We start from the raw sequence: 144179 nt of genomic DNA, 5'->3' as shown, positions 1-144179 counted from the left end.
CTTTTGGTTAATATTAGTTTTAATCTCGTTTTAGTAGACGAAAATAAACATTTTAGTCTACTTTTAGTCCAAAGAGTTTTAGTCATTTAAAAAGAATGTATTACGTATTTCTTATTATTTGTCTATTTTATATTTATTTTGTTATTTTGAGATTATTTACTGCTAATGTTTTAAAAAAGTTTTAAAGCAAGTTACATTTAAATGTGGTGTTGACCTGTGTTGTGCCGAATTCAGCACCACTGCGAGGAAAAGGGGGTCACCAGTCATAAAGATGATGTGTGAAGCGTCTGTGTTTTGATCACCGCTTAATAACATTATTTATTACAATTCCCACATTCTTCAGTCTTTGACATTTTTGTTTAGTTTTTATTATTTGACACAAAGTGTAATACATTTTGTCATAGTTTTCGTTTTCAGGTATTCATTTTTATTTAGTTTTCGTCCTATAATTTAGTTTTCATCATGAAAAAAGATTTTTAGTCATAGTTTTATTAAGGAAATTAACACTGATCCATACTGAGCCTTTCACAGTCACGGCTGAAAGAATTCTGCATGGAGAAGTGGGAAAAAACGTCCATCAGCTGATGTCAGAAACTGGTAGATGAAACATTATAAGAAACATTAAATTGAGGTTATTTCAGTCTAGATATGGGGCAACATCTATCTAACACACTACCCCTCATTTTACTGTTCATAATAAGAATGTTAAAGCAGTCATGTTTAGCATTTTGCTGAATTTCTCTTGCATTCAGTAACTGGTTTGAAGTCTGCAATTCACAGACACCATTCATTTCCCTTGTGTTTACTCTAAATCATATGCTAGATTGGATTTGAATCTGATAATTATTTTTTATAATGTAGATAATCAAGACCCCTATGTTCCACTTGGAGCATGCTCAGTGTTGAACGTGTTAAACTGTAGTAGAACATTAGCAATGAGTGTCTGGGCTTTGGGTTAAGCTGTAATGAAAGGGCGGGTCTGTGGGGTGGTCCCTCTGGTTATGATGTTCAGACGCTCAACCTTGATTTCTCACTCGAGCTCATCCTGTATGATCTTGTCTGGCACTCTGGGCATGTCGTTGTCATGGCCACGCATATACAGACTGAGGATGGGGCATCTCCAACCTGAGGGGATTCTGACGGCTCTAGAGAATGACCCGTCATTTACACACCATTTCTTTTATCTAGTTTTGCTCTTAAACAATTACAGTGACTCACCTGCACACCAGAGAGCCCAGTCTGGAGGGGAATATAGAATTACAGAGCATGGAAGGAGACAGGTAATTATCTCTTCTGTGTAGAAAACAGTTTATTTATATCTAATGACGATAAAGATTATACTGTGGAAAGAAATATGTTTGTGTATGTAAGTATGTATGTGTGCATCTATTGCAGCACCTATAGATGGAGTAGAGAATGTTATGGGCACATTTAGCAACTTTTTAAAGCCTGTAGTGTTACAGAAATACTGTTCCAGGAATGTTCTGAAAAAGTGTGAAATAATAGTGGTTTGCATCATTAGAATGTTTCTTACACAAAATACACAAAAAATAATTTAAACCAGTTATGGAAACATCTGAAATAACCTTTCACAAAACAAAAAAAACAATACATATAATATAATACACAACATAATGCATAATCACATTTATAGTCACTCTAAACACAATGATACAGGGAATTTACATTGAATATTTTTTACACTGATAATAAAAAATATAAATATTTAAGTTTAAATCATGAATTTGCATTACTTTTTTTGAAACATGCCTACCAAATTATAAAAATGCCATATTTAATTTGAAAATGAAAAATACAATAATTGACATTCCAAAAGTAATAATATTTCGTACATACATTACATTACATAGCATTTAGCAGACACTTTTTTCCAAAGCCACTTACAAATAATGATGTTCATTACGGATAGAAAGAAAGGCAACATTTTATGACATACATAATGTGCTGATATTATAGGAAATGATATACTCTCATTTAACACTATATTTTAAAACACCTGTGCACCTATTCAGTCATAAAATGATCTAATCATCCAGTTGTGAAATAGAACTCCAGTTCATAAATCATGCAGACACAGGCCAGCAGCTTCCAATTGTGTTCAGATTAAAAATCAGAATCTGAAACAAATGTGATCTTAGGGATTTTGGACATGTCATGGTTGTTGGGGCCAGAAGCTGGATTGATTATTGTAAATACTGCAGATGTTTTAGGGTTTTTATTAGCACATCATCCCCTATTAAAGGGGTGGGTGAATTTGGTCCTTAAGGGCTTGATTTTTGCTTTTGGATTTTGCTTTTTCTGCTTAAATACAGTTCATTCAACTCAGTTGTTAGTTGTCAGTATAGTTGTTTAGTATGTATATTGAAAAAGGAAAATCTGCAAACTGTGCTGGACTTTGGCCCCTATTGGTAACCCCTGCTTGAGTTTACTTAGAATGGGGCAATAAACAAAACAACTGACAGTTTATGTCAGTTTTGTAGATGAAAATACCTTATTAAACAGGTCAATTGAGAAAGATCCGCCTAGTTGGAGCTGACAGAAAGGCTACAGTAGCTCAGATAAATAACCATTCTGGACAATAGTAGAGAGAAGAAAAGCATATCAGAATGCACACGATGTCCAACCAATGGGCTACAACCAAGGTGGGTCCCACATCTTTCAGCCAAGAACAGAAAGCTGAGGCTGCAGTGGACACAGGCTCACCAAAACTCTTTCACAGTTTTCACAGGTTGCATTGGGCAAATGCAACCTGGTCTGATGAATTTAGATTTGTGGTGCAGAATTAATAATGTGAATGGAATGTAATAAATATAAAAGTCAATACAATAAACCCAGTAAACAGATTTAAGAGGCTGTGCTCAGTTTTGCCTCTGGGGATTTTTTTGACCAAGGTCTGACCAATCAATAGTCTTTTTCACAGCCCAGGAAATGGTGCTCACAGGAGCAGGAGCTGACCCTCTATTTCCTTTATTGAATGTGTGTGTGTGTGTGTGTGTGTGTGTGTGTGTGTATTCGTGTGTTTTGACAGTCACTGCTGCCTCTGAGGCGTCCGTCATTCTCGATGAATTGTCTTGAGCGTAAAAGTGTCTGAATAAATCTGAATAATGAGGAGCGAGACTGCATGGCTAAACTCGGTTCTTCTATTATCTGCATTCACCAGATTTCTCTCTTTCTCATACAGACACACAAACACACACAAACACACACACAACCTTCAAACCACTGAATAACATCTGAAGAAACATATCACAAGAAGTGTGCTTATAGTTATTCCCCAATTGAAACATCAAATTATACAGCTTAAGAAAACAAACTGCATGAGAAGCAGCGAAAACCAGGCACAGCTTGCAAATACTGATTATTTTTGTGTAAATGCAGGAATTGTTTTTGAAGACTGTATTAAACATGTTTTTTATTTTCCTAAAAAATAAACATAAATCACTTACAAATGATTTTAAATTAATGTCATTTAAATGTGGTAAGTGGAGACGTGGTTATATGCCTTTTGGTAATTGATGGTAAACTGAGATACTTATGCTGTTGTCCTGCCCACTGCACAGGATCTCTTAGGTTTGTGGATGATGAAGTGAGTGGATGCTGGTGTTTCAGGGTGCCTCTGTGTCTATGTTACCTTCTGGCTCTCTGCCTTTAGTTAGGCTGTTTTATTCAGATCTGCCAAAGTCGTTAGCCACACTCATTCATACTTATACTGTATTCATTTCATACTTTCTGTTCTACATAAATACAGTCAAAACTAATTCTATCTTTCTGGCTTCCTCAAAAATACTGACTGCCCACTTGTCTGGCCTGAAGCTGAGGGATGTTTAACCCTCAGGTTCATCTGTCATCTGTCTGGCCAGACTGATGGAAGTTTCTGGAATTCAGGGTTCCCCATCACCCACCACAGATCAGCTGCTCGCCACCCAGTTTAAAGCACCTTCCTTGGACCAGATTACATTAACTCTAACTTTCTTTTTTCTATCGGCTTCCATTGCAGGCGTGGCTATTAGCCTGAATATATTAGACCCATGTTGATGAATAATACTTTTTACATATTAGCTTATAAGTTGTCTAACCAAAGGAGGATGGGTCCCCATTTATATATTTGTCTTGACACTATATGTTTATGAGTTATCTGTTTATGTTAATGTTTTGCCTGATTTTCTGTCCTGCTACCACATTTGATTTGATTTATGTGAACACAGTTTGACCAAAACTAGTACTATATGTTCTGCCATTTGTTACAGTCTATACTGTCTTTTTCAGTGCACCTATTAATGTATCTATGCTCTGAAATAAATTTTTATTCAAATTGAATCCCATTTTCTTCCTAATTCGGAGGGTCAATTACCCCACCCACTCATTAAGACTCCCCTATCACTAATAATGCCCCAACACCAGGGGCGTGAAAACTAACTTGTGCCTCCTCCTATATTTGTGAAGTCAGACACAACCTATCCCTTAACTGTAGCATTAAGGGAGAGAATCTGGGGAGAGAACGCCATCCACCCACCCAGTGATAACAAGGACAATCGTGCTCTCTCAGACTCTGGCTGCTGATGAAAAACTTCATAACCTGTATATTTAAACCAGCAATCCTCAGGTCATCTACTAATAACTGATTTTTAAAAGGAGGAAAATGCATAATTTCTTCATATTCAACCTATACCTTGTTCACATGCCCACAATGATTTTTTTGTAACCCACAACAGCACCATTTATCAGGGGGTTTTAGCCTTCTACCACAAAGCAGAAGCCACCCAAACTCCAGCCGCTTCCTCTGTGTACTTCTTGTTTTATAAATACATCATAAATAATGTTTTGAGCTTTGAAGCTGAGTTAAACTGACAAGCAACCATTAGTTTTCCTCTTGGCTCAAAGTCCCACTGCATGTTTCGCTGACTCATCCTACGCAGGATCTATTGATCAGTGTTTATCTGAATGCAGGCCATGCGGTCAGAATTATGCTGCCAGGTCACAGCTAATCACAGACAGATGGCTAACCTGCCAGTCTGATGCTATCTCAGATGGCAGGCAATCCTGAACACTGGGACCTAGATTTCAAAGGCATTACAAAGTTGTTTGATTACATTGAGGTTTTGGGGGATTAGAGTTGTTTTGAAAGTTTACTTGGTCTTCCAGACCTTCAGAAGACCAATCAATCATGCTGTGGGCTTCGGTGCAGCCGGAGGCATGGGGGAACATTTCACTGGTAGGGAGAAGAACAGATTCAAATACATTCCAGCAAAGTCTGAAAACACACTAGCAAGGGCATTAGAAAGTTGTTTTAAAGGTCTCATTCAGCTAAAATCCACTTTTTCTTGTTCTTTTTGAAATACTATAGGTCTCTCTGAGTTGTATATGCATATGTATATGTATATGCATGTTTCTCAGCCTCACTTTTCTACAGTAGCTTGTAAAAGAAAATCCTCAGAAATACGAGTTGATCAGAGAGAATTTGGGACTTCACATTGGTAAAACTGCCCAAGCACCGATTCACCAAGTCTGAGGTAATAGCGGTGTCGCGGATAGCGGCGTCGCGGACAGCGGCATAGAAAATATGGGGTATTACGCGCTGCCTTGCTATACAGACAGTGCTATATCTTTATAACTAAGTCTGTCTCTCTGAAATCAAATTGTCCTTTTAGAGCTGTAAAATTTACTGTGATGGGAAGGCAGGTAGGCATGCTTTGCTGCAGTGCTGTTAGCCAATCAGAGGCGATATATTTGCATGTATGTGTAGCCAGGTGGTGAATTGAGAATACACCTTTAAAGTGTGTGTCTGTAACTTTAAGAAACACAATCAGAAGTGTTGTCACCCTGAGAGAGGAAAGGGAGGAGCTAAGAGCATGGTAGAGAAGGAGGCTCAAGCTGCAGTGAATGGTGGTGCTCCATTTTAGGATTCATCCAGAGCCATCCTAATGAAATAAGAGGTAAAAATCAGGAAATACTGAACAATATAAGGTTTAGTTGGCCTATAACAGTAGTAGATGCCTATATTGCCTTTCTAAACATGTATTTTGGATGAATCATAACCAGATGCGGGCAGATGGCATTGTTTTAGTGGGGTAGTGTGCTCCTCGTGTTCAAGCCTTGTATTTTTCTGGGTTACAGAAGCTGTTTATCCAAGTTCTCTTAAAGAAATGCTCAAATCTTGTTGAGTAAAGCTGAGTAAATTGAGGTGAGCTTAAAAACAAATATTAAAAGAGCTCTGTTAATGGTATTAATGTGGTATTAATGTTATTTATCTATTTTCTGTAATTAGTGCCACTACCAAATACTGTGCTGTGTTCTAAGTTAGGGTTTTACAGTGTATTCATTTTTATTTTTGTTATTTTGAGTACAATTTAAATCAGAATAAAATACCCGAAAAACAAATTATTTTGTCATTTGGTGTGCGTCCTTTCCCCGGTGACATATGAATATTCATGAGCAAGAGCCAAACTCCTGTCTGACAGAGCCATTTCTTTGTTTTGATTAAGTTGTATTTTGTAGATGTGGATGTAATATTTTATGTATATGTGTGATGCTGTAGTCTGATTGGCTACTAACTTCACTATATAACTTCACTATATAAGCGTAATGACGCATAGAAGACTCCAGAAGCCTCGAGCCAGGAGCATCACTGTCTTTTGATTGGCATGTAACTGTAAATGGAAAGTAAGGTTATTAGTTAGGAATTCATCTCTTGTGTTGTATTATAAGTTTATAGTAAAGATAAAACAACAAAGAAAAGTTTTGGATTCAAGACCCTTTATTTTTTATACGTGTCGCGTGTGAAAGAAACTTCGAGGCTCAAGGCTAGTGAGCAGCACAATGCACTCACACTGTCTTTCATCAGATCTAAAACAGGGCTAAATAGAAATACCTGAGCACTTTTTTCTTCTCAAAAACAGCTCACATGGCATTCATTCATACTAGAGACCACAGCTAGACATTTTAAAAGGAAATTAAAAACAATGGAATAAGACCTTTAATATTATCTTGTGATGTAAAGTGTACTCTTTAGACTTTAGCCTTCCATATACAAAGATTGTTTCAGTCCACAAGGAACCATGGTTATTTTGAGGACATGGTCTTTATTGGCTCACTGCACATTTACAGCAATGAAAAGCTCTAAGTGAGTGAAACAGAACATCTATCAGTTCAGCTCATGGTAGGCTAAACACAACACCATCACACACTATCTGAACCAGCCACATTGAAGCACAGGGCATTACAACATACACAAGAACAATCTTAATAAACTATAACTAACATTATAATAAAGGGTCTAGCTCGTAGAGTGGGCCAGTGGTGCACCATGGGATAGGAAGCCTCCAGGCCCCTCATACCTGCGCACTACACACTCACACAGACACAGGTTGCATTTACTCACAGTTCTTGAAGTCCATTGCAATGGTTATCACAGTATATTACATTATATATTCAGAACTTTAGTTTGTCTCTTCTCATTTTTGAGCTTTTTATCATTTATAATTATATTACGACAAATTACTTATAAAAAAGCAAAGCACTCACAATAACAAACACAATGTCACACTACAGAGGCAGAGAGAATTCTTCAAAACAGCTTCTCTTAAAATTCTTAAAGGCCTTGAATTAAAAAGACAATGCAATCCCATCATCCTCAAGGTAATCTGTAATGTTTAAGCTATTATAGGGTTTCATCTGGGACTCAACCCAGATGTCTGAGGACAGGATCCCAATTTTTTTTATTATTATTATTATTATTATTTATGGATCAGCGGGTCAAAGATCAACAGCTAATCTACAATGAAAACAAGAGTCCAGAGTACAGAGTCCTTCTTTACGACTTTTTTTGAATGGGGACATGCACTAAACGATGACTGATCTGACTCTAGCATCTCTGTCTTAAGTTTATTTTACATGTTTTGTGGCTTATAGTATAAGTTACTGTAATTACTCTATAATTAGTCTATAAATAATGTCCTGCTGTTTTTAGACCGTAAAATCTCTGTCTTCAATTCTGTTCATATTTCTGTTCATGGTCAGAACCTTAATGAGATGCTCCCAGCTGGTTTTAAATATACAGTACATGTTTAGAACCACAAGATGGAGCTAAAGTCCAAATATTTGCTGGCAGATCCCTTACAGTCTGACACAAAGCCCAGTGTCCAATAATTTACATTACAATAAACAAAAACATTATTCAGTTTAAATATTCAATTTATTATTTAAATAAAATAAATTGTATGTTAGTAGGACTGTTGGGCATAAAATAATGTGATTATGCCGAAGGTAAACACTGCTATAAGTTATTATAGAAAATAATGCAAGTATGGATTGTAGTGTATTTTTAATAAATGTCATGTAGATATAAATTTATTTTTTATAGTTTTACTGTCCATATAAGAAATTGTCATATACTCTACACTATAATAATTAATTAACACTATCAGAGAAGTTTGTTCCCAGACAACATGTAACACAATCTGAAGGGAGTAAACTGTAGTAAACAAAACAAAAATAAACGACCTACTTCACTTTTTATAATATAACAATATAAACACATTGGGTAACGGGTCAGCTAGTGTATGGCCTGTTCCAGTGACTGGGTTCACAGATATAGCGACACTGTTTGTTGTGACTGTTCCTTTCTGGCAGGTTGTTAAATTTCTGTAATAGGGTTTATATAATTTAGGTAAGAAGTATTACCCAGGATCATTTAGGGGCTTAAAAGGATCAGTTAGCATGCAAGGGCTAAGTATTTTTATTCTTGCTCATAGTTTGTAGTATTAGGATTAAAGTTGAGCTAAGGACTGAGGCCGGGGAAAGAGTCAGTCTTAGTGCTAATAAAGAAAAGACATTATGACCCAGTTAAAAATGCACATATTCACGTATACAACTAATTTTTTTGTTTTGTCCCTTTAAAATAAACACATCGTCTATTGAACTGTAGATTGGGAAGATTGCTGCTGTACTTGTTCATAAATCAGTAGTGTCAGGGTGTGTCTAAAAAGCTGGCACTGAATCTGATTCACATTATCCATATGGTACACATACAATTATAGATATATAATATCAGAATATAATCTAATATACTGTATTTGTCAGTATTTAGTAATCCTTTGCCCAGTGGGTTTTATAGTCTATTGCTGAATGACGGTTCTTAATGCAGTGCCATCTCAGGGATTGGAGATCATCAGAGTTCAACTTAGGCTTGTACCCCTACCTTTTAAACACAAAAATTCCTCCCAATTCCTTAAATTATTTAATGATGCTTTATGCAATGTATAAGGAGCAATATAATGTAAATATTTTCCTTTTTTGAGGAAGATTGATTTTAAACATTTGGTAACGCTTTATAATACAGCCCGCGTTTTAGAGGGTAAGTACCCATTACTTACGGTGTAAGTTCTCTGTATGTACCCTTTACTTACGGTGTAAGTTCTCTGTATGTACCCTTTACTTACGGTGTAAGTTCTCTGTATGTACCCTTTACTTACGGTGTAAGTTCTCTGTATGAACCAGGGTACATTCAACATACTTACCGGGTCCTACAGGTACTTAACTGTAAGTATAAATAAAGAACACAGAAAGAACCAGGAACAAGAGAGTAACAACTGGGTAACTTTCTGACACTTACCGTGTACTTTACCAAAACATATGGTATAACGTTTCTGTATTTATCAGTTTATTTAAAATACTTATGGGGTTCTCCTAGTACTTAAATGTAGGTACAAATTAATTACCAGGAACAACAGTATAAAAAATTGGATGTCATTGCCTGCACTTTCCCTAAATTTCTGGTGCAATATTAATGTATGTATATATATGTGTGTCTTATTTAAACATTTTGTTCATGATAGTTATAAAGGTTTCATTCCAGTCATACCCAAGGGACTTATCATTCTAATATATTTTATTAGTTTGAATAAAAAGATAATGCTGAGATTTCAAAGGAAATTTATTTGTTAATACACAGAAAACAAAAGGTTTTATTTTAATGGATAATGGTGGATAGGTTTCCATCTTCAGTCCTTTTCTGCTCGACTCTTCTCACCGTTGTTGCCTTTGTCTTGCTCCTGGAGTCCTGGTGCACACCTTGTCCTGTAAAGCTGCTTTTTATAACCCCTGTTCTAAAAAGAACTTTAAACCCACACTTCACCGAGTTCTACTGTTCTTACTCTGAAAGTATGCAGTACTTACTCTGTAAGTACTCAGAAACAACAGAGAGCGGGCTGTATTATGTAGTGTGCAGTGTTCTGCTGTTCTTACTCTGTAAGTACCCAGTAAGTACTCAGAAACAACAGAGAGCGGGCTGTATTATGTAGTGTGCAGTGTTCTGCAGTTCTTACTCTGTAAGTACCCAGTAAGTACTCAGAAACAACAGAGAGCGGGCTGTATTATGTAGTGTGCAGTGTTCTGCTGTTCTTACTCTGTAAGTACCCAGTAAGTACTCAGAAACAACAGAGAGCGGGCTGTATTATGTAGTGTGCAGTGTTCTGCAGTTCTTACTCTGTAAGTACATACCACTGAGACCAATTTTTTGTTAAATCTTAATAAAAGCAAAAACAATCTGTACAACAATACATAACATTAAACTTATTTATTTATTTATTTACAATCATCATTGATTATATGTTTCTTTTAGGTAAAATGTTATATTTTTTGTTCTTCTTGATCTTCTTCTTCTTGTGCTTTTCCTTTTTTTCGTCTATCAGAAAGCAGGATGCGGAATCTTCTGCCCCTCTCCATCCTGCTTTTGTCCATAAGAAAAAAAAATGAATAAGTTTACTTTTTAGATGCAATTATATGTATCATTAATTTCAAAGCATGTCACACAAGTTTTTAGCCTTTAGCAAATACTCATTGTGCATTTATAAAGTACCAGTCAAGTTAAACAGTCACAATTAACATATAATCGTGAAATATGGCCTATACGTGGCCCTGGACATGTTAAATACACTGTAGCAAAAAAATTATTCTCTGTTAAATTCATTTTGAAACATTTTGAAAAGTTAAAAATGGTCAATTATTATATAACAATTCAAACCACCAGAATTATGTGTGGTTCCCTCAAGTTTTAAAATGTATTTGAGCTATTACAAACAATGAGCTTCACATGCTTGGATTAATTTTTTTTCTGACTACAAAAGCCCCTCCCTAAACAAAATAACAGCACTCATACATGGTAAGCATGGAAAACACTTGTCACAGATAAAACCTTGGAGGGTCACAAGGCTGGCAAGGGCTATAAAACCCTTTCAATGAGTTGGGCCTTTATGTCTTTGCTGTCGGGAGCATCATCCAGAAGTGGAAGGATTTCGGAGTCCTATAAAACCAAAAAATCAAAATGTTATCCAATACCACCAAGACAGTCTTAAAGAACACATTCCATGGAATGTGTTCTTCAAGACTGTTCTGGTGCCTTGAATAACAATTTGATTTGCTGGTATTATAGGACTTTGAAATGTGGTTTATGCAAAAGCGAACAGACATTTTTCCTAAGTTTGGTATTCAATTACTCCAAAATAATACAGTTATATCCTTTGTTACTCATGTCATTAATAGTATAACATGGGTTCTTTAAGACAGTCTTTGTGGAACTGGATAACAATTTAAGTTGCTGGTTTTATAGGACTCTAAATCTGTTTTATGCACAACCGAATAGACATTTTCCTAAGTTTGGTATACCATTACTCCAAAATGATACAGTAATATCCTTTGTTACTCATGCCATTAATGGAATGTATGGAATGTGTTCTTCAAGACTGTCTGAGTGTCATTGGATAACCATTTGATTTGCTGGTTTTATAGGACTCCGAAATGTGGTTTAAGTACAACCGAATAGACATTTTTCCTAAGTTGGGTATCCAATTACTCCAAAATGATACAGTAATATTCTTTGTTACTCAATCTATTATTAGTATGGAATGTTTTCTTTAAGGCTGTCTTGGTAGCATTGGATAACCATTTGATTTGCTGGTTTTATAGGACTTTGAAATGTGGTTTATGCTAAAGCGATTGGACATTTTTTCTTAAGTTTGGTATCCAATTACTCCAAAATGATACAGTAATATTCTTTGTTATTCATGTCATTATTAGTATGGAATGTGTTCTTTAAGGCTGTCTTGGTAGCATTGGATAACAATTTGATTAGATTAGATATTTTTCTCTAAATATATTTTACTCTAAAATTTTACAGTAATATCACTTGACATGAATAACATTAACAGTATGGAATGTCTTCTTCACGGATTTCATTGTCTAATATGATAACAATTAGATTTTTTTTTGGTTTTATAGCCCCGAAATATCTTTAAAAAAAAAAACGAATGGACATTTTTGGTATCAAATTACTCCAAAATGATACGGTAATATCACTTCAAACATTTATCTGGGATATATGAGAAAAAGATCACTAAGAATTTAGTGCTGTGATATGATATTAATTTGATTTGCTTATTTAATAGCTCTTTTTCCAAAACGTTACACTGCTCTACAGATAAGCAGTGGTCTTTCTGGTGTATATTTGTGGATTATCCCTCATTAAATCATGTTTATTTGGGTGTAAAACTAGTTTCTGTTCCATTTTAAGTCTCTGCACGAGAAGCGCCAGTCTCTGCTCCTCCGGGTGCGCTGTGCACGCGGCTACCGTAATACACGGCTTAGACGCGCACTCCAGTTCTCGGTGTAGATAGCGCGACCGAGCGTTTTCTAAGTGCAGATGGCGTGACCGCGATATAATTCCAGTAAGTAACGCTTTACTCATGTCAATGATAGATAGTTAACCTAAACTGATTTTACCTTTTTCCTTTCGTGTCTCCTTTTTTCACGGCTGCTGGCTCCCTCGCTTTGTGCCACTCAGTTTTCCAAACAACTCCTGCGGTCCTGACGTCATTTCCTGCTGCATTCACATTTACTCTCGTAAATGTCTAATTGGCCATAATATATTTTCTTTTAATTTGTTGCTGTCAAACAAAAAGTAATACATGCATATGTGTTTCATAATAACATTTTTGTGGACAATGTTTTGTCAAATACATTATTACGAAAAACAATATTATTGTAATTTTAAGACGATTAAATGTGACAAACATAACAATAATATAGCATAACAAAGCACTTATACCCTTTTAAATAAAACAAAATTTGAATATATAATAATATATATATATATATATATATATATATATATATATATATATATATATATATATAGTTAAATATAAAATAATAATAATAATAATAATACGTTTTTATTATGATTACTGTAATAATATTATTATTAATATAATTTCATTTTATGCCTTGTTCAAATGATCAAACCCAATACTTAATTAAGTGATATTGTCAAGATGGGTCAACATTTTTTGTATTTATTTTACTAATTATTTATTTAGAAAATGTTTTTTTTCTGTTTTACTGTTATTTTATTTACTTTGTAGACTAGTTATAGGTACCTTGGAATTGGTTTGCGACAAAAAAATTTGAAAGCATTACAAGCTAGCAGTATTGCTAAACCTCCCTTCCAGTAGGTGGAGTACTGAGAATTTAAACTTAGTTCACTTGGTTAACTGTTTGTACTACAACACTGGCTGTTAAGCATGGAGCGAGGTAAGGTGGAATATGATATGAGACATTAATATTGATATGCATAATAGGGTTTATTGATTTTAAGTCAACATACATAGATGTTACCAATCTTAGCTTAACTAGTTTAAATTATAAATCCTCTAGCTGGTCAACACACAGCTCCTCAGCAACGTTTTTTGCTCTGCTCCCGACAGCATGGATTTGTAGTGATAGCTAGGTTAACTGAAGCTATAGGGTTCATAACAAAATTACTTCAAAGAAAATAACAAGGCTGTTGTGAGTTTTTTTTTTTTGTTCAAATACCCTGTTACACCTTAAGTGGCGCATCATTTTCCCCCATTCCACCTTAAATATTGCTGCAGGAATAGAAAGTATGTTGCGCAATTTAAGGTGGTACTGAGAATGTCCAATAGAGCGGTCTGCTCAAACAAGAAGCAAAATATAAAGCTATTTTTTTTGTGACGGCCATAGGATCGGAAAATGCACCCTTTGAATCCATTAAAAAGTTTCATAGTTAGTAATGTTAGTAGAGTAATATTATTATTATTATTATTATTATTATTATTATTATTATTATTAATATTGATCCATGATGGTCTGCTCTACTCATTAATACTTAATAATTACATATTAATTGATAGTTTAACAATACGTCTAGGTCATTTTTATGCAGGATTTTCTTTTTAATATTTACAGTTATGGTATATAGAACTTATAATGATCTGTTTTCCAAAAGCATCTTAACATTAAGAACATCAGACTTAATGATCTTAAACCCAGCCATGATTGTTAGATCCTCAGCTGGTTAATTTGGTTTGCAATTCATTTATGTGTAGATAATCAGGGATTATTTAATTTCAACCTTTCCTTCATTCAGTTTATTATTTTAAATATTGGCTTATTTGGATTGTTTTGTAACATTACAGTATATGAAATGCACTAGACCTGATGGATTTTTAACATAATATCAAATTACATTTAAATATTGTATTGTTATGTTTAGTCTGCAGAAAATATGTTCAGAAAAACACGTTTCCTACTATTATTATAACAAATTATCATTCACATATTAATGCAGTAATTTAACTTTGTGTATTTCATACTTATTAATGTATTGTGTTTTATAATAATTTTAATATACTACCATTTTTGAGCTTCTCTTTTTTATAAATGCACTGCTCTTTATTTTACACATCTTTATTATTGTAAAATTTATTTAATCAAACATTTTTTGTAAAATAGTTCGTTCATCCAACATTTATTTAATTATTTAATAAAGTTACATACATTTCTAAATAAAAGTATTTTCAATTAATGATTCAGACATCCTAACTAATATTAAAGTTAAGGGTGCAGTCTTACAATATGAAATATGCACTAATATTAATAATAATACACAACCGTCAAACAACATACCCTTATTTAGTACACATAAGTATCAACAACAAAAAATGTAGTGTTAATAATAATTTAATTCAATAATTATTTTCAGTTCTGATTCAAACTATGTATGTTTATACAGTCTCATATCTATGATCTACAAAATTACTGCACAACAACAAAAAAATGAATGTTAAATAGGTTTTTGACAAAACAGTATATTTCATTTACAAATTTCATGAACATTTTTACTCTGTGCCCTAAGATGGAAAGACCAAAAAGACTTCTTCCTCAAAAATATGTGGACAATGAAGAGACAGGTGTGACCAAGGATGAAGCATCAAGACAAGAAAGAAGCAGGTCAAGCAGCCAAGGTGACAGTGGATATTATATAAATTGAAATGCAGCAACCGAATATTATACATCTGCTGTGATTTCTATGGGTTCTATGATATATCTTGCTGGCCATTTTTGACCCATGTTGCACATTAGAGGAGTAGTGATACAAAAAGAGCTTTTATTAAAAAAGTAAGAAAATACAAAATAAAATAAGGATGCACTATGATCCAAAATACTGAATACTGAATGATTAAATTAATTCAAATTTAAATTAATTTATTGCAAACCTGTGTTGCGCATCAAAAGGTTAAAGGTAATGTATTAATAGTTTTGGCTTTGGATAGATATCTATACGAACATGCTCGACTAGTTTCCCTTCTAAGGTAGTCCATTACATATATTGTCACTATAAGACTTTATGTTAAGTATTTTGCTTGGAACTATTGTGATGTAATTCATTACTTATGGTATTTTTTGAAACCAATGTCCCCACCACCATTAGCTAGCCATGACCATTTAGACAAGACTGATCTCTGCACAGGAGGAAACTTTGAAAGGCTGTCCAGGGCATGTAAGGTTAAAAGTAGCTACATAATCCTTCCACTTCTGGATGATGCTCCCAACAGCAAAGACATAAAGGCCCAACTCATTGAAAGGGTTTTATAGCCCTTGCCAGCCTTGTGACCCTCCAAGGTTTTATCTGTGACAAGTGTTTTCCATGCTTACCATGTATGAGTGCTGTTATTTTGTTTAGGGAGGGGCTTTTGTAGTCAGAAAAAAAATTAATCCAAGCATGTGAAGCTCATTGTTTGTAATAGCTCAAATACATTTTAAAACTTGAGGGAACCACACATAATTCTGGTGGTTTGAATTGTTGGATAATAATTGACCATTTTTAACTTTTCAAAATGTTTCAAAATGAATTTAACAGAGAATAATTTTTTTGCTACAGTGTATTTAACATGTTCAGGGCCACGTATAGGCCATATTTCACGATTATATGTTAATTGTGACTGTTTAACTTGACTGGTACTTTATAAATGCACAATGAGTATTTGCTAAAGGCTAAAAACTTGTGTGACATGCTTTGAAATTAATGATACATATAATTGCATCTAAAAAGTAAACTTATTCATTTTTTTTTCTTATGGACAAAAGCAGGATGGAGAGGGGCAGAAGATTCCGCATCCTGCTTTCTGATAGACGAAAAAAAGGAAAAGCACAAGAAGAAGAAGATCAAGAAGAACAAAAAATATAACATTTTACCTAAAAGAAACATATAATCAATGATGATTGTAAATAAATAAATAAATAAGTTTAATGTTATGTATTGTTGTACAGATTGTTTTTGCTTTTATTAAGATTTAACAAAAAATTGGTCTCAGTGGTATGTACTTACAGAGTAAGAACTGCAGAACACTGCACACTACATAATACAGCCCGCTCTCTGTTGTTTCTGAGTACTTACTGGGTACTTACAGAGTAAGAACTGCAGAACACTGCACACTACATAATACAGCCCGCTCTCTGTTGTTTCTGAGTACTTACTGGGTACTTACAGAGTAAGAACTGCAGAACACTGCACACTACATAATACAGCCCGCTCTCTGTTGTTTCTGAGTACTTACTGGGTACTTACAGAGTAAGAACTGCAGAACACTGCACACTACATAATACAGCCCGCTCTCTGTTGTTTCTGAGTACTTACTGGGTACTTACAGAGTAAGAACTGCAGAACACTGCACACTACATAATACAGCCCGCTCTCTGTTGTTTCTGAGTACTTACTGGGTACTTACAGAGTAAGAACTGCAGAACACTGCACACTACATAATACAGCCCGCTCTCTGTTGTTTTTGAGTACTTACTGGGTACTTACAGAGTAAGAACTGCAGAACACTGCACACTACATAATACAGCCCGCTCTCTGTTGTTTTTGAGTACTTACTGGGTACTTACAGAGTAAGAACTGCAGAACACTGCACACTACATAATACAGCCCGCTCTCTGTTGTTTTTGAGTACTTACTGGGTACTTACAGAGTAAGAACTGCAGAACACTGCACACTACATAATACAGCCCGCTCTCTGTTGTTTCTGAGTACTTACTGGGTACTTACAGAGTAAGAACAGCAGAACACTGCACACTACATAATACAGCCCGCTCTCTGTTGTTTCTGAGTACTTACAGAGTAAGTACTGCATACTTTCAGAGTAAGAACAGTAGAACTCGGTGAAGTGTGGGTTTAAAGTTCTTTTTAGAACAGGGGTTATAAAAAGCAGCTTTACAGGACAAGGTGTGCACCAGGACTCCAGGAGCAAGACAAAGGCAACAACGGTGAGAAGAGTCGAGCAGAAAAGGACTGAAGATGGAAACCTATCCACCATTATCCATTAAAATAAAACCTTGTGTTTTCTGTGTATTAACAAATAAATTTCCTTTGAAATCTCAGCATTATCTTTTTATTCAAACTAATAAAATATATTAGAATGATAAGTCCCTTGGGTATGACTGGAATGAAACCTTTATAACTATCATGAACAAAATGTTTAAATAAGACACACATATATATACATACATTAATATTGCACCAGAAATTTAGGGAAAGTGCAGGCAATGACATATCCAATTTTTTATACTGTTGTTCCTGGTAATTAATTTGTACCTACATTTAAGTACTAGGAGAACCCCATAAGTATTTTAAATAAACTGATAAATACAGAAACGTTATACCATATGTTTTGGTAAAGTACACGGTAAGTGTCAGAAAGTTACCCAGTTGTTACTCTCTTGTTCCTGGTTCTTTCTGTGTTCTTTATTTATACTTACAGTTAAGTACCTGTAGGACCCGGTAAGTATGTTGAATGTACCCTGGTTCATACAGAGAACTTACACCGTAAGTAAAGGGTACATACAGAGAACTTACACCGTAAGTAAAGGGTACATACAGAGAACTTACACCGTAAGTAATGGGTACTTACCCTCTAAAACGCGGGCTGTATTATAAAGCGTTACCAAACATTTCAATAATTCTCTTGCATTTCTAGATCTTCTGCTCGTCTTTTCTCCTCAAAGACAGTCTTTTGTTGACTTCACCTGCTTTAAATCAAATCATTATTTAAGTTTTTTTCTCTATTAATAGTCCTAAATCTTCCCTGTTCCAACATTTTTCTAAGATGTAGTAGGGCTAAAATGCAGGTTACCAGACAAAACATGGAATATCTTAGGTTCATATTTATCAGCAAAAAAACTCGATGTAAATGTAGGAAACAATGTACTTTTTTTTTTATCATGAATTTGTATCCTACAGAGGGCCCACCTATGGATTGACTTCTGCCCTTCCAGTGGAAAAGTGTGCTGTTATGAAGTGTCTTGTTGTATGCCACCTAGACTAGTCAATGTTCCAAAAGGTGCACTTTCCAGCAGAATGAATGGGATTATGTGCTATATAGGGTTAGTTTTTTTTCCTACAGGTGGGAAAACATGAAAAAGTGCCCAGTTAGGTGCCCATTTAATAGAGAAGTGATATTTCAGGATTGAAATGAGGTTTATTGTACTAACATCATTTTATTGATCCGAATACTAACTTTGTTTACTGACTTTTTTTACTGTTTTTTTTTAACCTAATTGAGCTTTGAACTTCATAGCCAGGTGTATCCAATCATGAGAAAAGGTATTTAAAGTGGCCAATTGCAAGTTGTTCTCCTATTTGAATCTCCTCTGAAGAGTGGCATCATGGGCTCATCAAAACAACTCTCAAATCATCTAAAAACAAAGATTGTTCAACATAGTTGTTCAGGGGAAGGATACAAAAAGTTGTCTCAGAGATTTAACCTGTCAGTTTCCACTGTGAGGAACATAGTAAGGACATGGAAGACCACAGGGACAGTTCTTGTTAAGCCCAGAGGTGGCAGGCCAAGAAAAATATCATAAAGGCAGAGAAGAAGAATGGTGAGAACAGTCAAGGACAATCCACAGACCACCTCCAAAGCATCATCTTGCTGCAGATGGTTTCACTGTGCATCGGTCAACAATACAGCACACTTTGCAAAAGGAGAAGCTGTATGGGAGAGTGATGCGAAAGAAGCCATTTCTGCAAGCAAGTCACCTGAGGTATGCAAAAGTAGTTCAATCAATAAAATTATAAGGGTGCCCATACTTTTGCACCGGTCAAATTTTGGTTTAATGCATATTGCACATTTTCTGTTAATACAATAAACCTCATTTCAATCCTGAAATATTACTGTGTCCATCAGTTATTAGATATATCAAACTGAAATAGCTGTTGTAAACACCCAAATATTTAGAACTAAAAATGATTAAGATTAATAGGGGTGCCCAAACTTTTTTAAATGACTGTAGGTTACCAGGTTTAGTGAGTGTTTTACTGCAACAAACCCATGGCCTTCAGTTTCTTCCCTGTGCTGTAGATCAATAGTCTAAAGCTTCTAACCATGGACAACATTTTTTGTTTCAGTGGAGAATCTCTACTCAAACTTTTGTGTAGTCCAAAACTAGGCTTAATCCCTGTATGCAAAACCAGCCCCTAATATCTTTCAACGAAAGCCCAAAATCAAATGACTAAACGTATCAGAACACCAAGGCGTGCCTAAAATATTCAAGCATCTCAATGAAATGGCAATTAAATACAGTATAAACACACAGCACCTTTACACAACCTTTTCTAACTCCCACTTTTTTCTCTTTCTTTCCTTTCTGTTTTCTCTATCTATCTCTTTTTGATGCCCAGCTTGGCTCTCCACTGCCTGCGGTGTTGTACTCCTGCTCTACTACCCCGCACTGATCAACTTTAACACACTCAGAATCAGTTTCTATATTAGCCATAGCTCTTCCTTATCAATTATCTGCTCATCACCGTTTCATACTGATAGATTAGTACCTGTTTGGACATTATCCATTTCTCTCCATTATGTGCCCATCACATTTTTACACTCATAAATTAGTACCTGTTACATTAGCTATAGCTCACATTATCTCTCTGTACTGTTGTTTTGTTCTTTTATTTGTTTGTTATTTGTTTGTACTGAGCGGGTCGACCCGAGTGGGATGGGTTTTTCCTTGCCACTGTGTCGCCACAATAATTTACATCTCTGTGGGGCTGCTCTTAAGAGGCGTGGACCTGTTTTTCTCTCTAAAGCTGCATTCTGACAACTTTTGTTGTAAAAAAAAGCGCTATATAAACAAAATTAAATAGAAAATTGCATTGAATTTACTCAGACCTGGGTCCCCCCCCACCAGGAACAAGTGAACGAGTTCAGTGTCTCATCACTCTGTATTTTCTGTATTTCACAAACTCTGCTGCTTCACTAAGACGCCTTCCGTGCTTCGTTTAACTTCGAAAGCCTCCCAGGAGCAGAATAAATGTGTTTGTAATACGCTCTCAAGCCAGCCTGAGCAGCTTTGTGCCAGCAGCCCCACTGCTTCATTTGTCGTGTCCTCTCCACCTTTTGTACGATAGCCGCCACAGCCTGCCGACTTGCAAACAGTAGCAATTGTTTCTCTTTCAGCCTTCTTCGCTTTTTTAAGGGACTTTGGTTCTCTCACTGCTAATTAAAATTCTTTTGTACAAAAGGCTTGGCTCCCAGTAGCCCCAATCTAGTCGGTGGTGGCTGACGGCCCTTAATTAAGGTGAACCGGACATGTGACAGATCTTTGGTGACTGCTGTTGTGGGGCCTCTCTAATGAACGACTGGCACGCAATCTGGTCATTAGCTGGCCAAATTAGCAGGTTGCACGCAAATGGCTGGAGGTCAGTCCAAAACAAAGACTACTGTAATGCCTTACTGGAGGGGGGGTTGTTTGTTTGTTTTTCCTCCAATCATAAATGTTCACTTAATTTCCCCAAGAGGTACAAGCTCAGATAATCTCCTTAGTCAAACATAACTTTTCACAGAATGTCAGGGATAAAGCTTTATGTGATTTTTTTCACTGAGTGCACAGCATATTACAGCACAGGGGTGAAAAACCTGCCCATATTGGGTCGGTGTTTCTGCAGGTTTCCGTTCCAAACTACCAGCTGCACTCCTCATTCAATTTGTTTGCCCATGTGAGCTTGTGCCACATCAGCCCTTTACAAACAAGACTTGACACCTCTGTAGCATCCCAGCTGGCACACAACCAACCTTCAATGTTGAAATGTGGTTAAAATATATTTGATATTTAATATTAAATGGTTGTGCAAACGTTTAAATTTTTACATTGAATTAACCTAATGTCCTGAGCCTTCTGACTTTTGAATTAGCATTTTACATTTTGTCACCATACAATTTTAAAAAACAAGTGGATGGAGGAATAAAAAATGCCTTTACTTCCATTTGCAGTAATTGCTTTTTAATTTGGCACCAATTCTTCACCATACCTGGAGGTATGTTCATGTTCTATTAGTTTTACTGTTTTAGTGTTTTTGAGCTCAGATGTTCAGTAATCAGATTGGTAATAGTTGGTAACTTTATTTATACTCTGCAGCTTTACTACAGTGATGTAAGTTTATTGTTAACACTCTGTTAACCACAGACTTTTCTAGTTTTAGTGAGCTATGGTTTATTAAAAGTTAAAGGTACAATGTTGACACAAGGTTGCCATATCAACGTTGATTCACTTTTCAAAATCAACACCAAGTCCAGTGTTGATTCAACCATAATGTTAATTTAATGTTGATTCAACGCTGAAATGCCAGCTGGGATACAGCATATAATACAGTGCATTCACTCAGATTAATTGGTCATTCTTACATATGCATTGCAATGCATTGCAAGGTAGGTTGGTGGAACAAACTACACTCTAAGAAAAGTAAGTACAGATTTGTACTTAAAAGAGTACAAAGCTTGTCGCTGGGGCTGTACCTTATATTGAGGTACAAAAAAGTACCTTTCCATGAAAGTCCTTTTTTGTACCCATGGTTTTTGTGCCAGTTAAGATTATAAAGATTATAAACATTATCATCAACTAAATATGGCTCAAAAACTTGATGATGCAAAATTGACTGGCTTTCAAATAAAAAATGCGCAATTAAAATATATATTGTTAATTAGTACAGTGATACAGAATACTGAATGTACCCTTTGGCTGGTTAAATGGTACAAATTTGTACTTATTGCTGTTAAAAATTACTTTGTACTTCAGAGGGAACACATCTGACCCTGTAAAGACCAATATTGTACCTTGGAGGGTACAATTATGAAGAGTGTACCTTTGAGTACAAAAAAGTACTCATATCGTACCTCTGTTTTTTAGAGTGTACCTTCCACTACCAGATCAGGAGAATCTCTCACTATCTTTAAGAAACTCCTGAAGACAGAGATCTTCAAAGAGCACTTGCTCTCTTAACACCTCTAACTAACTAACTACTTCCAACCTCATTTCCTTCTTCCCCTATTTATTCCTCTATACTATTATTTTCCTTTGACCTCCTTTAGGCCCTATCTAAAGATGTTTTTACCTTTAACTTCTATTACTTTTGTACTTCACTATTGTAAGTCGCTTAGGCCAAATGTAATGTAATGTAATGTAATGTATTGTAATATACACTGGTTCACATACATTTATGAAACTGGGTCAGTCATTGCAACCTGTATCAAAGTGACAAAGTACACTTAAAATATCTGGTTCAAAAGACTGAAATATAAATAAATGGCAGATACCAATAATTAGCAGTTTAGCATCAGCATCCCTGATAACAAATGCTACCCGAGGGCCTGAAGATCACCAGCATCCAATATTGGCCCTTAGTCTTGTCTTTTGCACACAATGATGTTTTATAGATGGTACAGTGGATGACAGGATATCCATAGCCCATAGTTTTCCATTCCATTATAGAAGTTGTTCCATAATCTTTAGAAACTGTTTTTCTCAGATTGAGGAACCCCCTCCATCTTTGCTTTGGAAAGAAAACTCCAGACAGACTAAAAACTCTCTTCTGATGACATAAAGTTTTTTTACTCTAACTGCTTTAAGATCAGTTTTTGTGGAAAGTACAGAAAGCACTGTAGAGCTGAATATGTTTGCACACGTTCCTATCACCCCAAAATGCACTTGAACGTACAGCAGAGCTTTTCTTTAAAGTGGGCTTTCCTTGTCAGGTGCAGTATTCCTCTAAGGTACAGTTTTAAACCTGCTGTGGGAATATTAAACATAAAGCCTATATAAAAGTACACATTTGAAGCACCTGTGTGAAATTTTACACAGTTGTGGGAATTTAGCTTGAATGAATTCTTTGCATGAGTGAGTTATGGAAATATAGAATGTGACCTGCCAGGTCTAGATACTGTACACTAGAGTAAAAAAGCCTGATAATGTAATGATAAACGTAAGCTTAGCTTGATTAAAAGCTTTGAAGCTTTACAGTATTCAATGTGTTAAATTAAATAAAAAGTTTAAATGTTAGTAGTGAGAACAGTACCTTGTAAAATAAATAAAAGTTTATTAAGTATATATTTTTAAAGTATACTTAACATGGAAAAGTACGTACTTTTTCAAATTAAAATATATACTTGAATACAAACTAAATGTACTATTTTGGAACAACTTATGGCAACTTCAGTTGTAATTAATCTGTATTTGAACACAACATAAAAGTATTAAATTGTGCTTTTGAGTGTTTTTTTTCTTACAACTTCTGTGAGCTTAAGTAGATTTAGGTATGTTTTTAAAACACCTTTTTTAATACACTTGAAGTATACTGTATATTGTAAATGTACTACTTTGTGTAAGGGCTGGCTCCAGGGCTAGGCGCCCTCCAACCACCAGAGGGGGGCAACGGGCAGCCTCAGGTAGCAATCAGGCCTAATCAGGAACACCTGTGGGTTGGTTTTAAAAGAGTGAGGAACACAGACCAGCAGTTGCTGTGTCTTTGTGTGTGTGAGAGTGTGAGTGAGTGGCCAAGTGGCTACTATTCCTTATACTTTCGAGCTCTCGAGTCCCTGAGACGTAATTTCTTTCTTTCCCTCCTTTTCCATTCCTCTCAACAAAGAGAGAGAAAAAGAAAGAGTAATAAATAAATAAATAATTAAATAAATAATTTATCTGTAAAAGGAAGGCTGTGCCTTCCTTTTCTCCTTTATTTTCCCCTATCTCAGTTTTTCAGTTTTCCTTTTGTTGGAGAAGCCATTTTGTTTTGTTTGTAACTATTTTTCCCTACCCCTGGGAAAGCCAGCCTCCTCCTGGCATCCTTTGTTCTCTTTTTCCCGCCAAAACCCCCACATTGGGTGCAGGTTTTTCTTTGGTTTTCTACCTCCTTTTTGGACCCACCTCCTCTAAAACAATCCCTACCATTTCTCACCACAGCTGCTTTGGCTAGAAGAGTGGTAGAGCACTCTTCTACCAATTAAACTTTGGTTTATTTTTTTATTTCCAACTTAATCTGCTCTCAGTCTTGTCTACACTGCCCTTGGGTCCTATTAACTGCCTTTACTAGGTAGCTCACCCAGTAAGGTGATTGTGTTGTGATCAAATAACCTAAGTTTGATTCCCTTTCTGGGTGAGCCCTTACAACTTTGTATATTGATGGACATACGGTGTCCACCTTAATGCCACTGGAAAATAAAATACACTTTAAGCAGTTTTTAATGCCACTACATATATTTTATGTCAATACAAAATATAATTTAAAGCATATTGCTTAAAAATGCATTTTATGGAAATACAGAGAAAATATATATTTAATTTGTATTTTTATTAGTAAATTAAATTGAAGATGCACTTTTAGTATTCTTTACCTAATTTGAGCATACTTTTAATGCTCTTAAGTATACTTTCTTTTTACAAGGGGTGGTTTTGGCAGCAGTGATATGAAACTTTTGTTTGATAGCTGGTTTATTAGACCTGAATCACTTACATGTTAACCTTACAAAAAATATTCATTTTCTAAAAAGGAATGTTTTTAGAAAAATACTATGAATGAATTTAACCCCAAAACAAGCGCTGGATTCCACGTCTAATACATTTCTAGGCCAAGGCCTACTGACTTACTATTATCAAGTGTGAAAATGAGGTTGTGGCCCTGGGTCACGGCTCAGTGTGTGCCATGCGGGAGCCCTGATCTCAACATCATGATGTTTTGGTCTTGGGCCACCAATATGATTAATTAAATATGACATTCACAAGTGCGGAATGTTCTGGTCTGTCAAGAGACTTGTAAGTAATCCTCTTTACTATGGGCTTCTTAGAGCCAACTTTTGCTTTTGCCTGTGCTGGTTTAAGCTCTCACTCACACGTGAACGCTAAACAGTGGCTCAACAATTACACAGTAAAACAAAAGTGATAATTTAACAAAGTTTCATTTAACTCTATTTCAGATAACATTTATTCTCACTTGTAATTGGCATTAAAGATGCTCTATTTATAGTGTCAAACTTTCAGAGTAAATTAATAATGTACTGTTCTGTTTACTAATTTAAACAGAACAGAATACACTTTTCAGATATGGCTGTGTATTGTTAGAACAGGCGATACACACTAAGAAAAGTAAGTACAGATTTGTACTTAAAAGAGTACAAAGCTTGTCGCTGGGGCTGTACCTTATATTGAGGTACAAAAAAGTACCTTTCATTAAATGGCCTTTTTTGTACCCCTGTTTTTTGTAAAGATTATAGAAATAAACATTATCATCAACTTAATATGTGTCAAGAACTTCATGATCCAAAATTGTCTGGCTTTCAAATGAAAAATGTGGAATAAAATAAATATTGTTTATTAGTACAGTGATACAGAATACAGACTGTACCTTTTGGCTGGATAAATGCCACAAATCTGTACTTTTTGCTGTTATAAAAGACTTTAAACTTCAGAGGGAACACAACAGACCCTGTAAAGACCAATATACAATACCTTTGAGTACAAAAAAAGTTCTATCATATCTCTTTTATATTTTGATACTGTAAGCAAGGGGATATATTGTGAGTGTTTAATTTTTGTTTTTTGGTAAAAAAAAAAAAAAAAAAAACAATACTGTAATATATTAACCACACTATTATATTCATAATATTTGAATAAATAAAAAACTTTTTTTAAAGCAACTAGAATAGTACCATCTAACAACAGAGTACAACAGTGTTATCTAGTGTTTCAGATTCAAACACTGTTATATAAACTGTGTTTTTGAAAATTGATACAGTATTCCAAAACCAAAATGTGCTTTTTTACACCCCTTTATTCAAAGTTAAGTTGTTACAAATTAAAACTAATACTACTGTGGGAAAATTAAAGTCAAATTGAGTCAGGAAAATGTTTTTTTTTTTAGCTTCATCTTAAAATCTATGCATTCTTCATATAAAAGGACCTGAGGACCTGACTTAGTATCACATTCCACCACTGCTGATGGGTGCAGTAAACCTACCTTAGCATAAACCTAGCATAGCAGTGTGAATTTAGCACTCTGTGGATTATAGTGCCTTTATTCTCCCCTACATAGTCTGTGTGTAAATATGTGAGCTCTATAAAATTAACACCCACTTTTTCTGTTTACCATTTTTGCTTATTTTTTCTTTTTGTCTGTTGTTTGAAACAATTTGTTGGTTTTTCACTTTTCAATTATTTTCTATACAACACCTAGTATATCTGCTAGTAAATATAATAACACAGTGATACACTATAGTACGCTTCAATTAGTAAGTCTTGCCTCGTTTTCCGTTTCTGAGCTGAAGTGAGCTTTATAAAAGAGAATGGTTAGATCATTATAGAGTGTCTTCATTCATTTTTGTGTCTTCTTTTAGGCGTCAATGTCTTTCTCTTTAAGCTGAACTCCAGGCAGCATACCTAACTCTCTGGGTCAGGGTTAGGAGTGACCTTTGACTTCAGTGAGGTCAGGGTTCAGCTGGCCACACACTTTGTGCAGGATGGCTCAGGTGTTTCTCGTACTAAATGCATTCTTGGTGCAGCAGATGGTCAGGTAGGTTAAGGTGAAGGTCAGAGAGGAGGCAGTTAGGCAGTTAGTGTCCTAACTGATAACCTTCAGAATGTGAGGGGCAAAAAAGATCAGGCATGGCCAAGCATGAGATCAACTTTTGGATGAATGGATAGAATAATGCATATTTAGACTTTACCACATTGAAATAAGGTAAAATGTAATTGTTTGCTATGGTGTAATACCACTACTGAACTACAGAGGGCACACAAGATTTTAATATTCTCAGAAATAACTGTGTGGTGCACTCACTGCATCTCACACTGTGAATAAAGCGAATATATAAGACATGTGCAGTGTAAGCATCTTAAAAGTCATTAACAGATTAAAAACAACAGAAACTGGGGGATGCCTTGCTGACATTGACATAAAAAAATGATACACAGTTCTTTTATGATACATAGCAACTAAAAAGCTAATCATTTTAGCCTCTCAAACTCTGTGGAACACTGGTGGTCTAGACTTTTCCCTCACCGATATAAAGTAGAAGGAATTTAGCCAGTTTGCATTGCATTTAATTTGGGTGTAGTAAAACAGGATAAAGATTACTAACCTTTATTAAATAGTCCACCTCTGTCCTCCCGCAGCTTTTCAAGATCCAGTCATTTTATTCCGTTTGTCCAAACACCCTTTAGACAGGGTGATATGGGGCATATTCTTGTCCTGCAAATAAATGGCGTTTTTTACACCATTATCCAGGTTCAAAGTAGCTCCACACCTCATTGGTAGAATCCGGAGAGCCCTGGCCTTTAAAACAAAGTGTTAAGAACTTTAAAGTTACACAAGAAGTTGATTAAAAAACACTGTTTACGAGTAAAGTAAAGTATGAAGGCGGCGCTCAAAGATGTAGCTAACGCTACAGGTTGTGAAACAGTGTAAAAAGTCATGTTTCTGAAGTGCATTTCTGTTGGTACTTTTAAAACTAAGACACAATGAAAACAACAACTTACTGATGCAAATTATGTAAAAAAAAAGAGATAAAAAAAACAACAAAATGGAGATACAATATTTTGTCCAACATCAAATATCTTCCCTATGGAATATGTTAAATATGATTCACTGATTATGCATGTGTTAGGAAGTTCCTATGTATGTAGCCTTTGAATTTACTGTTGAATGTACATCTTACTACAGAATCTTGCCTGACTTCACGTCTAATGAAAACTCTCATATGTGGGCTTCACTGTTCTCAAAGAAAGGTCAGTAAATATGAAAGATGTTTGAGGAATGCAGTGCTCTCTCACACACAGGTACAGTATATTTAAAGTGAACCCATTATTCTGCATCCTGTCCACCTTTTGAATTAGCCTCCTTGTTCCGGCCTGTAAAGATGTACACAAGCTCACGTAAACATGTTCTGTTTAAGGATATAAATTTTACGACATGTAAGAGTGATGCCTTCAGAATTCCCGACACTGTGAAACAAAAGAGCATTCTGGTCAACAGTCTCCTCCACTAACATGCAAACACTAACATCAAATAAACAATTAACAATGACGTAGTTTGTTCACCTAGGCATCATGTGCTGTGCTGCTTGAAAGTTTGTAAACTCTTGAATCTTCAATATTTATGTAAAGTATTAATTTCCGAAAGTCCTAAGATAAGATAAAAAGAATCAAATTGAAAAGAGAAAAAATACTCTGGCCCAGGTACATCAAAAGAAGCCTAAATTGTTACTACCACCACTTTGTTTCACAGATAGGTTAAGAGAGGTTATTTTTACGCTGGAATTCATTGTTTTCCTTTCCCCAAACACAACATATCTCATAAAAAGAAATCAATTTTGGACTCTAAATTTTGGATTCTAATAGTCTTCTGGTTTGTCCATGTGAGCTTTAGCAAACTGTACACTGGTAATAATTCCTTTTGGATCATGTCCAAAATATTTATCTTATTTGTTTGGTTCTACTTTTTTGGCTTGTGTGAAAATCTAATAAAGATCAAATTTATACAGAAATATACACTGCCCTCTCAAAACAAAAAGTCAACACCGCCTTTAGCTTTGATGGCAGCAAGCATTCAATGTGGAATTGTTTCGATAAGCTTCTGAATGTCACAATATTTATTTTAATCCAGTGTTGCATTAATTTTTCACCAAGATCTTGCAGCATTGATGATGGTAGAGTCTGACCACTGCACAAAGCAGCACTTCTCCATCCAGCACATCCCAAAGATTCTCAATGAGGTTAAGGTCTGGACTCTGTGGTGAACAATCCATGTGTGAAAATGATGATCTTATGCTCCCTGAATCACTCTTTCACAAAAAACACTGTCATCTTTCAATATGCCCGTATCATCAGGGAGGAAAAAATCCATTGATGGAATAACCTGGTCTATATTCAGTATATTCAGGTAGTCAGCTGACCTCGCTCTTTCAGCACATACTGTTGCTGAACCTAAACCTGACCAACTGCAGCATCAACCCCACATCATTTACTTACTTAAATCCAGTGACAGTAGCAGACATCATAGTGACATGCACTAAAGTAAAGAAACTGAGATAGAGAGAAGAGAGATAGACAGTTAAAGTATTTGAAATGTGTCAGGTTGTAATAGTACCAGATTTTGTCAAATAGAGCCTAAAGCTGATGTTGTGTATAAATAAAATCCCTGGAGACAGGATGGAGCCTCTGTGTGTGTATGAGCGTGTCTCTTTTATGAATGAGAGCTGAAAGAAACAAACTGTGAGCATCCAGCATGGAGCCGTGCCATAAACAAAAAGGTTTAGAAAGTACCTTCAGTCTGTAGCTGCTGTAAGGGAACAAGTAAACGTGTGAAAGCTCACTCTAAACAAAGCATAAAGGCAATGGCTGCCAGCTGCGGCTCCTCACCAGGGGGACGCGGGGGTCAGAGGAACCTGCTGGAAATTTCCTACAGATGCAGCACAGTTCAGTGACAGCTTATTAAACTTCAGTGACCGTCACACTGGCAGAGCAGCCCCCCGGAACAGGGGGCATAAAGTGAGAGAGTGAGAGAAAGAGAGGGAGAGAGAGAGTCTTGCCTTAAAAGGCAGAAAGTTAGAAAGGTTTAGTCCCAATGGCTGGAATGTAGAGCCGACCTGATCCTGGGCACTCTGCACATTTTTAAAACAAAAATAATTTTTAAAAAGTTTATAGCCCATGTGTATACATCTGTGAATGGGTAATATATTAGTATATTTTTCAGAATTATACACAATTATATCTCTGTGTAGATAATGTGTACATACGTACAAAGGGCAACAATATAGATGGCTATTTGACAAACATTCTACGTATGTGTTATAACTGATTATTAATAATTTTTAAGGCATTTACAACCTAATTAGTAACCATTAATAAACTTATTGTAAACTATTTATAAACCCTTTATAAAGGTAGTCTTATTTTAAAGTGGTACCACAAAACCTTTATGAGCTTGAAATTAACAGAAAACATAAAATATACTTCTTGGCTAATTGAAAATTAAAGACTGCATGTTAAAAGATTAATAAAGTGTAATTATTATGTTGATAGTCCAACTTGTTCAAGAAACCGTGAATTATTTAATTTTAGAGTGTTGTAGATAAAAAAAATCTGAAAATATTTTTTATTTTAAAATAACTTTCGATTAAAAAGCAATAAAATTTGGGATTTTTAAAGAGAACCTCTCGAAATCTCACGTGGAATTTGCGTGGCTATGGATATGTATAATTAAAAACTAAATATGGAAAAACACGATGTAAAATTGTGATGGATAACTGTGCTATTTTAGGTCAATGGGTTTTTAAACAAGCTCTTGTTGATGTTAAAAAAGAAAAGGTAACGACTTTAAAATATATCTTAAATGTGTTAATATGTGTTCTTGTTGCAGTGTTAAGCTATGCTATGGTAGGCTAGGTTATGACAAACCACCCAGAAACAGATCTTATAATTATATGTCAAAACAACAGAGTTATACAAAGGCTTGGAAAACCACACAAGAATCACTTTTTTTTTATTTACATGTCATGAAACAACTTAAAATACACAGTAAATGGACAGAGGTGTTGGTAGTATCTACTCTCTTATTTTTATTACATTAATTTATCACAATAAGATACATATACATCTAAAATATTAGATGTGAGTTCTTTAGTAAATGCAATTCTTTAAAATATATCTATTACAAAAAAATAAATAAATAAACATTTTTGGCCAAAAGAGGACATTTGTATTAATAAGATGCACTATATTGGCAAAAGTATTCTCTCACCCATCCAAATCATTGAATTCAGGTGTTCCAATCACTTCCATGCATAAAGGTACTACTTTAAAATAAAACTCCTGTATTAAGGGTTTATAAGTGTTTATAAACTGTTTCTAAAGGAGTTTATTAATAGTTATATATTAGGTAAAATAATATAATATAGAAAGTCAGTTCAGTCATTCATTATGTTACTATAGTTAAATGAATAAAGTTATTAACAGAAATGGTAATGATGACTGATGAAAAAGACAAAGTAAGATAAGCATCTCAAGTAAGATCTGATGTTTAACCAATGTTGTGCCAGTTCACAGCTTTTCTGAACTAGTTCAAGTTCAGTTCATACAGCTCAAAGTGAACAGTTCACGTTCAAAGTTCACAATTTTAATTCTGAACTAGATCAAAGTTCAGTTCATTTTACTTTTTTCATGAGATATTCAAATAAATACTTTTTTCACACTACAAGCTAGAAATCACTATACGTTCTTTGAAACTGCTCATTGTAGACATTTGCTCATGACACTGCAATTGTGGGTTTCTTACCAGGTGATAAAAAAATGTTCATAAGGAGAATCGGTGTCTGTCTCCGTGCCATCACTTCCACTAGCCATTTCTCTCTCTCTCTCTCTCTCTCTCTCTCTCTCTCTCTCTCTCTCTCTCTCTCTCTCTCTCTCTCCCTCTCTCTGTATCTCTCTCTCTCTCTTTTGCCCTCGCCTTCACCCTCGCTCTCCGCTCTCTCTCTCTCTCTCTCTCTCGCCCTCGCGCTCTCTCTCTCTCTCGCTCCGCGCTCTCTAGCCAACATTGTAGTAGCATTGTATCCTGTTGATCTCTTGTCTGGCAAATCTGCTTGGGTAGAAAATATAGTGTCTAGTTCAAACAATAGTCAGGGCTTAGCAATGCAAGTCATAAAGTATTGTTATATGTAAATGAGTTGGTAATATGACATCACAAGTGTAACCAACTGAGCCCTTTCAATAAATAGTTGAAAAAAAAAACATGTATTATCAATTTCTCCCTTTTAGTAACTTTATAAATAAAGAAATTGTCTCAAGAAAAATCTAAAATAAGAATATTTTATTGTTTGTTTAAAAAAAGAATGAATGACTGATAAATGCTCCCAAATGTAGAAATAGTCTATATATAGTTATTTGTCAGAAGGTGATATTATTTAGGCTGTTTTTGTAAATCAGTTTGCATACAATACTCTTTTAAAACATACTTTACTAAAGTTCCCATTCACTTACTGAAAGTTTTATTTAAAGAAGCGAGGGACTTGGCTTGATATGAGATTTGTCTGTGTAATAAACTCAGAAAGGCAGAATATCAGAAAGTTGTGTAACTTTCTCCAAGCTAAGGCCACAAAATGCTCTCCAAATTTTCATTTAGATCGGTGGCTCTGGGAATCTACTCCTAACTCCTTTCTGATGCATTTGGCATATAAATGTCTTCCCGGGATCTCAGAGCAGAAATCAGAGAATGCCACTGGCAGCCATAGTTCTTTATATAGCTGACGAGAACAGGGCTGTTTGTAGGCCGGAGGAAGACAACAGAGCTCTCTAACCTGCTGCACTCCTGCATTCCCCTGTCCAAAACCAAGAACATTTCACTTCATCAGCCATGATGCACATGAGGAACGATGAACAATAGTACAAAGACAAGATGCTATTTAGATTCAGAAGAACTGGATCTGTTGTTTCGCCATGTTGCCAAGCTTCTTTTTGTGCTTAAGTGTTTAAAATGAGATTGAATTAAATTTTCCCGCAGGCTTTAGAGAAAGCCGCTGTGCTTTTTACAATGCTTTTCTTCTCTTACTTTACATGTGACTGTGAGCACTGCAGGATAATGGGTTGATGTTGAAAGGTGTGAGGGGCTGGCACCTCATCGTGCCATGTGACACAAAGCAAGGTGTAAACACTAAGTGTTGAAGTTGGACTAAAGTAAGTCTCATTTTCCATGTCCATGACCTATCTGTTATTACAGTCTGCACACAGAACAGGAGACAACAGTCAGAAAGTGTCGAGCGTCTAGACAGAAGAAGAAGGTTTATTTATTTCTCTGTCTCAAAAACCTCCTGAAAATTAATCAAAGCAAACAAAGAAAAAGATGAGAACTCTTATCAAATGCTTAATGTTCAATGCTGGTATTTTGTTCAGGTACTGTATTTCATATCAACTGGATTAGAACATAATATTATCCTTATGATCCAACTGGTGGAATACAATAACAAAGGCATTGCCAAAGTTAGTGTAGTTTTTAAAAAACGTGGGAACAAATGTTTTGTGCAGGACACAGAGTTTAAGAATTGTAATCTTAAAAAAACAGCACAATGTTACAATTCAAGCTTTTAAAAACTAGAAAAAGAGAGAATACTGAGCTTTACTTGCATGTAAAATGTTTACCTAGATTTCGCAATGCTGGGGCCCTGTTTTTGCAATTATAGACAATATCTGGATTGGACTATTTTGCATGTGGTATTTAAAGTATTTAACCCATTTCCCAATCAAAGTTCACACTAAAACTACATTCTGGGTATAGTCTAGGTCTATGTGACATTAAGTAATAATTGGTTCAGAAATAAGTATCTCTTTCAATCAGGTTTCGCTCTGCTTTGTGGAATAAAAGTGTCCATAACAACCACACTCCGGTTACGAGTACAGTATGTATTGTACTATTTAAGTATACCAAACTTGAACACTGTTATTTATACTACATTCTTAATTCCCAAAAAAATTGTTGCCATTAGTAACTGGGATGCACCCAGACTTTTGGGTTCTCGTTCTGCCTTGGTCAATTTCCTCCACTACATTTCCCAGAATATCTCACAGCCTTTAATCAAGGAAACCAGTTTACAACCCACCAATCAGGAACTGTTCTCCTGCTCATCATCTCCAGAGTACAAATTATTGTAACCTGTTTCTCACTTGCATTTATGTACTGTATATAAACTTGTTTGTAAAGTGGTACTTTGCTGGTTTGCGAAGTATTGCCAACAGTACCTTTTGCATTTGCTTTTTCCTCTGTGGGCATCTGATCTCTGGGTTTGCAGCAGTATTGGTCTAAAGAACCACAATGCTACACAACAGACTTCAAACAGTTTTCAATGGAATAACTTTTCAGGCACCACTTGAAGACTATATTACCCTCCAAACGGTCTAACACCCTATGCAGCACCAGTGCAGTCCCCTCTCGTTTCCTGGAATAAGGTGAAACTGTCAGCTTTCTGATGAATATGCTTTGGCCCATGGTGCAGGGGTGCCAAAGTAAGCATAACTCAAACTGGGGGAATTTTTCCACCCGTCCCAGAGCAAACGCTGGAATAATGTGAACAGTGTCTCTCTGACACCGAGGTATAACACACTGAACTCTTTGAAAAGTCATCCGACAACAGGTTTAGTAATGCATGCTGTATTCCCCTGCTCGACTGCGGTGGGCTTAGGGTTCATGCGGGCAGATCCAGCTCTTCAATTCTTCATTCCATCCTCCTCCATACATTGTTCTGCTGGGTTGACCACCAAGCAAAACCCACTTGCCCAAAGGGGAGGACAAGGGGAAGTGTGCTAGACGAGACTCTGTTTGAAAGAATGAATGTTATTTCCTATATACTGCATTATAATGAGATACATTTCTGGAAGTGGAATGGTGTTGGTTGACATGTGGATAAAGGTCTTTTGGCAGGAGAAATGCTTTTGCTAAGTGTTTCTGTGATGTAGAGAAAGAGTTTGGATTGAAAATACTCTAATGGGCCAATTCAGCAAACCAACCACTTATGAGTTCCTATGTAAATGTGTAGGTTTATAATAGTTCAACACAAAATAGAAGAAGTGTTGAAAAGCAATGCTGTTTGGTAGAAAGATAAAAGTAACTGAAACAATCAATGATTAAAATGTTATAATGATACAGCCATTATTTATTACAGTACACATACAGAAGCAGCATAACACATGAGTAACACAACATGCCTGGCCCTCTTGATGTTATTGTAGAGGTTCACAATGGAGTCCTGTGATAATCCATTGTATGCAGCTTGAATATTTCTGCCGTTCTCACAGATATCACTATAGGGGCGGAGTGTTGATAGCATGTCAAATATCTTCTCAGACATTTTATTTTCAAGGAATAAGGTCTGTCCGTGCAGCTGACAGTTGAAATTGTATCAGTATGTGGACGAGCATTGTCCTGTTGGAAACGTGCACTGGATTCTGCTCTCATAAACTCTCATATATTAACATAATAAGGACTGTCAAAGGTGAGCTGACATTGTATTGTACAAAATTGAACTTCACAACATGATAACAGGCTTTCTGGATGTGTGATTTGTGCCTCCAAACACAAATATTTTACTTAACCCTAGAACGCTAACGCCGTGTGATTTTCACACACACAATTTTTTCATGTGATTTTCATTATGCTGCTGTCTGAGTTGCATGGAACTTTGGGGAGCTTCAGGGCGCTCATTGATGTCATTAATGTTATAGTTGATTCCCTCCTCCTATCTATGTTTTTCTGTTTTCAAGAGGCGTGCGTTCAGGTGATTTTCATCCGATGTTAGTGATAGAGAGTAACACGTTTTATGGGTGTAATTTACCTGATGTTAGGTGCTCACATGTCCCAGGAATGGGTGGAATAAAAGACCAAGTTTCCAGCAGCATTATTTTTTTTTAAGACATTACCTGTTAAGGATTACCTGCTTTTCAAATCATTTTTCTGTTTTTTTATAGGGTAATCCATGGTACCTTTTTTATTATTTTACATTATTTTATGTGATGTATGTTGTAAAACTAAAGAAGGGTTCCAAAACTTGTCATACAGTGTATACCCGTATACCCAACGTTAGTAATGGTGTTACTAATTTTAGTGTAAGTGTTCTAGGGTTAAGAGGACATGCTGCCAACCTGCTTTTGTCTTTTTTTTTGTCATTTAGAAAATACTTTGCTATGATGACTACTTCTGTATGTGTAGCTTAAGTAAAACTGCCCATATCAATCTGATTTTGAGATTGATGTTGAGTGTAAGAGGTTGCTTTTATTCACTGCAGCTTTCATTAGAATAATTTTTGAACTTCTCAGCAGTATTTGGGTTTTCGTGTCTTCTTTAGAAGATGTGTGTGAAGTATTAGAAACACATGGGATGGGATCCCATTCGAGAGCAGTCAGAGATGCTGAACAGTCTGAGGACTGCTGCAGTTGGACACACGCCAGAGAGACTGAGTACAGCACACACACGGCCGCGCAGCCTGTTGACTGCTGTTTGTTAGCCGTATCCATGGGGCTCGTATCTCTGGCACGTGGCAGCAAAGCTTAAGACGGGGCAAAGGGCACGAGCTGCAGCCTTTTAAGAGTGTCATATCATAGCCAGCATGATCCAAAGATGAGACAACTGTATTCAATGATCCAGAGTGGCTCTTCACTACTCTACCCCCACGAACAAATTAGCATCCTGGAATTTTTGCTTTTATGTGCGCTCCCATATCACACAGGGGGGGGGGCGGTTTTAGACCATTCCAGAATACACAGAAGTGAGTCAAACACACAGTAGAAAAAAACAGACATCCAAACAAAGGAATTTGACCTTTTTGGTGTTATGTTCAGATTTATTTCTCTTGGATACTCACTGACTCACTCATCTGAACACATGAAAGCTGTAGCTAACCAACTGTTTTATTTTGTAGAGTAGGGAAAGGAAGGAGACGGGTTTTGCCATTATAATTGTCTACATAATGCGGATCTCTGCTCATCAATTAATATCATCTGCAGCACATATTTAATAAATAAAGGCTTGTGGTGGTTCATTTTAGTTATGGGTCATAGGTCAATTTAGTGAAACCAAATTGGAACATACCTGAATCCTCTAAACTCTAAAGTCCAAAGTTCTCATTTATTTAGTGATGTGTGAAAAAAACTCAAATCATTTTCATTTTCATTTTGGACACACCTTCTCTTTTTCAATGCGTTTTCTTTATTTTCATGACTATTTACATTGTAGATTCTCACTGAAGGCATCAAAACTATGAATGAACACACGTGGAGTTTTATGTACTTAACAAAAAAAGGTGAAATAACTAAAAAAAATAAAAATATATTCTAGTTTCTTCAAAATAGCCACCCTTTGCTCTGATTACTATTTTGCACACTCTTGGCATCATTCTCTCAATGAGCTTCAAGAGGTGGTCACCTGAAATGGTTTTCCAACAGTCTTGAAGGAAGGAGTTGCCAGAGGTGTTTATTAGCACTTGTTGCCCCTTTGTCTTCACTCTGTGGTCCAGCTCACCCCAAACTATCTGGATTGGGTTCAGGTCCGGTGACTGTGGAGGACAGCTCATTTTTTGTTAAGTACATAAAACTCCACATGTGTTCATTCATAGTTTTGATGCCTTCAGTGAGAATCTACAATGTAAATAGTCATGTAAATAAAGAAAACGCATTGTATGAGAAGGTGTGTCCAAACTTTTGGCCTGTACTGTACATTTTAATGAAATTAAAATTAGAAGACATATAAAATATTTATAAAAGCTGTTTGAGTTGCTTTTATGTTGCAGTCTGGATGGGGCAAGGTCAGGTGACTACGTAAGCTGTGGTTGTCATGTTCTGGTCCTGTTCTGTGTCTTTTCCAGTCTGTCTTTGTTCTTTCGACCCTCCTGTCTATTAATTTTTCCCTTGTATTCCTGCACGTGCTCTGTGTTTTCCCTGTGTCTCTGTCTGAGTGTTCTCACCTGTGTTCCCCCATGTGACTGTATCTGTAGCTCCGCCCCTCGTTACCTGTTTCCCCAGGTGTCTCTCATTTTCGATTCCCTCATTGTGTTTATTTATTTCCCAGTGTTTCTGCGGTCCCTTTGTCTGTCTTTCATTATAGTTTCTCATTTTTTCTCATCTCATTTTTTCTTGTTTATCTCGCTTCTTTGGTTGTTTTGTTATCCTCCCTGTTTGTTTAGGTTTCCCGGTGTTGTTTTAGTTTATTCGGTTGTTCTTTTGTTTGCTCTTTGTTTAATAAATTATTTACAGTTTTACCTGCATTTACATCCGCCTCCGCATCCTCCCTCCTGCACCCCATTCTGATGGTATAGTTTTATAGGGAGAGTATTTTGGGGAAAAAAAATGGGGAAAGTATTCTCATTTATTCGCTTTAACCCAGCCCTACTATCATTACTGTACTATGGTCTTATAGACTGAAAAAGCTCTATATTCTGTATTAGAAATTCTGTAGTAGGGAATTTTGTAAAAAAAAATCTACAGCAGAGAACATCAGCCTACAGGAGTGAAACTGTGTTACTGAGCCACAGAGCAACAGTGGGAGATGAAGTGTGTGTGTGGGTGCAGGAAAATTTGAAAAGCTGCTTACAAAGTGAGCATTGATGATAATGCAAATAGAAAAGATTTGTGCAAAGCTTCTCTGCCATGTCTGCTGCCACTGCACTCCAAATCTGAACCGCTTAAGATCATCCCAATTCTTCAAAAGAGGGAATCAGAGCTGTTCTTTAAACGCCAAGTGATGATGGAGGGATAGAGGAGAACAGAATGAGCAGATATGGGTCAGACTGAGGGTGTGTCACATTTAGTTTCTTACCTAGAGAGAACTCACTGTTAACATGCTCCTCAGCAGTTAATCAGATCCAGTGGGAAGCTGCAATGATACCGAATGGTCAGGTAATTTACACATTGATCACAGTACACTGAAACAATGGTCATTTGAATTTGCATGATTAAAATATGACAAGTGGTTCTACACAAATAAAATATGCTATATTTCACTATAAATATATATTATTGTATATGACACACTATAGATGCCACCACTGTGTCAAAGAAGGTCCTCAGGCATGTTCCCTGCACTCCACATGACCTTATTCTCCTCCAGCTCGTCCTGCTGGTTGTTTAAGTGATGGACATCACAGTTTACTCTCTCAATGTCTATACCCTGGATGTTCACTGATGGAGGGGGATATTTAAACCTCCAGAACAATCCGCCACCACTTCTTTGGTCTTCCCTGCATTTATCTGGAGGTGGTTCTGCAGAAACCAGTCCACAAAGTCCTGAATGAGTTTTCTGTACTCACTGTCCTCCTCATTAGTCACTGAGCTCCTGAGAGAGAACCGTTCTTTTGCTTATGTTTGTAGAAGCAGTCTGCATGCCTAGGTGCTTGGTTTTATTCACCTGTGGTCATACTAGAATGTGATCACATGATCATATTACATATTACATATAACAACACAAAGTTTTCTGTTTTAATTTCTTAAAGTTCTGCAATTTGTTGTTCAAAAGTGTTCAATAGCTACCAGAAATTCTTCGATATATATATATGGACCAAATAGTAGAAGTAGCCTAAAGAGAAATGTTCCACCCCCTGATTTGAAATGTAGGTTTTTATTGTATCTGCTGCTTAGTTTTTATGCCTTTTATAGCTGAAATTTGGATTTTTTATCTTGTTTGTGTGCAAACAATGACTCCTATGTGCAGTTTAAAGGAAAGCATATGAAACAAACAGCCTGTGCCTGTAGTTTAAAAAAATCATGCTGGTCTACGCTGCTGTCAGCAAAAAAATATTTGCATAGTGTACATTGCAAATACATTATACATTGTGAGTCAGAATGTGAACTGAAAATATTGGTTAAAGTATGGCTACAATGAGACATTACAGCCTGTGTGCCTGATCTGTATTTTCTGACACTATTAAAAGAAAAAAAACGATGAGCTCTCAGGTCCATCCTCATCAAGTTTATACTTAAAAAAATAAGAGAAATAAAAAAAATAAGTAAAGTATAATGAGTGTTTAGTCTACTTCCAGCACTAGCTTATTCATTTGTGGGTTGTATTAACAATTTACAACCTGCATGCAGAAAAATCACACACACACACACACACACACACACACACACTACCTGACTCTGAAACACATGGCATGTTTAAACACATTAGACTCCTGCACTATAAGCTAAATCATCTAAAGTATAAGCCCTGTAATATCAGTCAAAGGCTCTTAGCTGTAGAGTATGCCACGTAACTGACTCACCCTGTCATTACCAGAATATCCCATGGCATCACTGAGGGCACTAGTGCAGTCATTAGCTCCACAGTCAGGTTTGAGGCTCTGGCTTCAGAGCCAGGGTCAGTGGGTTGATTTGTAGCTCTACAGAGTCGAGCTTGTCTTCACATGAACGGCAAAATATGCACATATCTGTTGGTAAATACAGGCCTTTCACATCTGCGCCGGTCAGGCACGCAGCGCCGCTTCAGCACAAACTGCTCAGAGTGACCCGCAGTGTTTATGTTTGCACTGAGGTTTCTTTCAATGAAAGAAATGTAACCACATCTCTGCACTGCAATGCAGAACAATGTAGAAAATACCCAAGTAATGGTTTACATATGACCAGAGTTTTCAAACACCAGAAACAAGCAGAAGGAATGTAGCGTGAAGAGAGCGACTGAGCACATGCCGTGTTTACTTCTGTACTGATTGACCAGAGGGTTTAAACTGGATCTAAACCAATAGCAATAGCATGTGCAGAACACTGGTGTTTGAGCTCTGCCTTTCAAATTCTGTCACATTAAATAAATTCATTTAGTTTAAATAAATCTAAAGAAGTTAATTGTACATGGTGAACTAAAATGCCATAGAACCTTTTTTTCGAGTGATTTTGAATTTTTCTAGTTGTGCCTTGGAAGACGTTTCTTGTTTACATATAATTTTCATTCTTTTGTTTTTTTTTTATTTTCTGTTGTTTTCTTCAGGATCAGAAGTCCCATGTGCCCAAAAGAATAGAAATTAATGGTTAACATCTCTCTGTGGTTTGGATGTTTTGAACACTTCAGATTGACTCTAAGACTCTAAGACAGTTTAGAGAACAAATAAAATTGTCTCTCTATTAACTGTGTAGTTACACATTAACAGTCCATGTAATAACAATGTAACTACTGGTGCTGTATTACTGGTGGTGTATTTGGTAGTATAACCCAGTAATATGTAAATACACATGTGCATAAACCTCAGTTTCAACAAGTATCTGAAAAGTTGACTTATTATTCTTCATTTAACATATAAAAACTTTTACACTGCCCTGGATGTTAATAAAAACACACACACAAAAGGACAGTTCTGACAAAAAAAAAATTACAGTGTAGGAGGTTGTGGTAATATACTTATACTTATACTTATACTTTATTAATTAATCCATATGTTTCTTTCCTATCTTCTTCTTTATATTTATGTATTATTGGTTTTGTGTCTGTAAAACTATTGGCTACACTGTCCCTATGATTTCCTGTGGTACCCATATTTGAATCCTTACAATCAGAAGCAGTTTAATGCACAGGCTTCTCCAGGCTGCAGCCTTGGGCCTTGGGGTCCATGCAAAGATTAGGGCCCACTGTTTGGTCACGTTTTTTTTTATTTTTTATTATTAATTCATTTTCACCCATTTTTAGCATATTAACATATTCTAATTTAAAAATCAGCAAAAGTACCCTGAGATATGCCTACAAAATAAATTAAGAATAAGTCATTTTAATTATGATTAATCACAAAATAATGTTGTGATACATACATACTAAACAAATGTATAATTCATTAATATAAATAGCATTATTTGTTTTTGTGAGTGTCTAGCCTAGGGGCCTGATCACCTTAATTGACTACTGCTTACAATGAATATGTACACTTGCAAAAAAAGTATGTAAACCTTTTGGGATGACTTGGATTTCTGCATAAATTGATCATTAAATGTGTGTCTGATCTTCATCTAAGTCACAACAATCTTTTTAAACTAAAACCACACAAAAAATTATGTTTGCATGTTTTTTTTAACACAGAAGTAAATAAAACTATAAAAGTATATAAATGTATTACTGTATATGTGATATTATTTTTATTTATAATTATTATTATTTTGGAGGGGGCAGACATTTGGAGATTGTCTAGCACTTATTTTGCACTACCAGGGAACCATACTGACTAGATATGTTGAAAGCTCAACTGATAAAAGCTCTAAATGTGAAGATGAAGAGAAAGATGACAAGACATGATAATGTTAAACAGATGCTAGACTATGTTAATGACATTTGTCTGGTTTTACGACTCGTGTTTTAACATTGTTGGACTGACACCCATTTATTACCGGTACACATCTCACTCTTTGCACTGGAAAACCTTTGCCTTTAGGCACTCAGCTTTTACAATCCTAAACCCGTCCCGGGATCATGGCCGCTCGCCAGAGTCCACGCAGTTTATTTATGGCCTGTCCTGCACACTTGTGTTGCCTCACCGGAATGCAGAGAATGCTGAAGACCCCCTTTGCTCTCTCTGTCTGAGCAACACGCAAACAAATGGCGCAGGCATAGCGCTGTAGAGACGATACAGTGTTCATCCAGCTCTGATCTCGTAGCAGAGCAGCCGGGCGGAATTAGAAGAATTCCAGGGGCGAGAGAAGAGGGGGCTTTTTATACATCGCCGGATGCCTGATATTCTTTTAGCTGCAGTTTCCTTCTTAGACTGTTTTTTACACTTAGAGTTAATTTGCTCTGGTCTGAGTCAATCAAGTTAAGAACTTCGTAAGTTTGGGGAGTTTTCCTCTTTTTTGTTTTATTTTCATACAGGAAAAAATCCATTCATACCAAAACGCATCAGAACAAACCAGTAAGAATGTTCTCCACACTTGATCAGAACTGTCTTAAGCAGGAGACAGAAAGTAAATACAGGAAGAAGGTCCTGTGTTTTGGACTGGTGCATATTTCTGTGCAGTTTCGATAGATAGATTAATAATTTGAATAAGTTTTGGTTATATTTATGGTTTGATTAAATTTCAGTAAAGTTTCGGTTTAGGTGTAGGGTCAGGTAATAAAATGACACAGGTTGCTTAATGACATACTTTGATCAAATTGTTTGATTTTTGCTTCTCTGTGTTGGGTTATTAACTTTGTCATTATACAATGAAAATGAAGTATCTCCAAACAGTAACAAAAACTTTCAATGGAAGTCAATGTAAAAAGATTTTTTTTTTCATACCGATTTATATCGTCCCTTCATCAAAAAAAAAAAAATGTAATAATGTAGTAATATATGTATATGTAGTAAAACTTGGAGCTTGGAACAAGACCACCTTCTTTTAGGTTCTCAGTACAGACAAACTATTTGCAAACCATTAAACTAAAGCAGATTTGGGTTGGGATTATTTTAGGTGCAGGGTAAAAGCTAACTTCTGAAGTTGTTTTTCTGAGCAACCACTGAGCACTAAGTGGTGTTGGAGAGTTGGAAAGTTTTCCTTGCTTGGGTGCCAAACAGGTCAGTTTATGTGCTTAAAAATATCCTCAGATAAGCTCATGTTCAAAATGCCCACTGGGCTGCTCAAAACATCAGTGTTAGCAGGGCCAGATCCAGTTTTGCAGAAAAACTACAGTTCTTACATCACTTTCTAGGGGTGGGAATCGTTTACTATCTCACGATTCGATTCGATTCCAATTTTGGGGGCCACGATTCGATTCAAAATCGATTTTTGATTCAAAACGATTTGATTTATAAAAATTTCTGCTTCTGGCTTATGAATCTTATTGAAAAAAGCCTCCAAAATATACACTGGTCCTGAAGCAGGTAATGTGTTACAAAAACAATAAAATGTGCAGGAATGTGGGTCCTCAGTGACAGAGGAATCACTGGGATATCACAATGACGTTAATGAACAATAAATAAATAATAAATAACACTAATAATAAATAACAATAAGCTTTATTACCAGGCTACTAGCGGTGGTGTGTAGGTGACTCTGCTGGGCTGATGTGACGATAGCACTGGAGCGCTAAAGTTCAGGAGCAGCTGCTGATTAACTAGTTAATTTAAGGTCGTTGTATTTCTTCAGAAAGGGAGCAGGAGGTGGAGAAATTAATTCATATTGTCCATTCCTTAATTCCTCTGTGATGAGGAGCTGAAATTAGCTCTGATTAGCTTATTGTTATTTTTCCGTTCCGCCTTAAATGCTGCAGCCCGCTGCCACCTGTAGCGTTATTTAAGGTGGAACTGGAAAGTTAGCTAGTTAGCTAGCTAACAGTTACTGAAACTAACTACTAGCGATCTTTTTTATGCTTGTTATGAAGCATTCTGCCATAAAACATTAAAACTACACGTTAATCTAAGGTAATATAATGCTTGTTCTGCCATCTTACCGGTGATTCTCAAACACCTACGCTCTGTGTGTGTCTGGAAGATCTCCGTTTGAAGGGACAAGCGCTATCCCCTGGGTTGCCAGGTCCAACAAAAATACCCAGCCCAAAATCAGTCTAAAACCCGCCCCTCAGAATCGATTTTGGGACATTTTAAATCGATTCTGAATCGTAGTAAATGAGAATCAAGATTCTTATGTGAATCGATTTTTTGGCACACCTCTATCACTTTCCATGTGCTATATTTAACTAACTGCCCCCAAATTTAAACACAATTGCAAAGAGAAATTGATCCTGGTTCCTCAGGGGATTAAAAAAAACACAGTTTTAAAAATATAAATAAAATACAAGTAAAGTATCAAAAAGAATGATTTATTCAGTTCCTCATTTATTTAATCCTTATCTTCACACAGTAAAAACATAAGTAAATATTTTGATGCTTTTTTTAGCATGGTTAATGAACAATCAGTATAAATATATCTGTACAGGGAGTTTTGTGATGCAGACTAAGCTTTGGAATAATTCACACAGCTGTACATATATATCTCATAGAGAAATCTTATTACCTTGATTATCTTATGACATTGTGCATTATTGAACGCTGACAGTTTACACTAAGATGGACCTTTTTTATTTACACCTGGTATTTAAAGCACACCAAACATCTTAATGGTCTTAATGCTTGATTTGATTTAACAGCAACATAAAAGGCACAATGGCAGGTGTGTAGTTTGCCTTAATTTGATAAAGCATGCATCTCCCATGTCCTGCACTACAAGAGAAACAAACATTGGGTAAAAGCAAGGCAAAGCGAGCTTGAGCTGAGGATAAAAGCAAACTTAGAGAAATATAGAAGGTCTGATCATTTCATTCAGAGTTCATTTCCAACACAGAACACCCATATGGCACACCACACCACACGTGTTGATCTGACTGGCAAGTCTCACATTTGCTTTTCTGCTTCTTTCAGTATCGCTGCTCACGGTTCTGGCTTACTCATAATATTGAGGACCTCATCCAGGATGGAGGGGCCTAAGTCCAGCTCAAGGGAGAGCAGAGACCCAGTGACCTGGGTTACAGAATCCTGTGAAACGCTTTTGCTTTTCGAGAGCTCAAAGTCAAAGTCACAAATGCGTCCTTCTTCCACACCGCTATCTCTGTCCGCCCAGTCTCCGTTGAAGCTGCTCAGATTTTTTTCATACTGAAAGATCGTGTCATCATTGCTGTGATTGTAGCCGTTGCTGAAGCTGCTGCTGCTGCTGTTGTTTTTGTAGCTGCCAATTCCATTGCTGTTGCTGTTTTCATTGCTGTTGCCATTGATGAAGAACGAAATGAATGGCTTCTCAATGTTCTCCTTTTTAGCGTTGTGCACATTGTTCTGATTTGGTGTTTTCTTTGCTGTGGGTTTCTCCACAAGATTGATTGAGAATGTGGGTTTTTCACTGATCTCCTCTGGAACGGGGCTGGGGTCACGTCTGAAGATGGTGATGGACTGAAGAAGTGTCTCCATTTGAAGAATATCCAGGTCATCTGTTCCTTCTGAGCTGGCAGGAGGAGTGGGTGGCCCGGCCAGGTCATCCAGAGGATCTCGGCTCATGGGAAAGATGGTGCTGGAGATAAGAGGCAGGGCGATGGCTTGGCTTCCTCCAATGGTTGGGAGGGAAATGGCATTCTTCAGGATTGGTGAAGGAGTCTCTGGGAAGGAGGCATCTGAGGCGCTGTTAGCTCTTATAAACTCGCCATGGGTGCCGTAAGGTGCTCGGATCATGCCACCCTTCCCGGGAAGGAGCTCAAATTTACCCTGCAGGAAGGACATGTCGCCGAAAGCATCACACTCACCCCCTTTCCCAATGTGAATGGTGTGGCGGAAGTCTCCTAGAGGAGGGCTGATCATGTCTGGAGACAGAATGTCTCTGAGGCGACATTTCTTCCCTTTCTTGCTGTGGTTGGATTTTAGGTAGATGGGTGTTTTGGCTGGCATATCTGTCCCAAAAAAGTGAATCCTTGACAAAAAAGGAAGGGGAAATGCTTTGGAACACTGAGACCCTGTGTTGCACGATGAACGCTGATCTGAGTTCTCCTCAGAAAAGGATCGGAGTTACATTCTCAAAGACCTAGTGATTCTAGGTCTGCAGAGAAGCTGTCCTCAATCTTCAATCCTAGAGAGGATGATCTGGTCTGAACAACAGAAAGCGTCACCTATAGAGAAAGGGAAACACAAACAGAGATTTAGCTTTTTCCAGGGAATATGGTAACATTTCAAACTAAATTTTAACCCCTTTAAAAACACGCTCAAATGAACTGAACTCAAGTAGCTCCTGTTCGCTTCACATTTTACTTGATTCACTCCTGAGCATTGGCCCTATTTTCAGGAGATCAGGGGTTTGATCCTGGGCAGTGCCACAACCATCTATGGCCACAAGACCAAGAAAGTATGAGTGACCTTTCTCCCTCTGGGTAGGTGGCCCATATTCCCCAATTGATTAACACAAAGTTATGTAATGTAGGTTGTGCAATCTGTTAAATGCACTAAAAAAAGTTGGCACTCGAAAAAAATAAATGGTCCAAAAATAGTGATAAAGTCCATTTGTGTCATTTAAATGTGACAAGGGATTGTGTATGAAAAAAATGCTTCAGATTAACATAACTGCTTACATTAATTTCACAATTGTTTTCCATGTTCAACAATCTGAACATATCAAATTAATGTAAAATTTGCGCACAATGCAATAGATATTCTAAACCTGGCCTATAAAGCCAAAAACGTACCAGCTGCTTCCTACTTGTTGGTGTGGTCAAAGCCAGATCTGTACTAAGAGCTCTTAGAGCTTCCAGTATGGCTCGACTCGACCCACCATCCCTCAACACCAACAGGAAACAAACATCCCGACTCTTTTCTGTACTAGGACCAAGGTTGTCTTCAACTGCCTACTAAAGACTCATCTTTTCAAAGCGTTCTTAAACTAATCATTTAAAAAAATCTCCTAGGGTTTCAAATATTATTAAGCTTTGTGTATCTCTTGATCCTAGTCTCAAACTACAAACTAAACTAGCTACGGATATTTTAAAGTAAGCAATGTTGTAAGCACTGTTGTAAGTCGCTCTGGATCAGGGCGTCTGCTAAATACCTTGAATGTAAAAAATTTTAATGTAAATATAGAACGCCCTGCATCCATATCCCACAGGCCAGTGCATCATTCTTTAGCTTTCCTGTTACATGTCACAAGTTTAACATGCCAGACTTTTGCCATGTCTCATGGAAGCTAAAGAATGAGGCATGCAGGGCGTTCTGTATTGAATGTGGATGTGATTTCTGCCAGAGTCGCTTGTCTGTTTGCACAGATTATTCTAGCCAGATACTGTAACTCTTGATCAATGACATGAGCACACTTGCCAGTGTTTTCTTCTATCCTGAGATATTACCTCACAACATATACAGGTGTGAGCATTTAGGTCTGTTACCTGAGGTAAATTTTATATTCTGCTATCTTATGAATTTTGCCTGTCAAAGTAGAGGATGTATAGTAACTAACCTTCAAGTTCCCGTCTTGGTGCATTGTGTGAAAGTGGAAGAATAACAAGAGAATTAGTTAGAACTGAATTGAAGAATATTTGTGGAATTTTGGACCAAAAACGTATCTGATCATCCCACTTTAGACGAAAGTCTGTGACAAGTGTACAATCCTGTGATTGATGTCATCTTTATTATATAACTATCCTACAAATCCTGGCTAGAATCCCTAGTTGTGTGCTTACTCTAAGACACTGCGTGTGAAACAGTTATTGCTGATGTTCCACACTGCATTCCATTTAGCCTTCACATAATACACCCTTGCCCAGACCTGACAGATTTATAGACTGTTCTTCTCAGTCAGCATCGCTGATCTGTCACTGGTTATATACTGCTCTGGTCACGCAACCTCCCAATAAAGGTATCACTTTACCCTAAATGGACCTCCAGCCGTATCTGCGCTGGGAGCATCTGGAGAGAGGGAGGCTGGTGGGATGCATAGCAGATGACGGTCCTAAATAGAGTATTCCCTAACATACCGATTTAGGACTAACTGCTTCAGACCGTAACTATTAGGAGAGAGGTTACAGCAGCTAGCAGTGTAAGATCAGAACAGAACACTGAGACGATGTGAAAGGTGATGGGCCAATAAGGGGCCCTAGATGTAGCTGGCTTTAAGCCAGCCTGGCTCCTGTTTAGTATGTGCTAATATGGACCAGCTGGATTCCACATTGGTCTGAGAGAGACGACAGGGCTTTAGCAGGATCAGTGTGAGGAGCACTCAAGGGAGAGTGCTGCTGCATTTCCATGCAGAGAGAGAGAGAGAGAGAGAGAGAGAGAACAAGCCAGAAAAGAAGAGAGAGAGAAAAGGGAAAAAGGTCACATAATCACCTGCTATGATTTATTTTTACTTTTACTAGGTTTATCTCCATACTTTATACGCATCAGTGACCTGTCCAGATGTTTTTATATATTCGTCAAGTGTTTTATCCGTTAGGAGCAAAAGAAACCTCTTCTTAGACAAAACTAAGACTTAAAGACAAATAAACGCCGATGAAGCACAGAGCTGGAGAGGATTTGAAGCTATACGGATAAAGTTTTAGGGATTAGAAGAGAGGAGCTGCAATGAGCGTGAGACAGGAAAGGGCCAAAAACCAGAAAAAAAAGAGAGACCTGAGAAAAAAGGGAAATGAGTGAGTAAGACAGACTGAAAAGTAAAAAAATAATCATATAATCACTTGCAAAGATTTATTTTTACATGTACTAGAGTCATATCTATATTGTATACACATCTGAGATCTGTGCAAATATTTACACATTTGTGAAGTGTTGTATCCAGTAGGAACAAAAGAAAATATTTTTTGGAAACTACTGCGACTTAAAGACAATGCTGATGAAGCATGGAGCTGGAGAGGATTTGAAGCGATAAGGATAATTTTTTTAGAGATTATAAGAACTGAGGTGCAATGCACGTGAGACAGGGAGGGGAAAAAAGAGAGAAAGAAATAGAGAGACGCAGAGAGACAGGAAGAGTGAAAAGAAAGTAAAAATAATAAAATATATATAATCACTTGCAAAGATTTATTTTTACTTTTACTAGGTTCATCACCATATTTTATACATATCTGTCCAGATGTTTTACATATTTTGTACATTTTAAGAACAAACCTGGGTCCTGAAGTAGGCCTGTCACAATAACTACATTATCAACTTATCGTTCAAAAAGTGACCTGACAGGTAAAGAAAGAGAGAGAGAGAGAGAGAGAGAGAGAGAGAGAGAAAAGGTAGAATGTTTAAATAATCTCCTCTCATGATTTATTTTTACTTTTACTATGCGTGTCTCTATATTTTATACACATATGTGACATGCCCAGATATTTTAAGTGTTTTATCCGGTAGCATCAGAAGACAAAATTATTTTTCAGACAAAAATGAGACTTAAAGAGAAATACATGCTGAATGTTAGAGGATTTGAAGCGATAAAAGTAAATTTATAGAGATTAAGAGAGTGGAGGTGGAAATAGCATAAGAGAGGGGAGGGCAGAAAACGAGCGAGAGACCTAGAGAGAGAGAAAGAGTGAGGGAGTAAGAGGAGGAGAGAGAGAAATAGAGAGAGAAGCAGAGGCAGAAGGCTTGCCCATTTATAGACATATTTACTTTTGAGAGGTCTCTAAGCACTGACCCTCAACGACAAGACTGCAAACTATCACAAAAGCAGTGGCTGAGCCAGGTCCACCCCAATACATGCTGCAGAAAAAAACCATCCACATTCCTGCAGCAGATCCTGCCATCAGGACCTCACTCCCAACAGCACCCCGAGCCACGAGGCACTCGGAGCAGATAACACACAGCAGATAAACTATCAGCAGGGTGCCACAGAGACTGCTGTCTACAGCCTATCAGACCTTGACTTCATTTACATTCAGCACAACTGTATTGGATATTATACCAGAAGAGGATAGAGAAGTTGTAACTCATGTTAAAGTAGAAATATTTATTGATGTTTTATCAATAATATAAGAAATTCTGAGTACTTTTGAAAGGGAGGAGGGGGTGCATCTTCTTGCAATAAATAAAAATGATAAGCCCTCTAGATCATGGATAATTTGATAGTGTATATTAATGATTGCCGAACTATTGGTGCCTGTCTGCTCTTTAAATAGAAAATGGTGCCATTAAGTTCCCTCTATGCCCTTATTTACTAGACAGAGTCCCAAATGTAACCTTTCCTGTACAGTATGAAGCATGAAGCAGTGTGAAGCATGCTATGTATGATCCTCCTACATATGAAAAAATATGATAAATTGATAGCCCTTTAATGGATTAAATGGGACGTGGTGCCTTATAGATGCCCTCAGAATAGAATAAACTGTATTTTTTTTACAAGACAGAGTAACTTCATTCTCATTGTTGCACAAAGTTAAAAAAATGTTTTTTTCTATTCTTAAACTTGCATCCGTTTAAGTTTTCAGTTTTAGCCATGTCCCCTCTAGAATGTACAATGCCCATATGGTAAAATATGGTGATATTTTTCTGCATAACATCAAGCACACCTGTAAAAGTTATATATACAGAAGGGTTGGCACATTAGTTTATTCATTGTTCCCGTCATCATTCCAGAGAACACAGTTCCACGGCTCCACAGCTCAGTGCTAAATCACTTTATGCCACTCTTTCCCATTAATGGCACTGCAAATGATGCCAATTAACTGTTCCAAAGAGTTTTATTCTATTAGCAGTGATTCTGCGCAGGGACTATACAAGCTGTGTGGCTGTGTGTGTGTGTGTGTGTGGGGGGGGGGGGGGGGGGGGGGTTGTGCATTTGCTCATGCATTTATGAAAACATAAATGGGCGTAATACGCAAGTTGCAAGTTTGCAACTAAAAGTACTTGAATGCTTTCATGGGGGGGGGGGGGGTATCCACAAACATTTAACATAAAGTATATTACTCACAAATCTATTGAACTTCAGTTACTCATCAAGTACAGTAAAACAAATAAGATTCATATAAAATTCTGAAAAAAAGCATCATACTTCAAATTAGGTATTTTTGTTATGTGAAGAAAGAATTATTACTTTACGCTACACCTGCAAGGACTTAGTCTTGGTCCGTGTACATATGTATGGCAAGTAACATAATAAACAGACTGATGGCAAGTATTCAAAGGATAGAGGCGATAAAATCAGGAAATAAACAAATGTGGAGAAAGCTGTTAACATGTCTAGGAGTGCTAGCGTGAAAGTTTAAGAGGTAAAAGTGGCCAATGTAGCGTGATTGGAAAGAGCCATGCAACAGGAACTCATCAAATTTGTACATGCTCTATACTAAACTAAATAAAAGTAATATACAAATGTGACTAGGACTATATGACTTTCGCACAAATATATTTTGTACAGATTCCAAATACAATTCCCACTACATCTTCTAGCCACTGGTGAGGCCATTTTATCAAATAAACAGAATCTGTCTGCCATGTACTCGAAGAAGAATTGAGAAAACTACAGCAACTTTTATTCTGCTTTAACTCTACTCCAGTACAGAAGGTCCACATTTCTGGTTTGTTTTCCTGGCTACACCTTCTGCCCCTTGTTAGCCAGGAAATTCATGGTCCACTGGCAGACTGAGTCTAGCACTGACAGGTTGGACAGTTTGACCTGCAGGAGCTCTGGCACAGTAGTGTTAATAAGCCGAGCTGAAGCCCACAATCAGAACACTAGCAGAGAACCTTGGATTGTCTGGACTGTAGCATGAAGTGCAAGGCCAGGTTTACAGCATCATCAACAGGCCTGTTTGTTTCGCACGTGAACTGCAGAGGGGCAAGCAGAGGGGCTGTAATAGCTTTCAGGTGGGCTAGAAGAACCAGGTGCTTACAGACCTTTATGACCACAGAGGTTAGGGCAACTGGCCTGCAGTCATTTACCTCTGCAGTGAAATGTAAAGTTCTGATTTATTTGTTGCAAAGGTCTGAGAAAACGAGCGCTGGCTGATCACGGCAATGCTTTGACTGGTAGGTGGAGAGAGTAAATCACTGTCCAAATTGTTTCTCACCTTTTCACTTCTAAAGAGCCAATAATGTGCTGCTCACTAATGATGAGATGAGCAAAGGAAAAGGTGCTAAAGCCAGAATAGAGAAGGAGGAGATTGTGTAGAACTGAATCAGGTCATTAGTTTTTTCTCACTTTGTAGTTTGTATTCTGCCAAAGGCCTTTCCAAACTGAAGTCGGGTCAATTATCAGCAATGTGGCTCTTTAAAAAGCACACTGTCCCCACTCTCTACTGCTGACTCATAAGAACTTTATGAGTTTAGCGCAAATCCATGTCTTGTCATCACTGTATGACACTGTATTCAGGTGTGATTGGTTACAATGCAGCTGCACTCACATATCAACCATAACTATGTTAACAACTGCCTAATTGTAACTAGGCACCCATTGAAAGCAGTATTTTTTTCCATGCTCTTGTGCAGACATCTCGGATTGGAGAAGAAGAGTAAAGTAAGTAGAAGAGCAATAGGAAATTCATGATGTCTGGGATTCATAAGCATGCCCTCGTGTTTAGTAACTGTAGTGAGTATTTGAGTTTCATGCACAGTTGAGAACACAGATAAACAAAAACACAGAAAACAGAGAGAAGCAACACATTGAGGCAGTCATCCGCTGCATCAACTTGTTGCTGAAACTCAACAAAATCAACATCAGACTTTTGCCATGTGAGATGAAAGCCAAAGAACGCTGCACTGCCCTGCAGGATATGCCTGTGTGGCCTCCAAACAGATTGTAAAAGTGATTTCTGCCAGATCTGTTCACATGGTAATGCCTGGTAATATCTATCTATGGTAATGCCTTTTATGTTGTTTTCCCATTTTATGCCCCAATGTACAAGGCCAATTACCCAACCCACTCATTAGGACTCCCCTATCACTAGTGATACCCCAACACACCAGGAGGGTACTCACTAGCACATGCCTTCTCCGATACATGTGAAGTCAGCCACCTCCTCTTTTCCAACTGCTGCTGATGCAGCATTACCGAGTAGCATCCGATAGTTCTGATACATCAGCTCACAGACGCCTTGTGCTAATCGACATCACCCTAGTAGTGATGTGGAGAGAGAGCACCATCTACCCACCCAGAGAGAGCAAGACCAATTGTGCTCTCTCAGGGCTCTGGCAGCTGATGGCAAGCTAAAGGAATGGGATTAGAACCAGCAGTCTTTTGATCATAGTGGCAGTGCCTCAGTCCACTGGAATTTTAAAAAAGCCCACACAACTTCATAAATTAAACTTTAAAAATCCCATCCATCTGGCACTGATACAAGAGTTGTTCTCAAACATTGATAATTCACAATGTCTTGCTATTTATGAGATAACACCTCACAGCTTATACAGGTGATGGTGTTCCCAAGCCGTGCCTTAAAGTAACACTTCTTGATCAATTTGAATACTGCTATCCCTGCATGTCAGTGTATACAGACCCACACCAACATCAGTAGTGAACCCCAATGGAGAAAAAGTAATATACAAGCTAAATATAGAATAAACCTGTACATACAGCCTTGTACATTTGTAAATGCTAACTGATTTGTGCTATCTGTGTCCAATAGAAACAACACCCACACAACGACAGTGTCCATGTGTCCATGACTGAAATGGAGCAGTGCTGTCCTTCCTAAACACAACTAGAATCAGCCGTAGAAGACGCTGTTTACAAAACAGGAGAAATTCCATTTCCTCAGGATACATGACGCTCCTTTGGTAGAATGCTAACAAATTACAGCGCGAGTAAACAGTATCAAAGCTAACACAGACTCGGGTTCGGGTACAGTAGACTCGTGACAGTGGAGGGAGAAAGAGAACAGCCTGTAGACAATGATGTAGTCTGTTCCCCCAAACATTGTCTGAATGAGTGACATTGTTGCGTTCGGCCTACTGTGAGTGTGTGTGTAAATGTGTGTGTGTGAATGTGTGTGTTCTTTTTTAGCACTTGCCCTAAGGGCAGCGGGGTCATATGGTTTTAAAGGCATTTTTAGATAGGGATGCCTTTCATCACAAATAGCTTGAACCTTACTCGACTAGCACTCAGCAAGCTATACATAGTTATCTTAGCACTAAGCTGTGTGCATGTGCAAGTGTGTGTATGTGTGAGGAAACAGAAATAGGAGGCTTAAGTTTGTAAGCTAGTGTGTCAGTTGTCCAAGCCTCAAATGGGTTATTAGGCTCATTTCAGAGACAGCGTGAAAGTGTGTGTGTGTGTGTGTGTGTTTGTGATGTTAAGAATGAAAAATTAGGGGGGGGGGGAAGGAATACCGCAGTGCTCTGGGAGCTTCTGCTAAAAAAAAAAAAAGCAAAGCTAGCATCACTGTTTTTTTTTTCACAGCTAACCTAATTTTTTTTGTATGATCATCTCATCAAACTCTTCTTTATCTATCATCTCCTCTCCATCCTGCTTCATTCCCTTCCAGCCAGCTCCTTCATCCCCCTCTGTTTCTGTAGCTCTCAAGTTTGACCTTGGCTGCTTATGCGCACTGCAGGAAGCAGGCTGGCTGCTCACCACCAATCCAGTCCCACCCCTCTGATCTGCATCCTTATCCTCGGATGTCCTCGGATACAGAAACACTGCAAATGAGTCCCTGTGTGTAAGAGAGTGTGTGTGTGTGTGCGCGTGCGTGCAAAGAAAGCCATGTCTGCGCTTCTGCAACACAGCAAGGTCATTGCTTCTGACAGTACCAGCCAGACCCAATTATTGATTATTGATAGGGTCTCACATCCAGCAAGACTTCCTGCTGTGCCAGGTCTAACAAATCATTAGCATCCACTCTCTGCTGACATGAAGCAGGAAATAGTAAAGAGGAAATTGCACCCTGATCAATGACAGTGCCTCTAAGGAACAGTCAAAAAGCTAACTTTGCTAATGTAGATGTAAATGCTAACAATAAATAACACATATAAACAGCAGTTAATAAGCAGTGGGCAAACGGATTCATGCTTATTGGTGGCAGATATTTTCATATATTTATTCATTATTCACTGTTAGGCCCTGTCCACATCCATATCTGCGTTTTTAATATAATATTTTTTGTTATTTTTTAAATGCATCTGTGTTGTGGTTCATCATCCAAATAAAAATAAATACTGTCCAAAGTGGAGTGCATGTTTCTGGTTGAATTTTAGATACGGTCTTATTCCATATAACGTGAACTATGTAAGTTACAAAATATATACTGCACAACATATTAATAATTGTAAAAACTGTTTGATTACCAATACATACTATTCTTTTTAGACCTTAAAATCCATAAATCTGTGTCTTTTCATGTATACTACAAAGGCAGTAATGTGTAATTTGGGATTAAATATCTTTATTTTCTTCCTTCTTCGTCATGTGTTGATGTCTTTTACTATAAAATACTTTCAATCCATCCACACATGGTGTTTCTGTGTATTTGGACTGTGTGAAAATAATATCTTGTCCCAGTGAAAGCATCTGGCCCTATTAGCTGTTCTAGGCTAGCTATCTCATAATAAAATGACTGAATTTCTTCTCAAAAGCAAAGTTGCATTACACCATTACAATAAGCCAGTGAATCAGAAGATAATACTCTTTGAGGTTGAATGTGGTACTGAAGCATCATGTCATGTTGTGAAAGGCAGTTCAGGAAGGAAAGCTACACTCTGTGCTCATTAATGCCGGATCTCTTCAGAAATATGTACACAGACTGTCAGTCTTTGGCAAATATCACCCTAATGTGAGGAAACAGATCTGCTGCAGAAATCAACAATAGCTAAATTCTCTTCTTGTCCACATATTAGTCAAACAGCAATTAGGACAAACTCAGATTGGCCTTTAAAATTGAGACAGTGTTTAAATACCATGTTCAACCAACACTGTTTATTCTAGAAAGGCAAGGTAGGTGTTTTTCAAGAACAGAGTTGAGGACCTGTGCTCTTTAGAATATTGATTTGAATATAATTTTTGATAACGCTTTATAATACAGCCCACATTTTAGAGAGTATATACTGTTTACTTAGAAAGTAACAACAGTAAAAATCAGGTGTGGGTTAATTAACCATTAACATAAAACATTGTGGTTTCTGTGTATTAATTAATAAAAAAAAATTAAAACTTCAGCATTCTGATTGTGTTAATGAAGATGTATAAATATTATTGCATTTTAGTCTTGACATTACGAACTATACGTTTTCTTCCTGCTCCACCCTGACTGTTTTAAAAGCATAAATAAAATTCTCATCTTTTTGAAACTCATACAACTATCAGAATAATAATCCCCTGGAGTGTGACTGGAATTAAACCTTCATAACTGCCATGAACAAAGGGAAAAATTATTAAATATTATTTTATATTATTCTCCTGTGCTTTATGTGTAACTAACTTTAAGTATGAGTACCGCATAGGCATGTTGTATATACTGATTCATAGAGAACAGTTACGCCATAAGTGTTGGAAAAGTATGAGGTAAGTTTCAGAAAGTTACCTAATTGTGACACTCCTGTTCCGTGTTGTTTTTTATTTATACCTACAGTTAAGTACCTGTAGGACTGAGTAAGTATTTTAAATGTAATGGTTCATCCAGAGAAGTTACACCGAAAGTAAAGGGAACTTACTGTATTATAAAGCGTTACCAATTTTTTTTTTTTGACACACTTCTTGGGAAAAGTAAAAAAAATTGTAATTCATAAACTGGTCCTCAGGACTTGTCAGATGGTCCACATTTTGGCCTCAGATGGTCTCAAAATGGTCTCAACTCACAACACATAGGGATAGAGCATAACTATGGAAAGTCTGAGGGATCTACCACCCTGGACAGTTCAGATATCACACAAACCTGGTTCCAATATTGACAGACTATTCCCCTGAAGGCCTTCATTGCCTGGATCAGGTGTGCTAGATTAGGGCTGAAGTAGAGCACCACAGGGTGCAACATCTTCTGAACCAAAACTGGGCATCCCTTTTCATGGTATAAAAGGCTCCACAGAGCCATTTATGGCAGAGTATATTCTCAAAAGCTCAAGAGCAAGGCCAATCCAAGACATCCATGTTTCTTCTGTTGCAAAATGTGACTACTGTTTACTGCGTTTCACTTCCACACCTCTATCTCCACACACACTCTCTTCACACTCACTGCAAGCATAGCACTGTGCTATTTCAAATAACCCAGAGTGCTGCAGGACGCCTGCCTGGTGCCGGGTCACCGGTGCATCTCCCATCCGGCTGAGCGAGCGCCAGAGCCTGGACCCTTTCCAGACACTAAGAGGGTGCTGTTTAATTACAGAGATGGAGAAGGAGGAAGCGAGGGCCGGAGAAGGAGAGGGGGTTGGGAGGGGCTGATTGGGTAAGCTGGGGGGCTCGTGATGGATCTCATCGGATGGTGTGTCAGGATAGTCATTCGTTTTTGGATGGAGGTAATTAAATCACGTGCAGGGTATGTGGGTCAGCTTATTATTAGAGCATGCGCTAGTCTAAACAAGTGCAATGATGACATTCTGCAGTTCGGGCTCAGTGTACACTGAAGAAGTGCACTTCAAGGACAGGCTTGACTTCAGCCCCTGCAACTGCGCTGTCTTTGAGCGCCGCTCTGACCTATTTTAGACCTTGGCCTTTTTTGGCTGAAAATGCTGCAGCTACTTGGGGCTCTGCAGTTGTTGTTGTCGTCTCTGAAGCTGTATTTAAGGTCCATCTGCATTGGAGGATGGAGGAATAGCCGCAGCACTGAGATGCCCTCATGCTACAGTGTCTATATATACACGGGTGGCAGTGCCTTAGAATAAATGGATAGCTAGCATGTTTCTAGAGTGACCGGAGTCAGAGTTGCCTCAGACAGGTCCTTAACCATTTACATTCCACTGTCCAAAGAGAGACGGGTGGCCACCTCTTTCACACTCTGTAATAAAAGAGATTAAAGGCTGATCACATATATAAGCTAATGGCAGCCTTCTCTCCACATTCCTTCACTTTGGTTTTCCAGTTTTGTTACATAAAGGGAGCCTTAATTATACTACAGGCTAGGCGCTTCCTCTTGAGGCCTGAGGGCTAGAGTTCTGAGGCCTTCAGAGAGAGAGAGAGAGAGGGAGTAAGAAAGGCAGGGTGGAGCAAGTATTCTTCTCCTTTCAGCCTCGTCTGTTATTCCCTCTTTCTTTATTTGTTTCCCTCCCTTGCCGTCCACCTCTGCTCCTGTTCTCAGCCCTGTGTTGTCTTTGGCCCAGCGCACGCTGAGGCTCGAATCAGAAAAGCTGAGAGAAACATGGAGGGAACGTCAAAACAGCTGGGCTAGAACTGTCCAAGTTCTTCTGGCAGCTTTCTGCTTTAAAAGGAATAGCTCGACCAAATATGCTAATATCGCTAACAATGATGAATGAATGAATGAATGGAAACTTATTGCCAACTGCCAACAATCAGCTTGATTTTTTGTATAGTATATATTATGCGCTATTTAATTCACTGTTAGCTAACTAACTTTAGCTTTTTGGAATGAATGTTAAAATATTCTTTAAAAAAAGAATAATGTTAATGCTCTGGATGAGTAGGACAGCAGCTAGCTAGTTTGACCCAATATGCTACGTTGCTAACGAATGAATAGAAGCTTATTGCCAACAATCAACTATACTTTTCTGTATATTTACATTAATTAATTAGCTTTTTGGATGAGCGGCTCTGGATGAATGGAAACCTATTGCCAACACTCAGTTTGATTTTTTTTTTTTTTGTATATTTACTGTACTATTTAATTCCTTGCCTGGACTGCACATTGAAGGTTCTTCCAAAAAGCTGATGGTTAAAGCTAAAAATATATATATATATTTACTGTAATATTTAATGAATTGTTGGCAACATTAGCTTTTTGGACTGAACAGTGAATATTCCTTATTTCTGTTTTTTTAAAGAATAGCTCAAGCAAGTATGCTAACATTTCGACCTGCAAATGAATAGAAGCTCATTGTTACATAAGCCTATATTTGAATATTCTTTCCAACATCTGGTGTTTAATGCTCTGGATGAGTGGGAACAGCACTGTGGTTGGTGTGGTGCAGTGGATAACACCACCTCCTGCCAGTGAGCCTGAGACTGGGGTTCAATTCCAGGTCTGGGTGACTGAATGCTGCACTACTCCAATAAGAGCAAGACTCCTAACACTTCATTGACCCACCTCTGTACCAGGAATAACCTTGTAAGTCACTCTGGATAAGAGCCTCAGCTAAATGCCATAAATGTAAATGTAAACAGCAGCTTTCGGCTTCTTTAAGGAATAGCTTGACCCAATATGCTAACATCTTACTTCCAACAATCAGCTTGGCTTTTTGTAGGATACATTTGATTTCATTCCTTATTAACAACTTTAGTTTCTTGGAATAAATGTTGAAAATTCCCTCAAACAGCTTAATGCTCGGGATGAGTGGGGAAGTGCTTGCTGGAGAGTGGTGAAGAAGTGTCAGGTTGTCTTGCTCTGTTTGGCCTCCTTGTCATGGGGTGTGAGGGTGTTTGCTCGGCACATGCTCAACTTCTGCTGCCTACATCCCACACGTGTGACACTGCTGGCTCTTCAGTCTGCAGAGAGTTTCTACAGAGAACAAGCCTTCTTCTGTATTGCACCACTATCCTGGACCATCAGTATTGTGTATATACTACAGTACACTCATACTATAATAGAGTTTAATGTATATTGATGTATTCTATAATGTATAAGTGACTGCAATATTTCTTGGCTTGGCTCAAGGGGAAAAAATGACACCTAATTAGATAATACTGTAAAGTACACTGATTGTACTATACAGTATAGTACTATTACTATCAGACCAATATAAATGCAAATGCCAGTTCAGTAATATCACATTGTAATATACTAGATATAATTAGTATTATTATAGACAAGTTAATAAGTTACCAGCCGTCCATCTTAAAAATAAAGGTTCTTCAATGGTTCTTGGCTTGGTAATATGGTTCTAGGAAAAGCAGTTAATTATCTATAGTCTATAATCTATTAGTAATGTTAAGGTTCTTTATGGAACCCAAAGTGATTCCCCTGTGGCATCACTATAAATAACCCTTTTAATTTCTTATGGCAGAGAGCATAACACAAATCATGTCATCAAAAAAATGTCAGCTTAGAAGTATCATATTGTTTGATATTTTACATATTACTATTACTATCTTTTTAAATTATTATTATTAATATTAGATCATTTTCTCTAGAATATTAGCAAATCATGACCTCCATACATCCAATCCATTTATTACCCCCAAGTATTTAAAAAAAAATAATAATTACCTGTTTATTTATCGTCTTCAGATTACTTTAGATGTATATTGTCCTCTTGATTGCTGTAAAATCTACTGTCCCAAATTAAAGATGACTTCAGTGTGAAGTAGAGTAGTCCAGTCTTCTCTCTCTCTCTCTTCTCTCTCTCTGTGGCTTTCTCTCAGTCTTTTTCAGTCTGAGCTCTCGAGGGTGCGCTTCTCGCAGGCGGGACGTCTGCCGGACAGCTGTTTTAGAATTCCTGTGTGGAGCTGTGTGCGGCTCCTCTCCTCTGCTCTCCGTTCTGCTGGGTCAGAATTCTGCTCCTCCTCCTATTCCTCCTCCTCCTCCTGCTCTCAGCTCTCCTGCTTTTGCACCTGCCCTTGTCTGTCTGTCTGTCTGTCTTGCTGTCAGTCCTGCAGAAATTCCCTCTGCAGGATCTCAGGCTGGCAGAGCTGCTGCTGCTGCTGCTGTCTCTGAGCTGCTGGATGGTTGTAGTGGTGAGGAGCTCTGTGTGTGTGTGTGTGTGTGTATGTGTGTGAGTGTGTGTGTATATATGTGTGTGTAGAGAAAGTGTGTGAAGCATGAGCTGGAGGCTGGAGATAGAGAAGCTCTGCCAGCATTGCTACACACTGCTATGTCCTTCCCTTCCAAAGCACACGGATGTTTGAACAGTCCTGTGAGGAAATCCAGCTTTTCTATCTTTCTCTCTCTCTTTCTCCCTCTTTCTTTACAATGATCCTTTTCCAACTTCTTCATTTCTGCTTCTCTTATTTCTTTTTTAATTTACTTTAAACGAACCCACAGGCAGCTGAGGCCCTCAATACGCAATAGAAGTAGACATCCCACCTCTCCCACAACTACCGTGATTCTCCCACATGATGATAGTGTTTCCCTGGTACTTGTCTATTGATAAACATGGTGAGAGGAAAAGTCAATTTTGAGCATTTTTAATGGTTTGCTCATACAGAATTATTTACAACAGTGCACAGAGAAATCTAACAAAGTAAATGAGACAGTACAAGTATATCTCTCTCTTTCTCTTCTCTCTATTTTTCTCATTCACTCAGCCACTCTATATTTCTCTAAATCAAAATGCACATTCACACCAATGTTCACACCCCTCATTCTCAATCTCACACACCTTCTCATGTTCTACTTCTGCTGGAGTCCTCTTGATTAATTGCTTGAGAGAAAAAGACAGAGAGACAGAGAGAGAACGAGGGAGTGTGTGTGTGAAAGAGAGAGAGCAAGAGAGAGAAAGAGAGAGAGGGACAGCACATGACAAATAGCGCAGCAGAACCCTTTTAAAGCGTCGGTGAGAGATGCAACACAGCCCTGCCGAACTCATTACTACAGATAGCATCTCTCTTCACTAAGGCTGTGAATCTGTGCGGCTGTGAGGCTGTGGAGCTGTGAGACAGGCAGTTCATTACCTTTCACACAATACACACTACAGTGCAGACAGCGTAGAGTATCTCACAGTCAGGCTCATCTGGTGGGAAGCCCCTGCGTGTGTACAGCTCCTGCTTTACTGCGGTTTAGTGAGAAGACAGACGTGTGTGTGTGTGTGTGTGTGTGTGTGTGTGTGTGTGTAAGTGTGTGTGCTGCTGTAAATCTGTGTGTTTGAGAACTCTGGCAGGAGTGCTTTAAAATCCTGCGCTGCAGAGCTGCTCAATTCTCAACGCTTCACACATTTTCCCCAATGCAGGTTTCCCTGGCAACAGTTGCGGATCTGCAGTGATGTCACATTATAGGGGAGAGAGGAAAGTGGCTCCGACCTGCATGTGTGTGTGTGTGTATTCATGTCTGAGTGTTTAAGTGCATGTGTCTCTCTATATGTCCAAATGTTTGTGGACACCTCTTCTGAAAAATGCATTCAGCTACTTATAGCACTATTGAATCTAATAACTAAACTAGTATATGTTTTTTAGGTCAGTAAAATTAAGCTAATTAATTGAGATTTTGCACTGTGTGGAGGAACAAAGTCGAGCCATAGTTTCAGACAGCTTCCTCTAGAGTCCACAGTTAATCCTGTTGGATGCGGTTCGTTCTTCTTGGTGGTATGCTGACATTACCCTGGATACCGTGGCTCTTGATACATCACAAAGACTTGCTGTCTCGGTCACAGATGCGCCAGCAAGACGTGCACCAACAATTTGTCCTCTTTGGAACTCTGGTATGTCACCCATAATGTTGTGTGCATTGCAATATTTTGAGCAAAACTGTGCTCTTACCCTGCTAATTGAACCTTCACACTCTGCTCTTACTGGTACAATGTGCAATTAATGAAGATTAGTCACCAGGCTGCTCCAATTTAGCCATGAAACCTCCTACACTAAATGACAGGTGTTTCAGTTTCATTGTCCAACCCCTGTATGTATGTACAGTATGTATTAGAAAGGCAGTATGTTAGTGAGACGTTTGTATATATGTGCAGACAGCCTCTGGCGTGTTCTTGCAGGTCTGTTAATAGAGCTCTGTGTTCAGTCAGTGCTGCGTCAGCATATGACAGTCAGCACCCTGCTTTAAAAAAAAAAAAAAAAACTAAATAACCATCATAAATCCGTCCTCTTCCCTTCACCAGACTCCTCACATACTATGTAATCCATTTCCAGCCTGTACTGGTTAGCAGTGGTGAGGCTGAGTGTGCGCATGTGTGTCTTTAAGGCTGGATGTTGTTCTTGTTGCTGGTGGGCTAAAGTCGAGCCACCCACTAATTAAGTTAAAGAACCATTATTTGACAACATCTAAACAGCCCTTGTGAATGGAAGCTTGGGGCCGGGGGGGTTGGGGGGGTGGAGGGGTGTGTGGATTTGCTCAGGATGATCTCACTGAGGCATGCATGTGGACTGCACATGGTCTCGGGATCTTGGGAAGAAGAATCAGACGTAACGTCTGTGAACACCATGAGTTAATATGTTTAAGACGTTTGCCATCGTAAATGACCACATGTTTGATGTGAAAAGCTGCATTGTAGACAAGCAGCAGTGCTGAAAAAAACCACCGGCCTACAACACAAATATAGCCATTTTATTTGCCATCGTAAACGACCAGTGAACCTACATATTCACCCCGTCCTACAATAATAATCACCTAACTTATTTTTTCACCCTAGTAAAAAAAGTAATTTAAAGTACACAGGAAATTTGGCAGTGTTAGTGTTAGTGTTAAATTAACACTGAGAGTGTAAAGTTTAACACTAATAAGTGTTGATTTAACACTAACAGTGTTGATTTAACACTGCCAAATTTCCTGTGTATACTAAGCATTTTTATGCTATAGTACACTAAAGTGTTCTTGTAGCCACATTATTAATCAGTATAATTAAAGTGCTAAAATGGATGTACAACTTTTTGTGTACTTGTTATACTTTAATTGTATAAAAATAGTACAAAAGGTGTATAAAAAGTGTACTTAACTATACCAAAATAAAACTATTTAAACATACTACTTCGTGTATGTAACCCATATTTTAAATATGCTCACAGTAAATTTATAGTGCATTTAATAAGTATTACAACTGTATCACTATTATACACCAGGTATAAAAGGAATGTACTTAAAATTGATGTTAAATATATTTAGATTAAATTAAAAATGTAAAAATCTTATTGTTCCTGTCTTCCTGGCCCACTTCTAGTACTCTTTATTGGGTGTAAAAATCTTAAATTTTAATAGTTATACTGTACTACAATTTTTAGCATATTTCAAATTTACTTAATTTTAAACATAATTTTTTAATTAGTAATAGTAATTTAACTTACTTTCTAAAAAGTTATATAATACATTGTGCTTTAAATAAACTACTGTAACATTTGTTTTTAACACAAAACACAAAAATGTACAAAAGTATATTTGAAAATAAGTATTTTAGAAGTATACTGAATTACATTAAACTAAAAGTGTATTTCATCATTTTAAAATTATGATCAAATTTGATGAAAGCATAATATTAATGTACTTTTAATATATTTTAAGTACATAAATCTGTTAGTATATTTACAGCATACTTAGACATTTCTCAATTTTTCAATATAAGTACAATTAGCACATATATTACTAAGTATATATTTTTTTCACCAGGGCAGGAAAGACAAACAACATATGATAAATTTGCAATGGTTTAAGAGGACAATTTATAAAACAGTCAATTTATACCAATAGATAATCCTAATTCAAAACTATGAAAAAATACTGATTGAAAAGACAGAACATTTAAAAAAATTAAAAAATTAGAGCTAGCTTTATGGACGTAGCAATTTAAAATTCGATATTTATAGCCTTTAGCCTTCATTATTAAAAAGTAAACTTTATATTATAGTAAAAATCTCATCAATTTCCAATTGGGGACAAGAACTGAATCTATTAAAATGGCCTAAGTCACATTTTATTTTATTATTTTATAGTCATAATAAATCAGCTTAAGGAACACTCTTGACATTATCGTAGGCCATTGTCCTAAAGGGGTAGAATCAAATGATCTGATTAACTGAGCTTTCAGGCGATTTTACCACAGATAGCCATGCAGTATCATAAGGACATGTTCTAGGCAAAAGGGTCAATTTTGCAAAATGTATAAGCTTTCTGGAATTTATTTGTATTTATTTTATTTTATTTTGTCACTTGTCATGTACAAAAGCCTTTACGAAATCTCCAAGATTATAACTTTTAAAGAGACAGATAAAACCTTTTTGTCATTATACTGTCATTATAATGTCATTATAATGAAATGATGACAAAAATTGTAAAGAACAACAGCCAGGTTCAGTTGGCAAATTGGAGATGCAAGGTTCATTTATTATGACAGTAACTATGGGTTTCCCAAACAAGAATTAAGCCTAGTCCTGGATTATACAGCAATATTAAAGGATATTCAAGGACTGTTGGGAAATTAGTGATAATGTTAAATCTATACAAATATAATTGTGAGAATATTGCTACTGTTCCTTAACATTATGAATGCACATCATATACAGTATATATGTGATTCATTTCAAATTAGTGTAACAGCATTGAGAGACGTTAAACTTTTTTTACATGACAGCAACAAAAAGGCATATGTAGATTCACTGGTCTTTTACGAAGGCAAATAAAATGGCTTTATTTGTGTTATAAGCTGATGATTTCTTTCCCCAACACTGTAAACAGTTTTGATTAGATCATTTCTCTGGAATGTCATTTTTCATATTTTAAAAGTTACTCTGACTCGGGTGACTGACTTTATTTAACTACCATTAAAGTTTTGCTGATTTGAAAAATTTGTGGAATTCTGCTTTAAAAGGGCTAAATAATGCATTCACTGGGTATTTTAAGCTGTTCTTTGATGTAGACATAGTAAGTATGTGTTTTTAGTTGGGCCTGAAAATGCTTAGATGTCGTAACAAGACCATTTACAACCCTGTTATTTGGCCTCCGTATGAAACATGCTGTTTTTTCTGTTTCAGAAAGCTTGTGAAAGTTCTGCTTTTCTAGACTGTTTTAACACACTGGCAAATACAGGAAGATTTCACATATTGCAGCATATTTTTATACTATAGAAACATTTTATTGTTCCTACTTACAGTATATTGTCACTGGTACCATTGGCCTGTCCTCTCAGCACAGAGTATGTTTAGCTAGCTGAGGAGATTTAAGTGAGTTTAAGAAAGTTTTTTAGCCCTGCTTCCCTGTGTTTGAGGTTCTTGAGCTACCTGTAACAATATATTGGTAGGTTATGTTCTGATGAGTGGTAAGCTTCACACTAATGCTGTCCAGTATAAAGTAGTCTAGTCTGTTTTTGAGAAAGCGGATGCTGAAGAGAAAAGGTTAGCACTGGTTAGCATTTAGCCTAGCTCCATATTTGCTTATCAGCTTTTGTTTTTTTGTTTTTTTAATAATTTTATTTCTAATTTTTCCCATGTTCTTCCCAATTTAGCATGGCAAATTACCCAACCCACTCACTTAAACTCTCCCTATCACTAGTAATGCCCCAACACACTAGGAGAGTGAAGATTAACACATGCTTCTTCCGATACATGTGAAGTCAGCCACCGCTTCTTTTCTTTTCGGTTCTGATACATCAGCTCACAGATGCCCTGTGCTGTGGACATCACCCTAGAAGTGATGTGGGGAGAGAGGGCCGTCTACCCATCCAGAGGGAGCAGAGCCAATTGTGCTCCCTCTGAGCGCCGGCAGCTGATGGCAAAGCTGCATGAGTGGGGGTTCGAACCTGTGCAGGCTGAATTTTAACATGATCAACCAGACCAAGCTAAACAACCAGTATAACCAAACCTGTCCATGATGTTTGAACAGCATGATCAACCTGAATGAGAACAATGATTTGCATGGCTTACCAGTATAGGGTCCTGGATGACCAGCTTTTCAACCACCACAGACATCCCAAGTTGCAAAAGTTGATTTCAGGGAGGTAAACCACCCCCGCCCAAAAAAAACCAAAGCAAAAAAAACTTGCACACACACCAAAGGATAACGAAACTTTACTTTTATTTTAATTTATTTTACTTTTTTTTATTAAATTTAGAGTATTCAGAGGTGAAATGAGTTTTATATATATTTTTTTTTTGAAAGGCCCTGCCTCTGCGTTCCCTGCCTCCGCCATGATCTGCTTTCTCTCACTCACTGAACAAATCCCGTCCGGGAGGGGGGAAAAACACTGCCCGCCCACACTAAAAACTGATTGGCTGTCTCACAGACTCTTTGCTGAGAACAGGCCAATCAGAACCCTCTCTGTTTTCTCTCTCTCTCCTTCCCACACGCGATTAGAGAAAAAACAGTCTGTTGCCTGTGTGCGCGTTTGTGTGTAGAGCACTCTTGGGGCGCTCGTTCTGAATTCCGGGAGATTATATGTGACTCATGGGCATCAGGGAGCCACTACCGAAATGCGGGAGACTCCAGCAGCTTCAGGGAGACTTGGTTTGTCTGCCACCATGCCAATCAAAGACCAGCTTAGACCATCCAAAACCAAATACCAGCATAAGCTAGTGCACAGCTTCACCAGCTTTTTATAAAGGTTATGTGTTGCTCTTCAGTATCAATAACACAGTATTTGTCCAGTTGGCGTTAGGTTTAACCATTTCACAAGTTTTGACTCGGGATTTTGCTAGTTGGCTGTGTTTATGCATTTTTTTGGCAGGTGTAAACAAGATAAGTCAATGTGATTTTTTTAGCTAACCCGTTTTCCAGCTCTGTATTGTTCATACCAGATTTTCTTTTGAAGGAGGTTCACAAAAGGTTCACAGTAAGTCACTATGTCACAATGTCAGATCCATGTCTCAAAAGCTCATTATTCAACTGTTCCAAGAAACATACAGTTGGACACACTAAGGCATCTTAAGGTCAGGCAATACACACCAAGAAAAACATTTTCTGGCAAAATAATGCAGTGCTGTTTGAAATTATATCAGAGATTTAAACATGTCGTTCTGCTCAGCTTTACCATGTCTACTGAAACTGTTTGCGACATGGGGTTCTTTGATTCTGTTGGTGAACCTCTGGCATCAAACATACAATGAAAGACTGTTCAAGCTTATGAGGAGCAGCCAGGAATCTCTCGGTCATCCAGAAAACTGCCGCTGCATGTTTTCGTCGCACAAAAAAGACATGCTTCAGCTCTCAGGGGTCTGAGTGGAGGTTTGGAAATTTTCCGGTGTTTTTCAAGAAATTACTCCGTTTTCCCAGTTTCGTATGTGGTTGTTTTGGCAGATCATGGAGAACAAGTGGACTTTGTGAACATGTGGTCTGTCTTCCCAGAATGCACTCTGCTGACCAACTGCTGTCACTGAAGGCCTTCTTTTACTGTCACTGAGTTACGGTTTTAGACACTAAGCTCTTGAGGAGGCTGAAGAAGCCCTTGCTCTTTTTTGCTGGTACTTCAGTAGTTGTTTGTTTTAGTAAATGTTGTATTTACAAGCTAATGCCACATTCATGGAGACTTTCACACTGTAAAACTGGGGCATTCAAGCAAAGCAAATTCCATAAAATAAAAAAAAATGGGTGGATGTACCTTTGATCTGAAAGCATTAGGAATTAATGCAAATCCTTTTAATGTGCAAACAGCACAAGTCCTTTGTCATAGGCACAATTTATTTTCTTTCTTTATTGCTTTAAAGAAAATAAACTAAGTAGTAGAGAGATTCCTCCAACAAAACAGTACTTAGGACAGTAATTTAGAAACATAGGCCCTACAAGAATACTGATAACAACAATTGCAATCTTTGCATCAAAATGTTAGATTGAGTGAATTTAAAAACAGAAGGTCAGGAGTCCAAGTGTAATAATACAAATTCAATCTGAGGATTAATATCATGAATAATCTATTTAAAAAGGGGCAATCCAAAAAAAAAGAACTAGGATGACCTGTGTACTTGACATGGGTAAAAGAGTGACAAGGGTAAAAACCAAAGAAACCAACAACTGGCAAACAAATGGAATAGGCAAAAACCAGTAGACAACAAGAAAAACAAGGTTAAAATGCATTAAAGGTAAATAAGTAGTATAAATACTCTGAGTACTGTATACTCTGAAGTCAGTACTCAGATCTTTAGAAATTAGTTAATAAAATAACAGGCAAGTACAGTGTATATACACAGGTAAACAGGTGTTTTACTTAGTTCCAATTTAGTATTCAGGTGAAAATGACTGAGAAAGTGTGCTGTAATTAGTTGTGATTAGCAGGTAAGGTAAGAGAGGAGTCCAATGCATATACAGAACCTGTAAGAGGGCATGCAGGACCAGGAACACAAAGTTAAAAGTAAGCGATTGTAAAGTTTGTGAATGCAAACATATTAGCAATACAAGCACACCAAGGGAATTTGTTTAATAGGAAGTATGTTTTAAAATAAATACATTCTAAAAGGTAAATCAGGAGTGGAGTAGACTGTTAAATTCAATAACAGCTGAAGTCCCTTCTACTCAGGATCTTCCTATTTACTCTGCACTCCCTGAAGAATGTCCCCTCAGTTCCCTTCAGAGATTAAAGGAAGTAGATTTCATATCATATCAGTTGCTGAAAAATTCATATTGCTGTGTAGTTGCTGTGCTAATATCTAAATAAAGGCTAAGAGAACAAAACAGGTCAACACGTGTCAAAACGTGTCATCAGAGGAACATCAATGCGGTTTTTTTTTTAGCTTCAGTGACCATGAGTGGCTCCGCTCGGTCTTGTAGCCTTGTCTTGATCTGTAGCCTTTCAACAGGCACAACAAGACCTCACCACATCAGTAGCAATTTTCACCACAAACAAATGCAACACAGCTAGAAGAGGTCTGCTGTCTCATTCCACGCTGGACAAAGCCAAACATGACCATTCTTAGTATAAATTACATCCCAGAATTTACAGGGGAAAAAAGGCTGTGATCATTGGCATAGTAAAAAAAAAAAATAGAAAACACACTGACATGAAAAAATCATAGGACATGAACTAGTAGTGTCAAATTCAATACATTTTTTTACAACAAAGGTTATCACAAACAGCTTTATAAATGACTTGCCATATTCCATAAAAGACAAGCTTATGTAAGTGAATGTTAATTGTCTGGACAACTTGAAAAATGGAAAATTGGCCATCCAATTGGCACCGACAATGAGGCCTCCTTTATACACTATTTGTTCAACCTTACTGACAAGACCTTATAATTTATACAGGTGTGGGTGTTCTCAAGCCATCCTCTAATCCCCTAATGTTTCACTTGATGAATGATGATTAATGAATTCACATACTGCTGTCCCAGGACTTTTATTCCTTTCACTATATAAACAGGGTACATATTTAGTGCCTATACCCTTTTTACAATTATATTGAATTTATTGTGAATATCTGCATTTTTTTAGATTCTCTACAGGCAAACAGAAGAGGATGCATGCAATGACAGATGGCGTCAAGGTTGCCATCTTTCACTCTCACTCTGTGAATATTTCCTCACCTAACATTCCAAATTTAGTTCCTTCATTTACCCTGTACCTCCATCTCCTCACTTCTCCAAATGGCTCTAAGTGTGTGTGTGTGTGTGTGTGTGAGTGTGTGTGTGTGCGTGTGTGAACAAAGTGTGTGTCATCTCGTTAGCACCAGCGATTTCTTCTCCTGCAGTGCTGGTATGCCAAGACTACGCCATCCTCCAAAGGACACACACAGAGTGTTTAGAGAGACGAGTCAGTGAAAGTAAAATGAATACCATGGCGTGTTGTAGTGATCACAGCTTTGGTCGGTTGGAAGGTTCTCCATCTAACTACGCTTTGAATAGCACCACATTCCTGCACAGTGTGTTTACATGTTACGTTAATTAAGCTAATGCCCTCTCTGGTGCAAAACGTTGCTCCTGTCTTCTGCTTTTACTGTTTACAAATCCGCTCTTAGAGCCGGACATTACAGCCGCTCAGTTGCTGAGAGTTCCAGCTGTCCTTATCACTAAGTCCTCGAGGGCTTCCTAGAACGATGCCCCTTTAATATGCATATAAATCTCCTGCTAACAGCTGACACGGCCGCAGTGCTGTCCTACTGCACATGGGAACGCTGCTAAATTTAAGACACAGCTATAGGCTACAGCTCTGCAGGGACGGGGACTGTTGCTGTCCTTAGAGGCAGTGAGGGGATTTCCTTTTTCTTTGAAGGTTCATATATATATATATATATACAGCTCTGGAAAAAAATTAGAGAGCACTTCAGTTTCTGAATCAACTACGAACAACATTTCTCCCAAATTCCAAATAAAAATATAGCCGCAAGCGGCAATCATCGGGTTCAAGCACCAACTTGCACAATGGTGCCTACTGGAGCATTGAATGGTGATGTGTAAGAAGGTCTAATATGATTGGAGATGCCCTGTCACATTTAGAAATTATCAAGTTTTTCACCTGTTATTAATGTTGAGCAGAGGCCTTTCAACCTGATCAGTGCTTAAATTCACATGTAAATCTAGTGAACTTTGTAGGATATTCATTGAGTGAGTTAGAACTAGTCAAAAGGTGTCTACATGTTATTGGTATTGATCAGGTGGCTTCAACCAGAATGTTCACAAAGTGGTATTCAGATTGACCTTTGAACCTTTGCAGAACAAGCTGAAATGTTTGACCAAACAAGTTTAACTTAACACAAAGGAGTGAATGTTCTGATATGACATGTAATTACGAAGTTATTATAAATCTAGTTCTGAATTAAATGGCGCTTCATCAAGCACCAACTGGCACAATGGTGCCTACTAGAGCATAGGATGGTGATGTGTAAGAAGGTCTAACACAATTGGAGACATTCTGTCACATTTAGAAATGATCAAAAGTCTTTCACCTGTTATTAATGTTGAGAAGAGGCACAAAGGAGTGAATGTTCTGATATGACATGTAATGTCAAGTTATTCTTAATCTAGTTCTGTATTAAATGGCGCTTCATCAGAGTGATATTGTACAGAGGTCTTTAACATTGTGAGATTACAGCAAATACTGCAGAGTTACAGCAATTTAGGTTAGAAATTCCAAGGACGCACAGATTGCTTGATGCCTGGAGAGTATTGTATGTGAAATTTTCACAAATGTTTTTAATGAACATTTACCTAGAGACTCTACAGTGTGCAGCAAGACTGAAATGGAGGTGATAGGCCAAATATCCAGAGAGTAGTTTCAATATAGCTATTTTCAAACAATTAGCAATTATGAATGAACAAAGCACTTTTTAAACATAGTTGTATTGAGAAATTTGTCAGAGCCACTGTACTAAATATGGCAAAAACAATTAGATGTCAAAATAGTACAGCCTGATTGACATATTCTCGTTTTTTTGGAACAGCGCCCCCCAGTGGGCGGATTGTTTCAGCACTTTGCAGGTCACTACAGTGTCTCCACCTGAACATAACTGCCAAATATCATCCAGATTGGGCAACATTCAGCCTGCCAAAATGTCTGCTGAATGCTGATTGGCTGATGGTGTTCAGCCATGTTGATTGATGAAGTTGCCCTTTGAACATCCTTTAGAGGCTGTATGATAGATTCTGCATGCAAAGTTTCAACTTGCTAGGTTGCACGGTTGCTGAGAAACAGTGCTCCAAATTTACCTCTTGAAGTGAATGGGGCATATATCTGGAAGGACTAATTTGCATATGGCGGCCATATTGTTTACATATTTCAACTTTTTCTTAATGAATATTGAAGCGCATGCTCTCACGAGTGTTTTGATACCAAACATGCCAGGATTGGTCAAAATTCCTAGGACTAGTTTGCAAAAGTAGGTTTTGCATATTATGCAAATTAGCAAAAAATCTATATAGACGGAAGTGCATGGTCCAAATTGGAAAGTTGTTGGTATTGACCCAAGGAATCCATCAAAAAAAGAATTTTGAATGTAGGTCTTATGGTTTTTGAGTTATTGAGAAAATTGTGAAAAATGAATTTCCTTGTTTTCCTTGTATTTTTGTTGTCCACCGAGATGCACTGATCCTACATCTACCTACCAAGTTTCATTTCTCTATGACTTACGGTTTAGGCTGCACAACTGTTTTTTCAGGAGAAAAAGAATAATAATAATAATAAGAAGAAGAAGAAAAATCTTAGCAAAAACAATAGGGTTCTACGCACCTTCGGTGCTTGAACCCTAAATATTGTAATTTAGAGCATTAGAACAAAATAATGCAAAGTAAACAAGTTTATATTCATAAAGTTTGAAGAGTTCAAAAATCTATATTTGGTGGAATAACCCTGGTTTTTAATCACAGTTTTCATGCATCTTGGCATGTTCTCCTCCACCAGTCTTACACACTGCTTTTGGATAACTTTATGCCTTTACTCCTGGTGCACAAATTCAAGCAGTTTAGCTTGGTTTGATGGCTTGTGATCATCCATCTTCATCTTGATTATATTCCAGAGATTTTCAACTTGGTAAAATCAAAGAAACTCATACATCAGGGTAAGCTTATGAGGTGGCGGCAGTGTGCAGATGAGCATTGTCTTGTTGGAATAGTGCATTAGAGTGTTTGCAGGACACTATTAACTTAAAGCTAGGCTGCAGAATGGAAGAAGTTTGTCGAAACTGACCATTGAATCTGTATGTAAATGGTACTGTGCGCCAGGATGAGCACTTATGAGAACTTATATCACGTCTTCTTCTTTTTCTCTCGGCTTTTCCCTTTTCAGGGGTTGCCACACCGAGTCATCTTCCTCCATCTCCCTTTGTCTTCTATGTCCTCTGTCCTCACACCAGCTACCTCCATGTCCTCTCTAACTGCATCTATATATCTCCTCTTTGGTCTTCCTCTTTGTCTTTTTCCTGGCAGCTGCATGTCTGCAAGATTTTTCTACCAATATACCCACTGTCCCTCCTCTGGACATGTCCAAACCATCTCAGTCTGGCCTCTCTAACTTTACCTCCCAGTTGTTCAACCTGTGTTGTATCTCTGATATCACATGTAAAAGTAATTAACTGCATAACCTGCATAACGGCAGGAGCCTTCCTCGCTACCTTTAAGAAACTCCTGAAGACAGAGCTCTTCAAAGAGCACCTACTCTCCTAACACCTCTAACTAACTAACTACTTCTAACCTCATTTCCTTCTTCCCCTCCTTTGCACCTCTATCACACTATTCTTCTTCAGTCTCCTTCAGCACCTGCCAAAAATGTTTTGCCTTGGATTACTAGGTCCTCTATTGCTAACATACCTCATTATTGTAAGTAGCTTTGGATAAAAGCATCCTTTAAATGCTATGTAATGTAACCCACTATGTAATTGAACATGTAATTGTACTTGAATAGCAAATGAAAGCAACTTTCGTCACTTGGTCACCAAAAGCTACAGTAAATAAAAAGACACTTTGACAGACCATGGATTTTCCATGGGTGAAACATGAAGCTGGTGCAGTGTTGAATCTCTTAAAAAGGAAACTGACACCGCTTCAGGGATGAGTCAGTGTGCCAGAGTGATGATAAAGGCAATTATAAGCGCTGCAGCCGGAAGAGTTTGATGGTGTTTGTGTGAAACTGTGACGACATTGCGAGGTCTGGCGCACTTCCGCATTAGTCAAGCTGTGGAGAAAGACCAATTATGGAGGGAATAAGAGTTCTCAGAAGAATTCTGGTATCGTCTTCCGCAGCCCCTGTTGTCTTGTAATCAGATTGTGGTTGGCCAAATGATCCAGGCCTGGAGTTGCCCTGGAGGACGACCACAGAGCGCTGCTATTTATTTACTGAGAATAGGCAGCACACTGGGGCCTTATTACAGAGTGAGAGTGGTACAGAGCGGAGGAGGGAGTCACACTGAGGCCGACCTCAAACTCCAGCTCGCCAACTCCCACCCTGTACAATGACATACAGTCGACAGATATGGAGGTTTGCACAGTACATGTGCTTCACTGTGGTAACAAAACCTATTCTATTTAATATACAATAACTTTGTAAAGAATATATAAATTGAAGGAACAATCTTCCTGAACTTTAAGGATCAGTTTCCTGGATAGTGAATAAGACCAGTCATAGACTATGTTTTCTTTTTAATGAAAAATCTTTGTTTCAAATGTTGACTAGGCTTAATCCCTGTCTTGGAAACTGACCCTAAATGCATGTTTCCCCATACAGGGATTAAGCCTAGTCTTAGACTATATTTTCCTTTCAATTAAAAAGAATCTCTATTAAGAATGATGTGCAGTCCAAGACTAGGCTTTATCCCCATTATGTACATAATGTAACATAATGCCAATCAATAAGCAATCAGCTATTGGTCAATTCAACATGAAATATTTGTATATAAGTGTATAAAATATTTTAAAACATTATTCTTTGCTTTTAACTAAAAGTCATTATTAATCAGTAGGTGATACAGGTTCTCTTCAGTTAACCTCGTCATTCTTCATCTTATCTGTATCTGACTGGTCACAGTAGGGCTGGAGCCCATCTGGAATTATTGGGTGCCAGTCCATCATAGGGCACTCACTACCCAAACCCATACTTAGGGGGCAATTTAGCATGACCAATTCACCTACCATGTGTGTTTTTTTAAGGTGGGAGGAAACCAGAGCGCAAGGAGGAAATCCACATGAACCCTCTAAATTCCTCACAGATAGTGACTGGAATGAGGATCGAGCTCACAAATGTGCCATTGTGCCATTTTTTTTGTGTTTGGAATAACTGATCCTGGTAGATGTTTTTTTGCTCCAAAATGAAATCAAAATGAATACCTTTAATTGGAAGCTTTTAACTTCCTTTCCTGGAAATTTACCATTTGAAAATGCCATCTGACAATAACAGTGATTATAAATGCATTTTTAAAAGTCTAATTATGTAATTGATATATATTATTTGACAAGTGTTGCTGTTTATTACAGTAAATAGTTTACAGAAAGCCAATGCAACAGTGTGTCTACACTATTAACCTATTCAGAACTAAGTCTAGAAACTTGGGGGTGCACTGTATGTTGTGGGAAGACAAAGCTGTTTATTGTTAAATTCCCATAGGTTGGATATACAGTACATGCTAAAGGGTTTAATATAAAGTTGCTACATCCCACCATGCAAAAAAAAAGAAAAAGAAGAATAGCACTCCAACTCTCAGAAAGTTCCTAGGGAGTTACTTATCTTGAATGGCATCAATAGAGCAGCAGGGCTAGTAGTTTGCAAAACATTAGCTAAACATTATTATGCAAAATCATTGTGTTTCTTTACAGCATTGCTCATAAAAAACATTTGCAGCATCTTTTTGTATTTAGGCCTATTGCACTGTAATCTTCTGGGTCAAACAAGGTAAAGAAGGTACGTTTTCTAAATGCAATCTTGGTCATAACTTATGTGAGGTATGTAAAAGATGAACGGCAGATGTAGGATGTCACGTTACTGCAGTAAAAAAGTCAACATTTATGTTCCTTTTAAGAATAGAACAAGCTGTATTTCACTGCTTGGCTGCTGTGGAGCTAAATGGGGATGAGAAGCCTCCCGTTTCATTGTGATTTACACCAGCTCGACCTGTTCCTCATTACATTAGCGGTGTGGTCTGAGGCGACACTGTGTACAGGCTGGCTGGGCACAGGACAGCACAACAGGTTTCGTAACACTTGCTTCACAGAGCTTGTTTTTGGTCATCTCATAGATATGTCAGCTGTTTACATGATGTTTGATTTCCAGTTTAATTGCAGTTGGCTTTTGTATGGGGTTGGGAGGATAAGCTCCTACATATCATTTTATGAGACTAGATCTGACAATAATTTAATTCTCGGTAATTCCCATTAAATTCCCATGGAAGGCATAAATTTCTCAGTAGATGCTATCTGCTAATGCTAAATGACTTTTTCTTGTAGAAAATGCTAAGACTCCCATGGGGACATTGCATGTCACTCCCTTTTGAGAATCCGGAAGATCCTCCTTTCCTTATCAGCACGGTCAGTAAATAGCATTCCACAGACCAAGAGATTACTATGAGAAACTTCCGCTGACCTGAGGATTGTTTGAATGTTTTCTAGCCTGTCAGCTGCGCAATAATAAGGCCTATTACGTTCCAGTGGCTGACAGATCTTGAGTTAGCGCATCCTCTCGTAATAAAACACTTCAGACAGAAAACTACAGTAATAACAAGTCGTCTAAAATGTGAAATTGCATGTTGACTCCGAGACGAGACTCTTATCTTGATCAGTCGTTTGTTATCTGGCTCTCCACATAGGTCCTTAAGGAACGGGTTCACTGTGTTAGCATCCATGGCTGAGCGCTCGCATCAGTCCTCGGGCATCAGAGAGTCAGACTTGTTTACTGTTGTTTTTCTTGGCTTTCCTGTTGGCATGTGATGAAGTTAAACATTAAGGCGTGAGGGCAGTAAGCTGTCCATGGCATCTGCTTGGTTTTATCCCCACACTGCTTGATCTGAACTTGAGCTCAACACATCATTAACAGTTGTGGAACTTTCCAGAGTCGCTCTTAAATGGGTTATGTCCTGTGTAGTTTATATATTATAATTTGTGTTTCTTTATTTAAGATTAACGTATTACATTTGGATTGGGTTCATATGCCACAGTGGATACAAATCATTACATTCTGTTTTTCTTACATTGATTTAAATACATACACTGTATGTTTCAGTGCTTTTGATTTGTCTACCTTATTATTATATTGTGCATTATTCCAAAAGAAATCTGGGCTAAATGACTTCTAATACTGATATCATCATGTCATAGTCTGTAGCCTGAACAGTAACATCACTAAAATCATTAATTAAAGATATTATTTTTAATTATATTTATAACCTGTGTTTCATAAGGTGTCCAAATGTGTTCCCTATAGGTGCTGTGGCTTCTTCCCACTTTCCAAAAGCACACGGTAGGTGAATTGTCTATGCTAATTTCCCATAGGTGTAAGTGTGTGGTATCCTGTGACAGAGTGCCGCTCTGTTCAGACACTGACTAGGAAGAAGCAGATAAGAAGATAAATTGGTGGATTAATAGATTTCATAAGTGAGGGGTGTCCAGTCTTATCTGCAAAGGGCCGGGTTGACTGCAGATTATTAATTCATTTAATTTCATTGGTTTAAGGTTTGACCAATTGATTACACAACTGGAATGCAAACCTGTAGACATCCCAGACCTTTACAGGTAAGATTCAACACCCCTGATATAAACTGATTGTATGAACTGGGCAGAGGACTGCTCTTTTTATGAATACATACATACATTCATACATACATAAATAATTTTTACATGCTGCATAAACCCCTTCTATTAAAATATAGTTTCCACGCAAGCCCTATAAAGGTTTATTTATTTATTTATTTAAAGCCTACAGATACAGATGAAACTATGCAATCACTGCAACTCATATGGGCAGTGTAGCCAATAGTTCAAGGTAAACAACTTTTTTACGTTGTTTTCACTACTGATTTTTTTTTTCTTTTTGGTTGTAGGTGCATAATCACAACCTCCTCCACTACTGCCATGTTTGTTGTCAGAAACTACCCTCTAGTGAAGTCTCAATTTCTAGACTCCCTTCAGTCTCTGCTGACTTCAGGAACTCCATTTCCCATAGTGTACATCCATTTGTTATGACCACATTCCCAGTCACCTGACTACTACTAATAATAATTGTGTTGTGTTTTCTCTGTAGTTGTTTAATAAATAACCCTCTCTCACACATTGCAAAGTATTGCCAACACATTTTAGTGTTATGTACTGAGTGATTATTTTCTAGTATCTATTGTATTTGATTTCTGGTTTACTCTCTTCAGCCAAATAATTTACCTTGATTTTTTGGTTAAAATCTTGTTTACATCTTGGAAAAAAAATGTTGCTTTCAAAGACCCACAAAACTTATTTCTGTGAGTAATTGCAAGACCTGCAAAACTGAAAAGTAGCGATTTTCCCAGAATAGCTGAACTTTAGCTTCTTTAGTCATTTTAGCTACTTTAGGTTCTTTAGTTGTTGTAGCTACTTTAGCCACTTTAGTTATTTTACCTTCATTGGCTAATTTAGCTTTTTTAGCGTCTTGTTGGCTTTGATTTCTATCTGGTTGCTCCTGTGTTGGACAAACCAAGTAATCACCAATTCTGTTATTAACCCATTTTGTTGTTTTTACATCTATGACCTGCTGATTTTTACTGGAAGCCTGACAAGTGGATGTATTGGTTAACATACATGCCAATGTAAGGGACACACAGAAGTATGTGGGCAGTGACTGATACATTTTAAAATGGACAAATACATTTTAAAGGTAGTGTAAACGAGACTAAGGATTAAAGCTACACATTCACAGTCCCAGACAATAATCTACACAATACCAGCAGCCTAGAAAGTCGTAATTAATATAACAGACAAAATCATTGACCCAGTCCCAAGTCTGACATGGCCTAAAATTCCTGAATTACAATTTATTTTCCTGTATTGGCTGGATCAGACTCGCAGGGGAGAGCAGGAGGATCAGCACAGAACTTGATATGCTTCTCTCTCGTACATCTGTTTTGTGTCGGCTGCGTCAGAAGGGGGATTAATTGTGATGGTATTCAGCTTCTTATAAACACTAAAATCCCAGCGTATACCCCCTAAAGCCCAGGAAAGGAACGGTGCTATCTCTGTAATCTTCAGCAAGCTTCTCTCAAGCTTTTCATCTGCGAGGTTGGGCAGACGAAGCCGTTGGTGTTGCATTTGAAGCCTGTGGTGATTTAGAACCACCAAATCTTCTTGAACTAAATAATGTTTTGATGTTTAGGCATGCAGCCCAGAATAAAATTTACTGCCAGCAAAGTGGATTTTTTTGAGGCACTAAAAGTGCATTAAACTGTGTTTGTGTTGATTGCTTTCATTGATTGGTTTTAAATCAGTAGCATCTGAGGTATGTGTGCTGCCTTTTAAGCTCGGAACGTATTGATTGGACGGTATTTCAACAAGGACTCGGTTGTTCAGTGAATAAATGAACACTTTAAAAGGAGTGCAGAAGAATTTCTCAAGAAATGCTCTTGCGTGCGTGTGTGTGTTGGAGTGCACGAGGCTGGGTGCATGCCGCAGATACTTCACTCTGGGCTGTATTCAGACTCACAGAGCATGTGCAAAGGGGCAGAGACACATGCTGGGCAGCTGAGTGTGTGTGTTTGTGTTAGTGTGTGTGTGTGTGTGTGTGTGTGTGTGTGGTGCAGCCAATTCGAAGCGCGTGCAGTAGCTTCTAAATGTGTGTCTGAGCTGAGGCGACGACTCAGCCATGAGACAAATGTAACAAACACACAAACACAAGGCCAAACCCACATTTTCAGCTGGATACTGAGATAATTATTATTCATTCTCAAATCATACAGTCATGCTATGCTGGTCATTTGATAGCAACCATAAATACAGCACCTAAAAAATAACTCTTACTTTCTTCAACATCATGAGATCATGTTACTGGGCCATGAGCTAAAATATCCCTGAATATCTTAGGCCTGCTGTCTGTGGGTTGTGGTTCATCCTGTTTTTATAGATGATGCTGGTAATTCTGCTGGATTAAATATTTATAATAGAGTTATGACGCTGTTTATCTCAGTGTTACTGAGCTCTACTAAAGCATGAGTAGACTGATAAATCACTGTACTGATCAGTTATTTATCTCAGTGTTACTGAGCTCTACTAAAGCATGAGTATAGACTGATAAATCATTGTTCTATTCAGTTATTTATCTCAGTGTCACTAAGCTCTACTACTGTGCTGATGAGTTATTTATCTCAGTGTTACTGAACTCTACTAAAGCATGAGTAGACTGATAAATAATCACTGTGCTGATGAGTTATTTATCTCAGTGTTACTGAGCTCTACTAAAGCATGAGTATAGACTGATAAATCATTGTTCTATTCAGTTATTTATCTCAGTGTCACTAAGCTCTACTACTGTGCTGATGAGTTATTTATCTCAGTGTTACTGAACTCTACTAAAGCATGAGTAGACTGATAAATAATCACTGTGCTGATGAGTTATTTATCTCAGTGTTACTGAGCTCTACTAAAGCATGAGTATAGACTGATAAATCATTGTTCTATTCAGTTATTTATCTCAGTGTCACTAAGTTCTACTACTGTGCTGATCAGTTATTCATCTCAGTGTTACTGAACTCTACTAAAGCATGAGTAGACTGATAAATCACTGTGCTGATCAGTTATTTATCTCAGTGTTGCTAAGCTCTACTAAAGCATGAGTAGACTGATAAATTACTGTGCTTATTATTAATTATCTCAGTGTTACTGAGTAAAATCATAAGTTATGTAACATTTAGCAAAAAGTATAAAACACGCAATGTGGTGTGTGAAAAAGTAAACATTAAATATGTTATGTTAATCCAATTTGTATGTGTTAACATATTAATTGGTGTACAGTATTTGCTTCTTTACGAATGATTGGAACAAAAGCTTCTAAAGTGTTTCATAAGATGAGATGTTCATGTATGTATTAAACCACACAGACAAGATAAGATCCAATTAGTGACAGTGTAACGAGGATCTAATGCAAACATTTTGATAAAAATAGAGTCTGAAAGAGCCTTTTTGTTTCTGAGAGAGAGACTGTAGATACAGTCACAGCAAACATCCATATACTATAGTTCAATACTTTTCAGCATTTTAACTCAATTTACATTTAAAAGCACAAAAATAACTTTCTACTTCATTGCTTTCACTTGACCCGCATTAAGTTTGTGAGTGCAAGCGAAGCTTAAATTACCGTTCAGTATGCTTATAGCTTCATACCACTGCTACCATATACAGTATACAGAAGACCGGGGTTCTATTTCCTACCCAGGCAAACAAGAAACTATAACAAGAATTCTCATTCTACATTCACCCACCTCTGTAACATGATTCAATTGTAAGTTGCTATATACAGTATAAGAATGTCTGCCAGATGCAATAACTGTAAATGAAGGCTCTTAAATAGAAACTCACACAGGTCCCAGAGTAAGAAAATAAACAGCTAGAGTTATACCACAGCCATGCCTCTCTACTCTAACTCAGGTGTTTTTATGGGGACGCAGGCTACTATTACTGCAAAATTACACATTACACAATTACACATTCTCTAAAGCACAGAATAAGAAAAGTAGAAAATTGTTCCCCCACAAACACACTCGTTTTCTCCACATACAAAGGTGTAGAGCTCAACAAGGCCTCTTTAAGTTAGTGCTGGGTGTTGATATAATTATTATTTGAACATTATACATTGATTATGATTAAGGAATCATTCTTTTCATGAACAACTGACTATGATGTTAATATTTTTCTTTGGTACCAGCTGCTTGAGTTGCTCATTTGGCTTATTATTTGAGTTCCTTATCAGAGATTAGACAGGGCAGTATTACATCCAGTACTAGGGGTGGGCGATATGGCTCTAAAATAATATCACGATATTTCATGGTATTTTTGCGATAACGATATACTTGGCGATATAGGAAAACTAAAATAATTCATTCATTTCAGGAATATATTATAATAGTATAACAGTATAATCATAATGTGGCAAAATAAATAATATAGCATAAAATAATATAGTGCAGCAAAAATATTGCTGAATATTTAGTGCATGCATATAAACTGCAAACTAAAACAATTAAACAATACATTCACTTAAAGCTTCACAGTAAATAATAGACTACTTTTAAGACAGAAAAGCACTATTATCACGATATGGATTTTTAATATCATGATATTTCTGTGTCACAATATATTGTATACGATATAATATTGCCCACCCCTATCCAGTACTATTGAATTATCACCAAGGTTAAATTATCAACAAGGTCAGGCCATAGTCCTGTTTGGCAACTTTACTAAAACAGAGAGAGAGAGACCAAAATTCGAAGGTAAAAGGAAGGTAAAATCCTAAATACTAAGCTAAAATACTAAGACAAAGATGATGGTTATAGTTTAATGCAAACAAGATTGTAATGTTTTGTTTTAAGCAGTATCCTAGTGACACACTAACTTTACAAATAATTTAAGTAAGATGGTTCAGAACAGGGATGGAATTTCATGTTTCAGTTTATCCGGAGTGGCTGGGGGTTGGATTTCTTTCTGTAGTGTAAAACAGTGGTGGTCGGTGCATTCTTGCCGATGTTTATGGCTTACTGTGCATGGCATTCCTGCTGTCTGACATGCTCTCCTCTGAGCGTGCTCTTCCACCACCAGCAGATAGTGACTGAGCCATCCTATCAACAGAGCCTCCCTTCATGTCCCAGACTGTGAGTAATGTAATAGTTTCCATCACGGTTCACGATCAGTGCGCTGTCCGTGTCCATTTTTTTTTAATCTACGCAGGTCAGTATGATTCACAATAGCTAGAATAGCTTATCATTTTATTTCCAGCAGAGCTTTGCTCGGGCTTTCTTGGAGAGAAGATGCTATTCATTGTCTACCTGTCTGACATGCTGCTAAGCATCTATCCAACCCATGGCCCGAGGAGCCATTATATTAATGCACAGCAGAGCTCGTGGCATGTTTTCATTTCTGTGGTATGTTCTGGTGAAAGATTAATTCTCGTACATCTGAAACATATGAGTGTATTACATTTCTGTTATGAATGTCTTGGCTTGGGTTACGTTATATGGCCTGTATGGCCTGTCAGTCAACCCATATCTCATGTCACTCCAACATTTGCGAGACAGGTATACGTCTCAGAACGGATCGCTTCTGAAGTTTACAGTACGCTGGAGATCGTACCCTTTAGCCCAGGTTTAGCTTCAGAAATGAATGATAGCTCTGTCCGTCCGTCTCCCACGCCAGTCTATCTATCTCTTTACATTCTACGTTGGTGTAAAAAATAACTGTCACATAACCTTGATGATGAGATCTTGCCGAACTAAAGCGGAAAAGAAAGCGTCTGGTGGGCTCTCGAGTTGCCTGCATGTGTCAGATGAAAGGGGAGCTCCCATGTGGTTTGAGTTTCTCTCCGAGGGAGCGGCAGGTTGTCGGGACCTTTCTGCGCAGCTTGTCACTGAGCTGATGCTAAATCATCAGACAGGCCGAGTCCACTCGTCTCGGGCATCCAGCTGTGTCCGGTTATCTGTCACACTGGAGCCAAGGTGGCCAGACCATCACTGCACTTAAAAGGAGAACAACAAAGAGAAGAGAATATTAAAGGCCTAAAAATTCCAGAGATAGGGTTTGTCTGTGTCTGTGGGTAAGTAGGTGTTCATTAAAAATGATCTGACATGAATGTCTACATGTTACTTACTCTATATCTTATGTATGTTTGTGCACAGTATTGCACTGATTCATTTTACACACAAATATTGCTTTTTATATTTTTGATATATTTATCTTCTTTGTGACGATGCTTGTCGAACTCCCGTACTGGGAGACACAAAGTCACCAAGTAGTGCAAGTAGTGAGTAGTGGATAGAGGTGAAGATTTATTAACTCAAAGTTCAAATACAAAAAAAAGAATTAAAAGAATAAACCCTGACTAAAACCAGTACAAGTAAGTAATAAGAGCCCAAACTGCAAGGTCAAAGAACTCACTTTCCCGCTCTGCCTTCATTACCTGTGCCCTCCTGCAGCAACAGATGTGTCCTTCAGAGCAGATAAGTATTGCAAGCAGGTATATCAGGCCAATATCACAATACATACACTGCTGGTAATAAGCAATTATCCAGATCCTGATCTTAACAGAAGTGATAAAGCAGTGCCTGTTTGCATGTTTGTTTTTGTCCTATGGCCTCCACAGATAATTTTTTTTTTCATTGGCAGAGGGTTTGATATTTCTTATTGTAATATAAAGAGTAGTTTAAGAACTAGAACAAAAAAGTTCATAAAGACAAAATAAAACCACTGAAAATTTGCCAGGTTTAAAACAATAATACTGTTTGAAATGAATTGACAGTGAGATAATCAGTGTTGGAAAACCTCTCGTTTCAATCAAGTGATCACAGTACCTGTACCTTAAACCCCTGAAGAGACAAAGAAAAAGAAGTACTCATACAAATTCTGTAAGGTAAGGACAACGTACTGATTTTAACAGAAGTGATAAAGCAGTGCTGTGCTATTAGATGGTTTTACCTTTTACTAGGGTGACCATATTTTCATTTGGGTAAACCAGGACACCTGGTGGGGGGGGGGGGGGGGGGCTGAGGGGTGGAGCATTGTGTGTGTGCTCTTAAAGTAAAACTACACCGGAAGGGTGGGAGGGAGCGCTTCACACTGCTCTCTGGTTCAATGAAGGTAATTTAAAAACCAGGACATTTCCTCACTTTTTTAAAAAAAACCCGGGACGTGAAATACGGACATGTCCCGGGAAATACGGACGTTTGGTCACCCTACTTTTACAAATTAGTTAGTATTATTATTCATTTGTGCTTAATTAGGACAACTATTTTTTCTCCCTTAGCTGATTCTTAAACAGAATTAATGGATCAAAACACTTGCAAAAACTGTAAGAATGTTACATTCTATTAGGGTTCTATAAGTCGTTAAGGTAAGGTTAAGTTTAGCTTATGCTTTCGGCAGTGTTTCTCATTCCTGGTCCTGGAGGCACCCTGTCTTACACATTTAAGAACACTCCATGCTTCCAACACACCTGATTCAACTAATCAGCTCATTAACAAGCCCTTTTTAGATGTGAAGTGTGTTAAAGCAAGGAAACCACAAATGTGCAGAGCAGCAGGACTAGATCGTAAAAACACTGGGTTAAAGAAGGGTTAGAACAGAAGTTTTTCAGGATGGCTGCTGCTACTCGTTTTAGCCATGAAGAATGCTGCTTTCTTAACAACTGGGAGTTGAGAAATTTCCATCTCAGAGCTTCCTACTTCCCACCTAAAAGCGTTTGCGCAACTTCAGATGTGTGAGGGCAGAAAAATAGAAGTACACAGTATTCCAGCTCTTATTTTGACAGCTTTATCTGCATGAACAGCTCTAAAAGGCACTTAAATTTGAATAACAGACTCAATTAAAGAATGATTTATTTATTTGTAACATTAGCAAGCTATGGCAGTTCCCTGATAATACAAAATATATAGATTGATCAAATTCATTAATAGTCTAAATATGTCTAATATGTCTTAACTTTATGGTTATGTATAATAATGTGTTTAGTGACATTTTTGAACTAGACTGTTTAAGGGACACTGTCATGTTCAGACTCCTCATAAGTGGGCATTATGACCATACCTGTCAAGTCTCCCGTTTTGGCCGGGAAACTACCGTATTTTACTCCTCTTTCCCGCCGTCCTCCCGTATTAGTATTTTCCCGTAAATTTCCCGTATTATACTAAATAAAAAAATATATAGGCCACAGGCGACAATTCACTGACCGCTGTGTGTCTCTTAACCAATCGTGGTGCCGGTTCAAGGAGAAAGTCCCGCCTTTAAGGAGAAACAGCCAATCAGCTTGCTGGTTTTGCGGAGAGCTGTTTAGTGTGGGGGAAGCCCCGCCCCTCCCCTCGCTGTGAGCTAGTCGGAGCAGCTGTCCTTAAAGCTAATCTGAATATACGGAGATTTTTCTAAACCCATTGTGTGTTTAATGAAATCCAGCTTGTTACTCAGTTAGCTTAACTTTAGAATTAGCTAGATAGATATTCAGGGTTTGAGAAAAAAAAAAAAAATATATATATATATATATATATATATATATATATATATATATATATATATATATATATATATATATAATGCCCTGCCCTTATGTGCCTGATCAGCCAATAACTATAATTTCCAAACTCTATTAGTTCAGGGCTAGTTTTAGGGTTTGTTAGAATTTGTTTAAATCTCAAGTATTGTGGTGTAATGTATTATTTAGAAGGGGTAGAAGAGATGGTTGAGCTGGAGAGAGAGAGAAAATGTGAAGAGGGCTGAAATTAACTGAACTGATCAGGAGTGGACTGAACGATAGAAAGAAGTATTAATGAAAGATTATTAATTGTGTAGGCCCCTTAGGACTATTATTTACTTATGGAATATATCTGATCCATGTCCTTCTTGTAAATTTGTGCACCCTTCAATTTCATATATATATACATATATATATATACATATATATATGTATATATATATATACGTATATATATATATGTATGTATATATATATATATATATATACATATATATATATATATATGTATATATATATATATATATATATATATATATATATATATACATACATATATATATACATACATATATATATGTATATATATATATGTCTGTATATATATATATATATATATATATATATATATATATATATATATATATATATATATATATATATATATATATATATATATGGGCTGTTGGGCTGTTGGGGCGGCGGAAAAAATCCCTTATTTTTAAGTCCAAAACTTGACAGGTATGATTATGACCTTAATGGCCATTTAGAGGGATTTTCTCACAATGTAAAAAATGTTTTTTAAGATTATTAAGCTTAGGTTGGCTTATAATGAATATTCTCTCATTTTTTGTCTTAATGGTGTTGACATTTAAAATCCTTCTGGGTCTTTTTTATTTTAGCACCACACAGATTACTGGCTGTGAATACAAGTAGTGGTCTAACCAGGTATCAGTCAGATATTAGAAATAGGAAAACTGGTAGCAGCTCTAAAAATCTTTGGATGTAATCTAGCCAGTAAATTAGCCAGTTAAGCACTAGTAGAGTTCTAGTAGAATTTTGTAGGGATAACAGATAACAATATTATACATACTTTCTTCTCTTCTTTTTTGTTCTCTTCTTTTTTGTCCAAGTTTGAACGATTGTGTCCTATAATGATGTCTTAGGCCTAAAAGTCATGAGGTGTTTCTCAATGTCAAGAACCCAAGAACCTAAGTCAGTTTTTGTGTTCTTGACATTGAGAAACACCTCATGACTTTTAGGCCTAAGACATCATTATAGGACACAATCGTTCAAACTTGGACAAAAAAGAAGAGAACAAAAAAGAAGAGAAGAATGCACTAGAATGCATTCTAGAATGCACTCACAAGAGCTCAAGGACAGAGGACCTACTGAGATGATGTGAATTTGCTATTTTATAATATAACTGATACTTCTATAGATTATAACAATAAAACCTGCCTTTCCAATCAGTAACTGGGACATTCCAGGATTTTGGTATTAGGGGATTAGGGGTGGTCACTTCTGAAAATTTGATCTTCAATTTGATCATTTTTAGTCATATTTTTTTAAATACAGGTAATAGACTATCAAAAAGTTTGAATCGTCAAGCTCAGGTATCGAAGCATTTTTTAAATTAGATTATGCAATATATTTGGTAACTTACAGTAACAGGGTTGTGAGTAACAGGGTTGTAAATCAAGGCTACGTTGTGGTTTAACCCAGGAACAGATGCTAACTGTAAAATTTAGCTATGTAGACAAGATCAAGGACATGGTTTTATAAGTATATAAAGAAAATTTTGACTCTATTCAATATTAGTCTTACAATATGAGTAACAGGGTTGCGTTCACTGAGTAACACACAACTTGGACAAACATATTTGGAAAAAAAACTTGAAAATTGTTCACTTACCCTTGGTCTCGCCATGTGGGCAGAAAATGTCCTTGTGATGTCACTTCCTTTGTGCCGGTAGACAAATATTTTTAACTCTTTCTCTGCCAGGTAAAATTCCTTATGGTAACAGGGCTGCGCGCATGTTGTGGGACACAACTTAATAGCATAAAAACTGCAACATGCAATATAATGTAGACCAAAGAAATTGTTTTCATAAGTAAAGGAGATGCATATAATACAACAATATACAAGAGGAAGTCATTTATTTAGAGCTCATTTTAATTGTTAAATTTGCCAAAGGAGTTGGTCACCCAATGTGTGGGACAAGAGAATTTTTTTGAGGTGATCCAAAGGTTTTCGGTCTTTCGAATAATATCTAAGGAGTTTATTTTTCCACCATATTTTATAGTTTGTCTTATAACAAGTACATTTTTCACAAAAAAAAAAGTCATTTAGATATTTTGGATATGTACATTTGAAATTTAAGTGGTGGGACAGGAAATGTACCAAAATCCTGGAATGTCCCAACTATCATTTAAAGCTAACCAGCTTAGCTAAGACTACCACAGGAGACTGTATAAGCCTCCCAAAATAACAAAATTAACTTTAATTGTTTGTATCAAATGAACCAAGATTTGACAATTTACCATACATTCTTTGCTCATTTTTGAAAACAGAATCAAAAGCACTGTTCATTTAAAAAACGTATAGTTGTTGGTCTGAACAACATATTTTGCCAGCATGTGAGGACTGAATTCACAATGAATGCTGGGTATTTCCATTTGTTTTCCTTGGAAAGCCACAATTCAATGCATACTCAGTTTTCAGGCAGAGCAAGAACACATACAAGAATTTTAACCATTACTTTTAAATATTATTTTCCTTGACAAAAGCTTAGGTGTATGATCAGTGTATTTGTGAAGAGAAGATTAAGTGTTTGTGGGAAATGATCGGATCATAAACAGCCACAGCAACCTGTCTGTTGGGTTGAGGAGGTTACTATTGTCTTGTAGTTTAAGGTAGGTTAATGGGAGTGTAGAGTATAAGACAAGGGAATGGGTCCTATGTGTAACCCCAGTTGTTAGGTGCAGGATTTATCCTCTTAATCCTTTATCCTCTTGCTGTATTATTTTACCTGAGCATTGGAACACAACTTGATATGACATGACGCAAGAACACGAGCACACAAAAACACACAAGAGCACATAATAATAAACGCTCCTTTTTGTTCATGAACCGTTACTTTTATTCAGTGGTTCTGTTATGGCTCGTAATGTGTTTTCTTTTTCTTTCAGTCTGCGCAAATGGCCGTATTTTTCTCCTATCGTTCGTCTGGTGTACATCAATAGCATCCAGAAGAACAGAGGGTCAGCCTGAGGTTCCTTGGATGTCTCACTACCGTCCAGGCCCCCTGTAACTCGCAGAGGAATGTGTGTTATGCAAGTGTTCTTGCCTTACTTAAAAAACATCACATAGTGAAAAAAAACACACTGTGCCAAGTTCAACCATTTTAATAGTCGTCCCGCTCCTTTGCATGCATACACACACAGTACATTCTCTTTGATTTCATTCAGTGGCTCGTGTCCATGTAAAACAAACCAGATGCTTCACATTTCTCTCCTCAGAGCCTACAGAGAGGAGCTCTCTATAGTAATCACTTTTGTTTCAAGCTGTTTTTCTTGTTTTCAGAATAAGAATAAAGAATAGGAACTCTTTCTGTTTCAGTGGTTCTCATCTCTGTATTACACAACAGTCTGTCTGCACACTGTCTTAGAGCTTTTAGAGCTACAAAGTTACAATATCTGGTAATAAATAACCATCTTTTTTTTAGCATTTATAACATTTCCCTCTCTTTTTCTCTCCTTTTCTTTCTCCTCCTCTCTCTCTATTAGTCTGGGTGCAGCTGTAATGGAGGGTAAGGAGCAGAGAAAGCCTGAAATAGCTGAGGGTGTGTAGGCAGAGGCCTGACCACTGGCATGCATAAGGAAACAGCCTCCACGGTTCTCCTCCACACACAGCAGTAGCAGAAGCAGAGCTGTACACAGGCCAGGGGCCCACATGCGAGTCCATAGTCCAACCCCACCCTCCACTATTCCAGTCCTGGTGCTTCAATACAGCTGCTCTGTTCTCCCAGAGGAACCACCAACATGGGCATCAAGAAACTGTAGAGGAATGACACTTTAAAATGTATGCAGTAATATATTACATATTATATTGGTTTTATTCATTTAAATGATTATTCCTGAATTAAAAAGAGATAGTTTGGTACCTCGCAAGTTCCAACTTTTTTAGTACTTTTGCATTGCATTTAATAAATAGTTTTATCAAATAAATTATTGTCTTGTTTTTGTTTTATTAAAGATCACCAATAATGTCTGTGACCAAGACTCAAGACTTTTGTCAGCTTGTTGTAGTATAGTTTTAGTTACACATCTTCTCAATTAAATCTTTACATATTGGTTTAAGCTTTAGCTGTTTTTAATCTTTACTCTGAGTATTCCAAATGCCTTTTTTAATTTTCACAGTTCGTAGTGATTTGGGACTATACATTTATTGTGAATGTTTTTATTTATTCAGATTTCTTAGTTGCTGTCTCTGAATAAATCTTATTTTATGTTATTTAACTGCTTTCCTTTAGTTTTATCTCATATCTTATTGTTTTATGCAAGCAAGCAATCATGAAAACATTCATACAGTATGAATAGATACTGTATGTCAAAAATATTGTATGATTTTTTATTAAGTATATTGAGTGAATGTTCAGAGATAGGCTTAGCGAATAACAAAACTTCATGTAAAATTCAATATTGTAGTGACTTTGGTAGAGACAACTGTACCATTTTACACACATATGCTGTATCTAGAAATATATTACACTACTATTTTACAGCAGATTTTTTTCAAATATTCCTTATAGCACAAATTACACTAGTGACACTGGTAATGCAAGGTTTATTTGGAGGAACATTTTAAAATATAATATTGTTGTTATCAGGGTAAAAGCTGGTAACTTTAAAAACAGTAAAATAAAAGATACATTTACAGGAGAAGGAAAAAAAACATTTAATTTTCAATAGAAGTCCCTGAAATAAAATTTTATTTTGCTTAATTTTCAAACATTTCTATTGGTACATTCATCAGAAAATCTGGATACAGTGTAAAGAAAAACGATTAGATTTATTATTAAATTAAGTGAAAAGCAGCAAATTTGGACAGTGTTTTTGTCTGGTGGTGACAACATATTTTCCTAATCCTCTAGAAAGAAAGACTTTCTACCCAATCAAAATGAAAAAATAATTATATTTAACATTTTATGTTTAGATAAAGGGCATTGTCACGCATGGCGCATAAGCGCACCTGTCTTTTTAATACTCATCTCTGCCTGCGATCTCCAATTTCCGGACTACGTTACCCAAAAACCACCCCACTCTGACATCACTCCCTCACACAATCACATGTCACTGCACAGGCACTGCCAGGAAGTCAATCACCAGAATATTGAATTCACCTGCCCATACCCAAATAAATACACCCTCACGTAACACACTTTGCTTGTTTTCCTCGTAGGACACGTTTATCCCATTGCTTTTGTTTACTCTTTCTCGTGTGTAACCATGTTTTGTTTTCCGACTTGCCTGCTTGTGTATGAGCTTTGGACTGTTTCCTCCTTATGGTATGTTTATTCTCCATTGCTGCTATATACAGGTATTGACCCTGAACGTTTTGACCATTCCCTGTACTGGCATTTTCTTTAATGAATCATTTTATTTGTATCTGTGCGTGTCTGAGCCCTGTCCCGCCATGACAGGCACAAACAAATCTAATGAGAAATCTGGAAAGGTGTAACAGACGAGATGTTGCATAGTAAGTGCGTTCTTCTAGAGCAGGTAAAATGCAACATTACACACAGTCATGCACAAGTAATTAGTTCAACCAAAAGCTTATTTATAATTGGCCAAATTGCTGTATAATGTTGTTTGTGCTTTGGGGAGACGTGACTTCACTCTATAGGTGTTGCATCCCTTCTCGTTCCTTACCGTAGAACGTCCTGACTGTAGAAGATGGTTTAGTGGTGAAGTGTTTAGTGTTTCTAAAGACGTTACAGACTCGACACACCCTAACACTGCAGCGCAGAGAAACCAAGACAAGACCTTAAAATGACTGAAGCTTTTTTTTCCTAACTCACCTCCAGACAGGGGTTTAGCCACAGGATGTGCCAGCCAGCCAGCCTCACACAACCATCAGCATTTTCCCCAGTGTGAGCAACTTCAGATTAAAGCTGTAATTGGCTTATCACACTTTCATTGGCTGAGAACAAGGTGGTGTGTGTGTTTCTGGTTAGGTGCAGGTTCATAAACAGTGACAGTAAGCAGTTTTTTTTCTGTTCTTTTTTTTTTTGTCTTAACAGGAAACGGTTACCAAAAACCCATTTAGCGATTTCATAAACATTAGAGGCAGCAGACCTTCCCTCTCCAGCAAGGGTGAGGAGAAATGATGCTCCAATGACAGTAATGCAAGCGCCATCTGCTGGTAACTATCTGGCTGTGCTCAGTACCCTGCATATGGAAGCACAGGCTGGCTTGAATCTTGCTTAACTAATTCTGTTTATACATTATTTACATCAGTAACTAAAAAAAAAGAAAATTAGAGATGTACCTTTAACGTATGTCTTTCTTTTATGAACAGTTTAAATGTTGGACCACATATAAGATTCTGGATTCTGCTGCATGATATAGACCATGTGACAAAAAGTACAAATATAAATAAAAGAACAAATATTCTGTTATGAACAAGAATTTACACTTAAACCTACATTTTACCAATTTTATCTTTTTATTGTCTTAATAAAAATCTGTTGTTTGTACACTTTTTATAAATAAATGTTTAGAGTGAAAACAACAATTGTTTCTTTATAAATGCAAGTGGATAAATATTAAAATTTTGGTTTAATAATATGGAAAGTAAAATCCTTTAAGTATTTTCCACCCTGCTTCTGTAGCTTCTCAAAAGGGCTTTAGTAGTGTGCATAAAAATTATCACAAATAGTTGCTCAGCTCAAGTGGCAGCATTATAATGATAAGAAGTGTCTTGATGGTTACCAAGTAGCCAAGTTGAAACCCAGTTTGTTAATACGTTGTAGTTAAGTGGATGGTAGATGGGTGCTATAGTATCCCTGGTGGCTGATATGTCGTTGCTAAATGGATGGTAGATGGGAGCTACAATATAGCAAGTGCTATTTACTTAGTGTGCAAAAGTGTTACTTAGTAGTTGCTAGGCAAGCACTTGCTCTGATCCCAGGTGGTTAATATGGTATTTCAGGTGGTGTCTCAGGAGTTGCCAAGTGTTTTTGATGAGAGGCAAAGTTTTGATGAGTCTATTCCTATAGAGAAAGAAGGTTAAAATAAAATATATAAAATATTTTATTTTTGAGCAGTTGTTTTAATAACAAGACATTACTAATAAAATCTCTGTAAATCTGGGTGTTTCTATGGACCCAACCTGATTTATCAGCAGTCCAGGGATTAATTTCCCCAAATCATCTTAACATTAAGAACATCTTAACATGGAGAGAGAGTGCACAGTGTGAAGATCACTCATCCATATAAGAATAATCTTAGTGATAAAAAAACTTTTGGGAAACCCAGTCCAGATTGGTTAAGGTGTTTTTTGGCACATTTTGCACATCTTAATGCTAATTGATCATCACTTTCAATGTAACACCTTATGTTAATATCATTTCTGAGCATGTGCATTCCTCATATTTTAATGAATACACTTCTTATTCCGTGTGTAGTCTTAACATTGTGTATACTCTCTGTAAGGGCTCCTCCAGATTAGGGGGTTGAACCTAGGTCTTACTGTTCACAGCAAAGCTTCCTAACTGGGTGAGCTACCTAGTAAAGGTAGTTAATAGAACCCAAATGCAGAGTAGACAAGACTAAGAGCAAATTGGGTCAAACTAAAATAATGTGGATCCTGAAAACAAGTGGAAACCAAAATAATTGCCCACACCTAATGTGGGGATTTTGGCGGGAAAAGAGCATAGGATGCCAGGGGGAAAGCTGGCTTTCCCAGGAGAAATGAAAAACGGACAAAATAAACAAAATGGCTCCTCCAATAAAAATAAGAAAACTAAGAAACTGAAAGGTGGAAACAGAAAGAGAGAAGAAGAAGGCACAACCTTCCTTCCACAGTTAAATCTAACTTTTGAAACATAAACGTTTTTTACTATTCTTTTCTCTTTTCTTTTGGTAAAAGGAAATACAGGAAAGAGGTCCAAGAGACCCAACAGTTCGAAATAAAGAATAGCAGCCACTTGGCTGCTCACACAAACTCACACACACACAAAGACACAGCCAGTGTATCCCAATTCAGGGGCTGCATCCTTCAAAAGACGAGTTCTACGAAGATGTGTCCTTCGAAGGATGAGTAGGCTGCGATGGCAGTACCCTACGGAGTATTTCCTGTTTAAGATTCTACCCTACCGAGGTCAGAGCTGAGAAATGAGCCAAAGATTTTGATTCTCGTTTTGCTTCAGACAACAAAATAAAGTCCAGGTAAATTAACTGTGCAATTACTTCAATGTTTTAAATGTGAACGGGTGGAACTGAACATAAACAAATACAAGAGCATTTGAAATGAAGTTGGAATGAATTAGAACAAAGTGTTATTTATTTATTTTTATATTATTTATATTAGTTATATATATATATATATATATATATATATAATACACTAACTTTATATATCTATAAACTACATATACTACATAATACAGCTGACTCCTCTGCTGACTTCTTTGCTGAAATAAGCCGACATGCAATGAATCTTGGGATACTGTAAGCTGTGAAGGATGAAGGATGCACCCGGTGGGTTTTTCGTTTCCGAGGAAAAGTAGGCCGCATTTGCCGACCGCATTCGAAGGAGCCTTTGAAATGGACAATCTAGTCGCATCGCTGTGAGGTAATCGACCTTCAAATGAGTCCTTTGAAGGATGCAGACCGTGAATTGGGACACACTGAGCAACTGCTGGTTGGTCCTGAAGACAGCATGCATCCCGGTGGCCTCCAATTACAAGATGTCCCTAATTGTGCTCTCATTCTAGTAAATACATTTTAAGTTAAAATATATATAATTTAGGGTTGCCTCTGCTGTTAAACATAGTGATAGGTCAATTTTGACACCCAAGATAATGCAAGAGGCCTAACCTTTTAAACATTCTCACCTTTCAAATATAAAAATAATTTCTCCATGTTATTTTGGTTGGTTTTATTGAAATGTTGGCTCAAATTAAATGGTTTGAATTATGTCAAAAAGTTAACAATTACTTACAATAAGAAGCAACTGTCTGATTCTGATTTCTATAGAACATTTTAGATTTAAAGGATAAGTAAATAATCAGCAACATAGAAATGCATGCACGTACACAGGCATGTATGTGTGTAGATGCACGTACACAGGCGTGCATGCACACACGTTTAGCGGCGGCAAGCGTACGTGTTGGAGGGCCAGACACAGATTTCATGGCTGAGTATCCTCAGTACAGTAAAGCTTTAGGAAGTGAGGTGCTGCAGGTACACACAGACACACGACAAGCACCAGTGCACCCAGCCCGATGTTTATCTGCTGCTGGTGGAATGCAAGGCCAATGCTGTGTCACATACAGTTACAGCCTTCAGACAGTATGCTGCCCATAGACGAGAGAGAGCCAATCAGATCCTCACTCTGTCAGCCCTGTACAGGCCCTCTGCCAATGGGACTCTAGGGTGTGTTATGTCATCATGAGGGCACAGGGTCAGGTCAGGACAGTTAAATTTTTCTTCCAAGAAAATCAGCTTCATCTATCCATTTTTCAATGTGTGATTTTAAATTGCTGCAACAAAACAATTTGTGTATAGTCTTACAGTATACTGTACATCCTGGAGTGGGAGAAAAGAAAAAGATTCTGCATTAATTATATGCTGTTTTTCAAATCTAAAATAAAAAGTCATTTGAATCTTTGACAATGTTAAGGTCCTTGTATGAAACTCTGATACTACCTTCTCCTTTCCTGCACATATAACACAGTGGACCAACACCAGCAGATGACATGTCTTTCCAAACCATCACTGATTGTAGAAACTTCACACTAGACCTCAAGCAGCTTGGACTGTGTGTCTCTCCACTCTTCTTCCAGACTCTGTTCCCTTGATTTCCAAATTAAATCAGTGATCAGTGATGGTTTGGAGAGTCATGTCATCTGCTGGTGTTGATCCACTGTTAAATTCAAGACCAAAGTCAGCGAAGTGTTTTCTCAGAAAATCTTACAGCACTTCATGCTTTCCTCTGCTGACAACTTTTACGGAAATGCAGATTTCATTTTCCAGCAGGACTTGGCACACTGCCCACACTGCCAAAAGGACCAATTGGTCTTATATGATATTCAAATCTGAGATACTGACCTGTATGCACACATTATGGAACGAATAAATACATTGTTTAGAATGCCTCGCATGTGTTGCAATCTCTCCCTTACATCCCAACAAATTTGTGTCCAAGTCCTAAGAGTAGATGATTTGGCCTTATTCCAGCTGTGTACTTTCTAAACTGTCTTTCCATCTCCACTGTTTACCAACAGTTAACTTTCCCTGTGATTAGATGCGATTAGGCAGGTTTTATTTTCCAATGTTGGCTTCAGTTATATAAAACAGTAGGGTTTTGAACTACAGTATTAATGTTAGTGTCAGTTTGGGCCACTAAAATACCAAAACAATGTCAATGTGGCATTTCCACCTTTAATTTATATATAACTGAATAGAAACTGGAAGGCAGATGCTTTTCTCTTCTATTCCAATTCTATTCTATTTCCATGTTTATCTGCTGCGTAAAACTTAAACATTCAGTAGATATAGTATAATAGTATAGTTTATAAATATAGACATCTAAAAATCAGTTGCCATTAAGAAGTGGGTACTATTTGTAGTTTTCAGAGCTTCACAAAGTGCAGTGCAATACTATGTTTGACCATAATAAACCTGGGGGCAGTGTTGCCCCTGCTTTTAACAATTTAAGGGCTTAATACTGTAGCTCAGATCAGGGGACCTTAGGTTTCATCAGGAGAGAAAATGTATCATACATCATACTACAATAGTATACATGCCTTATACATGCATTATAACACAAAGATAATTTACACCTGTTGCACTGACAATTAGTTTTCTGTCATTCCTTTCCAGCAGAGGTATACAGGTAAATATTTTATGATTCTGTAGACATTCTATAATTTCTACTAAACATACAGACAGTGGAACATATTAGGTTTCACTTAACCTTTAACTGAAATAGATAGTATAGAGGTAACGAGTTTTAAATTGTGGATATGTGTTTATTTGTTGGAAGGGTTCAAATATACAGTGTAGCTTAAATTTACTATCTACTGTAACTGTACTTTTGGAGATCACTAGCTGTAGATATAGCGTACAGTTTTCTCTCAACTGGTAAAATCTATTATTATACTGTGATACTTCTTTCGATATCTATATAAAAAGCAAGCCTCTTTTATGTGCTAATCATTCCATCAAAATGTTCTATTAAAACCTGAGGACTGTGGACGTTTTCTGATGTGCTGATAGTTATGGATGGTTTTACCCACCTCTTCACATTGATTTTCAACTGTTTCAGCTCTAGTGTGTCTGAATAAGATGAGTCATGGTTGTGTGTGTATGTTTTTTGCTGAAGCGTGAGGCCAGGAGCAGCTGTGGGCTTTGGATAATATATTTGCCTTTAGGATGGTGTGTAATCTGCAGGCTTTGACCTGAACAGAGCTGAGCCACGGATGGATGCATGACTGTTATCGCCTCATCTCTTCTGACGACTGTTGGTTTAGCCTGAGAACGGTGGGCAAGCACCAATAGTGCAGAGTCTCCCTCTCCCCCACACTGTATGACTGTGTGTGTGTGTGTGTGTGTGTGTGTGTGTGTGTGTATGTAATGTATTTCCAGGTAGAGACAATCCTTCATGTGGGTTTGGAACAATACGGTGTTCTCTAGGAGAGAGGGACTTCGAAGAAACTGCACGTAGCAGCCGTAGCAGAGCCCGCGAGAACACCCCCCACCTCTATGTGGCCCACACAGTACCCACCCTGCTCTTCCATAACATGCAGGCTCACTTTGAGCTTTTCAACAATCTGCTGTTTCCAGAAATAGCTGCTGTTGCATAAGTTCAATACTCTTTTATGTTCTTCTGGGAATATATATTGTTGTGCAAAATAGTTGAAATGATTTATATGGACAGTAAACATGTATCTGCTTGTAAAAAAAAAAGCACTTTAAACAGTGAAAAGCAAAAATTTCTGCTTAAATGCTTAAACTGTCTCGTATTGTTAATAGTGGCCCTGGTAAAAAAAAATAAATAAATAAAAAAAAAAATATTTATATATATATATATATATATATATATATATATATATATATATATATATATATATATATATATATATATATATACTTAATTGTGCTTAAAACATATTGAGAAATGTTTAAGTATGCTGTAAATATACTAACAGATGTACTTGTACTTACTTAAAATACATTAAAGTACATTAATATTATGCTTTCATCATATGTTTTGAAAGTAAACTTTGATCATACTTTTTAAAAAGTTCAATATAGTGTATTTAAAAAATAGATTACTATGAAGAACACTTGTACACATGTAACTCAATAAACTTTTAAAAACAACTGTTACAGTAGTACACTTAAAGTACAATGTATCATGTAACTTTTTAGAATGTAAATTAAATTACTACTACTAATTAAAAAAATAAAGTAAATTTGAAACATGCTAAAAACAAAACAATAAAGTACAGAATGACAAAATATATTTTTATACCCAACAAAGTATACAAGAAGTACATACATGAAGTAGTATGTTTAAATGTTACTTAAGTATATTTAAAATAGTTCAATTTTAGTACAGTTAAGAACACTTAGCACAATTTAAGTAAGACTTTTGTACTATTTTTTATACAATTAAAGTACAGAAAAAGTTTTTCCATTTTATCACTCTTTAAATATACTGATTAATAATGTGGCTACAATTACACTTTACTGCACTATAGCATAATACTGCTTAGTATACTTTAATCTACTTTTTTCACTGGTGGGGAGTAATCAGAAGATTAACCAAAGTCCAAAATGCATTTTAGAGTGAACAAAAGAAGAGAAAATCATTCACCAAGCGATGAGGTTTCCCAGATTACTTTTACCAAGATCTTAGACTTAAAGAGCAACTTTATGCAATAAGTTTACTTCAAAATATTCACTGTAAAACCATTGTGATGCTTGACCAATTCCAGGCTCAGCATGCTGCACACTGCACTATGTGTCTCTGGTGAAGTGTGCAGGAACATTGCATAATGCTGCATTATTACACTACTCGTCTACTACGTGTCTTTTGGTACCTGGTCCCTGGTTCATTTTCCATTAGCACAGCTCCCCCTAGAAATGTAGCCATCACAATGCCATCTTCAGATTTGTGACTCAATAACAACGAAGACTGCTAAAGGGAATTAATTCCAGTTGTCTGCACTGCGTTGCAAAGATGGATGATTATTTTAGGCCAACCAGCACTCTGCAAGGTTCATGCATCACATTTTAGGCCATACTCAGGACTACTGGAACCCAGAGTAAGTAGGAACTGGTTCCTGGAACCAAATTTTCCTAATGGAAAAGCAAGCGAGAAAAGTCAAGTATAGTCAAGCTGAGTGGTAAAGGTACTATACTGTCTCAAAGTGGAAAAAACTAAAACTTCCTCACAACTCTCAGCAGCCATGAACTCTTCTAAGCAGCTGATCACTACACTGAAATTTAAAATAGTGGATTGCCATAAAGCAGGAGAACACTATAAGGTACAAAACAGCATCTTTAGGTAGTTTACTACTAATGTTACAAATAAAAAGCAGTTAAAATGTCATATTGGGATCTGGAGGACCAAGAAACAGGTGGTTTGAAAGGTCCAAGAAGCAGCACTAGCTGAATTAAAACAACCATGTGGTATTATCATATATCACATTAATTTATTTAAATTACAACAAGACACACCTGGTAGGTCCCAGTGTGTTATATACAGTTTGGTAACTTTGAATCTGTTGCTTTAAACCTTATCCCAGGAACATTGTGTGGACAATCTGATATCTGCATCAATCTCTATCTGACAAAGTCATCACATTGAGTTATTGATGTAGTAATGGGTTCTTTGAAAAGTAAATAGATAGTGAGGGTGCACTGTGGTGTGGGGGAAATGTGCAAGTGTGGCGGGTAGATGCATGCAGAGATAACAGCTCACAGTGCATGTTATAACAGACAGATGATAATGATGTGATGAGTCTTTATTTCCTTTTTTGTGTCTGCGGGGCAGGTGGTGTTAATGGTGGGGAGTAATATACTCCACTCCTGTACCTATGTGCCACTTTTCAGTTATTTTTTTTAAATTAATAAATCTACAGTATCTCCCAAAAATGAGTACACCTTTCACATTATTATATATTTTCATGGGACAACACTGAAGATATGACACATTGAAACAATGTAAAGTAGTCAGTGTAACAGTATATAACTTGGCTGTGCACTCAAAATAACTCAACACACAGTCATTAATGTCTAAACCACCAGCAAATGCAGTGCTAAAGAGTGCAGATCTGAGAAGGATGACTGTAGAAATACTAACTATTGTATGTACAAGATATTATACAAGTTGGAAACACTCAGCCAGCGAGAAAGACAAACTGTGATCTTCAGCTGAGAATTTAGACTGAGCATGGTGCATGGTGGTGGTAGGATCATGCTTTGGGGCTGTTTAATGCCAGTGGAACTGGTGCATAGCACAAATAAATGGAATAATGAAAAGCGCTATCTATATGGTATAACATTAAACCATAAACTATATCAGGCATGTTAAACCTTTGTGGATACAGGTTTTCATACCAGTCAAGCAGGAAAATTCTTCATAATTAGTTTGGACTGAAGCACGTCTGTCACTTTGGATTTGAGGAGGCCCTTGTTTGCTACACTGTGAATAATGAAAAAAATACACACTGAAGTTCGATTTGAGCAACCAGAGCTTCCAGACTGAGACACTCCTGTACACATTATATTGTAATTGCATTTCACACTATCTTAATATTTGGTTCGGATCCAATTAGCAAAAATTTGATTCATGTGGTTTATGGCTGACAATCAGAAATCAATCTGGATAGTAGATACAATATAAACATGCCAAAAATCTGATTTGGGCTGTCAGTCTAAACGTAGCCTTGGACACAACTGGTTTATTTCAGCAGAACAGCAACCTTAAACACACATCAACTGTAGATGTAGAATGGATAAATTCAGCTAACATTCCCAAAGTCCTATACATTCTATATAAATTATGATAAATTTTGTAATGAGTATTTTAATATTAATATTCTCAATATTAACATTTATTTTTCACAAGTAGAACCTTCTCTACTTGAAATACAATTCCTGCAACATATGAAGATAAGCAGATGTGTCCAGGCCCTAAAAAATAACATTAGTAGCCAGTCAGAACAGCCTTGCATGAAATGACAACACAGTTCAAGGTTGATCAGATTAACTATGTGTTCTTGAACTGCAGTCCGGCACACTGTTTTGCTCTGAAGAGAGAGAAGACCTCCAACACACAGCACAATCGTCTGCTCTTGTAAAGTAAGTTTTGGGTGATTTTCTATTCTTGGGTTCACTGCTAACTTATATTTACATAAACAATGTGTATAGATAGTAATTCGTTTGTATATTTTATTTTGTGTTTGTGTACATGTAAGTATTCGGTCATTGAGCAGTTTGAATATAGATTTATGCTATACTAAACTGAAGAACGCAGAGTACAGAGAGTAAAGTTAAAAACACATTTTGTTTCATAACCAGCTGCTGTCTGTTTAAAGTCATTGTCAATTTTACAAGATGTTCATTGAATTATTGCTATAAAGTGTTGTTTCAGGCATGCTGCTCTGACTCAGGTAACAGTTAATGAGTGACTGTAATGAACTTTGCCTTTTTGCTTTGGTAGTTAGGTTTGGAAGTTTAACTATGATGTGGTATGACTCTCATAATTAACTCTAAGTGAAGACATAGGGATCTTCAGGTCAAGCAAGATCAGTTTTCATGGACATAGGAGCTCAAATGCTGCACTTGTTATTGTGAGTGTGTATTATCTATTTTATGTGACACCAATAGCAATAAATTTCACTGCCAATCATCCAATGTCCAAAAGGCACTTTAACTACATCGCAGGGTGATATTGGGTTAAGTAAGGTGGCAGATTAAAGATAAAGAGGGATAAGAGGGATGAAGATTGGTGACACTGTGATTTGTTTTGCTTAGGGTTTGCTTATGTGATTTATAAATTAATAAATGCTTTTGATGTAAAATTGCCATTGTTTGTGTGGCTACATCTGAATAGGCTAACGGAAAGTGTGTTGGCACTAGAATTCATGTTTTATAATGTGAACTGGGCTAAGTGCTTGTTCTTTGGTTGGAAAGTGAGCTGATAAGCTAAATTAATATATTGCCAACGATAATTTTTGTCCGCAATCATTTTTTATCAGATTCTGATAATAAGCTGTTGTTAATATGGGTTAACGGTGGAAGGTGAAAGAAGAGGTCTATCATGTGATAGGAAAACAAGGGTTGTGCTAATGTTGACGACAAATAGGAACAAGTTACTTACTTTCTTAAAAGTCATTACATAAACACATTAACTCTCCATTTAAAGATATGTTTATATTAAAAATACACTGATCTTGACCTAATTAATTACAAATCTAAACTCTACATGAAGATGACATTAAAAACCCACCAAACAAATATTGTGAATAGTAATACTCACTATTGTGCATGACAACAGCTCTGTCTGGTCAATGAAAGGGCTCCACAATACCTCTGAAGGTGTCCTGTGGTGTAGAACAGGGGTGTCAAACTCATTTTGGCCGAGGGCCACATTGGCATATTGGCTGTCCTCCGAGGGCCAGATGTAACTTATAAATATAAGAAAATGTAACCAAATGTAATATATGTAAATGAATGTAATTACTCCTTAATGTTAAATAACTCTCAATATATTATTTATTCAATCAAATATTACAGTTGCATGGAAAAAATGTTTGCTTGTTGCTCTATTAACATAAATCCTGTTATGAAATCCAAAAACTCCATCAATCAAGAACCAAACTATACAAGTGAATAGAAATGACATAAAATACAAGTTATATTAACTTTGATCAAAACGTTTGATACTGAAAAGAGGCTTAATTAATATAAAATCAAAAATTGTGAGCTGTGACAGATTTAGCATTTCCTCATCCAACCACTAGTGGGAGCTGCAGCAGCACAAGCCCACAGTCTTTACTGAGTCAGAGCTACAGCCCAGCCACGGGCTACAGGACTCAGCTGAGCCAGTCTGGAGCGTTTTTAAAATTTTAAGTTCTTCTGTGTATGAAATAAAATAACCCCACTAACCGGATAATACAGCTCTCTACAGTTCATATTTCAGCCCAAGCAGCTAACAGCAGCAGTTTAGAGCAGCCATCCCGGAGTCACTGCTCGGATTACATTATAAACAGGTCAGTTAGCGCGCTGCTAACCTCAGGATGTTTATAACTACGGAGTTTAGTGGACACACCACGGCTGCAAGGTTAGACTGTTGAAGAAATCAGTAAAGGCTGGTTAGATAAGTGATTCACCTCCTCGTCCTTTGCTGAGGTGAAACTGCGACTAGCGATGTCACAGTGATGTTTATTAACCTCATTAAAACAGATTTTATCAGCTATTGTCTTATAAATATTTACACATAATTTATATCTCTTCTAAAAAGCGTTTATTTTCGTCAGTAACACAAAATGCATACCGGTCTTTCGCCTTGAAGCACAGCCGTCCGTCTGCATCAACTTTTCTTTTTCTGGATATTATGGGATAAACATGTCTCAATTCCACCCGCGAAGTTACACCTTCCCTCCGGCAGGGTTTCCACATCAATGACTACACTGCCGTGTAGTGGCAGTAAGCCGTAACTTTGCGGGTAATACAATCGACAAGCATTGTGGGAAATGTATTTTTTGGTCAAAGAACGCTTCTGACCTATTTATTATAGACACTAAGATTTTACAAGCTCTCGCGGGCCACATAAAAAGACGTGGCGGGCCACATTTGGCCCGCGGGCCTTGTGTTTGACACATGTGGTGTAGAATCAAGATATTAGTAGCGGACCCCATAAATCAAAGTTAAGATGGAGATCTGGGTCCTTCATTAATTGTGAACCATTAAACATTTAAAACCATTAACAGCTGCCGGTAATAACATATCCTACTATTTTGTATGATTTATGCAACCATATGTAAACCTTAAACTAGGTCCCACATGGCATGGATTTGGAGAATATGGATTTTCAACACATTATTATGTATTAAAAATTAAATGGCAGATGTTGATATTGTAATGAAATGTTTGGCCCTCAACCCCTTAACATTTTACACACAATAATGAGAAGTTGGACATACTGTATCTTGCTGCTTTTCTCATGTTTCACACCAGAGGAAGTGACATCACTGGGTGCCGGTCACATGCTTTTATTAGAACGGTTTATTCAGTTTAATATCAGAGGTAAAAGAGTTAACAAGAACAATATGATAGACATAAAAATGTACATTTTTAATTAATGAAAATAAATATTCAATTGAAAATAAATATTCTATACAATTGATTTTATAACTGTTATTAGTCACAAAAAGTACATAAAAGATTAATAATAAAAAAGTATACAAAACTATACAAAACCCGCTCAATAAAGATGAATATTTCTTATTATTAAAATAATAAAAAATATATACTTTTGTAAAAAATATATATATTAATAATGAAATTATATTTGTGCAAAATATTTCCTTACAAATAATGATAAAATTATGCTTTTATAAAATATGTATTTAAAAATAATAATTAAATGACACTTTTGTAAAAAAAAAACGCATTTAAATACTAATAATTAAATATACCTTTGTAAAAATCTGTATTAAAATATTTATAATGAAATTATATTTGTGTAAAATATATCTTCAAATATTTAAAAATAAACTAATAAACTAAAAGTAAACTATTTTTTCAAATATTAATAATGAAATTATACTTTTGTAAAATATGTATTCACATATTATTAATATACTTTTGTGAAATATTTTATTAATATTATTAATGAAATTATATTAGTGCAAATATTTCTTTAATATTAACAGAGAAAGAGAGACAGTTATTTCTTATGCAGATCAGTATTTTATGATATTATGAGGACAGTTATGGTTAGCCCCTAGTTTGGTGTCCGTTCAGCGGAACCTTTATTATTTGTATTGTACAGAGGAAAGGCGGAGTGCACTCCGGACTGTTGTTGAAGGTGCACCGTGGCTGTCAGGTGCTGGAGAGTGCTGGTGTGAGCAGTAAGATTAAGGCTGGGCTTTTCTCCTCTTTTTCACTTTCTCTGAGTTTCTCTGAACTGCTCTGCGTCTCTCTGTGTCTGTCTGTGTTTCAGGGCGACACTGTTGTGTATTCGTTATGTTACAGTTTCGTAGTAATCACGCTGCGACCGTCCTGAGGTCAGTTTGGTAGTTACTTAGCGTGGCTAGTTGTAGCTGAGCCCTGTAGGTTAGAGTAGCTCAGTGCTGTAGGTTAGCTGCCCTGTCTGTGTCAGCTTCTGTAGACTCTCTACACAAACTTATTTTGGTTTAAAAAAAAACACACGTTCAGAGACGTTCTCCTTATACAGTTATTATATTTGGTGAACCAGACTGAAATGTGTGCTCTTTAAATACCCAGATAGTAACTAGTGTTTCCTGTCTGGCTGGTCTGTGGATAATCCGGTTTAATCTCTCCTCTCTCACCTATGGAGCCAGTTTAAGACTCACACACCAAACAGTGATTAAGAAAAACTAGGTAAGGTTGTATCCTAGGTCTCGGTTTAAAAACATTAATTTCCATGTTCTCTAAAAGTGTGTAGCACTAATTTTCCAAACCTGTAAAAATGTCAGATAGCTGCCTTTCTGAAATCATTAAACTACAGAAGAGAAAGTAAAGAAGCAGGTTACTTTATTTTAGTAATCTAGTTAAGAATATGAAATGTATATATTCTATAGATATATTAGACGGAGATTGATCTAAAGATGTGTTGTCTTTAAAATAGTATAATTGCTTTGTTATGCTATTTTATTATTAGTATGTTAGTGGCATGTATTTGTCTTAAAATTACAATAATATCGTATATTATCCACACAAAATGACAAAATTGTTATTGTGACCGGCCTAACATCAGCCCAGCATCTGAAAAAAGTTTAAACAGTCCTTAGATATAGACATAGATTCAGCCTCAGATATCACACACTCACACTGTGCTGTCATGCTGTTAGTTTCTCCTGCAGTGTAGTATTATGGAGTGTTTCTGTAGTTTAACTTTGACTACTTATTGTGAGGTGTTCAAATAAAACTAGCTTGTTCTGAGTTTTCCTGATGCTGAAAAAATGTTTTGTGGCACCTTTCATGTTTTCCTCACCATGTTGCAGTAATGATCTGTTATTAGAAGCAGAACTACAGTACACACAGCCTATCTGTTGAATCAGCTCAATGTGCATCACTCACTGTGTCTCCTAAATGATCAAGAAGAGTGCTGCAAAATAATAGGCTAATTATCAAATACATTTGTAATGACATCAAAGCATCTGAAGGCACAATTTTTTTTGACAATTTTAATACTTATTTAGCTTAAAACAGTTGTATCTGTTGGATGAGCCATGTATGATTTTCTTGATTTTCTGTTTGCATAACACAAACCACTGCCATTCATTTTTTGACAAGAACTTTGAAACGTACAGTCTTTTCTTGAGAAACTTAGTATAAGATGAAAGATTGAAACTGAAATGTGTAGCTGTGTTGTTGCCCAAGTCATAAAAACAGGTTCAACTAAAAAAAGCAGGTAGGAAGACAGTTTGACAGTTAACACTTTTAAAAGGTAAATGATTGCTTGATTTTGATATGTTTGGCTAAAAGCCCAAAATACTTTACTTTATTAAATGTGTTATTTTTATTTAGAATTATTTAAAAACTTACAAATGTAGTGCAGCAGAATTGACACTGATTGATGCCTTAGCCAGTGCTAGTATGTTAATCTCTGCCTTAATTATTAAGAAATAAAACACCTACAAATAAAACAAGTACATACTAATAATATATTGAGTAATATAGTATATTTAGGGTTTGGGTATATATTTTGAAGTATTTGTGTCAAGTTTGTATTCACATTCTCTGTCTTTGCAGGATGGCTCAGGCTGATAACAAGGTCCTGGCACTGGGAGTTCTGGCTGGGGCAGCGGGGATCAGCCTGGCTGCTGTCTGGTATCAGAACCGGCGTGCTGTAGCCAGCAGCGCAGGGTCAGGCACTTATCGTCCAGCTCTGTACTCCAGTAGCAATGCGGGCAGTGTGTCTCTGCAGACAGGTCAGGCAGAGGTGTTGGATCGGCTGGGGGCTTTGATCCAGTGTGTGTCTGAACTGAAAGAGGAGGTGAAAGCTCTGAAGGATGCTCTGCCACACCTTCAGGACCACGTGAGGGATGAGCTGAGAGTGAAAAGTGGGGCCCGTAAGGCCAGTCCTCTCAACAGAACCACACCCACGAGGAGGAAAAGAACCAGTGGAGTGCCCAGAGCAGAGGGGCAGAGCTCAGAGGAGGCGGAGAGTGAAGGAGGGTACGTACAGTTTTCTGCAATTTGTCTAAAACAGTTTTGAATTTATCACGACTGTAGTCAACCACAGTAGACTTATCAGTACACATTTCTGAGCTCATATCTAAGCTCCTCTGGTGACTATTAAACACTTTCCAAATAAATAACCAAATTTGATCATGTGATACGTGAATCAAACATACTAACCTTGCACAACCTCTGATCATTTTATTGCTGTCCTATATATGTAGTATATATATATATATATATGTGTGTGTATGTGTAGTTTTTTTTAAACCCCCTGAAAAATGTATCCATTTCATTTTAACTTATTCTTTCTGTGTGTGTTAACTGATTGGCTGTTGCACCATAAATTCCAACTAATACTAAACAAACTCAAGTCAAAGTGAACTTTATTGTACATTAGGCTATACAGCACGGAGTGCATTGCTAATGAGATTGTGTTTCACCAGACTCCTATTTGCAAATGTAACAAAATAAATATATGCTAGACAATTAATGTAAGAAATACATGGAGAACAAATATATATATGAAAAAAAGGAAAACGATTGCACATTATGTGGAATATTGCATTGTTCACAAAGGCAGTGGATACTGGTGGGCAATTGATAAAGTGCTCAAGGTTTGTGAACTGTAAGGCACATAACATTATTTCACAAAAACAATAGCTGCTTTTAAGCACGACTCAGACATGCAGTTTGCACAGTGCTAATCAGAGTGAAGGCCTTCCATTGCCACTAGTAACTTCAGTGCACAGTTAAGGAATCAAACAAAGATGACTTATTTAGATAACATTTTTGAACAGACTATCCATTTAATCCAGATGTGGGCAATACTAAATCAAGATCCTGCAAAGTTTAATGGTTTTCCTGCTCAAGCAAACCTAATTCAACTAACCTGTACATTTTGTTTGTTTCATTTTTTTTTTTTTTTTTTTTGTTAAGTTGTGCAGGAAACCCAACTTTAAACTGATGAGAGAGTGGATATTATCAAGGTCTTCCTTCTTCCACTCTGCAGACAATAAAATACATTTATTTATAAATTAGTGGTCTTTTGGAAAACTTCCCTCCTGCAAGGTTCAATTCCAAGCCAAATCAAACGCATTCAATTCAGCCAATCAAGTGCTTCTCAGGGCAGTAATTAGCTGGATCAGGTAAGGTGGATTAGGGTTGAATCCAAAGTCTACAGGACAGTAGCTGTCCAGGAACAGGGTTTGTAGAGATGTGTGCAAGTGCTGAGTGGCTGAACATTTTCAGTTCTGTTTCTTGTAAACCCTCAGTTGCACTGTTTACACATGGGCTTGTTCTTGATTTTCTACCCATCTGCACTGTCATGTTCTGTGCTCATACACATGGCCAAATGGCAGGTATGAAACAGTGCCTCAGGTGTGAGAGAAGGAGCAGACACTGTGTGCACATGCGCACACCTGCCGAATCTCGAACTGCAAGCCCAGTCGTCCTCTCTCAACCTTAGCCCTAATTCCTTGATCACATGCCAGCACCAAATAGCATAAACAACAGATGTCTTTTTGTAAATTAAGGTCTTAAAAATGCCTCTTGAAGCCTCAGTTTATGAGCATAGTTCAGGTATTTGATTGTGCATGTCTGCATGTCTGTGTTATAGATTTTCCTTGGATGGATATACCTTTATCATCTTGAAAACTACCAAGAGCTTGTTAGTTTTTTTTGCACAGAAATGTCAGTTTCCGAAGTTTTATATTGTTAGTTTAATGTACAGTTAAGTCCAATTTGACTTGACTTTGTTTAGTTTTATATTATTATTATTATTATTATTATTATTATTATTAGTAGTAGTAGTAGTAGTAGTAGTAGTAGTAGTAGCAGTATTGGTAGTATTTATTATTATTAGATATTAGTTACCTTTATTTTGGATGGTTAATAACAAGGAAATCAGAGAAAATTAAGTCAGGCTTTAAAAAAAAATTTACTATAGGTCGGCACAGTAAACCATAACAATATGAGAATGCACAATAGTTACATTATATGATACACAATGTCACATAAAGCAAATTTGGGCTACAGAAAGCTCTACTGACCTGTAAGAAATGCATATGGGTCTTTCTTCATTAAATGTGGTTCTGGTTTCTGCCAGTCGCATGTTTGTTCACGCAAACAATTCCAACCAGAAACCGTTCACCATCATTACTACTCACTGCACTGTCCACTGTGGGTGGTAATGTCTTTGTTGTATGATGCTTTATATGATTACACAATTATTTTATTCCAGTTTGAGATGTTGTATCTCTTGACAGTATCTATTTTATATATATTTTAATGATCTGTTTTGGAATTTGAGTGTGAAGAGGGGTGAGAGAGAAGCTCCAGGTCTGATGCTGTTTGATTGCTTAATCATACATTTTTTTACACACTGCAAAAAATAAATTAATATTTTGAGTGCCCTGTTGGGGAGAGAGAGAGTGTGAGTGTGTGATGCGTGTGAGGTAGATGGAGGGGGAGTTTTGGTAACATGTTCAGCAGTGGGAGTGCTGCAGGAGCTTGTTGCTTGGTTGTGCTTTGCCCTGATTTGGACGTGTGACAAAAAGAGAGGCTTTACCTGATTTGACTTTGTCTCCCCTTTTCCTCTGTCTGTCCTACATCCCTCTGTTTTACACTGTTCCTGTAACTATAACTGTGCGTTATAAAATAATGACTGTGATATTTTAGGGTAAGGTTGGTGTAATGTAGTAGAGGGTAACAACACTTCCTGTGGCACAATTGGGTTAACAACAATAACACTGAAAGGCCACAGAATTGTATTAATATTTTTATATTTTAGAATAATAGATTTTAAAACTATTACTCATGGCAGTTAGCAATTAAAACAGTTGTAAATAAAATTAGTTTTTAAAATGTATCTTTTTTTTTGTTCCCATGATGAGTTTACTTATGTTCTTTAGCCCTATCTAGTTGGGGTTCGTTTCTTAGGGGGTCCTGTGGTAATTTTTTTTTTCTTTTATGGGGGTTCTCATATGTGATTTTATTCCCATCCAGAACGACCATGTATGTGTTTTTCTCAAATGTCCTCTGAATTACCTACTGTTTTTCGCTGAACTCCGTAGTTCTACAGTATTTTAAGTCCCGTCCGGATCCACATCTCAATATTTCATCACCTTGTGTTTAGTAAAATAGCTGTTTGTCCACTGCCACGCACCGTAATTACATTTTGGGCGGGTGTTTTCACAGAGATCCACGTAACACAACAGCGAGTGGAAATGGAGGAGCTACTGAACGTGATGCCATGTGAAAAAGAAAGTAAAAAAAAACCTCACTGGTCCTCCTGTTTTTTCAATTGCAGTTCAGGTGCAAGAGTTTTATCACCTAGTAGAAGTGTAAAATATTTTTCACAGACGACCCCCTGAGAAATTAATCCTGTCCAGATAAGGCTTTCGAATGTCATTTGACACTGTAATGTTGTAACTTTTACTACTAATTAAAATTTGCTCTTCAGACCAGGCAGTGATTTTATTATCAAAATAAAAAATCATACAGCAGTACTTCATGTTATTTCATGTTTAAATATTAAATATTGAAAAATAATCTGTCTTAAAAGCCTCTTAAAATACTTATCTCCATCATCTCTATTATTAATATTTTATGCAACTTTTGTTGTTTTTAATTTCTAGTTCTTTTTCATCTGCATTAAAATTGTGAAAATGTTATATATTTATATTAGTTTAGTCAAATTGCTTGACTAAAGGATAGGTTGGTTTTTGGTTGTTTTGGTTAGATTGATCAGTAGAGGGAGACAAACCGAAGAGCTCCAGATCAGCTCCAGCAGCCTGTGTCTGACTGACAGCTCCAACAGCAAATTCATCATAAACCTGTCTCTCCTTGGCTGCGGGGTTATTAAGCTGCACCAGCGCAGGAGTCGCCTGCATCTCAAACAGGTTCACTAATTAAAGATCTCCTTCAGTGGCTGTGGGATTTTGCAGGATTGAGTAATTCCTCTCCCTGAGGCCTCTCTGCTGGCGAGGGCCCAGCCCACCTGCATCCACCAGCTTAATCCCTGCATCCATTTCCACAGCTTTCTTTATCTATCAGGTCCTTGCAGAGATCTGCAGAAATTACCATACCTGATCCTGCCTGAGAGACAACTTTATTAATGTTGCGCCACAGGCAGGGAGCGGTAGTGCCACTGTGTTATTGTTCATTTTAGGAGAATATAATATATTGCAGTTTCTTCTTATGTAGTTCAAAATGTAGTTGGTCATCTAAAATACTGTTAGGATGGTCATGTCTGAAGGTACATGGCTAATATGGTAACAAGTCTCTCAAGGTTTTACCTTGTATATTGCAGCCTGCATGCGCTGTGTTTAGAATGCATTGATTTAAATCTCCAGTTTTATTTGTTCTGCTGCATTACAATTGTGGAAATGTTACAATTTCTTTATTAGTTTTACCAAATCGTTAGAGGTTAGGTTAGGCTGATTTTGGTTGTTTTGGTTAGGACCATGTTATCAAATCTGTTTAAAATTACTATACAGATAATTGTAATGTAATATGATTGAAGGTGTACTGTTACATGAGAAAATTTGGTAAATCTAAACCACAGGTTTAAGCTAGATTTTTTGTCTGTTCTATTGTCCATTTTCTTATAAGGTGTAAAACCATGTAATCAAATCTGTTTGAGATTACTTAACATCTAATTGTAATCTGATATGATTTAAGGTGTGCGTAATAATTTGGCTACGCAGTTAGTCGTCATAATCTTCTAGTATTTGGTTACTGTCTTCACCTTCTAGCAACCTTGGATACCAAAAAATGACTTGGCTTGTATTCAAGATAAAAGGAAATGAAATAAATGTGCAGTGTTTCTGTACATAATAGGAAGAGGGATTATCCTGAAATTTCTGTCTGTGTAATAACATTCTTTACCAGTGCAGCGGCACATGGAGCAGTGTCACACAGCTGCCCTATGCATTTAACAAGTTGAGACTGCAGGCATTTCGCATTTCAGAACAATTAACACATTTGTTATTTTTGCTATCCAGACTATCAGTAATGAATTTATTAATAATACATACTAGGAATGTCAGCCTTTGTAATTTACTGGCAGTTTTGTCAAAGTTTTTTTGATTACATACTACGGTTAACGGTTGTTTAATTGGAAATGCTAGTTAATTTACCACTTAGCTGGATGAGGTTTGTTGGAAACCTTTTGCTGCCTTTGATGGGAATGTACTTGCAGGGTAGGGGGTCCTTCAAGACCATGACCCAAAAACCACTGTCCTATTTACAGCAGATTTTTGCACAGATTACAAAACCCAGACTCAGCAAGCCTGATCCAGTCTCATTAACCGTAATTCCTGCAAGCTTAGAGATTCTGCTGTTTGTTTAGTTTGTTTAACATTGTGCATCTCTGTTCCTTCACCCTTACTCCTGCTTTGTTTCACAGATTAGCTTCTTAACCACCAACAACGCTTTGTTGTTTCAAGCATTTTGGACGGTTTGTGCAACTGAGCCTGCCGGCTACCCGCGGCGATTTTACAGAATCACTGCGTGTTGATTCATAAAATCTGTGCGAATGCCTGTCATCAATTTTCATAAGCCTTGTTTGTCTCCGGTGTTTGCAGCTCATGCAGACTGTGACTGGCTTTTGTGTACATTAACAGGTTTATGCTTTGCGCAAGAGGGGAAGCAGTTTGCAGAGGTTCTGCACGTACGGCCGCTCTGCAGTCACGGCTGATCACAGCTGGGAAAAGTGTTGTAGGTTTTCTCTTGAGTTGTGCCATCTGTCAAGAGCACTTCCTCCCCCATGTCTCCCTCTCTCTCAGTGCAGAGCAGAGCAGATCAGTTGCTGCAGGTGGCTGACTAACTGTCAGAGGCTAATTTTCACTGCGTCATGTAGAAACTTGTAATTCCTTTGACGCTGCCGAACACTCACGTCACGGCTGTCTTTTTTTGCTTAGGGATGTTTTAACTACTGTTTAAAATGATAACACTTATTATGTGAAAGAGGCATCGATTTAGGAATATAGGTTTTGTTTATATAGGGCCAGAAATGTCAGTGATTGTTTGCTTGAAGGGCAGGGAACAGAGAAGGGAAAGATAGGCTGCATAATAAAAACATTCAGCTTTTTTAAAAGATAAAATAAAATATACTTATTGAGAATGTTCAGTTCTTCTTTAATGTATAAATAAATATTACATTTAGGTGGTCAAAAATGCTCAGAATCTTATTTACTAATTTAAGTCTGTCTGTTTACATTTAAATGAAGGATGCAGGTTTTCCATTTATGGTGGGGTTGAGTGGGTGAAGGGGAGGCTGGTTTGCCTCACTGAAACGGCCTATAGACTAGACTAGCCTAGCATAGGTTTTGCCACTGTTACATGTAATTTAATACATTAACTTGTAATTGTTTTAAGTCTTACCTGATCATTTTTAAAGGTTGTGTTTAATAGAACTAGCCATTCATACTTAAGGTGGTGTGTGTTTGTGTGTGTTTGTGTTTGTTTGTGTTTTTATATTTTAGTTTCTTTAAAATAGCCACGATTTGCTCTAAACTTACCATTGCTTTTGTAACATATATGTTGTAAGGATTTGTTTGCATTCAGAAAAACAGTATATATGAGATCAGGTTGGTTGATGATGGTTCTGGAATACATTCACTTCAGAGAGTGTAGTTCCACTGATGCACAGCCCGGTTACAGTAGCTTTATATGCCTCTAGTTAACACTGGGAATTGGACAAAGGTGAATTTTACATTGCTTTGTCTATAAACTAGTTACTAATGGTTGCGTTAAATCAGTATTATGCAAGAATTAGTAACTCTGGGCTCAATCAGTGAAAATCAAAGAAGCAACAGTAATTTAACAGGATTTTGCACAAATATGGCTCCTTTTACAAAAGTTACACAGTGCAACATGTCAAGCAATAATAGTAATGCTATTGTCCCCATTACAGATCAGTTTAACATTACAATGATTGTAAAACTGATGTTGTAAGGTACAAATACTGAGTAATAATAATGCTGCTTTAAAGTAGCTGAATTCACTCAGTCAAAGTGCTTTCTGGATACTTTTATACAGTATATGTTTTGTTTTTTTTTACCTAGCAACCACTGCTGCACCAGTTCATGAGTTGTGCAGACAGATATGTGTCTTTGGACCAACTCATCCAGCCCTAATGTCAACTTTTCACTAGATGTGCTCTGTTTCTTTTTCAGAGCTGTGTGCACTCTTTCTACTCAAACATTCCTTGTTCAACTTGACCACCCACTGCATATCCATCCACTATTGTAAATTCCCTCCTCCGTTCACTTGTCACTGCATGGGAACTCTCACAGGCTGCTGAAGTGGAGAGTGAGTGATGGAATAATAACTGTGTTAAAGAAGTGTAAGACTGGGGGAAACCACAGTCTGCTTTCTGAGACTTCTGAGGTTTCTGCACCAGAAATCACGAAATCATGTCATTGGTGCAGTGTTTAGTGAATTTATTACAGAAAATCCAGTGTAATTGTGCATTTTATTTACTGAAGAATGTTGAAGGTCCAAGTTGGTTATGACCTCACACCCAGATTGTGATTACTGCAGCACCCAAACAATAGTGAGCGTTAAGGGCCTTGTTCAGGAAGAACAACAGTGGCAAACCCAGGTATCAAACCCACAACCTTGTCATTGATGGCCCAGTGCACTAAATGCTGAGCCACCACTGCCCCATATATATATATATATATATATATATATATATATATATATATATATATATATATATATATATATATATATATATATATATATACATATATATATATATATGTATATATATGTATATATATATATATATATACATATATATATATATGTATATATATATATATATATATATATATATATATATATATATATATATATATGTATTGGTATAATATTTAGCATAATAAATTATAATTTTTTTCTTTGAGTAATCTACAATTCTACTCAGTACCATTTAATTTATTTAATCCAGTCTTCAGGACATTATTAACTTTGTTGCATGTTCAATTATTGACTTCTGGTGAAATATGGACAAAAATATGCTAAGCAACATTTTTTTTTTTTTTTTGCCCAAAATTATACAGTTTTAGTTAAACATTCTAATATTGTTACACTATTTTAAAACATTCCCAAAAAAACAGTTTGGAGATGGCCACTAAGTTTTAGCAGTGGTGTTATATAGCAAATGAAACCAAAGTATGTCCTTGTCCAATCACTCTCTCATTGCTTTACCAGACAAGTACTCAGCACATTTGTAACTGTTACAGCTGATATTTGAGTTAGTGCCATCTCTGATGCTCTGTACTCCATGCCCAGCAGCTGCCAACAGGCGGCATCTGTTCAGTTCATCAGTAAATGATGATGTCAGCAGGGACTTTGATGGGAAAGCGTGTGGGTTGAATGGCTGAGCGTAAATGGGGGATTGTTTTGGTGAGAGAAGTTGGAAAAAAGTTATTCAGGTTTCTGATGGTGAAAGGATGTTTGACCTTAGGTTTGAATGGATCCTCAGGACGATGCTGTGCTCTTTATTTCTTCACAGAATGCTGTTTGTACTTCTTCAGGCAGACAGAACCAGACTGCAGGGGGTTTGAATGAGCTCATCTGAATTCATGCTGCACCAGAAACTGTTGGGATGGCAACAGCACCTCAGGTTATTTTGAAGGTTTTTGGCTTGAAAACAATTGCTGAGACCTAATCTCCCTTTGAAAGACTGTTACCTCCGGGGTTGGTTGTGCATATTAAAGCCTGCACCATGCCTCAGCATAACGTGAGTTGTTAGTTTACGTATGAGTTCAGAGAACATGGTACATTTTTATGGATCCAAATTAATATTGGATTAACTGTTTAGAAATTAAACACATTGTTCAAGCTCAAAAGTGATTGTAAAATCAACAGATAAGCAGTTTCATGGACATGTAACAAATAAATTAATAAGTTAGATGTCATTAAGATGAGTGGGTGCTGATGCAAGATAAGATTTTAAAATGTACTTGATAAACTAGCAAACTTTGCCCTTCTATACGCAATGCCAGAACAACACAACGAGCCAAAAAGGCAAGGGTAAGACCATGTGGTAATTTATGTGTTTGAGCTGCAGCGGATGCTATGTTCATCCTTTATGGACAACAGGGTTTGGGTTTGTTCAAGATTGAACAAGAAGGTATTTGTCTCTCTTCTACAGTGCATAATGGGATGCAAAGAATGTGCTGATATGTCAGTATTGAGCAAACAAGCAATGGGTTGAGAGAGTTTCACTGATGAATGGGAGGATTGGGGGAATGTATTAATAAATTAATACATTAAAAATAAAAAGGGAAAATGCAACAGTGGCACTCTTCAAAGCCATGTCCAAAACAATGTGCTTTGAAAACTAGAATTCTTTAATACCATTTAAATGCATGTTCAGTAATTTAAAGGACCAGTGACCACATTGCAGTGATTATGCAGAAGCAATATGTTTTTAGCACTTTTTCTAGGTCTACTCATGTCAAATATTTTAGTTTATTTTGGACATGGATTCTATTCTTATGAATGTAAGTGAGAGTCGTTGGCAGATGCTTTGTTAATTTTATTTTATTTCATCTATTTTTGCTTTTATATATTGTTTATCTATTAGCTATGTCACATAAAGGCTTAACTATGAAGCAAGACTTAAAGCAATAGCAGGTGTTCAGCACTGAGTGAAACTATGCCTTGGATGTCATAGCGTGCAGTGATTAGTTTATAACTGCTCACTGTCGTCAACAGACTGATGCCGGTGGTCTAAAACTTAACATAAACAGGAGAGAAAAGGAATGTGGTTGTTTTTCACTTGAACATTTTAACGAATGGTGTGATAAACATTTATAAAATTTGAAGGAAACAGAATCCATGCTATGAGACAGAAACATGTACCATGTCTCATGACTTTTGCCATGTCCCATGTAAGCGTGGGACATGTGTAGTTGAAAGTGGATGCGAGTTGCTTGTCTGCGTGTATGAACAATTCTAGTCAGGTGCCACAGGTCTCATTTGTTACCATCCACTGTGCTTTCCACTGTTGGTGGTAATACCTTCTATGGCGTATTCCTGGTACGCAAGTGACACTGTGAACTGAGGGATGATAAATCCCATACTAGGAGTGTGCCATATCATAACATACGCAATAATATCGCCAACATTTTTCAATATCGTTAACAATATTATACTCTAAAATATCGTGTCACCTCTAATGATCACATCAGGGTCCTACTCTTTTGCTGTTTTTAGCAAAAAAAAAATTCACATTGTTCTTTTTTCCCATTAGAGACAGATTATGTTTTTCCAGTGTCATTTATTTTACTTTAATCCTGGATATATCAAGATATTTGGAGTGCATTTTAGCTGTCATGCCATTCTGGATCATTGACTTCTGTTCATCTGATAAAATTCTTTTCTCAGTTAGGGGTGTGCCATATCATTTTGTATGCAATAATAAAATTTAATTTTCATTTTGTTGTAATAGTGTGTTCTTGATTTTTTTTTTTTTTTTTCGTGTTTTGTCATATCACCAAGAGTATTGCTATCACAAAAAAATATCATGAAATAACTGGATATCATTTTAGGACCATATCGCCGACCCCTATCCTGCACAACTTGAAATGGAATATTCCATCTATCTGGCACCCACTACACTATAATTCACATCCCCTTACCATAAGAATGCTGGCCAATGATCAGCCTCACTCGCAAGGAAAAAACAGATTTATGCAGAAACCCGAAGTTACTTAGTGCCATGGTGCTTAATGGGTTAGACCTTGACCTTGCTAATGCAATTCTGTTGAATCTTTTGTTATTTAATGTACCCCAGTGGTGAAAGACAATTGTATTTCACCCATTGAGCAAAATAATTCAGCATTAACCATAAACCAAGAGGCCACATTATGGTGCTGTTTGTGAATAAAATGTTTTTTATAGGCTTGTGCTGAAATTTGGAACCCTGCAGGGGCCTATAGGGTGGGATCTCAATCAAGGGATCAGCGTATTTGCTGTATACGTGTATTTGGAGGTGCCTCTGTCGGCAAGGCCCGCTCTAACACATCCCTATAGAACCATCGCTCGCAGTCTCGAATGCTCCCTCGAACCGCAGATGACGCAAATGCCGTTCTTGCCAACACTTAATGGATCCCTTTCATGTTTTCACTTTTCTTCCCTTCGGTCTTTCATTTGTACCTGAGTCTGTTATTAATGCTGCTTTTTACACCTCGTTTTCTGACTATGTTAGCTGAGGGTGTTGGGGCATACTTACAGGAACTCAAAGGGACTTTTTTCGAAGGCTGTAAAAGTTAATGCGGGCATTGCGTGCCTCACTGTGACCGAAACAAACAAGTCTCGCAGTGTTTTTGCAGAAAAGCCTTCCAGGTATCAGTGGTTACACGTAAGGATGTCTTTTTTTCTTTCTTATTTTTCTTTCACCAGCACTCGTAAACAATTAATTGACTTACTTTTCTATGTAAGCAAATCTTGGATGTTTTGCATGTAAACATTAATGAACGCTAATCTGTTTCTAGCTGCGTCTTGCTGACCGTCCTGTTAAAGTTTGGGTACTCATGCCAGCCAGAGGAGAAGCTATTCCTTACATTACCTCTTAGAGGTGTTGGAGATACATTATGCAAGACCATGAACATCTGTGTTTACTCCAGGTTTTCCACACCTAATTCAGCCATTCAGCCTCATGTTGCTCTTAAAGCAGAGCCTCTTTGTCTCTTTGTTTTGCGCTGTTTGCTCTTGCAAGCACGCTGAAGTTTCTTTGGCATCTTGTTTGTACATTTGTTGAACTGCCAGGTCATAAAAGTTGATTGTGTCTGAAGAAATGCGACTGACTGCCAAGCACTGCAGGTGCACTTGGCAAAGTTAAACTACTAAATACCTAGCAATAACTAAGCAGGAAGTAAACAGTAAGTAAATAAGTCTATTTAAAATATTAAGTACAGTTTACTAAGAAAAACTCAATGAACCCAAACCCAGTCTCAGCATCTCTGAATATACTTCGGTTTTGCAGCTGAAAAGGAGTGTAAGAAAATATTTAGTTTTGCAATAATGTAGATTTTCAAAAAACACAGTATACATTTTTATCCATCAGTTTACATTTAAAGACGGCATAAATTTTGTGTTGTGTGTAAACCCTGGCCACTAATAAAAAATGTCTTGTACTATATATTTCATAAATTTGATAGTGTGTTTTTAAATTTGGACAGTTATGTCACGTGTCAATATGCAATTAATTACAGAACCGCATTATATTGCGATAAAATAAATCGTAACCCTTGTCTCCTGATGAACCCCTGTCTCGCCAAATTCATGCTAATACACAGCACTTGAACACATTTTAGATCTAATCAGCTCTCACAAGCCCCAACAATATATTTTAGCTACATTTTACAATCTGGTGGCCATCCTGTTAGTATGTACTCTGAATTTTACACAGTTCCATTATTTAATAAGGACTACATGTTTATGTACTGTGTATATACTTGTGTGTTTTAGGTATATGACCGCTTTAACAGATTCTGAAGACGAGGATCATAAAGCCGAAGAGCCTCTAGATGAACTCACTGCGCTGTTACAGAGAGCAGATGGGCTACATAAAGCTAACGACAATAAAAAGAAGGAAGGCCTTTCCACTTTACTGGAGAAGAAAGAGGAGGTACCTATTAAAGTGATAATTACTATTAAAGAGTCAGTTCTAAAATCTACCTTGTATAATGTATAAAAACATTAATTAAATCAGATCAGATCAATTTTATTTATATAGTGCTTTTTACAACTGAATGCAGCAAAACAGCTTTACAGAAATGCAGTAGCAGGACAGAGAATCAAATAAACATTGAAGATACATCATAGAACTCCCAGTGAGCAATGTGTTAATGTGAGGTATGAAAGATCATGTATAAAATAATGTATGTAAACAATTTGTTTTACAATATAACTGATAATTCTAAATTTAATGTATAACTCCATAATAAAGCAATGTTTATCAGTGTTTTAACATTTAATTTATTTTTTATAAAATAGCTTAAGGCATTTAGGCAGAGCAAATGCTGAACTTTAAGGCAACATGTATAGATTAGGTCATGGATGAAGCCCTTGTTGGTTAAACCTGGATAAATTTGGGATTCAACACTTATAAATTATATAATAAAAAATAAGTCCATACAGTTGATATAGTGTAGCTGATGTCAGTAAAAACTGTGTGTTAAATTATTTTCTTCATTTGCCAGTTTGAACAGAAGTGTCAGTATCTATGGAGGCTGACCAGAGCCTATGCTGATGCTCATGACCTGGCTGGAGACTCTCAAGAGAAAAAGAAATTTGCTGAAAAAGGTAAAAAAAAAAAACCTCTCTGCTTGTCTAATGTGTGTATTTAAGTTTAAATATTTGTAGGTCTGTGTGTCTGATGAACCCAACAAAGGTATTTACCATAAGTTTACAGACTCTGTTCTCTTGTTAAATTTCATGTAAATTTCCAGCCTACTCTCGTCCAACGATTTAGGTCTGGCACAGGCAAAATAAGCCCACTCTCAGGCAGGTCCCCAGATGTTTAAAATTAAATAGTTGGACACAGTTGGACAGAAACACTAGCGCATGTATTTGGAAAGTGAATAGCTTTTACCCTGGATATACACAAACTTCCTGTTGCTTAGCATCGTATCTTAAATTCTTTGGCAGGAGTGAGCGGGAGCTTTAAATAAAACAGTTTCTCTTTCACAGAGGCTCAGGCGTGATTAATGTTTGTTGGAGTGATGTAATGGTTTGGGGGAAAGAAAGAAACACCTATATAATCTATGTTTTTAAAGTAAACAACATCTAAACTTTCACATACCTGATTTTTTTTTTATTATTTTTTTCTACATCACTGCCAACATTTTGGAAAATTGTTTGAGTATGTTAAAATCACTGATTTATTGGCATTATTTTTTAAGCAGTTATTGATCATCTTAAACAGTTTTGTAAAGATCATTGTAAGTCGCATTTTTATATTTATCGATTTACATGTGCATGATAAACACATTAAAAAAGCTGCTATAATTCATCAAATAACTGCAGTTGGTTTTACCTTAAACCCAACAACTTCTTTCTTGTTTGATCTCACATGAGTCTCTTCAGGCCTTAGAACTATTGTCAAAATTCCCCCCTCAATGAAGGTTCTGTATTTAACTGGCAACCTCTCTGTGTTCAATACAGGCCTAAGTTGGTTCCTTACACATAAAGTAATACAATGTGTTATACTTCACCTGATAGAGCTTGGAAGTGACATTATGGAACGTGGTGATAGTAAACTCGTTAATGTGCAGTAATGATTAGATAATGATCATTAAATAATTTATAGTTGACTTAGCGCTGATCGACTGATAGTTTTGTCTTCTTTGACTTTTTTTTTTCGATTTACTTGTAATCGAGGCTGTTTCATTGTAGGGAAGCAAGTTGGAGCACAAGCTATTTCAGTGAATCCCATGTGTGCAGAAAGTCATCAGTGGTAAGTGTGAACACCTCACATAATAAATGAAAAAATAGTAATCAAAAAAAGTTTAAAATAAGCTACTTTTATAAAGCTGTACCTGTTCCAGTAATAGTGTAGCCTTGCTGTAGTACCAAAGGCATTTACTTGTAATACTCACCTCCTGATAGCATTACACTAGTTTAGGAATGCAAATACACACATGACTGAGTCTGTAATCTGGGTAAACATGTAAACCTAACACCATTATACTGCATTATTTAAAAATGTCATCATCTCATATACACTATATGGACAGAAGTATTGGGAAAAGTGTTAATTCAGTTTCTTGAAAATTAAAAAATTCGTTCAGAATGTTGGATGAACAAAACCTGAATTTGTTTATCCCCAACTCATATCCCAAAAGTATTGGATGGAGCACCATCATCATTCCAAAGAACACTATTCTACCACTGCTACACAGCTCAATGCTGGGTTGTGTTATACCTCTGTAGCCCATGTCTTTCGTCAGGCATGGGGACAAAATGTCTCCAGAGAGTCCTAATCTATTGGCAAAATTTCAATATAGGGACTAGACAAGCTGTGTGTTTACATTTGTAAATCTTTGTCAGCATTGGGTACAACTTACAGTACAGGGGTTGGACAATAAAACGAAAACACCTGTCATTTTAGTGTGGGAGGTTTCATGGCTAAATTGGAGCAGCCTGGTGGCCAATCTTTGTTAATTGCACATTGCACCAGTAAGAGCAGAGTGTGAAGGTTCTATTAGCAGGGTAAGAGCACAGTTCTGCTCAAAATATTGCAATGCACACAACATTATGGATAACATACCAGAGTTCAAAAGAGGACAAATTGTTGCAAGTTTTTGTGATGTATCAAGAGACACGGTATTCAGGGTAATGTAAGCATACCACCGAGAAGGACGAACCACATCCAACAGGATTAACTGTGGATGCAAGAGGAAGCTGTCTGAAAGGGATGTTCGGGTGCTGACCCGGATTGTATCCAAAAAACATAAAACCATGGCTGCCCAAATCACGGCAGAATTCAGTTTGCACCTCAACTCTTCTGTTTCCACCAGAACTGTCCGTCAGAACAATAAATTATTATTATTATTGTGGTCTAAAACCAGTTGTTTGTTTCATTGTCCAAACCCTGTAGGTGTCCACACGTTTGAGTCACTTTTTAATAAGTCATGCATATATTCATAATTCAAAAGGGTTCTATACAAACAAATTTAACCTTTTTCACAGAGGTGTTCGGTGACAAAGATGCATCAGGTGTGAGATCTTTACTCCAGATCTACATACATAGCCAGTATACTAAGTTAAAACATTTTGAGAGTGGAATTCAGAAGGGGAACAGGGTCAGTAAAGCTCAGAAGATTGAGCTTTATTAAGGCTTTATAAAGGCAAAACAAACCATGGCACAATTTTTCTCAAGCATGGCTGACCACTTACTGTGAGGTCAGTAGGGTTTAGCAACATCCATTTAAATGATACCTTCAGGCTTAGAGTGCGGTAGACTGAACATGCTGCTGGGTGCTGGAAAATCCCTCTGTATTTAATTAGCTGCACTGTTTTGCACGCTCTCTTCACCCCCCCCACCCCCCCCCCCCCCTCTCACTGCAGCACCATCCCACTCCACCTCCCTGCTCTCTCTCTCTCTCTCTCTCTCTCTCTCCCTCTCTTTCTCTGGCTCATATTCTTTTGCTCTGTACCCCTCTCTCTATCATACAATAGGGTAGAGTTTGGTATCTTTGTATCTACAGAGCCCTAAATGCTGCATTCTTGATCTGAAATCCTGCTCATGTCTTAACATGAGCATTCACCACACTCAGAATTTATGGCTTGAGACTGTGATCATGTGGATTACATAAACTCCTTCCATTTCTCTGGTCTCCTCAGCAAACAAATTAAATGCAATGCTTTATTCCCATAAAATATGTGATGTCAGGAGGCTAGAAGCCTGATAAAAGCATGACTTCTTAAGATAACTCTTTAAATTATGACTTACCAAGAGTTTTGCTGTCAGTACAACGCACAACGGAATTAAAACACTGATCATTGTTTAGTATTTTAGTAAGCCAGCTTTTAAAATCTCAGCAATTTCAAAAGTTGGGAGTAGAACAAAAAGGCTTTAGGCCTTATCCTCTGTCTGAACTGAAGACCAGAGTACATACAGACATCATACATATAAAGTCATGGCCGAAATTGTTGGCACCTCTGAAATTTGTCCAGAAAATGAAGTATTTCTGCCATAAAATTGCTGCAATGTGTTTTTATACAGATGTTACCTTACCTAAATTAATATCCTTTCATGCAAAACCCTAAAAAAAACAAAAATTATCAATACTCACCATAATACTGTGGTTTATAAAAATGTTAAGAATGAAAATAACTTAAAAATTAATCACTACCTGTAACTGTCAACAAGCTTCTTACACCTTTCAACTAGAATTCTCCACTCTTCTTTTGCAAGCTGTTTCAGTTCTCTCATATTGAAAAAGGTGCCTTTTCCCAACAGCAATTTTAAGATCTCTCTACAGGTGTTTTTATGTAATTCTTCATTGCTTAGTTCCATACCTTACTTTTTTTTTTTTTTGAAGAACGTTTGGGGTCATTGTCCTGCTGGAAGACCCATGACCTTGTATGCAAACCCATCTTTCTGACACTGGGCCCTACATTGCAACCAACAATCTTTTGGTAATCTTCAGATTTAATAATATCGTGCACACAGTCAAGGCACCCAGTTACAGAGGCAACAAAACGTACAGAAATATATTCTTTTCTTTGTACTACTCATTTATATTTTTAGTAAACAGTAGAATAATGTTCTTTAACAAAAGCTTGATCATCTGTTCATAAAATATTTTCCCAGAAGGACTTTGGCTTGCTCATAAACATTTTAGCAAATTGGAGTCTAGCCTTTTTTTTATGTCTCTGTGTCAGCAGTGGGATCCTCCTTGGTCTCCTGCCATAGCATTTTATTTTGTTCTAATGTAGACGGATAGTTTGCGCTGCCACTGATGAACCCTGAGCCTGTAGGACACCTTGAATTTCTTTGGTACTTGATTGGGGCTGCTAATCCACCATCCTGACTATCCTGCATTGCAACGTTTAAGAGGGAGATTAGATACAGTGCTATGGGTTGCAAACTTCTTGACTATGTTGTTCATCATGGAAAAAGGAACATTAAGCTCTCTTGATGTGGACTTATAACCTTTAGATTGTTTATTTATTTTTTAATTATTTACTCTGTTTACTCATTATTGATCTATGTTTCCAGCCAACTCTTATATTGGTCAAGCCTTAATTGCTATATTGTCCTTGTTTAAGTCAATGCAAGTGTGTGTGTATGTGTGTTTGCATGTCAATGTTTAATCTTAGCTGCCAATCTGAGGCCGCCATGGCTCACACCCCAGTATTGCAGGCTCAGAATGTCTTCCCTTGATCCCTGTGGCTGTTTTTAGTGTATGTAAATCCCATTGCGGTGGGCTTCTTCATCCCCTCTCAGAGCCCAGGATTACTGAGAAAAACCTTGCCTATTCACAAGGGTCATTTTGACCTACTGTGCGTGCAAACATACAGAGAGGCACGCATGCACACTTGTTTTTCTGTTATCAGTAACATCTGTTTCCAAAGCTTGTAGTGTGTAAATGATCATCTTCGCAAAAGCCAGTCTTTTATTCAGGCCTCTGGTGTTAATCCTACTCTATTCTTCTGTAACACTCTGACGCCGCCTGCCAGGGTTTCTAAGAATCCCTATAAAAAGAAATTACAGTCAGAATATTTGTTGTGTGATGTGTTATCCCTGACCACACTGTATTTGTCACCTGGAACAAACGCATACTTCCGAAACACAGACACAGACGCACTGACAGCATTTCATTTCACGTAGCGTTCACACTAGCTAATTGGACATTAAATGAAAAGATGAACAGAATCATGCAGAATAGAAAGAAATCACCAAACACTGAGTGGATTTTATTGCTTACATTTCACAACAGCTAATGTTATATTCACCAGACTTTCTGAATATTATTATATTCTGACCTTTAAGTTTTAAGTGATTTATTTTTTATGTTTTGTAATCTTAATTTTAATAATAGCAGTCTGAAACAAGACAACAAACTTTACACAACACTAAACAAGGTAAACTCAGTGACAACACATCCCCTAATTTTTACAATACAATTGCAAAAACTAGTGAATTCATTCATATGATAAGTGATATTTAGAGTTATAAATGTTTTAGAAAGACATCAGACAAAACTGAACTTTGTTTTTAAACTTGAATGCTTATTTTTTTATTAAAAATTAAAATTGCACCCCTAGACAACATATCAGTTTATTTGAGTAACATAAAAAGTGATAGATGAGCTGATTTTCGAAAAGCAATGTTTAAGATGACACATTTTCCCAAAACAATTTTTTGCTTCTATTTTTTGCAGTTTGTAAAATAGTATGTTTGTGGGATTTTCACCCATTTTTCCTTGCAAAAGGCTTTTAGTTGTGTGAGATTTGTGGGCCATGCGTTTTTTGAATGCTGTGATTGGGCCATGGTAAAATCTTTTTAAAAAGTTATATATTTTTAGGTGTGTTTAAGATTATTATTTTGATGTAGAAGCCATCCTCTTTTCATCTTCAGCTTTTTTACAATTTATTTGACGTTTGCTTCCAGCAGGTGCAGGTATTTAAATGAATCCATTCGTCCTCCTACTGGTGAAATTACACTGTGGCACTATGTTTTGCAGTCAAACAGTCAGAGTCAGAGTTTTCTTAGAAGTCTGTGTGGATTAAACCAAATCGTTATGCATTTGTGCAAAAGAGTTTATCTTTTACTCACATGAATAGTTTTAGTAGGGCAATTTATACGTTTTTTAAATCTAATTCTCACCTCAATTGCTTATTCAAGTTTTAAAACATGAGACATGTAGCTTCCACAAAAAGCGCTTACAAAGCCAGGCTCATTTTTTCCTAGAAAGTCGTAAACTTTTGCCTTAAAATGTGCAGAAACTAACACACTCTCTCTCTCAGGCTATCCTTGAATGGAAGTGGTCCCTCTTGTTAGAATGTGAGAGCTGAAGGTTAAGCCTGAGGCACTAGTTCATTTGTAAATGGGCTCTCTGTGTGTTCTGAGCAGAGCTGTAATGAATCCCACTCTTTCCGTTTACAAGCTGCCTCTTAAAGCCCTTTGTTATTGGCCAGTGGCTTGAAGGATTTCTGCACCTCAAGGTTGATACAGGCCTGGATTGCATAACATCCTGGCCATGACAAATGCAATGTCATTTGTTCATTTTTTTATCACTAGTTCACATGCTCCATCATTCATCTCATAATTTCAGCCCCACTGCACCCCCACCCCTTCTGCTGTATAGGTGTATGTGGGTGTGTATGTGTGTAAATGGGGGAAGAAACATAGCAGATAATATTTCAACACGAGCGTTTAATGCCAGCTTCTTTTCTTTTTGTCTTTTGTCTCACTGTCTCTTCTCATTCCTGGAAATGAGACACTTTTTTTATTTTTTTTTTGTTGTAAATAGTATAAACTTTACATAAGTATCTGCCATCACTTCTGAAGAACAAAGCACCTCAGGCCTTTTAAACCACTCTAACCTGTTTGAAAGACCTCTCTCTCTGTGCTTCGTTCTGCAAAGAGCAAATTGATAGCTCAGCTAACATAATCATTCCTATTGTTTAACATGGCACTGCATGGGTATACTGAACTTTAGCCTTTGTTTATGTAGTGATAAAAATGTGGTTTTATTTTGTTGATTTAAATCTAGGTACTGTGTTTTTTATAAACTGCCCACAGTGACTGCCACTTTTGTATTTTTTTACAGTGTACCAGTTGTGTACGGCACACTAATACTATAAAATATATTCTACATTCTAGTCTTAGACTGCATTTATACTGCCTGCCTTGTCAGGACTTTTCAGTGTATTAACATACTGACCCTTGTGGATTGATAAAAATGAAGCATTACTATGCCAGCATGGGTCACTGTAGTTATACTGCTGCCATTGCTACATTTGAAACATTGGCTAACTTTTTTTTGCTTTTTGCATTGTGCCAATGGTACCCATTATTACCAAACTTACCATACTTACCATTCATTGTGGATATTTTAGAATACACAACCTTTTCACAGTATAGTATCTATAGGGGTGTCCAAACTTTTTTTGTTGGGGGCCAGAAGGAGAAATATATTTGAAGTCACGGGCCACACTCTGTAATAAAACAAATAATGAAAAATACCACTTGAAATAATACTTTTTTCCTGATTATTTCGTTTACACACCATATTACTTGACTTACTATCTTTATCTTTGATAGTGTTGTGTAAACTAAGATTTTTCAAATTGATGTTTAATGTCATGATGTCTCTTAATATAAAACTCCTTAATTACGGCAACTCTTTGCCCCGTTTTTCTGCGCTAGAAATGCGCACCCTCTCCGCTTTTAGACTCTTTGGCCCGTTTTTCTGCGCTAGAAATGCACTCTCTCTCCGCTTTTAGACTCTTTGGCACCGTTTTTCTGCGCTAGAAATGCACACCCTCTCCGCTTTTAGACTCTTTGGCCTGTTTTTCTGCGCTAGAAATGCGCACCCTCTCCGCTTTTAGACTCTTTGGCCTGTTTTTCTGCGCTAGAAATGCGCACCCTCTCCGCTTTTAGACTCTTTGCCCCGTTTTTCTGTGCTAGAAATGCTCTCCCTCTCCGCTCTTAGACTCTTTAGCCCCGTTTTTCTGCGCTAGAAATGCGCACCCTCTCCGCTTTTAGACTCTTTGGCCCGTTTTTCTGAGCTAGAAATGCAATCCCTCTCTGCTTTTAGACTCTTTGGCCCTGTTTTTCTGCGCTAGAAATGCGCACCCTCTCCGCTTTTAGACTCTTTGGCCCGTTTTTCTGCGCTAGAAATGCGCTCCCTCTCCGCTTTTAGACTCTTTGGCACCGTTTTTCTGCGCTAGAAATGCACACCCTCTCCGCTTTTAGACTCTTTGGCCTGTTTTTCTGCGCTAGAAATGCGCACCCTCTCCGCTTTTAGACTCTTTGCCCCGTTTTTCTGCGCTAGAAATGCTCTCCCTCTCCGCTCTTAGACTCTTTGGCCCCGTTTTTCTGCGCTACAAATGCGCACCCTCTCCGCTTTTAGACTCTTTGGCCCGTTTTTCTGCGCTAGAAATGCACTCCCTCTCTGCTTTTAGACTCTTTGGCCCCGTTTTTCTGCGCTAGAAATGCGCACCCTCTCCGCTTTTAGACTCTTTGGCCCGTTTTTCTGCGCTAGAAATGCGCTCCCTCTCCGCTTTTAGACTCTTTGGCCCCGTTTTTCTGCGCTAGAAATGCGCACCGTCTCCTCTTTTAGACTCTTTGGCCCGTTTTTCTGCGCTAGAAATGCGCACTCTCTCCGCTTTTAGACTCTTTTCCTGTTTTTCTGCGCTAGAAATGCGCGCTCTTTCCGACTCTTTGGCCCGTTTCTGACACCTAGCGTTCAAACTTTGAATCTCACATTATAAAACCTGCTTAACCGCAGGCCAACTTTCATTCTATTTCTAAAATACCTCGCGGGCCACTCCAAAAAAGGAAACAGGCCGCAAATGGCCCTCGGGCCGTAGTTTGGACACCCCTGATCTATACTACATATTTAATATGAAAAAAATATATATTAGTAATGGCTAAAGGTTATGGTTAATTTATAGTAAACTGCAACTGTAAGCAGTGTTTGATTTCACTGCAATTTTTATTGTACAAATGTCAATGTACAAGTAATATAACATTACTCTACATTTGCAATAATAAACACTCCAAATTTGGCACACCAAGTTCCAATTCCTAAAATGTGCTAACTGTAGCTTTGAGCAATCCTTGATCATGATGCCATATTGGAGGGAAACCCCCGATTCCTTGGACAGAGTGATGTGCCAAACCTGTCATGCGCTCAGTCAATCAGAAGAAGCTTTGATATTGGCTCAAACAGCTCTGGGTCAGCACACACCTCTGCAGACATTGCTCGAACATGACAGCTATGTGCTAGGTTTGAATTAGAACTCTTTACAAGCCAATAAGTGAAGAGGGCTGCTGATAAAATTACCCTCAGGACTGTTGAGCAACCTGCTTCCTCACCCCACTTGTACAATCTTCAATATGAGACTGAATTAGTAATCATCTCTGGTATGCGCTTTTTGTTTTTCTCCTCATATCTGACTTCAACCCAGATTTATTAGCTATTCTTCATTTTGCCTCTAAGCACATTATTCCCAATTAACATTCACTTGGTAGTGATGCAGTTTGTTTATGCATATTTCTGCTATCTAACAAGGCCAAATTCATTCCATTACAAATCAAAATATATTTAAATCTGCAATTTGCAATGGTTTAATATGATATTTACTAACAGAAAAAAGGTAATTGACTAATTTCAGCATTTACAACGACAAGACACAAGCCTGAACTTCACAACTTCACTGTGGTCAGCTACCACTCAGCATTTTATTCTCTGAGAAATCATTATACCTCTGAACAGAGCGAGAATTGTATCGCTCATGCCATTGCATCACAGTAGCCACTGAAGAAGGAGTTGCCAAAACTTGAACAGCCAAATATTTTGTTTGGAAGTTAGAATCGGTAAATATTCTGCATGTCTTCATTCAGTGATACAATTTAAGGTAATCAACCGCCCACACTAAAGTGATCTGAGCCAGTGCTTACTTCACACTGTGTTCCTGTAGAATAAATCAATCATTTAACTGTGTAGATAAATATTCCTGTGATACATAAACATCTTTGGAATTCATTAATAGAATGAGCTAAAATAATAGCTTAAAATAACACTGAAGCAACCAAAAGCAGATCCAAAGCAAATTAAAAGGCTCTCCATGGGATCAGCACTTAGTTCAGCTACTTTAAACCTTTTTGTTGCCAAATAAGCCTTTTTTTCCAATTTTGTTTAGGGGAGATTCTTGCAAATCTTTTCTAGTTTTGTGAGATTCTTGGTAGGTCAAGAATGCTCTGCTCTTTTGAGCTCTGTCCGTAGATGATCATAGATATAGAAGTTACCTTCAGTTCATCTCCAGCTTTCTCTTTTTTTTTTACAGAATTTGCTGGCATTAAATTGTATTGTTTCTTTCCTTTGTACCAGAAACTGGTCTTCAGAAAATGCCTTAGTGAAGCTTGCTTTCTTTAGAGAACTTGTCTCAAAACACATCTACAAAACATGTAATCTGAACAGGGGGTGTCTTAGATCTACCGTACTGTACCGTACTGCATTGTACAGTTGTATAGTTTGTTTTTTTGGAGGAGAAGAGGAGCAGCAAATTGTTTCCGCCTGGCATGCTGGAGCCATTTGATCAGACTCTTTCCTGCCGAATGAAGGGCGGAAAGGATGCAAGAAAGGGGCCGTCCCTGTAGAGCTTAGTGCCAGTGCAGTGACAGCCAACAAAAAGGCTTAAATCATCCACAGCAGAAACCTGACCTCCAGCACCTAGACTCACCCTGGAATTTACTCACTACTACCAAATACACAAGCTAATACTCTCTCACATGCGCTTACTCATGGACTGGGCAAATTGTCATGTAGAGAGTGTCAATACATGTATTATACAGGATTGACCATTCCTGTGAGAACTCTGTATTGCTACGAAATCTGTCATTTTTGTTTAAAATGTTCTAATATTGATCTACCACCTCTGTCCGTGTGCTTTGTTTATGTTCACTGCCAGGTCTGTATCCCTCAGCTTGTCCAGAAATGCATGTGTAAAGCGTGTCTTACTTCCTGACACTAGTGGGTGCCCAGGAGCAAAAAAAATAAATAATTCTCATACAGTATAATGTTGCTTTAGAAGATACAGAGCCCGCCCTGCACCACCATGGCTCTTCTTCTAGTCTGACAGCCTTTTCATCCCCTGCTCGTGTGTTTGAAAGGTGCTTGTACTCAGGCTGTTCAGTTTGAGTTGAAGTACCAGCAGGATTAACATCCGTGTGGTGAAAAAGCTTTGATCAGCTCATACCTCTTGTTTCAAAACACTCACTTTAACTATGCAGTCGAGTGCACACACACACACATACACACACACGCACACACACTTCTGTCAACCAACTGTACTGGAGAGATGAATGTGGCTACACTGCTATAGTGTGGCTCAAATGTAATCAAATTTGCATTTGGTTTAAATTTGGTTTAAATTTGTGACGGGAGACTGATGTAGAGCACTTTCAACATTATGTTTATTGTGATTAAATACAGTAACAGGTCTTAAGAGCGGTTGCAAACATTTTCAATGTCCATAAATGTATCAGTGTCATGTTTAGATGTCATAGTTTAACACCCAACACCCAAACAGCCATTTTTTGGAGTTTATACATTTATGAACGCAGTCTATATGACTGTGAACATGGTTCTCTGTAGAAGTCTCTTTTTAACAAGAGCAAATCACCTCATGTGCACTGTAATTCTCTGTGTCAACAGGTACGCCATTGTGTGTGGCCTTCTATCAGAATATGAATCTGTCCAGAATAAGATAAAGAATGGCTATCTTTTCAAGGTAAGTATATCATTAAAACTAAACATTGTGGGGTAACATTAAAAAAAAAAATAAATAAAGTTCAAGTTTGCAGCAATTGATTAAAAAAAGAATAAATGAATATTTGGGAAATTCTAAACTTCTCATGATTTTTTTTTTATTCATAGTTAAATACTTACAATTTAAGGTGTTGTTCTGTGCTAGTGCATGCTCTTGCAAATGCTTCTTCAGATTGTGTGACTGAAGAGGCCAGTGAGTTGTTTCAGTGGACAAGTGGGCTCCAGTTACCTTCCACCACCCACCCCACACACTCTCTTCCACACGCGAGCGTTTCATAAGCTCAGACCTGCTCTTTAGCACGTAGCGCTTTATCTGGGCTGTCAGCTGGTCCTCCAAACAGGGGTTACCTGTAGAGCTCTGGAGGGCTGACTTTCAATGAGAGAAAGTGAAGGAATCCTGCACAGAGCCAACAAAGATAGAGAATAAGAGAGAACGATAGCAGAATGTGTTGCGAGAGGAACAGAGGCTGAGTGGCAGGCAGGAGTGTGTGCTTAAATGCATGCACGTGTTTGTGTGAGATGGAATTGTGGTGGTACTTAACAGCAGGTAATATAATATAGCCATGATCATTTCATTTGATCTCTCTCTCTCTCTCTCTCTCGCACTGACTTGAACTTTCTTTCACAAACTCTCTCACAAAAGGATCATCTGGATAAAGCCATTGAACTGAAGCCTCAGGATCCATTGTCCTATTATCTCCTGGGGCGCTGGTGCTATGCTGTGAGTTACACGTCTACCCTCACGCTTCCTGCAGTGTACTGCAGCCTGTTTGTTTATTTGCAAGCTCATTAAAATATATATTAATAATATTTATAGTCATAAAACTGATATCTGCCATCTTATGCATCCTACCAATATTTTTTACAGATTTGCAGATTTTTACGGATGCCAGAGTAGCAATATTATGTGACATTTTACCAATTTTTTTGCACTTTAAGGCGCACCATTTTATATAACTGCACTGCACATCAGTGAAGCTTCTATTTTCAGTCTATTTCCATACATAAGGCACACTAGATCATAAGATGCTCTGTCGATTTTTGCAAAAAATTAAAGGATTTTTTTTTTAAAGGTGCACCCTATAGTCCAACAAATACGGTACCTTAGAGTAACGGCCCCAAAATCATTATGTGAGTAGGGACAGCTCCTCCACTCTGTAACACAGGTGGAGCTCCCATAAGACTGATTCAAAATTATATGTCCTATTTGTGTAAAATCCTGTAGTATTACTCTTACATACTTGTTCACATGCTTCTTTCACTTCAGATGCTGTTTCTGTGTCTCTCAGCTTTTCAACAAATGCACGTGTAATAGCATAATTTTTTTATTTATTGTGTAATTATTATAGTAGAGTAAAAGTGAATTATCCTCCTTATTTGTAGTGTTGACTCCAGAAGCCAAAACTACCAATTCTTTTAATTTTTTTAATGCACGTTTATAATCAGATTGCCACAGCCGTCTGATTATTTTATAAGTACTCATTTAAAAAGCATAGTTGCGTCACGTCTTATTCTGTGAGTTTATTGGCTAAAAATAAAAATCTAATAATTACATAACTTGCCTAAAGATTTAGCTACAGTTACCTGATTACCCAAGTTCAAGTAAAACTGTTGATCGGATTACTGACAGGCTCCAGTGTCCTGAAGTAATCTGATGAATCTGACGTGCGTGTAAACATGCTCAGTGTTACAATCATACAACATTTCCTTTTATTCCTCCACCTTTACACTCAGTTAGTATACACAGCAGTATATTTGATTCATATGAGTTAATCTTTACAGTTTGGAAGTTGCACCATAAAAAAAATTCTCTGTCCTTGATAAAAATAAAAATTTAATTTAACTATAATTATATGTAAAATAAATGTATTTCATTGGGAAATATACTGTATAAACTTTGTTCAGTATTACTCAGTAAGCTTTTTGGCATGACCACATGTAGTAACAGCATTGCAAAAACCTTTATCTTATATCGCATCTCATATATCTTCATTAGTGTCAAAATACAGTGGACTTAAAACACATTTCACACAGTAATTGTATTGAACAAAGATCCACTGTTAACACTTTCTTCCGCTTTTGTGCACCTTCAGTTGCACCTTGCTATAAAGAACAAAGACGTAACTGTTCTGATCTTGGACCAAGTATTGTCTAATTCCAGGAAATTATCTAAATCACAGTGTATGTGCGTGGGAGTGAGCAATTCTATTTCTGTAGCTTACATTCAGAGTGCGTGTCAAATTTCCGAAAGTTAAAAGTCATTCAGATTTCTTCTTCCTTTTTTTGGCAAACGTCACCTGAAGGAAAAAGTGTGTAATCCTATTGTGTTACCTGTTTCTTCAGTAAATATTATGATTGCTTCATCAATTGGAAGATTTATTCTACGCATTTCTGTTGGAATGGGTTTACACTTTAAGATGTGTTTAATTACACCATTTCATACATATAGAATGTGTCTGTGTGTCTGTGAAGGTGGCTCAGTGCACATGGATTGAGAGGAAAATTGCTGCTACGCTGTTTGGAGAACCCCCAAGCGCGACCATGCAAGATGCACTACAGAACTTCCTGAAGGTGAGCTTATCTCTTTCATTCTCATTGAACATTTAGGATGGGTTCTCACACATCCTGGGAAAAATTAATTTACACATTTCCCAATGATGGATAGAACAGCCATTTTCTTATATTGGCAAGCTTTCTTGCCAGCTGTTATCACATAGATAATATCTGGACATAAAATAAATTAAAATGTTTCCCATGTATGTAAGTTTTTACTGTTTTCTTTACTCTGTCCATTTCCAAGAGCAGCTCTAAAATCAATAAAACTCACCTTTGGAAACGAAAATTATATACAAAGGCGGCTTACAGTAAATAGTGCTGTTTGTTGAATAATAAACACTGCAATCATTTCTCAAACTAGTTTGTAATTAGTTTGTATGGAGTAGTGCTGTCGATCTTAAAAAATATAAAGTTTTTTTTTTTTAACACAGATTAATCACATCACAGTGTGGAATATGGAGCTAGCTTTATTTCCTCCATTAAAGATCTCAGTTATTTTTGCCTCCCTCCCAAAAATACAGAAGTATTAGCATTTAAAAATCAGGATTAATCAGTGAATATTATTGTGATTATTGAATTATTTTTTAAGCAGTTGACACCACTGATATTGCCAAATTAACATAGATTTTTTAAAATATACTTTAAAGTACCTATTAATAAAAGATGGGTTTTAAAAAGATGTGCGATTAATCATGATAAAGAACCTATTTCTGTTGCGATCAGATTTTTTAAATCAATTGACTTCAATCATGGAAAGGCTTTTAATATTTTAAGTTTTTGTGCGTTTTTATATGTAAAATAAGTGATCTTAAGGCTAATTAAATATGGATGCATTAAATATGGATGCAGACATTTGTTTCCTCTGTATTTGTGTACGCTCTCTTAAAACTTACAGAAACAGGCAGAATGGAATCTTTCCCTAGAAAAGTGTAGGGGTAGTGTTGCCAGTGGTTCAAGTAAATGTAAATCTTGACCACTGTTATACGGACAGAATAAAGAAGAAACATATATATATATATAACAACATATATAAATCCATAGTGGAAGACTTTTGAATTGAATGGCCACTGCTGTTTATACCACTGTCTTTTTCCTCTTTATTACTATATACCCATTATGTTTGTTGTGATCTAAAACCTTTGGACTGTAAACTAAACTGCCCTCTAGTGGTTGTACTGCTTAACATCCGTTAAGCCAATGTAAAGGACTCATAGAAACATGTGGACAGTGAAGGGTAAAAAAAATAGCCTTATGAATATCCTTGAAAATGTTTCCTAAAGGGAGCAGAAAACATGTTAGATCAGTGGCCTGGATTTGTAGCATGGTTTTCATTTACTTCCATAATGTACAAAGTCATCATTGTGATTGGTGTGTGTGTGGTTAAAATTAACACTTCATCACATCAAACACAGCAAAGTTATTTCCTAAATTTCTTGAGTCATTATTGTGATTTTAAAGCCTTTCCCCATAGCTTATAATCTCTGCAATACTTTCAGCTAAAATAATGCATACTCTGTCCCTGTATCTACTGTGTCCCTGTCCTGTGCAGAAGCACAGACTGTGTGTTAGTGTAGTGATGAGAGGAGGATTTGCCCCAAAGTGATTTCAGTACGCAGTTAAAGAGCAATACTGAGGTATTTATGAGGCTTAATCTGTATTCCCACATTTCACATGTTTATATAGCGAAGCAAAATCACTCCTGGCCAAAGAACACACTTGCATGCCACCTCCTCTTGTATATCTCACCCATCAATTTTGATTTAAGTGGTGTGTGTTGTAACTTGTTGCGCCTTGCCGGGAGGGTAAGGGCTGTCTCGCTTTCTAGCAAATACTTCCTGTCGAGTTATACAACATGTCTTCTGAGCTGCAGTACTGAGAAAACAGGTTCAGAGTGAAAATCTTCTTAAAAAAAACAAAAACAAAAAAACACTAACAACTACAAAAAAATCAGCATTCTATCTGATTTATACACTGTAAGGGCACACACCCATGTAAATTATCAGAAATTTAGCAAGGCCAGATAGTGGAACCTAATGTGTGCACAGATCATTTCTGAAGTTGTGTGAGAATTGTAACATTTTCCGAGCCACATTGTCACAAAGTGTACCAGAAATATTTAGCATTATAAGCATTACCTCCCACAGTAGACAGAGCAGTGATTCATAATGATCATAACCTGCGTTTTTTTGGGCTAGAATTGTCCATGCAAACAGACAGGTGATACACAGAGATCACATCCACATTCAAGCCAAAAGGTCCTATACACATATCCACATATCATGTGCATGAATATACTTTATGTATATACAGCTCTGAAAAAAAAGACCACTTAAAAAAAATTATGATTTTCTTTGAGTTTACCTAATTGTAAACCCCTGGAATATAATCAAGAGGGAGATGGATGATCACAAGCCATCAAACCAAGCTGAACCGCTTAAATGTTTGCACCAAAAGTGACATAAAGTTATCCAAAAGCAGTGTGTAAGACTGGTGGAGGAGAACATGTCAAGACGCTTGAAAACTTTGATTAAAAAACAGGGATATTCCACTAAATATCCAAATATGAATTTCTGAACTCTTACAACTTGAACTTGTTTTCTTTGCATTATTATTTATTTCATGAAATAAAGTCCTACATTAAAGTAAAAAATAAAAGGTGATCAGGAGAAATGCCCTGAAGTGTTCTGGCTGAGGTTCATCCAGTTTTCAGACATATAAAAATCAGTATAAAATGTGTGCATTTATTATATAAACCATAATGTTATAATGACATGGAAGGTTGTTTAAATAACTGTGATTCAACATGTTAAGTTGAAATAGCTGCTTGACTGGGATGGAGAACGCACCTGGATGCCCCAGAAGTTCTCTCTCGTGCCATGGTGAAATTATCCTAAATGCAGACAAGGTTGTTATTTAATATGTTGATGTGAAGGGTGGAGTTTTACAGCGTGTGATGATGAGTGTTTTCAAACCCATTAAACACGCAGAATCCTCAGGGAGTTTACGTTAGCTGTTTAAATGTTTTTTTGCTGCTCTTTTAGTGGAATGGTGAGTTGCTTGGAGCATTTTTACCACCATGCAAAAGGCAGGTGTGTTTTTCATTACTGCTTTTCTGCTTCATCCCAGCAAAGAGTAAGATACCAGAACAAAAAAGAGAATAAAAACACAAAACTTCCCTTTTGTATTAAATTTTCTCTTGTATTAAAGTTTCCTCTCATATCAGGTCCCTGAGGTTTTGTGTAATATCAGTTTCTAAAGCAGTGTGGTGTTAAATCAGTGATGTTCTTTTAGATCTGTGATAGTGTGGATGGAAACCGTAACAACTCATTTCCTGTAATTTTGCAGGCAGAGGAGCTCTGTCCGAAGTACTCGAAGTTCAACTATGTGTTTTTAGCCAAGGTAAAGTATTTGCCACTTCTTCATTGTAATGCATTTGTTTGTGTTTTTAATTTAGTAAAGCGCATGTTCCCATACATACCCCTTCTATAGAATAGGGCTGGTTCTGACAAAATCCGCCATGTCTCAGGAAATGATATGGTCTCGTACACTGATCAACCAGAACATTAGAACCACTTACAGGTGAACATTAACATGACGGCACCTGTCAAGGGTAAGGTATATGTGTTTGACAACAAAAGAGCAGTCAGACATTGAAGCTAGGGAAAATTCTAAAATTTATATTGTCATCCAGACTATGAAGGAACACATAAGAAATCATGTAGTAACTTAAAAGTGTTAAACAAACGAAAAAATACTCTGTGAAGCATTTAGGTGGGATCTTATCTGGGGTGCTGTTAACTTGCAGTTTCTGAAGCTGGTAACTCTAAGGAACTAATCTTGTCTAATAGAGGGAACTCTGTGCCTTCCTTTGCTGTGACAATGCTGATGAGGGCCAGTTTCATCATAATGTTATTGATGGACAAACCACTGAATGGCGTGTCAAACTTTTGATTGGGACTGTAAGTCTGAAAAGTCAGACCAGAATTCAGGTGAGATCAGACTTTAACATCAGCATAAAGTAACATAATGCTGTTAGTAGACAAGAAAATGGGTGCAACCGATTGAGTGAGGGTTTTAATGACAGGATAGTGAGCTAACAGACCTCATAAAGGATATAACCTCAGACAGGCATATGTTTTATTTAAAAGTTGTATAAACAGCCAAAATAAACATTTTAGAGAAATTCCGATTTGAGCCACTTTCACCTGCTCCACATGGCTGAATCAATCTGTGATGGCTGCACAACTGGGTCGGTTCATCTTCAAGCTCACAGGTCTGTTAGAGAAATCCTAGTATACGTTGGTCAGGGCCTTTCAAACATCATCCAAGCAAGGACAACTGCTGAACCCAGAAAAGAGTCATGGACAGCCAAGGCTCATTTATGTTTGTCGGAAGCAAAGACAAGCCAATCTGGTCTATTCCCACAGAACTGTTTAACTGTTGAAAAAGGTCTTGCTGGTTCAATCTTGTAGTGTCTATGTCATTTAATGGCATTTAATGGGTTCTTGTGTGCAATAGCAACATTAAAAGCATAAAATAATTTACTAGTTTATTTGAGGAATTTAGCTGATATTTAGTTGATACTTTACCTATAGAGTGGTTTCTTTGACTATATAGCACTGTGAATGGAGATTGTCTAATAAAAAAGATATATGGTTTCGGGGTGGGACAGAGTTTTGTTAAAGTCCTTAAGACTCGCCCTCAAAATGTTACTGCTTAATTTCTCCACGTGGTGGCGCTAATCAAATGAATAGAGTAAACCTTTTGTAAAGAATATTAGTTGTCAAATTTAGTGAAACTGACACCAATACATGCTTAATTCCTGGTATTTGCTTATTTAGGAGTATTCTATTCTCTTCAGTTACACAGATTCTGTAAAGTACCATATAAAAAAACTGTCTTGCAATGTATCGCAGAATCACGATAGCATTCTATCATCGTAAGATGCGCTGTGATTCCCACCACTAAAATAGTTTAGGACTAGGATTAATCTCTGTTTGGGAAATTAACCCTAAAAGTTCTTAACGGAACCAAAGAGATTCTTCGGAAGCTTCAGTTCAAATAAACCCAAATAAAGCAAATAAACCTCTGTTTATTGTATTTTGGAGGTGAATTTCTGTAAAAAAGCTGTTACTATGCTGATTGCTTTTTATTATTTTTTATTGATTTATTTTATTTTAGTGTTACAAAGACCTAGGCCAGAAGACCCAAGCCAAGAAGATGTGTGATGCGGCAGCTGCGCTGAAAACAGTGACTCAAGAGGTGAGTTCTCAATCAGTATTCTCAGTGTGTCTGCACTGCACTGCAGTTAATCATGTGCTGTGAAGTCTGAGAATCACAGCTTTACCCTGGGCTTGTTTAAAACTGTCCATTTCATTGCATTTATCTTTGTCTTTGTTCTTCTGTTTGGTTTTATCTGTGTCTGTGACAGGATGAGGAAGCACAAAAGGAGCTGGACTCTCTTCTCTTATCACTTTAGTCTGGACACGGTCCATGTGTGTTCTCACTGGGCATTACTTTGTTTATGGCGAGGACTCAGTTTTGACCATATGACTGTCATATCGTCACTTTTCCCACATGTTTCTGCTGACTGGAGATTACTAATAACAGTAAGATGCTGCACTTTGACGAGCCACAGGATTAATTGTTTAGTGTATGTAAAATACAACCGATATCTTACAAACCTTTATTTTGAATCATTTTAATCTAACATGGAGAATTATGCAGTGCCCAGAAGTCTTGGAGATGATTTCTGTAAACACTCACTGTACCACTGTGTTCCAGTGTTTTGTTCTAGTTTACTGTTGATTGTCTGCTTGAGATAGATAAGACAGCTGTATTGTTTTTTTTTTTTTTTTTTTTTTTTTTTTTTTTGCTTTAATTGGTGTGAGCTGGTAGGAAGCTTCCATTCACTTCTTTTCAGTTCTGGTCTTGTCCAACACATTCCAATGGTAACTAGGGATGATGGATCATGACTGAACCAGGGATATATATAAGGCTATTAAAAGCTATTTTTAGGCTATTTTTAGGCTAATTAAGCTCGACCCAGGATCCATTGTTTTTACCGTTAATGGACACTATTCAAAGATTCACAACCTGCTGCAGACAGGTGCAATCTCTGAAGGTAGCAAAACAATTTAGAGTGAGCAGTGTGGAATATTTTTGCAGTTGAACATGAAAATGTAGAGTTTGGCTGCTTTTAAGTCACTTTTTCTATTGATGCTTGTGTGTGTTTTTTTTTTTTTCTTCATTCAGCCAAAACCAAAACTCTGCACATCTTTGCTTATTATTAACGACTTGTTAAAAAAGAAACAAAAGTGGAAACCCTTCATTATACTAGGGAGAGCACCAAATGCCTTTTTGTTGTTTTAACCAGTGCTCAGAATCACATATTCATGCATGTTATAGAAAATAAAATCATAATACATTAACAACATTTAGAAATTATTAGTAGAAAGTTATTTCACATCAGTAGTTACATCTACAGTAGTAGACATAAATCAAAAGATATCAGTTCAGATAAGCACATATCACACATGAAGAGATTTACTGTAGTATTTATTAGCAGCTCACCTTACCTAAATTCAGTGACTGTCTTTATAGAAAGATAAAGATTGGCTTGGTCGATGTTCAACAAGATTCTCGGGTTGGATTGAGGGCAAAAAAACTGAACCAGGACACTAACAGGTATCGTGTATGATTTGTATCATGGGAATGCTGCTTCACAACATTTAAACTTTAAAACCATTTTAATGAAGAACAGTGGTTGCCAAGAAAAAAGGCCTTTATATCATTGTCTTTAAGTATATGTCACTTTTTTTATTTCAATCATATTAAATCTTCAACGTGGCTCTATTCCACAGATTTAACGATACATTTTTAAGAGTGGCGTTCGATACTTTGCTTACTCTGGAATTTATAATGGTTTATCAAAAGATGAATTGTTTCTTTCCTTTTAAACTGGTACTGATTAAAACAATTGAGATTAACAAACTGTAATTTACATGGTTGAAGACTGAAATGCCATCTTAATGGTATGTTGCATGGATATTTTGAGACTTTTAAATTGGCAACATTTATACTGTAATATTTACTTTTCTAAGCTTGCATTCCATTATTAAAAAAACAAATCAGAACCAGTTTAAGATATCCTTTTTTTTTTTTTTTTTACTTTTACATTTTTGGAATTGCTTGACCACAAGTGTTGTAACAGTCCCTGTCTAAGAATTGAATGTTTAATTGTACACTTTAAATAGCTTTGATGTATTTGTATATTTTTTCCAAATCTTGTCTTTTTGTCTCTAGATTTTTGTACAGATTTAGACTTTAAGTGTCTGTGTTTTAGACACTACACTTATTCAGGGTTTACCAAAGACTAAGTGGATTCTGTGACTTATACTATTTAGTAAGTTACATGATCATATCGTTCTCTGTCTCTCATTAAAACCTATATATCCTCTAATGATGATCAAGTTATGAGATGAGCCCGTATTATAAATTTGCTTTTATTTTATTTTAAGAATATACCTTTTCTATGAATCACCAGTATGAATGTATGATTCATTGTTATCTAGTAGATTGTATGTATTTCGGATAAACTGTAGCAATCTCTATACTGTAAATTGTTGTGTTGTACATAGGATTCTAAAACATATCTTTAATCAATGTAAATGTATTTGCTTCATTATAAAATCTAGGTATTGTTTGACTGTCAATAAATTGTGCTATTAGTTTCTGTGATTTAGTCTCATTCTGACTGACAATACTGAGATTGGGGAGTTTTTCATGTGCTGTACTTTGAATTAAACTCCCATCCAAAAACTAAAAACAGGCTGATCTCCTTTTTGGCTGCACAGTGATTCTAAGGAAACTTTAACCATGAATGGATGAATAAATGAAGTTTAATATAAACTCCTCTTCAAAAAAATAGTTGCACCAGAAGAAATTAACAGACAGGAGTGAGTCCTATCTTTGTTTTGGTGAGGCACTGTTGTAAGTTCCAAGATCAAGGATTTGTTGTCACGCATCACACATCCTCAAGGCGTTCATTTTCAGATTACTTTGGTCTTCATTTTGTCAGTCCCA

At 37.0% G+C, this 144179-nt stretch overlaps 2 protein-coding genes and 3 long non-coding RNA genes across 10 annotated transcripts; 2 read left to right on the top strand and 3 right to left on the bottom strand.

Moving 5' to 3' along the window:
- Nucleotides 1–10579: 10579 nt before the first annotated feature.
- LOC125803027 (uncharacterized) lies at nucleotides 10580–13004 on the bottom strand. Its single transcript, XR_007440081.1, has 2 exons — nucleotides 12796–13004; nucleotides 10580–10747 (listed from the first exon to the last, which is right to left on the bottom strand). It is a non-coding gene; the product is annotated as an uncharacterized LOC125803027 (long non-coding RNA).
- Nucleotides 12593–16629, top strand: LOC125803026 (uncharacterized). Of its 2 annotated transcripts, none has more exons than XR_007440080.1 (3): nucleotides 12593–12740; nucleotides 15230–15338; nucleotides 16465–16629. It is a non-coding gene; the product is annotated as an uncharacterized LOC125803026 (long non-coding RNA). The 2 variants fall into 2 exon arrangements; XR_007440079.1 differs by lacking the exon at nucleotides 12593–12740 and adding an exon at nucleotides 13518–13605.
- Nucleotides 16630–44922: 28293 nt separating this feature from the next.
- On the bottom strand, nucleotides 44923–61454 carry cdc42ep3 (CDC42 effector protein (Rho GTPase binding) 3). Its single transcript, XM_007258700.4, has 2 exons — nucleotides 60860–61454; nucleotides 44923–46765 (listed from the first exon to the last, which is right to left on the bottom strand). Exon 2 carries the CDS (start codon nucleotides 46545–46547, stop codon nucleotides 45546–45548), a length of 1002 nt encoding a protein of 333 aa, XP_007258762.3. The 5' UTR covers nucleotides 46548–46765; nucleotides 60860–61454; the 3' UTR covers nucleotides 44923–45545.
- A 29396-nt stretch (nucleotides 61455–90850) lies between these two features.
- On the bottom strand, nucleotides 90851–105326 carry LOC111195968 (uncharacterized). The gene is made up of 3 exons (XR_002651904.2): nucleotides 105273–105326; nucleotides 103607–103670; nucleotides 90851–90882 (listed from the first exon to the last, which is right to left on the bottom strand). It is a non-coding gene; the product is annotated as an uncharacterized LOC111195968 (long non-coding RNA).
- LOC103037124 (regulator of microtubule dynamics protein 2) lies at nucleotides 102339–142464 on the top strand. Of its 5 annotated transcripts, none has more exons than XM_049481522.1 (11): nucleotides 102339–102426; nucleotides 108070–108495; nucleotides 120994–121153; nucleotides 121728–121830; nucleotides 122923–122983; nucleotides 133425–133500; nucleotides 134182–134259; nucleotides 136011–136109; nucleotides 139440–139493; nucleotides 141276–141356; nucleotides 141526–142464. In XM_049481522.1, the coding sequence occupies exons 2-11, from the start codon at nucleotides 108071–108073 to the stop codon at nucleotides 141571–141573; spliced, it is 1185 nt and encodes a 394-aa protein (XP_049337479.1). In that variant the 5' UTR covers nucleotides 102339–102426; nucleotide 108070; the 3' UTR covers nucleotides 141574–142464. The 5 variants fall into 5 exon arrangements, with proteins under 5 accessions (XP_049337479.1, XP_049337478.1, XP_049337480.1 ...); XM_049481521.1 differs by lacking the exon at nucleotides 102339–102426 and adding an exon at nucleotides 102870–102917; XM_049481523.1 differs by lacking the exon at nucleotides 102339–102426 and adding an exon at nucleotides 106120–106202.
- Nucleotides 142465–144179: the final 1715 nt, after the last annotated feature.

The sequence above is a fragment of the Astyanax mexicanus genome, chromosome 7, assembly GCF_023375975.1.
Source record: "Astyanax mexicanus isolate ESR-SI-001 chromosome 7, AstMex3_surface, whole genome shotgun sequence".
Lineage (NCBI taxonomy): Eukaryota > Metazoa > Chordata > Actinopteri > Characiformes > Acestrorhamphidae > Astyanax > Astyanax mexicanus.
Note: the sequence above shows the minus strand (reverse complement) of the source record. Positions and strands in the feature narration are given on the sequence as shown.

Bases quoted from the DNA above. Each gene is read 5' to 3' on its own strand.
- cdc42ep3 (XM_007258700.4), bottom strand. From the start codon at position 46,547: ATGCCAGCCAAAACACCCATCTACCTAAAATCCAACCACAGCAAGAAA.
- LOC103037124 (XM_049481520.1), top strand. From the start codon at position 106,318: ATGTTACAGTTTCGTAGTAATCACGCTGCGACCGTCCTGAG. The intron at 108,496-120,993 runs GTACGTACAGTT...TGTGTGTTTTAG, and splicing joins GAGGCGGAGAGTGAAGGAGG to GTATATGACCGCTTTAACAG. The intron at 122,984-133,424 runs GTAAGTGTGAAC...CTGTGTCAACAG, and splicing joins TGTGCAGAAAGTCATCAGTG to GTACGCCATTGTGTGTGGCC.